Source organism: Polypterus senegalus, chromosome 4 (assembly GCF_016835505.1).
Source record: "Polypterus senegalus isolate Bchr_013 chromosome 4, ASM1683550v1, whole genome shotgun sequence".
NCBI lineage: Eukaryota > Metazoa > Chordata > Cladistia > Polypteriformes > Polypteridae > Polypterus > Polypterus senegalus.
Window position 1 is genome coordinate 116,131,231 of NC_053157.1, and position 144,179 is coordinate 116,275,409.

Genomic DNA, 144,179 nt, shown 5'->3' on the forward strand with positions numbered 1-144,179 from the left:
TCACTGTGTGCATATATTCTCTTGTTTTTGCTTGATTTTTACCTGTCCACTCGTTTCCTCACACATCGTTTACAAATTAGTGTTGTTAAAGTTACCAGAAGGTGTGGCCTCAAGAAAAGAAAAAGTAAATATTAGCAAAAAGGCTCTGACAGTCTACAAACATGAATTGCTCATATTGATACACAAAAACTGATATACTTTATATACATAAAAAATAAAACTATTGTAAAGTATGCAGTGAGAATAAATTCTAAATTATCATATAATAAGTATTTAAGAAGACAATCAGTTCCATCACCCAAATCATTACAGAAAAATAAAACAGTTACAAAACAGTTAATGCATGTTCTACTATGATATACATTTTTTAAAGTTCTAAGAAGTTAAAACATATCAAAAGCAAACGATTAAAGTCTGAGGCTATGAGTCCTAAGGAACAAGCATTCTTCCATTTTTCCCTACAAGGTTTTTATTGGGAGTTTTTCCTTGTCTTCTCAGAGAGTCAAGGCTGGGGGGCTGTCAAAAGGCAGGGCCTGTTAAAGCCCATTGCGGCACTTCCTGTGTGATTTTGGGCTATACAAAAATAAACTGTATTGTATTGTATTGTATAAGAATCATGCAGAGAATACTTTGGGACATCATCTAAATGACAAACATCTTTCATTCTAACTAGTTTAAGTTGAAATGAATTATTGTGGTTAATAAAATACTTTTGTTTCTGCTTTCATTTTGATGAATATAAATGTTTCACCATTTGATGCTTTAATAATTAAGAAAAATAATTTATTGCTTTAAATTCTTAAACAAAGGAATTCATGTTTAATTAAAAAACCAGCCACTTTACACTAAAAGCAATTGAAGCAATAAATAACTTTATAAAATGATAAAGATAAATAAAAGTTGTTCTGATATTAATATATCAGATGGCAGACAGAGAATTTGTACAAGTAAATAACTAAAATAAAAAAGCATTAATAGATTGATTAGAAGGGATTGGCATACAATTTTCAACCACTGTGGCTCTCCACATCTAGGATTGTCAGTCTTGGCTAGAGGATAGTTCCTACATTAATAGAACTTTTTACTGCTAGGGAGTGGTACACATACTGTAGAGAGGTGTCTTATACAACTGCATTTACCCTAAAGGTAACTTCTAGATTAAGGGACATTGTGCTGAAAAAGTTCCTTTTCCTAATAATCAAAGTTACCTTTATATAACTCCTATCAGCCACTTTACGGACAAGAAAGGAGGTGGCCTAACACAGTTAACCCCTGATGATTCTTGACTTCTTTAGTACCTTTGTTCATCCATCCATCCATCTATCCTAGGATGTAATTAAAGCTGGGGCCACTAGGACACAAAAATGTGTAACAAATTAACACCATTCTGTAATGACCTTTAATTCTAGCTTCTTTCCACATTATTAGAAATTCAAGTGGACATCAAGTGGCTTTAATGGAGGTAAAAGGGCTCACATTACACCAATCAAATGAAACAAAAAGAAACGTAATGGGTTTTTTTTCTAGCAATAAGACAAAGACAGATCTTATGTTAACAGAGAACAAATGTACAAGATTTCTCAATCAATAAATGTTAGTCGGACAGATGTATTTTTATTTAATCCTTTGTCATGTATGTACTTATGTATTACATCATTTTGTTTATCATTCCATTTTCTATGTATAAAATAATTTAAACTTTTGCTTGGTTGAACCAAGGCAGCGCTTTTTAAAATTGACACAGTCAGCTTGATACAAAAACTAGGATATTCAGCTTTTGTTTGTTTTTTATTATGAGTCTGTCAAAACTCTATAGCTGTTTTCTGGTGAAGTGGACTAGACAGTTTTCAATTCAAAGATTAAGAGGAGCACATGTTCCACTACTATGGGCAGTGGAATGTCTAGGTCTAAGAACTTTGAGCTACTTTTTTTTATGAAAATGTGCTATATAAATAAATGTTGTTGTTGTTGTAGGTCTTCACAAACTCTGCTGGAAAAGACTTTGCTATTTTTCATAGGCAAAATGGACATTCTTAATCTTAAATTTTTAAACACATATTTTTTTCAATATCCACAAGTAAATTTGTCTTAATTAGTTCTGATTTAGTGATGACTTTCTTGTAAAATGCAGCCATTATTACTTAATGTATATTTAATGTGTTATTTTAATTGCTTTGTGAAGTGATTTATGATAGTGTGGCAAAAGGAGATAAATTAAGTAAAATGTGGCTGCTATTTAAAATGATATATGAATCTATCAAATCTTTAATAAAGTAATGTAAAAAATGTTAGTAAATCTGGTTTCAATTATAGTGCACATATACAGCATATAATTTTAATATTTACAAATGCCTAATGAATCAATGCATATATGCAAATAAAGTACTTATTTTTAATCAGCATGAATTTGGGACCATTTTCTTTCAATTTAATAAAATGTTGCAATAATTTAGAAATTTTGCAGAGGGCCAAGGCTGCAATTCCATAAACAATTATATTTATGTTCAGAATTTAAACTAGAAGTTTGAAAATTAAACTTATTATGTGATTACTAAAAAAGAGAAATATAATTATTCTTCCTCCAAATGCTGTTCTATTATCTTGTTTGGATTTAGCTGTAAGGGAAAAAAATCAGTTCAATTTAGTTTATTGTCTTAAAGTGCACTTTAACTTTTATGACCAATGCACTACATGCAATAATTTAAAAGAAACTGGTAAATACCTTTCTGACAAAAACATATACAAAGAAATCTTACATTAATGCTTACAATAATTCAAATGATATTGACCTTTTCTCACCCAGAAATACTATAATTGTAATTTTGTTTACTTCTTGAAGTGCATTGTGATTGTTGCATGCATCAAATGGTGCTATATAAAATATTTACTGAGCAGATTTTGTATGGCTATTTGATATGTTACTAAATTTTTATTGTTCATGAAATCTGCACTAAATTAAGTTTCTAGCGAAACCACCCATCATGCTCTTCTTAGCACAGCATGCACATTTAAAAGGGGTTGTATTTACTAGTAAATTTGTAAACTGATTATATGTTTGAAAAGAGCTGGGTCAAGAATCCCTGGAAACTTGACCTAGTTAGTGAAATTTCCCAGACTGGTATATGTGTGAAAAAAAACAGAAAATTGCAGAATACTGCATATAAAACATCACATACTCTGCAATTACGATACATTGATGGCCATGCAAGTGAACTATTCATAACAAAATTAGGTCATGAGAAATGGATGTCTTTCTCAACCCCTAAGCATGTTTTCTTTCCTTATGCTGGTCATTTGAGAAGTGTCTGTAAATTGCAGACAGTATGAAATTGGGATATTCTCCCCTTCTTTGCCAAGGAGAAAATAATTATGTTTACTTACCACCAGGTACACTCACTGATGCATGTTAATAGTGCTGCCTCACTTTTTGTACACTTTCCAGGTGTAAATCTGTGGTTTTCCAGTTTCCTCCCACTTCCCAAAGACATGCATTGTAGTTTGACTGGTGACTCTAAATTATAAGTGACCATAGGTGTGCATGTACCAGTATGCATTATTGATGTCATATCCACACTGCATTGATGTCACATGCTTATTGCTATTAGTGTTTGTTCCAGGTCCACACTGCAGGTTCAGAAAATGGATGGACAAAATAAAAAAAATAAACTAATGTATTACACTTTAAAATATGTCAGAATGTTTAAAAGATTATAGTTTAGTTAATGAGTAAGTGGGTAAAATAAAACTGTTTGACTTTCTTAAAATATATCAATATATGTGACTAGTTCTTACAAAGTCACTTCTGCTGCATTTCTTGGCAAAAATGGCAGGAGTGATATAATTGTAAACTTGAAAGAAGTTTGCAACAATTTTAGGAACTCTATATAATCCTTGACATGTAAGCATATGGTGAATCTGCATTTGTAATTTATTTTAATGTATCTTCATGTTTAAAAATGGTCACAATTCAATGTTTTTTGTGGGGAGGTTGTTTCTTATTACATGTGTTTGGATATTATGTGCATACTACGCTCCAATCTTTCTTGTTTTGAACAGGATTTTTATTGAAAACACAGTCTAAAAACAATAGTATTGTGCTATGCACTAAATAATGTGCTCAAGCGTCAAGTGTGTATTTTCACATTAATGCAATTTCAGTTAAACCATCTTCATCCATCCATCATCCAACCTGCTATATCCCAACTACAGGGTCACGGGGGTCTGCTGGAGCCAATCCCAGCCAACACAGGGCGCAAGGCAGGAAACAAACCCCGGGCAGGGCGCCTGCCCACCGTAGGGAATAAACCATCTCTTTTTCCTTACTATGCATCTTGATCTCATTTCTCGTTCAATGAATATAGTGTGAGCTAGAGCTCAATTTCAGAACACAGTATATCAAAAGGGTGGTGTAAATGAATAGAACACTCAGGTTCTTCAGATTTAAACTTGATCCCTTAGAAACAACCATAATGCTGATAAAGAACTATTGTATGGATGGGTTGGGTTCCAGTTCAAGATTAGTCAACTAAGTGCTTTAACTGAAAAAAACATGAACACTCCTGGTAATTACTGTATTTTTGGTTGCTTAGTTGTAAGTAAATCCATTATATCATGTAATCACCACCCTTTATTGATAAGTCACGGTGACATAATTGGCTGAAGTCAAGGCTATCAGCACAAGTTATTGTTTATGTGAGTGTGCAGGGTTTTCCTGTTCTGGCTTTTCTTCATAACTCAAAAAAGTGAAAAGTCTTTGCCTCTCTGTCATGTCACCCATTCTAATACACACAATGTAGTTTACTCACTATATTCTGTTTGCTCAGTCATGCTTATCATTTCTATTCCTCTCGATATTCATCAGATCTCAAAAAAAATTTTTTTGCCAGTTGGAGCACAGACAGGTGAAGTGATTTTTTCAAGGTCACACAGTGTCAGTGGCAGGATTTGATCCCACGACTTCAGGGTTTAATATCCAAAGCCTTAATCAATATGCCAAATTGCATGTATCATTTTATCTTTACTAATATCAATTGCACCGTTTTATGCACCTGGAGTTTTTAAAAGTTTTATTTTGCTCATTGTGCTTCTTATTTATAAAGGTCATATGAGTTGATCATAACTGTAGACACATTCAGCCAGATTGTGTTTAAAGTAATTCATAGAGGCAAGACACCTTTAGTCAGCTAAGATTTTCTATTCAATACAAATTTTGTATTTTCTCAAATTCCAAATGTTTCAAATTTAACTCATGTGTGATGTTTGTCCAAAAAGATAACTTTTGATGTAACTCAAAATGTTACATTCATAGTACTTGCATTGAATGTGATGAGGAAATTACAGATTATGGGGTATTTTTAATCTGGGTTATATCCAATTCAGAATTTACTTGTGGATTTTACTCTCACATTTCTCTTCCTTTTCTTTGTGTTCAATTCCACTTGAGTTTTAAAATATCTATGGCTTGTTTGTTTATTCATTCCTTCATTTTGTACAGAGGACCACAGCCTGATTGAGTTCATGGTTACAGATCTGTTGCAGAATTGTATATCTATCTAATCTGTATGTCTTTAAGGTATATGAGGAAAATAGAATATCCTAAAAAAAAAGCTCAAAGGAGACCAGGCAAAATATGCAAATTCTTTACAGAGTGTACCATGCACTTCTGTGTCATGAGACCCAGCGCTAGCTATTACATGACCATGTCTTCCCCTGCGTCAAGTTGTTAGACAGCACACATTCTATTAATAAGATAGAGAATGCCATACTCATTTATAAATACAATATATTTTAAAGAAAACAAAGACACCATACACCATACAAGTACAGTACTCATTTATTTTATATTGTGTTAAGAATAAACTGCTTCACAATAGAACAAACAAAACTCCAGCCAAAATAAATTCCAGAGAAAATAAACCAAAGAGAGCTCACAGTCTCAAGTAAAATGTAAAATTTCTTTGTCCTAGACTAAACTGGCCACCTAACTGCTCCCTGGGAAATCTGTAGTGTATTATAGTGGAAGATGTTTTTTTTTGTGTTTAAGATGAATAAACTCAGGTCAGATAGTGCAATTATTGTGTTTTTTCTCATCTTTCAAAACTCATTGTACTTTGATACTATGAAAGTTTTGATTTGCTTTCAACTAAAACACTAACAGAAGGGCCCAAAAATATCATGGAATCTAAAAACCTACAGCAAAAAAATTATGATGCAGATGATTTTATTCTCATTTTTATCTGGACATATCTTTGGTAATGTGTGTGGGTGTGTGTATTCGCTGTTGATTGGTATCTTCTTCATTATTGTTTAGTGTCTTCCACCCACTTCTGCTAGGACTGTCACTTGTACTGTGCAACTCTAAACTGGATAAACACTACACTAGATGAATGGATAGATGGATGAACTTAATAGTGCACACAATCTGAAGGTCCTTTAAAAAAGTACAATGAAATGTTGCAAAATGCATCTAACATTCACACCACATACATTCTTCTTTAACCTCCAACCTACTCAAAGTAAAATGAACAATGCTGATTATTATGGAATCCAGGGGTATATGTTGAAAATGCAGAACCAAAATGTGCTTAAACAATTAAAGACAGGAGTTAGAACAGGAAGACACCACAGAGACCATAGTTTATGAAATGATTCATACAGTTCTATTGCACGAGGATAATCACATCTACTGGCTATTGGGGAAACAAGGCCAGTTTAAATAAGCTTTCAGTAAGCACAAATATGGCACTTGAACAAGCTTTTTGACAAAGTCTTTAAAAAAGAGACTGTGTTTATAAGCAGATACACTGCCTACAGGCTACTTTACACTTTGTTTCCAAGGTGTTGCAGCTGATCTGACCAGTCTTGCTTGCATACAGCAGAGCAATGTTTTTTCTGCTGCTAAGCCATCCTGCAAGAACACTGTAAAAAGCTTTTTTTTTTTTATCAATATACAACAAGCTGGAAAAAAACCTCATTTAATAAAGTTATGAAATGATGACAAAGTGCCACTTTGCAAAACAACAGAAAAAGGTAACATGGCATTCATTCAAGCAGGTGTTACTTTTTGTCTCACATATTGCCTTTGAATGAAATATGATGCACTCTGCAAGCATTATGTAAACTGTAATTCAGCAAGAATGCAAACTGTGATATCTCTGGCTCACTACATTCTAGAGCTACAACAGTTGTATGTGACTTGCATATAGAAAAAAAGTCCAGATTTGTGAGGGTTGGAGCCCATCCAGACAATATTTAGCACAAGGCCGAAACCAACCTATGTTTAGGTGTCAGTCTCTCTAATCACTTACACACCCACACACACAAGGCAAATATGGAAAGCATATTAAACTAAAACACATTTTTGATGTGGAAGTACCTGAAGAAAACCTCACACTGATGTGGAAAGAATATACCTACTCAAAACAGACAAGAACAAGGCAGAGGATTCAAATCCAGGATACTGGATCAGTAATACAGTAGGAGTAACCATACCCAGTTAACAACCTGGCCTCTTACTTTTTAAAGGAAACAAACAAGCATGTGAGTAAGGCTGCATTTTGTCCAGGTTTCCAAATACAAGTACCAGATATTCTCTAATTTAATGAAATTAATCACAATGTAACTTGAATGATGCAGGATCGTTTGCATTGATAAAGATCAAGTGAAATTTTCTAGTTCTCGCTTGTTTTTATTATCTTTTGTGACATCCTTCAACCTATTTTCTTTCACACTGTGGAATAAGGATGAAAGCTGAAAACAGACTGTTTTATATAGGCCTTTATACCATATGCCCCTGCAAACAAAGCATTTTGTCAGTTTACAGTATAGCCACTAAATAAATAACTGAAAATGGAAATGATCAGATCTTTAGAAACTTTGGAGATTAAATTAAATGTGCCCATGTTTTCAAGGATGCCCTGAGAAAATACTAACATATCTGAAACATTCCACTAAAGTTATTGCATTGGTTCAGTTTGTGAAATTTTCTTGTTCTCTGTATATCTGCATGGGCCTCTACTGGGTGGTTCAGTTTCCTTTCACTGTCTAATGCTAACTTGGCCCAGTATAAGTCAGTGAATGCCACCAAGGTGCCACAATAGTTAGCCCTGCAACCTCACAACTCCTGTAGACTAGGTTCAGATACCAGAAAACTCAGTGTTCGCAGGAAGTCCACACATATTCCATATGTCTACCTGGGTCTTCTCCAAGTACTCCAGTTTTCATTATTTATTAGATGAATTAGTGACATTGGCCTGGATAACTGAATGTATTCCCTGTGATGGTACCCCCCCAGGCTAGTTCCCTCCTGATACCAGGAATTGGATGGGTGCTCTTATTTAATATATGTATTTATTTAACTTTAATATCTAATTCATTCTTACATTCATAATTAAAATGTAGTTGTACATATTGCATTAAAGGTTGCGATGCAAAACCCTTTTGATATTGTATGTTGTTTTTCTCTTCCTCCACTTATATTTTGGTCAAGTTCCTACACATGAAACACACAGCAGGAACAATCCCTGGATAGGGTGCCAGCTGATGCCCAAAATATTCTGTAAAAATATATCAATTTTAAAGAAAAAACAGAAAACTTAAATACCTTTTCCACTTTTGTTATTAAAAGTTAGTATGTTAGTCTAATGCACTATACATATTGTGGTGCAATTGTAATACTCCTAATCAACATGCAGCCTTAATTAAACCTACCCATGGATCATCTCCTTTAAAATATGTAAAAAGGAACTTTGTTGCATGCCATTATTATGCACCCACTATAAGGCATCATTACAGATTTGTGACTCAAAACAGAAAAATTATATCAAGCATTTGTCATTTACATTGCAAAAACTTAAATCTAAGCAAGTGAAAAGTTTGTATTTCAAGCCATTAAATCTTGTTTTCCTTATTGTAAGATATGATATATCAAGACAACTATGTTTAATAGTATGTTGCTTATTTTAAGAAATAAAATAAATTTTGTTTACCCCATTGGCAGAGTCTATCTATCTATCTATCTATCTATCTATCTATCTATCTATCTATCTATCTATCTATCTATCTATCTATCTATCTATCTATCTATTGGCTAAATAAAAGCAAAACAACTCCTTTTTTCATATTTTTACTTGTTTTTCCAGGTATATTTTTGCACTGTGTAGTTGTTATGTTCTTAGCTGAATTCTCATGAACAGCACTGAACATTATAAATTGGTACATGTTTGGGAAATTAATATTGTGCAGTTGGTAATTTTGTTGCCTGTCCACAACAAAATTGACTGTTAAAGTAACACCAAATGTACATATTTAAATGTACACTTTTAATGATTAACATCTTTAAGGTAATTAAACGCTGACGATTTTACAGTGTCATGACTGAAGAAATAGGGGTAGAAGGATAGGCAGAAGCATATAAAGATTAAGATAACTTTTCTTGCTTTATGTTTGTATTTTTAATCTATCGTACCCTCATTATTGTCATTGACACATTTATAATATATTTATAATTATAAAGCTGGCCTCAACAATCACTCTTAAGGTAGGAGTTATTGCTTAACGCTCGAAATATTTATGTAAAAACACGTTCTTGTCGTTCTATATTTTTCAAAAATTAGACAAAAGACTTCAGACACTCACAAACATACCCTGTTTATCTTCTTATAAGTTCTTATTAACCTTTAAAAGCGATGTTGAGCACTTTCTTATTTAATTTATGTCGTATGCTTTGGTTTCAAAGTAATTTTTAGCTGGGCTCGTCGTACGAATAAATGCTTACGAAATCTGCAATAAAAGTTTCGTAAACATTTGCAGTATTGCGAGTTGTTTGATCAACGGTCACTGACATGATTCTTTGCTTTCAGTTTTCATAGCTACGCCAATCAACTCCGCCCCTTTGATATGCTAATACGAACGGCGAAGAGCCACGCGGTACTTGTTTTTTTTCCAGCCCTCTGTAGTACTTGCGCTCACAGTTCCCGCAGTTTGCGAGTGCACGTCAATGGGATGGTAGCAATGAAGTTCCCTCTGGGCTTGATTCTTTCCTGGACGCTGATAAACCTTTACAGCGGTAAGCGTTGCAATTTTAATTATTTGGTTTACTTACCTTTCCAAAGTGTTTACAATAAATTTTTTTCTCTTTTCTTTATTGTGCTGGTGTTGTTTTATGCACTTGCGTACGTTATGTCGACATTGGTAGTCTGAGGCATGGGGGCACTGAGTGACTATTACTGAGTCTTCGTGAGGCATGGGGCACTGAGTCACGACTGCCGAGTCTCCGTTTGGGTCTTGGACATCTGTACACACGCTTGTTAGTAGCCACTATAATAAAGATATACCGGGCTGGCGTTTGATAAAACGCAATATTTCAAACGTCAATATTTCTTTCGGAAAACGTGTGCAGATAGTACACTCAGGTCCCACTCCACCAAACTTTTGCTATTAATAGTGTTTTAGGAACACGGCGCACATGAACCATGCGCCTTGTCCCGGTAGTGGTTTCGCTGTCTGTTTGATAGCTTTTTGTCTTATTGTTCAATCTTACATTTTTGCAGTGTCTTCAAATGTTGCACCGGAGCGGGAGTTGCGAAGAGGTATCGCCAGGGAAGTTAACAGATCAATTACAGTTAGTAACATGTTTCTGTGACTGGGTGAAGTGGTTAGTAACATGTTTCTGTGACTGGGTGAAGTGGTAGTGCTCACAGTGATCGTGATAAACGAATCGTTTTATTATTAATATTCAGACTGGAAACTTAACAGGGCTTCTGTTGAACCGCTGCAAACTGCACTAAACGGCGCGTGCCACTCTTTGTTTGTGTTGTCACAGTAACGGAGAGTCTATTCCGGGCTAAGCCAAAAGGCGGCGGTGCACGAGCGCAGTTTATCACTATCCAGCATTCTCGTCGTCCCGCAGTGGTAGTGATTTGCTATGGATACTTTAACCCCTCATTTTCATCCACTTCTTTCCGCCTAACGTTTAATAACAGTACACTTTGATGGCAAGCGCTGAACACAAAACTTAAATGGGTTGAGTAAACCCATTATTTTGTTAATTAATTATTGTATTATTATTTATTTTGCATAAAGCGAATTGATGACAGTGGCACCTATGATTAAAGTGGAACAGAGTTGGCATATTTTCAATGTTGTTACTAAATAATATCTACGGAAGGTGTGTCATCACAAATCTACTTTGACCCCGTCGTAAACAGCACCACTTCAAAGCGGTCATTCGTCATTAGTTTCAATCCTGTGCATCACATCATCCTTGGTTCGAGTATGAGTCCTGCTCAAGTCATTGTCTGTGTCTACGTGAGATTTCCGTGGGGCTTCTACTTGTCCTCCACATAACCAAAGCTAGAACAGATTGAGTACATTTACAGACCAGACTAGGATATACAATGCACCAGCCCTAAATACTACATCTTCATAGGACACCATTTTAAAACATCTCAACAAAAATCCTATCAAATGAAATAAGCAAGTTTAAAAAGAACGCCAGGATGACATAGAATAACATTTATTGCTGGTCATCACCCAAGTAGAAATTAGTTTGAATTTATGAATCTTCTTAAACTTTTACTATTTTTGGAGGCAGGGTCTGTATTTTGTCAATTATCACTCTTGTAAAACGAAGAAGAAGCATTTTAAGTAAAACTAAATATCTTTCTTAAATACAGAATATATGTATACAGAACAAAAACTTGTAAAAGGCGCTTTATTAATTAACAGCTGAGTCAATGACAGAAGTAGTCAAATAGTTCTGAAATTACTTTCACAGACAGAGGTCAACCTAAGGTACATCCTTGTGTCCCATAGTTACATTGATATTGCAAATAAAATTGAATGTGTTTATATATAAAGTAATGGATGGCAGAAAGGGACTAGTGCTCCTGCTGGAATAGACTCCTTTTCTCTGACCTGGCAAACAGACATTAACAGAGGCAGGAGGTCTACTGCCTACATAAGGATCAGGGCATAGGATGCTATATGAAGAATGTGTATGCTGGGATCTCAGCAGGTGTCAATGGAGGGACATTACCTGGCTGGGAGGACAGTTTAAAGGAAGGACAGGGGGAGCTGGAGTATTACGTTCCCCCAAACTGCTAGATGGCAACATCCGTGGATGCATGTACATCAATAGACTCCTGCAAGGCATGCTGGGAGATGTAGAGCTGTACAGTTGGCCTGTGGAGATCCTGGGTACCACCAGGGAGTCTTTAGGACTTATGATTGACCTGGAAGTACTTCCATTGGGCTGCGCCATGGTACTGGAACTTCTTCTGGATCCGAGATGAAAGGAACCACCCTGTCACATCCTGGTGAGTCGAAGTCGGAAGGAAAGGATAAAACGTTCACATGGCGATGTGGAGGAGAACAAAAAGAAAAGAGGTATTACATGTTTCATTAAGTTCTCATCTGTGCTTAATCACATTAAGGATTGCTACTACCACAGCAACTGTGAGTGCAAGGTAGGAGACAGACAGGGCAGGGTAGCACTCCATCACAGTGCCCACTCATGCGCTCATCCATAGTAAGTGTCACACAAATTCGGGGAGAATGTATAAACACCACACAGATGTCTGTATATGGGATTCTGTGCCACTACTAATTTATACATATGTGTGTGTACACATATAAATTTACATTAGATGGATAGTTTTGAAATCTGTTATATCTTTGATGAATTTAAGTTTTTGAGCATTCTATATGTAATTATTATGCGTCTCAATCTAGTTTTTTTACGGATAGTTATCTACTGCTTTTTATGTGTGAGTAGAAGGACATAATTAATATCTATGTGTTAATATTGCTTTTGATTTTTAAAAATATGTTATAATCACATATATTATTGGGGGAAGACATAGATAAATTAACTTGTGTGTTTTAGCACATGTTACTTGTTAATTTACCGTAACTATAATTTTGTGTAGGCTAACATTAAGTCTTGTCATCAGTTCATTTGTTAATTATAGTTATTTATTTATTCTGATTTTAAATGAATGTGTACATTAGTGTTTTGATAACTAGGCACTTAAAACTATGTATGCATTCTACATTCTATATTTTCTATTAACTGTTAATAAGACATTCCCAATTTTGTCATTTAATTATTGTCAGTATTTGAGGTATATTTTGTAACTATGATTACTTGGTCATGGTTTATGTCTGGTTGCTAATGAATGGTCATGTTCTGTAGTTGTACAATAATATAAACTGTGTTATCTTTAGGAAAGTGTAAGATGTGAGGTTGGGCTTTTATAGTGAAATGCAATGACTAGTTGAATTAGCACAATAATGAATCGCTCATGCATTCCTACTTACGTATTTGCTTTTCTTGCTGTTTTAAGCCTAATACAAGTTACAGTAGTTGATACATTTTATAAAATGATTGCATCGCAGATGTTTAGCAAGCTGTAAGAATTTATACAGAGTTTTCTTCGTTTCAACTTTGTCTTTATTCTAGACCCTCACTCTTCTCTCCTACATCTGCCACTTATTCTGTTTTTATTTCTGGTTAAGACAATTTAAAAAATTCCCATTACTGTAAGCATAAGCTTATTTGCATTTCATTTACTAGCTCTGAATTGTCTAGAGCTTTTGCCCAGTGAACTGACTCGACTGACATTTGATATTATGGATGGTAGATGTACCATCGAAACTGTGAAACATCCTTCGGTTCAAGCTATTAATATTTTAGAGAGTGCTGGTCATAATTTATTAATTGAGCTGATCACTAAAAAAGTAATTATCTTTTTTGTTTCTTGTGGCAGAAGGATAAACGTTTACTGAAACAATGAAAAAGCAATTATCTTTTTTATCTTGTATCTGAAGATTCACTAAAAAAGCTGATTAAGATATTTTTTAAATCTTAGATGTACTTGGACAATGTGATTTCTGTCTCAAAGTAAAGTCAATGATAAGCAGCTGTCATATGCATTTTTACACTTATTTTGCTGCTGATTTATCACATTAATCATCATTTTGATTTTCATGGTTTATGAAAGGCATGTCAAATGCTTTTTTTTGTGTTTCATTTTTAGGTAGATTACCCTGATTCACTAAAACCCTGTCTGTGCCTATTTTCCTGATTCACTAAAACCCTGTTTGTGCCTATTTTATTTGTATAAACCACAAATGCAAAGTGATCCAATTATTTTGTTGGTAAGGCCACTGGTCCACTGCCTTAGGAAAATGTAACATTGTGTTCAAGAAAGGGGAGCAATATAATGGTCTTGCATGACTGCTTTTCTTTCCATCACATTCTAGAATTTCAGCTTACAATGAACCCAGGTCTTATATTTCACTGTTATTGAACCACTATATATAAGTCTCAAACAGGTTAAAAAAATGTGGACTGATTTTAATTATTGTTACTACTCTGATGTAAAGTATTAAGTTTTGTTTTTGTTTCTGAGTGCTGAAAAAACTAATAGAATTGTACATGTTCTGTTTCTACACAAAATGCCAAAGTCTTTCACAAGCTAGACATTTTCACTCCTCAGTGCCCATTTATAAGTCTTCCCTTTTTGAAATAAAATTGTAGAGAGAAATGTACACCATCTGTAGTATCCATAGCACAAAATTATGAGAATCCAGTGTAGCGGCTTTGGTGGTCAAATCCATATGGGAAACATTGATTAAAGGGTAAATGTGAGCAAATGTGAGGAGTAGTGAACAGTGGCAAGCAAGCAGTTTCATATAACTGAAGAGGAAGTAAATAAGTAGGAAGGTAAGCAAGCACAAGGGTAGTGTTTTGGTATGAGCAATGCAAACTAGTTGGGCTAGTTTGTGCATAAAATTAGCCCAAAGTCATATACTGTAAGATCTTTTTAAGGTTTACAATCAGAAGCATTACAACAGGGTTATATATTATCTCATATATATTATCTTAATGCTTAGAACACTCATAATAAAGGAAAAGGTGAAAATAAAGTTGTTAATAAACTATAGTAATGTACTTTTAAAGTAAAAATCCTCATCAAGCCTACAGTGGACAAGCTACTAAAGGGCCTCCATCCATTTATTTGCTTATTGTGGTCAGGGCCAAAGAGAATAGGTGACCATCCCAGGATTAATGGTAATAAGGCCAGAGTCTATTCTAGACTGTCATAAAATCAGTAGGTTTCAGTATTACAAATACTTCTTACTTTGGGTTAAGCTTTCAGCTTGAATCATAGAGCAATTAAAATAAAGAAAACATAGAAAATACATTTGAAATTGTGCACTTTAAGCTATGACACATTGTAATAACTAATTAAACAGTAATGGTACATTAATCTGTAGTATATTTTGTAATCCTTGACTGTTTACATCTTATAACAGCTAGTCATTTAACAGTATACTTTAACATATATAGTCAGTTGTGACTGTCCTGTTAGATGTATTTTAAGCAGCATATTTTAGTAAACTTATTTAAGAAGGGCATCAAACCAACTGGTAATAGTAGTTGTACTATTCAACGGGTTGGAAAATGGATGGATGGATGTGTTAAGCTCCTTAATTAGCAGTTGACTAACTTACAGAAACTGCTACCATGCCTACTGTGGTGGTTTGCTTTGAACAATGCGTCCCTAGTTCAGTCCTGATTGACCCTGTAGCTGCACGTTTTTGTTCCAACCAGTTACACAATCTAGGTCTTTTATTTCTACAATTGATCTTAATGTTTGATTAGATGTTCTTTTTTCTTTTTCATAATTTGCATTCCGAAAAAGCACAATAATGTAAAATTTCTAAGAAACATTTGAAAAATGCATATTTTCCCCGTAGTAAAATTATATATGAATATTATGAATATTTGTCATTTTGCTATTATTTCACCTTTACTGCTGCCTTAATTGTATCCTAAAAGTGACAACATCAAGGAGAGTAAACATGAGGGCAAATAACATAGAATGATGAAGGGGTGCAGCTCCCTCGGTGTCAGAGCCACTAACCTGCTCATTAGTAAATAATATCTTAAATTACTAGAACACTTGGAAAAGTAGAATGCAAATCACAATAATGGTAATGATAAAAATCTTAAAATTTATCCAAGTAACATGCAGAAATTCTATTCTGCATTCCAATAAAAATTCAACAGAACTAATTCTAATTTATATATTTTTCTATACCAGTACATAGAAGCTTGAAAATAACAGTTTGCTTAATTGAAGTTGAGTTTAATTAAAAAAACAGAGCTTGTTTGTAATTAAACCTGCAGCCACAGGGCTCACACAAGACAGAAGTTGGGAACCACTGTACTCAAGGTTGCTAAGCCCTTCTGTGGTGGTAGCTACCACAACACTCTGCTTACCCTAGATGGGTAGTGCTTTATATGGGAAGTACTTCAGTTTTGTAGGTTGAGAGCATAAGTGAAATCTGATATATTCCCTTTTTTCCTTGGGGATGCCATGTCTAGAAAAAAAATAACTGATAGACATGGTACTAGTGTTGTATAAACACTGAGTATAAGAACATAATGACCTAAGACAGAGAGAAAGAACATTCCAAATTTTCTTTTATCTTTTCTCAATGACACTGCTAAACCATGTATTTTCTTAGCTTGCTTTCTTTTAAATAAGGTGATGGCACTCTAATACTTCACATTCACTTAAAAAGGGGGGTTATGAACCCCTGAGCTAATTGTACTGTACAATAATAATGACTGCTAACAGATTGTAATCAATGATTGATCAATGGTGCTCCTATTGTGGTGATAAACATATGATGATCCTACTATATACTAACATAGCTTGACCACATAGACACCATGGAAAGTCATATCTGGGTAATTGCAGTCCTGAACTAACGGCAGAATACAGTAGATGTTAGCTTGTGGTTACATATTGCACACTGTGACATGATCTTGTACTTCTCTAACACAGGACACACAAAAGCTGAGCTATACATGCTAACTTGGTTGTGCTATTTAGACATGCAGCAGCATGTTTTCAGATTCTGAAGCTAGTTATTTGAACTTACAGATAAGACATATAAGCTCTACAGAGGAAGGTTCACAGCTTCAAACTGCAACTGGCCCAGTAGTTCAAATGCTAGAACACTAACTTTCAGTCACTTGACAGTTTATCTGCTTTAAGAAGCATGTTTTCTTAAAAGTTGTTGATGTTTTTGTTGGTTGTCACTCAAAATACAGTAGGTGATGATACAGAGAAGACCAGTTACAAATGTGTAAAGGAAATAAAGCTCTTCAGTGTTATCCTGGGCAGCAGTTCCAATCTCCATGTCTGTGGCTTTTACTTTGTTGTTGTGATTGTCAAAAACTGGTAGTCTGTACATTCAGATCGCCTGTGATGGTTTAAGGAGACCTGCTTCCCAATGAAAATATATAAAGGAAACTACTATATTGCAAAGGTTCCTAAAAGCTAGTATTTATGTATTATAAGAAATAACCAGGAGTTTGTGAAAATGACAGGCATGCTAACTGATTACTTGAGTAATTGAGTCTTGTTTTACCATTCCTGACAATGTAATCAGTAGTTCTACTAGTTTCTGTTTACCCTAGTAACTATGGTGCTGGATTGTAAATCACAATGTTGCTGCCTAGTCTAGTCCAAACCACTGACTCATTGTCCGACCCTTAGAATATCACGTAACCCCCAATTCTTTAGTTGTAAATACATATTGAAATTATTTCCACCATTATGATCTGTATTTCAAGCCAGATAAACAAAATGAAAATAACATTTTTATTTCCAGACATATGCCTTCTTGTTAGCAGTTTTAAAAACTTGTTACAGCTGTTTGCATTTTTATACCTGTTGTATGGATTATAATGAGATAAACATTTCAGATCACTGTGTTAAAATGTGGACCATCCTTCTCCATCTATTTCAATTCATACCTCATTAAACAAGTGCATAATACTCTTATCATTTCATTATTTGTAAAATGCTGTAAATTGGCAGTACCTTTTGAGTATTTGGACATAAATCCAGCTGACCTTCCATTACTATAGATATATTTTAAAAGCAGCATGATTAGTTTGTTAAACACTGTGCAACATGGTGCAAAAGCCACATTTGTGGAGATACAGGTGTTATTTTTGAAGATTTGTGATTAGATTGTCTATGCATTAACTTGATGCATTTACAGTTTCCCTCTAAATGGATGTTTTGTATGAAAACAAAGTATAATTCCATCTTCATTTTATCTTGCTGTTTTTATTTGCTGTAATGATTGGGTTTTTCTAGAAAAGCTAACAAAACATAGCATTGCTTGTTTTATCCATTTTATACTCTGCACATTTCCAAAATACTGTCCTCAAATGCAGTGTGAAATGGATAATTATTTTGATGACAAAAGCATTTCTTATTGTTTCATCCATCCATCCATTATCCAATCCGCTATACCTTGTAGCATATTTTGTTACATGGTTAGCAGTGTCTGAATTTGATAAGGAAATAGTAGTAACTGTGTTAAATAGGACATCAGATGAAACTAGGGGATTTTTTTAAACATTGTTTTTGTTTTGTTTGTGTCTTTTTTTTACATGCCAATAACTGATATCAGTCAAATAAGGTACACTCTTAACATTGTAACATTATTTATTATCAGAGCTATTATAAATACATTTCTTATTTGGATAGAAAAAGAGCTGATGTTAACAGAACTATAATCTGTGTTATCCTTGAAGTTTCTATGGAGTAAGCATAGAACACAATCCATTAAAAAACTTTTTGATAATTTCTCATTATTTTGTATATTATCCATAATCATTCACTAACAAAGTATGAACTGCCATTTTGCGAATGTAAGCATTTTTAAATCTCCTATCAACTGAAAGTAGATCATTTTAATTTTGCAGAGTTGCAGGTTTACTGTACGTTTCAGCTTGCAATTTAGTATGTATTGCCATAACAGCAAAGGTTTTGTCAGCTCTACGTTCATTTTAGTTACTTGTTGCAGGAGACTGAGGCCTTTTCATGCAGTGGTCCAGGGGCACAGTGAAGTGTAGGTTAGGTTTGTGGTAATGAATTTATTGTTCACTGACTATGTTTATTCTACTTATAATTGATATTATGATTTAATACCTTATTTTCTGTCTTATCTTTAGTCTGATGTAAATTACCTTTTATTACGAAACTCAGTTTACGTAAGTGTATATAACAAACCTTCCCAAAGTAGTATTTGGAAGCATTCATCTTGTTTTAGCATTATTGTGGGTTGTTATATTATTATATTTAATGTAGTTTTATATAATGGAAGAGAAAACAAATCCAAAATAACAAAAAAAAAAAAAAGAATATATGAAGGAAACTCGGCACTTAAAAACAACCATTTGAAAGTAGCTTTGTTTTCTGTATATGGGAAATTAGATGAACTATAAGAAAAAGCACATCTTTAAATTTAATGAAAGCCACTGGGGCATTTTAGAAAGATTACTAATTAGTTATTGTTACTATATAGGCAATGACCAGTGGTGAAAAAATTTAATTGTGAGCCAGGTGGGTTTACTGTTTTATCACCTATTAATTATGTAAATCCCTAAGAATTACTTCATAGAGCAATTAAAATATATTGTTTGTTGCATGAAAAATACTATAGATGCAGTTAAAATAAATAATTTGAGCTGACTGTTCCAATAAGGAATCTTGGCATTTGTTTGTGAACATGTCATATGTCATAAGGCAGGGGTGCCCAATGCGTCTATCAGAAAGGGAGTGCAGGTAGATCACGTTGCATTCAAAAAAACATTTTTTTTAAATGTTAGTCTATCATATATCCTCCCTATGGCATTTGCCACTTGATTGACATACAGGGTGGCCAGTCTGAGATCTCTTTTCTTCTAACACACTGGTCATCCTGCATGCACGATCAAACACGCAAGCTACCGCAAAACTCTGGCTATCTAAGTGATCTAGTTAGCCTTCCAATTTATATCGACTAAAGAAGGGATTTTTTTAAAAATTAGTTGTTTATGGGCTGGATGTGGAATTGGAAGAGGATTTTTTTCTCTCACAATATCACAATCGAAGTGCATTTGTCTGATCTGTCAATCTATCATTGCTATCCCAAAGAAGGAAAATATGGAAAGGCACTTTCAAACTGTTCATAAAAACTACGAAACTGACTTCCTTCCAAAAGCGATCTGAGAAAGAGAAAGGAGAGGAAACTAAAATCGCAGTTGAGACGCAATGGAAGGCGTGTGCGCAACTTGACAGCATACTCTACGCAGAGCAGATTGAAAATTGTCTGTCAGACTTTATCTAATGGAAAAAAAGTAAGAATTTGAGTGTTGCCCAATGTAACGGAGTAAGAGTAGTGTTTCTTCTTCACAAATGTACTCAAGTAAAAGTAAAAAGTATGGTGCAGTAAAACTACTCATAGAAGTGCAATTTCTTTAAAAAGTTACTCAAGTAAATTTAACTCGTTACTACCCACCTCTGATACTCGGTATATATATATATATATATATATATATATATATATATATATATATATATATATATATATATATATATATATATATATATTTTGTGGAGACTGGCCTGGACACAGACAGGCAGACACGTTGATTTTACCCACCACATGTTTATTTACAGCTATTTACAGTCACAAGTGCACCACAAACCCCACAAGTCCCCAAAGTCCTGGCCACAACAATGCCTTGTTTCAGACCGCCTCCTTCTCTCCTCTCTAGCTCAGTCCACTCTGCTCCCGACTCTCGCCTTTGTATGAAGGGAGGCAGCCCCTTTTATACACACCCAGATGTGCTCCAGGTGCTTCCTGGCAATCTCCCACCGACACACCCCCATGTGGCGGAAGTGCCAGCTGCGTACCCGGAAGCACTCCGGGTGTCCACAGTCTTCTTCCCCCCAGCACTTCCAGGTGTGGTGGAAGTACTGAGGTCCAGGGCTCTAAAGGCATGAGGGCGCCCCCTGGCGGTGACCACAGGCCCCTACAGGGTGGAGCTTCAAAGCTCTGTACCCGTGGCGCCCCCAAAGGAACCAGGGCGGTTGTCCCCACATGGCCTCTGGTCTTCCTAGGCGTCCCGGCCGGGTCGCCACCCCAGCCATTTCTGACAATATGTATATATTGTGAGACTTGCCCAGACACCACCAGTCGTAAACCACATCTTTATAAAAGTCATGCGTTTATTTAGCACCACTATACACAGGTTTCAGTCCCGAACAACACACAAAGCACTTAGCAATAATCCCCCACAAGGAACCTTGTCTTTCTCTCTGTCCTTGGCTGCCTCTATTCTCCTCCTGGGAGCTTCGTCCTACTCCCACTCCCGACTGGCTTACAGACTGTAAGGAGGTGGCGCCTTTTATTCCAGGCTGGTGGCTGGTGACGATCTTCTGGCAGCACTCCGGGCATCCCTCTCAGGTTCATCCGCCATCTTGCCTGGTGTGGCAAAAGTGACAGTTCTACAGGTCCTATGAGGCTTGAGGCGCCCCCTGCCTGTGGCCACGGGTCCTTACGGGTTAAAATCTCTTTGTCCCTTTCCCGTGGTTCTCTCTTTGGCCAGGGCGGTTGCCCCCTTGTAACCTGGAAGCCATTACTGTCCCTTTGTGGTCCCTCCAGGCATCCCGGCCAGGTAATAATCCCGGCATATATATATATATATATATATATATATATATATATATATATATATGTATATATATATATATATTTTTTTTAATGTAGGTAGGTCATTTTAAAAGTAGCTCGCAAGCTGAAAAAATGTGGGCATGCCTGTCATAAGGCTATTTACACTTTTTGTTAAAAAGACCACTTTTGTCTACATTTTTAACAAATGACACACCTCAATTTTAATATGACCTGTACATGAGAAAGCTAGATGTTGGCACTGAAAGCTGCATTCAGTTTATTTATTCTATAAGAGCATAGTAGATTTGTCAGTTTTTAATGGATTGTGAGCAACCATATTTTTGTTCACCATATAACTGTTTTGTGCCATTTCAACATGCTTTCTCTCTGTCTTTATCACCTTTTTCATCCATCCTCTTACCATTGCTGCCTTACAGCTCCAGTGGGCCTAAGATTTTATCCCCTGCCAGGTTTCCACCTCTCTGAAATCAGCACATTCTCTCTGTTTCCATGTGCATTTTTCCCTTATGCCCCTGATTTCCTTCTATGTTTCAAGGATGTTGACTGGTGTCTTTGTTTTGTTCCTGTTTGAGCAAGTTTGGCCAATAGTATTAGTGTTCTCCATAGGGTAGTAAATAATTTTTAAGGGGCATTTTTTACCCCCACTTATTGAAATAAAGAGACATTATATAACCAAATAGGGACATTGTGTAAAAAATATAAAATAACATTTTACCTTATCAGAATAGTGAAGGTAAATTACCTATATTTGTTAATAGCTGGACAAATTAAAAATTAAGAACTGTGCAGAGTCAATTTCCTTTCTTTTTTAAGAAACAGTTTTTTGAAAGCTTAAAATAATATATTTATTCCATCCATCCATTCATCCATCCATTGATTTTCCTAACCCACTTATCCAGGGCTGGGATTTGGGGAAGCAGCAGCCTATTCTAACAATCATTGGGTGCAGGCAGTCAATCAGAAGAAAACATCTTGATTCATATAAGTTAATAAAACTTAAAAGTGTTTCAGACTCAGGACGATCTTGCTAAAGTCAAATAAAGTGCACCATCAATGGTTAATTGTCACTTCATAGTTTTAATGCACATTACAAATACAAATATTTATTTTAAAAGTACTAAAGTGTTACTGGCTTTGTGTTTAAAATGCCCACATTTCAGCCAATTATCCACAACAGTCCATTAGACATGAAGATACAATAACAGCAGGTGGCATGACAGCAGTGATGCGCTTGAAGTGGCACATGTTACTGGCTGCATGGAATTAAAGGACTACCATGACCAGAGGTAGTCTCTCCAGGCTGACATCAAGAGGGATAGTGACTGGTAAAGGCTGAACTGAAGAAAGAAATAATTTGAAGGCGTGACGAGTGAGAGAAAGAGGGGGCAATTGCATCAAGGAACAGGAGCAGGAAGTAAGAGCAGTGGATTAAGTTGTTACTGTTAGTACATGGCTGTCAAACATACATCCTTCAGGGCTGGAGTGGCTTCATGTATTTGTTCTCTTTTGTTTCACTGCTGATTAATTAAAAACTCAATTAAGGGTTATAACTATAAAAAAAGCAAGTTAATTAAAATGAAGGCAAATGAAGTATATTCCTTGGAAGCATGAATTTATTATTAGGAAAGTAACTACACTGAACAGTGCAGCCACTGTGGCCTTCCAGTATCTCAGTTTGTCTCCCCTATTATAGAATTGATTATAGTACGGCATACACATTTACTATAAGTAACATTAGAGTGTACACCATACTAAACAAATTACAGTAAAGCAGAAAAGATATGTGAGCCTATGCCTTAGAAGTGGATTAGAAAGCATGAATATTGTTTTTCATTATACAGTACCTGTTAGCTCAGTTTAAAACCTTTATAAATGCTCACATACAACAAAGTTAATGAAACACTACAAGTTACTGTCTACATGAAAGTCAAATTGTGTTTTTCATGCTTGTAGATTTAGACGAATAGCTGTGATCATTTAGCAATATAGATGTCAGGAAGAAGCCTGATTGTTATAAATACATAAAAATATATTTAATAGATTGACATATCACTTGGCTATAATACTGAATGATCACTGTCCTTTTTGTGATCCATTTCCCTAACATTTTTGTACCACATGTGGTCAGTGGATCACATTTTCTTAACTATTGACGTAGGTTTTGAACTTGTTGTATATAGAAATTAACCCATTCATAAACAATCAACATGTAATACTTGGAAAGGTACATGTCTTTTATATTTTCCTCCTCCGCTAACCAGAAGGACTGGTTATACTGAGAGGGCAATCTCGTAGCTAAGTACAGCTCTAACACCATCCTCAAGTTTGCTGACGATACCACTGTAATAGGTGTGATCAGCGAGGACGATGAGATGGCCTACAGGGAGGAGGTCAGACTCCTGGCAGAATGGTGTCAGGACAACAACCTTACCCTCAGCGTTAGCAAAACTAAGGAGATAATTGTGGATTTTGGCAAACAGGCAACAGAGCACAGCCCCATCTACATTGTGGGTGAGGCTGTGGAGCAGGACAGCAGCTTTAGGTTCCTCGGAGTCACCCTCACTGATGACCTTAAATGGGCAAGTCACACTGCAGTAGTCAAGAAAGCCCAACAATGCCTCTACTTCCTCAGGAGATGGAGTAAGGCCTGGATGTCCCCCAGAACCCTGTGCAGATTCTACAGGTGTACTGTGGAATTCATCCTGACAGGATGCATCACATCCTGGTACAGCAACTGCTCAGTTCAGGACTGCATAGCTCTGCAGCATGTGGTGAATACAGCACAGCAGATCACAGGCACATAGCTCCCTGCGATCCATGACTTCCACACTACACAATGTCTCAGGAAAGTGAATCGTATCAGGCGGGACCCCAGCCACCCTGCACTGTAACTTTTCACCCTCCTCCCATCTGGGAAGCGACTAAAGCCAATTTGGATGCGCACCTCCAGGTTCAGGAACAGTTTCTACCCAACTGAAATCAGACTCATGAACAATCAGTAACCTTGTGTCACCTCTACTGCTACCTGCACATATACTTCTGCCACTGTCTCTATTTATTTCTAGGATTCTGGTTTTATTTATTTACTTATTAATATTCATTTATTTATTGTGTGTTTTTTTGTCTATGTTCACTGTCTGCGGGGGCACATGCAAGCAAGCATTTCATTGTACATGGTACTTGTACTTGTACACATGACAATAAAGAATTGAATTGAATATAAGCCCTGTAGTATATTCAAGGTAATTTTCAAGCATGCATCTCTATTTTGAGGTAATATAACTGCATATCTGTTTAATTTGTGGCCATTTGTGCTGTTTGCCCTTGATCACTTCTGAAAGTGGTTCTCTAATCATTGACTGGTATCCCATTTGGGGAAAGGTTTTGCCTTGTGCCCAATACTATTGGTATAGGATGCGGTTTCCTTCAACCTTGCAACAAACTTAGAAAGTTCTAGGGACAAACAGACTGAAGTTGAGAATATAAGACGCTTTTTGAGAGAAGCATGTTGTAACATGAGTATTTTATAATGAAGTTTATTAACGGAGCCAAATCATTTATAGTTTACTACTCTGTATAGCCAATTGGCCATTGCAGTATTAAAACTGAAGGAACTTAATGAAACAATGAAAAAAATAGTTTTGTCTTTTTTTTTTTTTACCACATAGTTACATTTAAACATTTGTGAAAGCTAGGGGATGCCACTGAGCCTCAAACCCCAAACACACACACATAAAATAGTGAAGGGTTCAAATAAAGGAGACGTTTATTACAAATATCTTAAATAAAATTGACAAACACATGGTATTCTTCCGCTTCTCTCTGTTTCTCTCTCCGCATTGCTACTCCTTCAAGATGAGTGTTGTCTGTCTCCGCTCCCGACTCCGACTCGCCTGGACAAGGCAATGTGGTCTCTTCTATGGAGGACTCAGGAGTATTTATGGTGCCAGGGCTTCATCCACTGGAAGTACTTTCGGGCCTTACAGAAGTCCCATGTAGTAGGGAGTGTAACTCCCTGCAGCACCTCCTAGCGGCACCCACAGACCCCAGTAGGGGTATGTTACCGGACTACAATTCCAGGTATATTAAACAGGAACTATTGCTCTCCCCTGTCATTTTTTGTTATGGACATCTCATCCAGATAAAGACTCCAAACCAATTTCCGGCTGGGATGTTGGTCCCAGCATGTTGTCCCTTACACTTTATATGAACCCTGATTATTGCTACAATCTGTAAAGGTCAATTAAATCCTAAATTATATACATAATCCAACAAATTTAGTATAAAGTCAAATTTGATAATTTGCCACATGTCATTCAACACATAATTTAATTAGCGTTGCATACAGATTATAGTTTCCAGATGTTCTGTGGGTTATAAACTTAATCCCAGTTTTTGGACATTTTTAATTAAGGGTTTCTGAAAAAATCATTATGAAAAGCTAGGGAAATGGAATTTCTTTCTCTTTTCATTTAAAACTAAGTGAAGTATCTACAATAATAACTTGTGTTCATGGTGATAAAAATAATTCAGGAAATTCTTTTGTTGGTTTCTTGTATATATATTCAAACAAACACTAGTGGTTTGGTTGTGTTACCTTTTTGCGTCTTTCTCAATTCACTTTTCTCATTTTCTCAGTATTTCAATCCGAAATATGTGATATGTGTAATCTACAGTCACATACAGCTAGCTTCAGCTTCAGTTTTGCTCATCTCCTCTATCTGAATTTTGATTGATGCAAAGAAATGATTGCTTGTAGAGATCCCTTTTTTCTACCACAGTTAATCTGTGCCCTTATGGAAAATTATCCTCCTTAGCTCCTGCTAAGCTCCTAACCGTGTTATGGAAAGAGATCACATTCTTTTGGTTTATATTTAAGGATGTAAATGGTGACTAATTATTAAATTAAAGCATAGTTAAAGGACTTGACCATACTTCACTAACAAAGCCCCAAACAATGTCTGCAAAACTGTTGTTATTGCTGTCAGAGTTGGCCAACTTACAGTCACCTGAAACATAAAGAAGACCCCAAACTTTTTGATCACCTCTCCTAGGGCAGCTACACACCCCACACACTAAAGGAAATAGCCAGTCTTTTCCAAAAGAGTACTTTGACTTAGATTCGGAGGCACTTGTTACTATCTTAGCCATATGCAGTAAATCACAGAGATCACAGTTGGCTGATTCCAAAAGGATAATAATCAACAAACAGCGGAGATGAAAACCATAGGATCCCAATACTGGGTAAAAAATCATGAAGCAAGAGAAGAGACAAGGCACAACTTTGGTGACTTCCAGTATTACCAATTTTATGGTTTTGACTTACATTACGAATACAGATACAACTCTTGGTCCACAAATACAGTGGCCAAAAGATATACATTAGTATCTCTGGAATCAAACTCACATGAAATATCTCCCTCACTATACTACAGGATACATGGTCAGACAATTCTTCTAATTCCATAAACCACATATGGACAGCATTGGGAAATTTTCATTATTCCTCAGATATCTGTGTAAGGGTAAAGAGCTGATCTGGGCAAGGGTGGAATCCTTATTGTTCCTCCTAAATCTGAGGTTTAAATGTCAGAGTCTATGTGCTAGTACACTGACATAGGCTTTTCCTTTGCAATCAGAACACTTTCATTTCCTTCTTTTTGAAAATGGTAACCACCACTATAGTCTGTCAGTCCCACCTTCCATGTGACATTGAAGAGGGTTATTAGCCGAAACACCCCTGTAATATCCAGTGCTTTCAACATTTTAGATTGAATCTCATCTGCTTTTGATGAATAGCCAATAGGTTTATGAGGTACAATACCCTTTTTTTAAGTATTCAGTCAGTAAAAACAAAATTAGCAGTTTTGCTGAGCATTGCAGTAGCTTTGTTTTTGGTTATGTCTTGGCAAAAATATATAAAAGAATGAGAAAATCATCTTTAAAAGCAGTGTGTGAAATGGTATCACAGGGTGTGTTCATTACATGTGACATAATTTTATGCCTCCAGATATAAGGCAAATTGATGCCACGCATGACATCACCTTCAAGATTCTACAAACAAAAATGTTCCAACATCACTAGTTCATGTACACATGTTATGAAACACTTAACTTGTTTGACCTATTTCATTCCACATTAATAATTTTTTAAGCCTCTTACATTTTTAAAAAGTGTTTAGATTTTTTAGAAAATAAATTATTAGATGCTGATTATTAATTTTTCCTAACAGCACCACAACTGATTAAATACAATGAAATGTATTATATTGGTAAAGGTTTGCTTGATGGTAATATTTTGAAAATAATTTGAGTTATGGGTTATTCTGATACAGCTTACAAAGACCATTTTAGCAACCCACACTATACAATAAGCTGTCTTTTTTATATTTGAACAGCTTGTTTTCATTATGCTGGATTTTTACACTGGTTGCTATTTGTTATAGTGGTGCCATGCCAATTCAAGCTTAAGAATCAGTGTTGTGGTTTCAAAAGGCCATTATCTTTCTTCTGCTAAGTGTAAGAGATCAGACAGACCACGATTAAAAAGGTTGGGCAAGACCACCCCCCCTCCCCTCCCATAACTGGAATGCAGCAAAAACAAAAAAAGGAGTAATTGCAAAAACGCCATTTCAGATGTTAGTGCCAAAGTGAACGGCCTTCAAAATGGCAGAACTTCTGGTTGTAGGTCCTTCTGGCAGGAAAAGGCGGGTCAAGGCAGTTGTTACAGCTCAGAGATGTTACAGCTGTCAATCATTTAGTCTGCAGAGGGAGTAATAGAAAAGGCATTAGAACATAGCACCAACCCCTGGAGTGGCGGGGAGATAATTACAATTACCAGAGTCCTTGAGCCCCTAAACTTTAAAGTATATCAGGAATTTAGCTGTTTTTTTTTTAACCTAAGATGGTTAATAGGGCATGAGTGAAACAAAGTCCTTTTATATGACATTTTAAAAATCATATATAAGGCAGTATTTGTGACACAGTGGCTGTTAGGTTCTTAGGGACTTGGTTCAGTTTCTGTTGCTGTCTCTGTGGAGTTTGCACCAAACTCTGGAGTTCTGTATTGTGTTTATCTTGGTATTTTTGTTTCCTTCTGCATTTCAAAGTTGTGTATCTGTATATTGACCAAGTATGGACGAGTGTTAAATATTCCCTCTGATGGTCTAGTGTCTGGTGCAGGAGTTTGTTACTTTCTGTAACATTACTAGATGCTTAATAGAATCAAAGGATGAGCATTGAGGTATGGTATGAAAAAAATATGATAACATTTCCCATCTTTAACTTACAAATTCTATAATATACATGCTATAAGCAGTAAAATGATAAAAAAAAATATCTGATAAAAGATTTAACTTAAGTTTATAATATTTAACTTACACCTCTGCAGTTCCTTTGTTCTTTTTGATGATACTCTTCTCCTGACATTACTACAGTTCCATTATCTTCATAGTATAATCAGTGCTCTGCTACTTAATTCAGATTTAAGGTTGCAGTATTTGCTTTGCATTGTATAGCATATTGTGAAAGTACTCATGAAACAAGACTTGATAGTTCTGTTATTTATGTACAGTCAGGTCCATAAGTATTTGGACATTGACACAATTTTCATAATTTAGACTCTGTACACCACCACAATGGATGTGAAACAAAGCAGTCAAGATGTAATTGAAGTATAGACTGTAATCGCCTTTAATTCAAGTGGTTTAACAAAAATATTTTATGAGCTGTTTAGAGAAGACAGCCATTTTTATATATGGTCCCCCTATTTTCAGTGGCTGTAAAGTATTTGGACAAATGAACATAATCGTTAATATAACGATCATTTTCAATACTTTGTTGAAAATCATTTACAGTCATTGACAACCTGAAATCTAGAACTAGGGTTTGTGGTAAATAATCAAGCCTCGACACAATAAAAAGGTTTGGGGCAGCCTCCCGTATAATTGAAAGTTGGCTGTCGATGCAAAAAGTTTGAGGAAATGGTCTTTACAGACAAGGTCGGATATATAGTTGAAAAGCAGGAAGGTGAGGGATCTTGGGACCGGAACTGAAAATGAGGTTATCATGCTGCGACTTCTTGAGATGTGGAAATTACGTTATTAGGAATTGGGCTTTTCTGCTGGTCTGGAAGTGACATCTTCTGGAGTGGAACTGGAAGTGACATCATGGGAGCCAGACGGAATTTTCTGCATTTTGTCTGTGGGCAGATAAGGGAAAGGATTAGTGCACTCTGCCACCCCCTGGGCTGACCGTGAATTACCTTCTTTTGAGCCCTTTAGCTGCCTCCCATGCGGACGTGTGTGATAGGATATATATCAAAAAATGGTGTTAAATTACAAAAACTACTTTTTGCTAATTAATACAAGTCTACTGCAACCATGCAAAGCAGCATTGTCAATGTACTTGTAGGCATCTCCGTATCTGCTCGTTACCTCCTTCTATATCTTATATTTAAAGATATAAAATTAAAGATATAGAAGGAGAAGCTTTGGCTGAGAACAGGGAATGTGGATAGGACTTACTACTCTTAATTTAAATCTTGTTTATATGGTATTAATAGTAGTGTGCATAATGATTTGATTTATTATTCAACTAGGGGTCTCTGCCCCCTGCTCTCTTTGCTCACCCACCCCTGGGTTTGGTTTACCAGATATGCAATTTAAAGAGATTGTTATTTTCATGGGAATTGTTACATAGGCATTATTTTCACTTTTACAATAAAACTTTAGTAAAAACAATAGTTGGAATTTTGATTCCGTGTTTGGACTTACATCGTAAGTCAACATGTAACTGCCTGTGAGTGAATATCGTTTCTTTATCTCTAATAAATAAAATGACTTTTCTGAATGTTTGTCCATGCTCTTTCTTCTTCGCTTTGTCATTGACATGTCATCTGGAACGTATAAAATTATTGTCCTGGAAAAATTTATGAGCTGAGAGCGCAGGAAGTGTGTCTGCCAAAAGCATTCAAATGACTCAGGTTAGATGACCGTGGTCTTGTTTGAAAATAGTTTTAAGCAGGGCGTGACTTCAAAGAATCTCATGTTTGAAGTCTCTGCCTCACGGGACTTAATACCGCGCCAATGTTTTTGGAATCTTTTAATTCTCACTGGCAACACGAATTAGATGATCTACAAGTCTCCGACTTAAAGTTTAAATCTGAACAATATATTTGATCTCTTCTCACTGTTCCGTTAGTTCACCGAGTAATAATTTCCATTTGTTTGCACTAATGCAATCTTTCTTATCCTTTCTTTGAGACTTTTAAATTTCCATACTTCCATTATCTCTAACCTGCTCTGCATATGTACTGTGCCAACATTTTTTAATTTTTTAGCGACGTTCTACTTGGTCATCTACTCTTTGTCCTTTATGGCATGGTTAAATCTCTTTCTTGCGAGATGTATAATTGTCTCTCCGAGAAAATCATGTTTTGTCTCCTTCCAAGATTTGTTTTTATAATATAGAGATAGGCATTGTGGAGAAGCTGTTTATGTGACACCCTGTCCTCATTTTTTCTTTTTTTGCTTGTTTCTGGGAAGGTATGCTACTGTTTTCTTTGTTAATATATTAGACTGTAAAGTAGTGCTGGGCAGTACGACCAAAATTCTATATCATGGTATTTTTCAAAATTGTACCGGATTCACAGTATTCGATGGTATTTTTTTCCCATGCATGAGTTAACCACATTTAACTCATTGTACAAAAAACATTTTAAGGTGCACACAAGTATTAATACAGGTTTGCATGGTCACATAGTTTTCAAGGAGGGGGGCACTAATGAGGCACAAATGAAGAGATGGAATCACATTGCATGACAGTTGCTGTCAAAATATAGAACCTTTTAATTGAACAAATTTTGCAAACAACTTAAATAAAAATTTTGACAACAAATTGTCAACAATCCAAAGAGGCATTTACACTTATTAACATATACAGAGGTGCTTGTCAAAAGTTGTATTGCACTGAACATATCTTAGAAAAGGGACAAATGACAAATATTTTTTGTAAACCAACTACACTTTCTGTTAATGTTAACAATCTCTGTCCACTGACATGTTAAAGTGACTTTTTAAATATCTTTACCATCATTAAACTGCATAATATTTAAACTAATAAATAATAACAATAAAATAAATAATAGTGCAACTTTCAGTAATTATACCATTACTTCAAAACTTCAAACCCGGTTACATTACACAGTATTCACCAAAATAAAATAAAACAAGTACAACTTGGTGATGACATCTTTACCAACTGAACCATCATTAAGGCAAATTGCATTAATCTGGACCTTGCTTCAAGTTAAGCTATATACATAAATAATAAAACTACATCTTGCATTTATAATGCTATTTGTGGAATAGTGGGTCTTCAAAAAAAAAAAAAGGTCCGTTTTGAAATCCAGTTCGCCGTGTCCGTCTCCGTAGGCGCGATTACACGAGCACAGAGAGTTGATGAGATGATCAGGACGAGTCACACTCAATTGTTCTCAATTGCTTCGTCAGCTTACTGCGGTGTGTGAATAAGGCGCTGCGCTCACGGAGACGTATATTTATGGGCCAGCAGGATAGGGGGAAGGAAAAAAAGAAAAGATAAAACACAAGGAGGTTAAAGAAGGGAAAAGACAGTTATGGGAGAGGATCCAGACACCAGGAAGGAGAAGGCAGCACGAGCTGGGGCTCCGTGAGGGAGTGCAGGCTTAGGTGATCTAGGGGCTGGTTTACCCCACTGACTAAACGTGTAGAGTGGGGCGAGCAAAATGTAAGACCTCCCAATAGGTCTGAGGAGCGGCTGAGTGAGCACGCAGGAAGACGGGAGGTGTGCCGACCTCGGACGGTCTGGCTGCGCAGCGTGGCGGCAGCCAAAACTGGTTAGCAGAAAGCAGTTCGTGCTGCAAAGGCAACGCCAGTGAAGGGTGAGCCGTGGAGACAGAAGGTGGTGTGCTGTGATTGGGCGAGGAGAGAGACTGCATTTTAACAGATTTATTTATTATGGATTTTATCCCCACGTTTCACTGGCTTTATGAATTTGCTATTTATTTGGGTACTGTATTTTTCTGAACACTGCACAACAGACACTTTTGGTTTTACTTTGACTGTTTTTAACAAAAGCACTTGAGCACTTTCCACCATCCCCTGGCTTCAATGAGATTGCTCAGCTCATCTCGGTCATAACTATCGACAGTGTTGGTTCAACAGACTCCCATGTAGAAAGATGGAGTCTGTAGAGGGCTGGCATTGTCACACTATTACACAGTAACCAGGCAAATTACACAGTATTGGAAAAAAAAAATAAAATAAAACAAGTACAACTTGGCTTGCGGTATTATTCAGTAGTATAGAAACAGTATTCACACATTTGAACATAATGGTCCACATCCGATCTTTTAATACCAAAGTATCTCCAGACAACAGACACTGCACCTTTTTCTTCAAAAGTTCTTCTGTGTCATCAAGTTCAACTTTATCGTCTGCTACAGCTTCAGTTTCCGAATGTTCTCTGTCCGTTTTCCCCGCTCAGTACCTCCACTAACGCATGTACTTCGTTGTATGCATATTTTGTGGTGCATCAGTGAAAAAAGTCTCCCCTTTAACAGTTTCACGCTGTGCCACGTTCCGAATGTTGTTTAGGCTATTTAAACTGGTGTTCTGGTATAAGAAAAATCCATATCATAACAAAAATAAAATACGGTATTTGGTATGAACCGGTATACCGTCCAGCACTACTGAAAGTCAAAATGATTTTATTGTGCAAGGCAATGTATATTTATATATATATATATATATATATATATATATATATATATATATATATATATATATATATATATATATATATAATGTTTTAAGTTTAGCTTCTGTTAGTAAAGCATCACTACAGGAATATAGGAAATGCAGGAAGATTAACTTGCTATTTTTGAAAAATGTTAATATTAAAACTGTTGAATCTTTTCACATCTTGTAATGTCTTTGTTTTTTGCATCACATTACGAATGTAATATCGATAAGAGTATCAATAAACAGTATCGGTATCAATATTTAATATCAATAAAATCCAAATGATATTCATCCCTATCTATAACCCATGGCTATCTTCAAGTGCTGGGTTTCCATCCTAGTGATGCTTTGCCAGACTTTCCACCATCAGTTTTGTGTTCATCATGTGAAATGCATGTCCACTTGGGTTGAGGTCGGTTGATTGTCTTTGAACAATATTCCACTATTTTCCATCGAAAAGCACTTGGTTTACTTTTGCAGTTTTTTGCTCATTGTCCATTTACTCTTATTCTATGTTAATTACTGTTGACTTATTTTATTTTTCTTACTGTGCCTTTTATTTTCCTACTCTTCATTATGTAAAGCACTTTGAGCTACTTTTTGTATGAAAATGTGCTATATAAATAAATGTTGTTATTGTTGTTCTGTGAAGTGTTGTCATATCAACTTTGCAACATGTGGCTGAATCTGAGCAGATAGTATAGCCCCTAAACATTTAAGAATTCATCCTGTTACTAACACCAGCAGTCATGTCATAGTTACTGACTTCCATTCACAACCATGCACTATCGTGCCATAAAACCGCCTACACCATGTTTGACAGATGATGTGCTATTCATCGGATCATGAGCCTTTCCGTCTCTTCTCCATACTCTTCTCTTTCCAGCACTCTGATATATATTGATCTTAATTTCATTTATTCAAAGAAATTTGTTCAATAACTGGACAGGCTTTTAAAATGTTTTCTGACAAAGTCTAATCTGTCCTTCCTATGCTTGAGGTTTACCAGTGGTTTGCACCTTAAGGTAAATCCTCTTTATTAGTTTTATGAAGCCTTCTCTTGGTTGTAGACATTGGCAGTGACAGGTCTACCTCCTGGAGAGTGTTCTTGGTTTGTCTAAATGTTGTGAAGGGGTTCTTCTTCACCAAGGACAGAATTCTGAAGTCATCCAGAACAGTTGTTTTTGTGGTTTTTCAGTCCTTTTGGTATTGCTAAGTTCACCAGTGTGTTCATTCTTTTTAAGAATGTCCCAAATGATTGACTTGACCAGTGTTGTGCTTCTGCTGTCTCTCTAAAAGGTTTAAAGGTTTGATTTGTTTTTTCAGCCTAGTGATGGGCTGTTTCAATTGCATGGACAGCTCTTTGGACCTCATATTGAGAGTTCAGTGGCAGTTTCCAAATGCAAAGTCCATACTTGAATCAATTTCAGACCTTTTACCTGCTTAATAGTTAATGAAAGAATGAGGGAACTGCTCCCTCCTGCCTATGGAACACCTTGTCCGTCAAATGTTCATATTCTTCTGAGCCCCTGGAAAAGGTGGTGGGGGCAATGCAGAAAAATATAATTCCTAAATGGCTCACACAATATTTTTAGTAAACCCAAGCATTTCAAGAAGGATTGAATAAAAGGGTGGCCTTACTCTTTATTAGCTCCTAGACTTTAATGTATTGTTAGGTGTACCTAGTAATTTATCTGAATTAAAGCAGATCTGCAAGAAAGAGCAGAGTAAAATCCTTTCACAGCAGTGTGAAAGACTGATTTTAGGTTAAAGAAAGTTATTGTACTTAAAAGTTAAGAAAGGTGTAAGGGGGCATTTGTTTTTTCATACGTTGCCAGAGGGTGTTGCCTAACTGTTCATTCAATAAATGACAAAAAGAGAAAATGCATTGTTTGTTTACTGAGGCACCATTTGTCTAATATTTGATTCTGTTTGAAGACTCAAGACATTCAGAATCAAAAATTTCCATTATTAGATGAAAGCAGGAAGAGATAAATACTGTACTTTTTGTAGTTCTGCAACTAAACAGCGCCAAGGAATATTTTTATAAAGACCAAAGTAGACTAATTTTTGGAAATTATTTAGGTTCATCTAAGATTATAAGATACTCATATCATTTGTTTTTTTTTATCTGTTACTATTTATTGCGATTTTTCAAGAACTGGCACAGTGAAGTATTGAATTTTTTTAATAGTAGATAATTTACCTCTTTGCCGATGATGCTGTGATGTTAGCAGTCAATGGAGGCTCTGATCAAAGCTCTCGAAAGACTGAGCGAGAAGTCTGAGCGTCAGAGCTAAAAACCAAGTGCCTGGATAAAAACCAAGATCCAGGCCTTTAATGACCTCTTGGGCACATCCATCGGCAGTGGTCTTTCTGCGGAGAGAGTGTCGACCTTCCCGAGAAGTTTACTTACCTCGACAGCGACATTCATGTCTCTGGTGACTTTTCCTATGAAGTCAAAAGATGGATTGGGAGAGCATGGAGTGTCAAAAGGGGTGTGTGGCGCTGCCGATATTTTTGCTAAAGGGCGAAGGTCTTTAGAGTCCTGGTGCTTCCTGTTCTGTTATGTAGTTGAGAGACATTGACGCTATCGATACTGTGTCTCTTCGGAGAATTTGTTGGTACTGCTGGTTTGACTTTGTTTTGAATGAGCGGTTGCTCGTGGAGTCCTGAATGAGGCACATTACCTGCATTCTGAGGGAGCATTAGTTATTGCACTACATCCTTGTTTTGCTGATTCCCAGAGGGTGGTCGCAGGAGCCTCATTGTTGAGGACCCAAGCAGCCGCACCATGCCAAGAGGACTCCCGCCTAACACCTTTCTGTGGCAGATGGATAGTCATTTCCGGAGGGTGGGACTGGATTGTGTGTCCAGGATCCCTAGCTGTTTCGTTGTATAGTGGGTGCAGCAACGTGCTGTACAAGTGCATGCTCCTCAACCTGACCCGTAGATAATCAGTTGACATACTGCTAAAATTCTGTATTGTATATTGACAAGATTAATTTTAAATAATTATCATTAAAGCTTGTCATTGTTTGTCTGTCTTTTCATATGTACAATATTCTTGTCTTTGTCCTAAGTGAAATGAAAGGTTGAATTGGAAATGGCTGCAAAGTCAGCCCATGGAATTTGAGAGTTCAGCTTCATTCAGATAATCCAAAATATTGACAGTTGTAAATGCAAGTATATTATGAATCTCACAGTCAGTAATGCAGTTTATTCAAAGTGACAAGTTGAACACTGAACTTAAATCATGCTTTATTATTGCTTGAGGTTTATGTATTATGTATTTTTAGTTGTTTGATTTTTTTTTTCAGGTAAGTGTATGATATATATATATATATATATATATATATATATATATATATATATATATATATATATATATATATATATATATATATATATATAATATAAATGCTAAAATTTAGTTTTTCCTGTTTTTTTTTCTCAGTTGTAGGAAAACCTGTGATTGAACCTGCGTCATCACAGATTGTTGTGGAATTGGGTAGAACTTTCATACTTAAATGCTGGAATGATGCTGGTGTGAACTGGTTCCTCGAAAGAAGTCAACGACGAAAGCTGTCAACTTGTGTAAAAAATAGCAACAGCAGTTACTGTGAATATGTTATCAAAAATGCAACAAGCAAAAATATGGGTAGATACATTTGTGCCAGTAAAAATGGTACAGATGAGAGTTCAGTCTATGTGTTTATAAAAGGTAATTTTATTACAACTTTATTATAAAATGTAATTTGTCTTTAAAGAGTATGCATGTAAATACCAATTTGTTGAATTTGTGGTGGATAATTTAAAAGAAGGCATTCTTATGGCACTTTCAAAAAATCCTGATTTGAAATTCCTTCTGTACTTACAATATATTCCAATATTAATCAATCATGATGGGATTTGGCTGACAATTACCCAATACTTATTAATGCAGATTATGAAAAATGGTGAGTAAAATGTGTAAAAATAAATAGAAAAGTATTTTTTGCTGTGCATGACACATGGTGTTACAGTGGTTGTCATTTGGAGGTTATCATGCCATTACCAGGTGCAGGGAGAATATAACCTTGGACTGATGAACAGTTCTCTCACAAATATACACAGGCAATTAAGAGTTGCAAATTAACATGTGGGCATGTGGCAATTTGTGCTGTTTTTATTTGACTGAAGTCAAAGCTGACATCATTATCTATATAAGTAAAAATGAATTTCTGTTGCATCTAATTAGAGTAACCTTTGATGCAGTCTAACCCACTTAATTTTATAGAGCAAATGATTTTCAGGTTTCTCTACATTCTTTATAGTTACACTGGGAATATTCAGTAACATTAAATAAAATGCATGTAAATGATAGCGCATAATTAAGATTGAAATGTTTCTTGTTTAAAATATTCTGTGAATATATGGAGTTGTGCCTTTTACATTATTGTGACCATATACCTGTAGAGGTACAATCAACTTGCTGTTTCTTTAATAAATTACTAAACTTTCAACAAGTAATAAAGCGTTGAATACTACTAGTGCTCAAATTCTGATAAACGTTTGTTAATTTACTATTGGGGAAAAAAATGTCCATTAATTTTTGTTTTAAGGTCATTAGACTTCTTTACTTTTGCTTGTGGATCTTTGAAGCGTTGTTTTAGTTGAAGGGTGATTGAAGTTTGACTAGTCAAGACAGGAACAACCAATATGTCCACAGAAAAACCTTGTATACAGTGTGTTTCAAGGTTTAAGCTGAGGTTTCTTGTTTCTGTGCTTTCTCTTTGATCAATTTGTGAATTCTAAATTCAATATACATAAAATCGGGCTTCAAGCACTCCTATCAGCTGTAGGTGGAGAGATAGACATAGTGTGCCAGATGCCTAATTTTAATGTGGCAGTGTATGCAAATTGCATTTTTCATATTTCTTTGCTCTGCGGTGGGCTGGCACCCTGCCCGGTGTTTATTTCCTGCTGTGTGCCCTTTGTTGGCTGGTATTGGCTCCAGCAGATCCCCGTGACCCTGTAGTTAGGATATAGCGGGTTGGTTAATGGATGGATGGATATTTCTTTGCTGTAACATAGTGAAAACAAAAAGTAGCACTCAGCTTAAAATGAAACAAGTTATCTGAGTAAATGAGATATTAAATTAATAGTAAGGACTAATGTTAAATTAAGAACGTGTTTGGAGTAAAAGCTTGCAATCAATGTGGTTTTCCAGTATCAGGATTTTCTAATCCAGTACCATTGAGGAGAGCAAGCTATGTGTTACAAAATTTTTATCCCTTGGTCTTTTTAAGTAACTTGTTAAAGGAGGATTTCTGTCTTAATTATGAACTTTTAATTATAAAGATCACGTTTGAACTAGATACCTGGAACATCCTAATATGTGCATTATTGGTCAAGGGGCCAACTGCATAAAATGAGGAAAACTGTTTCTTTCTTTACGTAAGGAGCTACTGAGATAGGAGCTATCTTTCTGTGTCCATAAGCTTACTGGTTAATATTTTTATTTATTTCCAGATCCAATGAACATATTTCACAAAAGTGAAGTCAAAGACATTATAAAAAGTGCTGGTGAAAATGCTACTATACACTGCTTTGTGACAGATCCTAATGTTACAGAGTACAAACTTCTTAAATGTGATAAACAGCCAGTTCCTCAGAATCTCATCTTTGTTTCCAGTGTGGAAAAAGCAATAATTATTCAAAACGTGCAAACATCATTTTCGGGTTGCTATTTATGTTCTGTAAAATATAATGGAGCACAACAATTTTCACAAAAATATGACTTGAAAGTACAAGAAGGTAAGGACCAAAATTTTATTTGAATGCAGTTGATCAATTTATGATTGATGTACTAGACAGTAATAACACCAATTTTGCTTATAAGCTAAGTATCTCTTAAGTATAAATAATGCAAAATTGTTGTTTATGATTTGTTTATTTAATGATACTTATAAGCTGTAACCTGTAAATATCTATAACAGAAAGATCCCCGGTTATCAGTATGCAAATTTAAAGATGTTAAGCCATGGTGTTATTTCTGTTTGGTGCTGCATATGTAATTCTCTTTAGCTTCCTTATTAAAAGAGGTTACATTTATTCAAAAATCTATTTTCCTATCCTTTAATAAGTGCAGTGTTTATTGTAGCTCATCTTTTGGCTGCCTTTTTACCTGTCATATTACTTTAGATTATCAGATGAAAGGCCAAATATTTAGAGGCCTTAAACACTACAAAATTGTTACTTTTTTAAATCATAGTTCTTCTGTCTTTCAATAAGGATATCAGGGTTTGCATCCTAGATGCTTCCTCCATGGAGTTTGCATGTTCTGTGCCTCCAGTATCTTCCCACAGTCCAAACATTTGATGAATTGGCATTGCTACATTGGCATGTGTGTGTTTGCCCTGTGATGATGGATTACATAATCAGGACAGCAAACCTTTTACTCAGTATATTGAAATTAAACTGAACAGTGCTGTATGAATCATAATCAAGCTTAATTTAGCTCAGAAGGTACACATACTTGTCTTTACAACGGTAGAAGAGTTAACAGAGAACTGTAAATTGCACATAGCATGAGCAAACACATTTCTGTATTGTAGAAGTCTGAATTTAGTAGTGGGCGGCGTAGCGCTGCTGCCTCGCAGTAAGGAGACCTGGGTTCACTTCCCCGGTCCTCCCTGCGTGGAGTTTGCATGTTCTCCCCATGTCTGCGTGGGTTTCCTCCCACAGTCCAAAGACGTGTAGGTTAGGTGCATTGGCATTCCTAAATTGTCCCTAGTGTGTGTGTGCCTTGTGGTGGGCTGGCGCCTTGCCCAAGGTTTGTTCCTGCCTTGCGTCCTGTGCTGGATGGGACTGGCTCCAAAAGATGACCTTGTGTTATGATATAGCGGGTTGGAGACTGACTGCCTGAATTTAGTAGTATGCTTTTCTTTGTTTAAGCACCTGTTGTTGTTTTACAAAAAAAGGATTTTACATTGGATAGATTGGAAGAATTTTTTTTTTAATTATTCTAGTACAAATAAAAGCAATTCCATCTTGGAATCCTTTCCCATTAGCTGTACAAAAACTCTGTGAAGTTCTTGTCTTAAATTGCCTCTGGCATCTTCAAAAATGTGGTAATTGCTCTATCGTAATGAAGGACTGATATAATTGTGGTTTTAGCTAGGTTGCAGGCCAAAACAACAATAAGGTCATTTTCCAGTAAAATAGCTTGATTTGTTACATTCTAGAACTTTACAGAAGCCCTCTCATATTTTGCAATCACACAAGTAATCTGACTGTCCAGGTTTTATTTACGTATCACTTAGAAGCTGACTTTATATGATAATTGCAAAAATCTATGTAAAACTATTGAAATTTATACATACAAAAAATCTGAGCATTTTCAGATGTTTAATACTGTGCATAGGAGTTTTACTATCTCTGCTAGGTGGTGAATATAAGTAAAATTCTTTTAACACCTCATTCGTGCACATTATTTACAAACTATGCCTTATCAGTTGAAGGAATAATCAAAAAAGCATGTAGTTTTATTTAAAATTAATCTGTACTAAGGTATAATCAATAATGTAAATTCTGGAGGAAACTCAAGGTGTGGACTAAAAAATTGATGACTGGATTAGTGTGGGTTAGAGAGATTTAATGCTGTATTGTGTGTGCCCATTTCTTTCAGCCTGCAGTCAACATCATATGGTAATAAAAATGTTTGCTTATTGTCCATTTAATTCACAAATTAAAAATAAAACAACAAAATAAAAATGTTAATTGAAAAACTATTAAATAGGTTTAGAACACACCCAAATCTATATTGCATTTACCTGAAATTAGTGCTCGAAAAGGAAGGTGAATAGCAAGCCAATAGCAATAGCTATAAGTCCTCCATCATTGAAGTAAATTATTTATATTAAATAACTTGACATGGAAGCAGCATAGGTATATGCACTTTTTTTTTTTTTTGTTAAACAGAAAATTACAAATTAAACACAAGAATGATTCTGCAGATACTGTACTTATTATTGTAAATGTTTTATTACTATACCAGCAAAACCTTGCTATTAAATTTTTGTTTTTCTGTTTTTCAGTCAGTGTCCATCCTCCTGAAATTAGTGTTTCAACTACTAGACTAATTCTTGTAAAAGGTGAAAAGTTTGAACTAAAATGTAATTTTAAAAACTTGAATTTCAAAGTGGATGGAGAATGGATAATCCCAAAAAATGTTAAAGTGAGTTTTTATTTTTAATCATTTGTGTATGCTGTACAAGTTATGCTCTGTTAACTATTGTACCACTCAGAATTTGGCTTTTAGAGAAGCTTTAAAGTCTTACAGAATACACCAAGGGTTATCCAGGCAGAAAATAAAGGTGGATTAGCTGGATGATTATACATTTTCCCAAAGTTTCCAGTTTTTAAAATGGGTAAATGTTACTTTTATGAGTATACAAGATAAATGAAAAGGATCTTTATAAGTTAAAACTTTCCTTTAATGTCATACCTTAATAGATTTCAATATGAGTACTTAACACCTTAAATATTAGCAATAACCAGTTGACTTCTCAAAGGGTGAGGATTTTAAGTGATAAATTGAAGGATAGGAAGTCAGTCCTTAATTGTTTAATTTACTCTTTTCACTGTCAGTATTTGGCTGAGTAACAGGGATAGAAAAATGTTAGGCTGTTCATCCTCCATTTTTTCTACAAAGTGAAATGATAAAAAATTTAAAGTACAATCGGGTAAAGCAGGGGTGCCCACACTTTTTCAGCTTGTGAGCTACTTTTAAAATGACCAGGTCAAAATGATCTACCTACATTAAAAATGATATATACTGAGTATACTTTATACATAAAATATATGTTGTCGTACCTTGCATAGCTGAATAACCTTTATGACAAAATAACAATTCAATACATTTATGGTCACTGCAGTATTTGGATTTAATAATCTTCATGTGGGAAAAGACTGACTCGCATAAATAAGTAGAGCCGAATAATGCAGTCAAGGAGGTAGCACATTTCGTTGTGTTTGGTTACTTTTCCTCTGTGAAATATTTTTAGGGAATATTGTTGGTTGATATAGATTAGGCTGGAAAAAGTGTCAAATGCATGTTTTATTTTGATATTTTATTATTTTTGTGCTCTTTTAGGATTCTGTTCAGACGCGCCGCACAGGATACGTTGGAAATTACTTTGAGGGTGAGCTGACATTGAGACTCATTGAATCTGCAAAAGTCACTGATTCTGGAGTTTATACTTGTGAAGCCAAGAATACTTTTGGATCATCATCAGCTATTGTATTAGTGGATGTTTTAGGTAAGTTTATTTGTAAATTTTTTTGTTTCACATTAACTTCTCATTTCTGTATTATTTTTAATGAGCAAGTTATTCAATTAAATTAACTAAGTGCAGTCTCAGTTTTATGCAGTATGTATCCTGTAAATATATTATTGTTGAAGAAATCTTAGCACACCCTGAATAAAGGATACTTAAAACTGAATGGGGTGATAGATATTTGTATTAATTGCATTTATCTTTTCTTTTTGTAAAAAAAATAATATTTTGGAAGGCATAGTGTATATTCTCTGTGTAGCAAAACTGTACATTTTTAAACAAAGAGTTACAGAATGTTTTAAAATTATATATGTGAATGTATAATATTTATTGAAACAGAGAATTATGCAAATTGTTAGTGCCTTTTTTATTTGCCAATTCCTAAAGATAAAGCCTTGCTGCTAAATTTAACACGGTCAAAAACTTAGTAGTGATTCTGTTAGTACTTAGCTAAAATGTATCAATGTAGTTTATACAAGTTAAATTCCAATGTCATGAAAATTATGGGATGTGCTTACTATAGTAATAATAGTAATGGTAATTCTTCTTTAGTACCCTATCCTAGTTTAATTGTCAGATATGGTTTAATATTTGTTTGTTTGTTTATTTATGTTTTCAGTTTAAGTGGTAACATGAAATGGAATATACTTCCATTTAAATGTAACATTAAATATTGAAAATGCTCTGCCACTCAGAACAGGAAGGTTGTTTAGTGGTTATTTAAAATTCATCGGAGCTTAGAACTTGCAGCTGTATAGACATTTAAGCATATAGTAATACAAGTTTGCTGATTGATTACTGGTCCTGTTGTAGTCTGCCGTGGTTACTATAGGGTGGTCCAGATCTAATTATGCAATTTTCATTACGCTATAACTTATTAAGTTTATTACATAGAAAATCACCTGAAAAATCCCGGACCATCGAGAAGTGTGCAAACTGACGACATGAAGAATCGTCTCTGAGCTGAACTGGAATTGTCCCCGCATAAATCAAAGTCATCCAGACGATCTGGATCTGCATAATTAGATCTGGACCACCCTGTACATTTGTTATGTGTACTTGTTACATATTTATTATTTTTATGCTAACTCATTTACAGTGCAGTATTTTAAAGTTCTGAGGCTTTCATCCCCAAAGGGTAATTTAGGTAATTTGTACTGACAACCGATTGAACAAGCCACATGTTCATCACAGGGCACAATCACAGTCGCTTGTGTTGGGCCAGTTTAAAGTCAGCAATTAACCTAGCATGCATATCTTTTTAGCCATGGGAAGAAACCTTTACTACACAAAGTATATGCAGAACCAAGTTTAAATCCAACACAGGTGATGACTGAGCCAAGATTCACAAAGTTACTATCTTTCCATCCATAAACACATTTTTAATACTCTTACCTTATATACATTCTGCACTTGGCTGAATGAAATATATATATATATATATATATATATATATATATATATATATATATATATAAATAAATAATTTTTTTTTTTATTATTACTAGAGGCAGGATTTATTAATATATCCACTCCTGAAGGTCAAGTTTTGCAAAAAAAAGAAGGGGAAAGCTTAAATTTATCAGTACAATTTGAAGCTTATCCAAGACCTGATACAATGATATGGATGTTCATGAACGAAACAATACAGCGCACAGCAGACCGTGTCATCATTTTGGAAGAAACTGCTTACAGGTATGTTTATAATATTTAATTTGTGAATAATTTCATTATATACTGTCATACAGTAGCAGAATTCTCCAGTACATATGAAAATAACACAGGCTTTGTTCCAGTTTGCCTTGACCTTTCTCTTGCTGTAGTGCTTCTGAGGAATTGTCTTCTCAGGAACCCTGCATAGTTGCAGGGCTTACATCCCACTATAGCTTTTAGCTGCCCACACTTGCATGTAGTGTAGTTGTCCCATTTTCAGAGCTCTTCTAAGCTTTTCTTGTGTCCTGTGCCAACCTAGCACCTCTTCTTGCCATGCTGTTTAACCTAGTAATTTGCACTGTATATTCACTAATCTTAAGTCTTCTTTAAAACAGCTTCACTATCTACCTTAATCTTGTTCGCCTCAAGAAATCAGAAGGAGGAATATATACATTTCTGGCATCTAATTCAGAAATATCATCAAATGTAACATTTGTTGTACATGTAATAAGTAAGTTTTTTTTTTTTTTCAAAATCATGTAATAAAAAGGGTAATGAAATGTATTATTGCTTATAATAATCTTTCATTTGAATAATTAGGCAAGCCAGAGGTAATCTCACTAGATGAGATAAACCCGAGCCAAGTTCACTGCATTGCAGCTGGTTATCCACCTCCAGAAATATCGTGGTATTATTGTTTGGGACACCAAAAGAGGTAAATTCCACTGATTTATAGTGAATTGTTTTCTTAGAGAGCACTGTATGTACAGTAAACCCAGTTGAATTGAAAAGATTATATTTTATTTTTTTATTTCCTGGATTTATTTCTTGCACAAATAACACAATCAAGAAATCAAACAATTCTTACAAATAATTAACTTTCATAACAATTAAGAAATGCAATAAAAAATTAAATGTCTTGATGTATTGATTACTTGAGTTTATAATTTTACAAAGAATAATTTAAAATAAATTGATTTTTCTAGTGAAAGACAACAAAGATTTGGAATTTTAGTTTCAGCTAATTTTAAATTTATTTAGGATCAAAACTAGCATAAATGTGTTTCATTTCTGGAAATTGGTAGTACATGTAAATAGTAGTAGTAGCAGCAATGGCAGTAGTCTTTTTACCTTTTTTCATGTCTAAGGAACTTTTTAGAAAATATTGCCGTTTTCATCTATTTGAAATCTTCTGTCACCACATTGGAGTTTGTCAATTCCTGTAAGCATAAGATCTTGAAAGAATCTAGTAAAGTGAATAGTAGGTTCTCATTTTTAACTTTATTTAATATTTCTTTCATCCCCTGGAAAAGTTCAACTGCAGCATTCATTGAATTCCAACTACCATTTGTAGCATTCTGTATAGTTGTAGTCGTGCAGTCATAAAAAATGACAAATAGAGCAATGGAGTTAAGCAAATTAGTACAGGTACTCATTTTCTTTTTGTGCAAAAAGTAGAATCTGAATTGAGATACCCAAGTTAGTTGACTGGCAATAGAAATGTTGACCATGCACAGCAAACCCTGTTATGTACACTATGTATGTACACAAAGATTTATGTAGTTTGTATTCAATAATGTATGTTCTTTTTTGAAACAACTGCACAGCACCATCTCCCTATATAAAACCTGACTAAAATTCAAAAGTGCACATATATTTAGTTAATACTGTGACAGAAGTTTCATCTTATTCTCACATTTTCATCATCTTGATCACGGATCAGGATGGGAGGAGACCGCAAGTACTGTGTTGATTTATGCTTTAAATCCTAAAACCCTGTCTTCTGCACATTTGGCACCAAACACACCTCCTTCAAATGGGAAATTACTATAAAAATGATCACTGCAAAATTTTGTTTCTGCTGGTAGCATATGTAACCATAGTTACCAATTCAGTAGTAGAAGTGTTGCATAGATACCTTTTTTTTAAGTTCTGTTAACTTCACTGAACTTAAGGGTAAGGGTATACTTTGTTAATTCTGTTTTTTTAAGTTGAAGTCTCCACAGACCACATGTCAGACTGCTACTTAATCAGTTCAGTATTACTATAGCAGGCATTGGGGTTTTGAGAATTTGCAGCAGACTCCCACTTGAAAACATTTCAGATTGCCCCCCAAAAAAAGAAAGTATTCATGCTTTTACCATGAAAGATTATCTGTCAGTCATGAGGTTGCTTCCTTTAATTATGATAGCCTATAAGCAATAAATATATTGTTTAAAATAAAATAAAAATATTAGTTGATGTGAACATAGTCTTGTGTAAAGACTTGTTATTTTTTACATTAATGTTCATCTACATTATACAGAGAGCTCATGATCTGCAGTATATACTTAATGGTAATAATGTCTTAGTTGAATTATTTTATGACAAGAAATAAACAATGATATGGTTTGTGCAAAGTGCACCCTAAAACTGAGTGGGTCCAGGATTTGAAACCAGTTTTCCTGATCTTAAAAGATAGTAGTTCAAAAAAACTGTGTCATCTGTATATAACAATGGTCTTATACAAATTGTGTAGAAGATATTCCCAACTTTACTATCCAAAGTCACTTTTCTGTTTTAAAATAACGTGTCATGAGACAGCTTTTGGCTGTCTTAATTAGTCCTTATTAGCTTTTAATCGTCTTCCTAAAAGGTATTATAGAAACATGTTGTAAGATAGAATAAACAGTCATCAAACATGCCAGAAATTGTGTTTCAAAGCTTAGGCCATGGGATTAAAGGTGGCAGAGTCAACAAAACTAGTCCTACTAAGCAAACAAACATTATTTCATATCCTTGTGTGAAAGGGATCTAGCCAAAGGGAATAGTATTTGCATATTTTATACTATTATTCAAATGTTTAAAAATGAAAAATTTAAGCCTTAGTCTGTTGTTAAAATAGTATACGCAGGAATGAGACCATATACAGTACTTAACAACAAGGTGCAATTTGCAGCTTTAAAACTGTTAAAGAAATTAATTGTGTGCTTGCAGAAAACTGTTAATATTAGTTTGGATATTTCACCAGACTTGTGTTGAAGAGTTAACATGAAAAGTATACAGCAGAAGTAGTTCAATTTCCTGTTACAAGCAGACTTTTCCCAGCAAAGTAAAGAATAATACTTGCTTTTCATATGCAAAGGAATCCAGGAAAATATGTAACATAGACAAGGAAAGAGGAGATCCAAGTAATTCTAACATGTTCTTTGTATACATAATGTATCTGTTCCTCGATTTAATGAAGATTTGGTTATTTATGAGTAAAAATGTCTAAAGCAGATCATGTTTTTGTGTGTTAAATGTGGCAAAAAACTTGTACATGTGGAATAAAAAATGATGATTATCATAAAAGCAGCTTTATAAAAATGATGATAATAAATTGATTAGTGTCTAGTGATCTAACATGGACTACAGAAACTGTAAAAGTTTTTTTTAACCAACAAATGCAGAAGACTGAAGCAGTGTCTGACATTTTAAGTACCAAAGCTTCCTTCAGTGTGCTCTTTAGCACAATGATATTGCTATAGCTTTATGAAGTAGATGACACGTTGAATGTTCTTGAAAAAGTACAAGAAAATACAACTGATTCACACCTGAAAAAAAAAAAACTTTGTTAATATGACTGTGTGATGGTAATATATTACAAGCATAAATTCAAATGAACATCAGGTCTCAAAATAAGTTGATTAAATTTCTTAGGGAAAAAATAAATTTCCATGTTCATATGATCAATAAAATTATTTTCCTTAACATAAGTTAATTGAGCAGTTAATCATTGACATCTCACCACTATTTCCCTAATTTGTGAGGAAAATTGTTTTTAGAATAGTAATCTTCCTAGGATAATTTTAGTAAATGTGCACTATAAACTTAGAAATAGAGTAAAATTCTTGTTTGTTATCACACATAATTGAATAGGACCCATATATTAGTTCACAGTCAGTTTGAATAATCATGCTTTTCAAGTACTTATTTCATGTACTTTTTACTTTGACTATCATAGATTTTTGAAGAACACACATCTCCCACTCCAGTTTGTTTCTTAAAATGCAAACAAATCTTTAGTATCTATGTTAAACGTTTATGTATTTTGTCAAAAATGCAGTGATCCTTATTACTACACAGCTACCAGTTTTGCACTTGTTATTTCTTTTATATTTCACTAGTTTAAAACATATGCAGTAGTGAACATTACGAGCTATGAATATGGAATTATCATTCATGTTGTGGATAACCGTATTTTTAATACATTTGTATAAGGATAGGGCTTGCACCTCCCAAACACAGTATATCCTTTAAGCAGGAGCTAGGGTATGTGTTGTTTATTAGATTCTTAAAAGTACAGTTTTAAAGTAAGGAACATTTTCAGTTATATAGAATGTTGCCTAAATGTTTTGGAATAAAAAAACGTTTTCCATACAGAGTTGTTGTAAATGTTACATTTCTTTTAGACTGAAAGCTTTCTAAAATTAAACAAGTTGAATAAATCTATATTTACAGTATATACCAACTTGTTTTCCTAGATGTCTTTAATTTTATAAGATTTAATATGAGATTGACAATTTAGTTTTTCATCCTTTATTTATGGTATCAGTGTTTCTTTAACTTCTGCATTCTAGCATACCATCCAGGCTTGTTCCCTGCCTGGACTATGATCCTGCCTGAATAAAATCTGGTTCTTCAAAAATCTTCAAAAACGTTCTGGATAAAGTTTGCCATACTAATTAAAATAATGTACAATAACATACTGCTTTGTAAATTATTAATTCTCAATCTTAATGGTAATAAAAATTACAAGAATCTGATTATCTGATTAATTTACACCTTATTTTAAAGAGTATATTGCTGTGTTTCTTGTGAAGATTCTAAATTTATAAGGTTAATATTTTCCACATGTGCAGCGCACAGCAAAATTCTTACGTGCATGTATTAATCAACATGTAGCATGAGCAAAACTACCCTACTTCAAATCAGATGTTTCCTTGCCAGAAAAATCTCAGAACATATTTGCCATTAACTGACAAGTAGAATAAGGAAATTTATATTCTTCATAACAGGATTATGTGTTGTTCTTATGGTCATACTGAAGATTTATTAATCAACCTCTTCCGTTTTTCATTGTAATTGTCAACTCATTCATTTTTAGAATCCCCTTGGTTTAATGAATACTCAGAGATGAAGCATATCCCAACAGCATCATTTGCAAGGCTGGAAGCAGCTTTGGATGGGATGCCTTTTCATAGTAGAGCATGCTATGAATATACCCACAGTCATTCATACAAGACAACTTTAAAATTGGCAATTAACCTAATATGCATGATACTGGACTATTAATAATAATAATACATTTTATTTGTATATAGAAGGAAACAAGGGTACTTGGACAAAATCCACATGACATGAGAAATACTTTAAACTCCACATCCGCAGTGCCTGAACTGGGATTTGAACTCTGGTTGCTGCATCTGTGAAACAACTACACAAACTATTGCACCAATGTGTTTCTGATCTTCTGCTAATATACTTTTATATTATTTCATATGTTAACTTTTGTTAAAAAAAAGATCTGCCCTTTGCTGTATCTAATGTTAACAATGCCTCTTGTGCTTTCTTTTAGTCAGTGTTCTGATCTTCCTAATGCTACGAAAGAGGAGAGAGGAATTATCAACTACATTTCAAGGAAACTGGACTTTAGCAGAACTGAAATTCAAAGTATAATGAATGTTTCAAAGATGTACACCAACATTACACTAGAATGCTTAGCTCACAATGATATTGGTCAAGATCATAGATTATTCAGAATTGGAGTTAAAGGTATAAATATATATTTATTTTTGCATGTGTTTTGTTTTTTCCTTCACTTGCATATTTTTGACAACAGCAACATTAAAATGCAGAGGTTTTTCTATGCTTATATGAAATATTCTGAAAAAAAATTTTTAACTGTTAATGATTGTTTAGAAATGTAAGGAAAATTTGTGCAATTGAGATTACAGTTCCATCTATTAAATTATTCTTCATTACAGGACTTTTTCATTGTTGTATGCTTATTTCAAATCTACTCCGCTGCACAGAAATGTATTTTCAAAAAGGCATAAGCTTATCGTGCTTTCTGAACAAGGACATTCAGTTTTGTCCATGTTATAAGGAAATCTTAAGTATTTAGCCGTGTTTGTGCGCTGTTTATTTAGACAAAGTCTTTTTTTTACAAGAGTAATGAGTAGTAGTACAATATTATTTTGCCAGAAATTCAAACTTCAAAATATGCATTAGAACTGAGATTTTAAACTGTATGTAAGTTTCTTAAATAACGCATGAGGCATCCTAAATTTTTTCCTGCATTTATTTTTGATTCAGAGAGACCTGTGACCCATGAGCTGTTCACTCCTTTGTTGATTGGGTTTGTAACCGCTGCTGTGGTGCTTTGTCTCATCTTAGCGATCCTTGTGTACAAATACATTCAGGTGAAGCAAACTAGTCATTTTGTCTTGTTTATTTTGTTAAGTCATCCTCTACCTTTTTGCATCTACTTATAACATATAAAATAACATTTTTATTCCTAGAAACCAAAGTATGAAATTCAGTGGAAGGTTATAGAAGGGATAAATGGAAACAGTTATGTCTATATTGACCCAATGCAGTTACCATATGATCATAAATGGGAATTCCCAAGGGACAAACTTCGATTTGGTGAGATTCATTTTTTTTTCTTTCTTCAAGAGGTTTTAGAATATTAAGTACTATAGTGTGTTTTAAATGGGTGTTAATTTGCATCCTACAACTGATGAACTACTTTATAGATATCTTAAACTAAAATATGTGATTGCATGAATACATTCTTAATGATAATTTATGGATACTACTACACAGCACCAATGGCCAGTAGCTTTGAAAACTGCATAATCATGACTACTTTATAAATAATGCCAGCAGAAATTATGTTGCTTTTGCTGTCCAAACACTCCACACAATAGTCCTGCATTTCATCTGGCACAAAGAAGCCAAAACATAGCATGTTATATCAAACTGAATGTAAAGTAAGGGTAAATAAATCTGCACATTATGCAATTGAATCTGTTTATGTTATCATTAACCAGCCTTAAAGTATATATTATTAATACATAATAATTCTTTTTTTCAGGCAAGATACTTGGTTCTGGTGCATTTGGAAAGGTTGTAGAAGCAACTGCTTATGGCCTGTCAAAAGCTGACACAGTAATGACTGTTGCTGTTAAAATGCTAAAACGTAAGTCAAAGTAATGCTTCAAAATAAAATGTATCAATAGTAGGAATTCTTAATCATTTAAAGTAGTTGAATATAACCGGTCTACTTGTAATGTGCTTTGGTCAAAATGTCCCTTGCCATAGCAGGGTAGTCTGGCAAGTACGGTGCTAATGTAGAAGCTGTGTTGGAACTATACGAGTGATTGCATTCATATGGTCTACACAATGATTTCACCTGTTTAAAAAATGGTTAGAGTTAAGAAACTGGTGCTTCATATTTTATACTAAATTATAAATTGTATATTACATTTTTTGGCGTTGTCAAATAAGCTTTGAGTACTGTATATCTCTTTTCCAGCAAGTGCCCATGCCACCGAGAAAGAAGCACTCATGTCAGAACTGAAGGTTTTAAGTTATCTTGGACACCATATGAACATTGTAAATCTTTTAGGAGCCTGCACAGTTGGAGGTTAGTTATTGTTTTAAAGCACAACTTGAAGTCTTTGCAGTTTACACATGTCCTTCACTATCACACTATCATCACACTTGTAATGAAAAACATGATCATTTAAGAATATTTGCAATTTATCTGGCATGCCCTGGATTCATCCAGTATTGTGACTGAATTAAAGATTTGATTCATACCTACTTTTTTTCCCCTTTTCTGCTTATATAAATTATCCATTATGTAAAAATTTTATTTACAAAACCTGCAGCTCAGCAGGACCAATAAGCCATTGTGTCCATATTTTTTTTAATTATTTGAAACACTGCTTCTGTTTTATATAATTGTTTAAATAACCAGAACATAAAAAAATAATTAAAAAAATTTAAAGGTAAAGAGAATAAATTATTACATTATCTACCACATTTAAATATCTGATTCTTTCAGTAAAACTATAGCACAGTTTGTAATTTCCAGATGGTTAGAAAGTTGGTGGGGACAAAAAACTGAAGCCATAGGTTGCTCTGAGGATTAATTGTTGAGAGCCGCTGGTATAGTTCACTTCTTAAATTTAAACTTGCCTTTTTAAACAAGATTTATTTAGAAATAAACCGGAAAAAGTTCATTTTGTATGGTTTTTTTTTTTTAGAAAATGCTTATATTTGCAGTTGCACAGTGACTAAATCTAATCGCAGCTGCAGAGTGGTTAAATCAAATACTTCATCAATGAATTTCAAGGCTGGGACATTCTGATCATAAAACTATAAACTAATTTTTTTTAATTGATTGTACTGGCAAATACTATAGGTTTGTGTTTAATATTTAGTTAATTTAATCTAGTTTAATGTTAGCTGAATGAATTAAAAACTAAATTTTTTTACACTGTATGTAGTATCTTCTACATTATATCAAATAAAACTAAATTAAAGGTTAGAGTCCCAGATTTGGTCAATTCAAGAATCAAGATAATGTCAGGTGTCTGGCAGGTTTATATAAGGCATGCAATATTTGGAGTGTTGCTCTTGTATAATTTTGAATGTAATACACAGGAAGGAAAAAAAGTTAAGCTTTTTAAGGGATGAAGTCTACATTGTTTCTGTAAAGTGTTAGAACATCAATTCTAAAGTTGAATGAAAGACAAAAATATGTCTGTATCTGACAGAGTTAATAAGGGTTGGATTCTAGCAATATTATTTATCTGTTAAATACACATATAGTACTATGGGATGCGGAAGAAGTGCTAATGCAAAAAACAGTTCTAGCAAGTAAAAACTGATGCTAGTTTCAAACTAAGTGGCTTTGGCTTTTCTACACCAGGGATATGAGTTGCTCCATATATTCATATCAAAATAAAATGTATTTAGTGTTTGAATGCTTTGAAGGACAAGGCACATCTCCCTATTAATACAATGTATATATTTTTAACAAAAATATATAATCGCCAAAACACGCATTTAGCAGGACAGTCAAAACAGCATACAGTATTTCATTGCTAAATATGAATCTTCACACACTAACATTTGCGTCTGTTGTTTGGCTTTTGAAGGCAAACTTAAAGTTCATGACTATAATCCATAAGTGAAAGCATTAACCATATATTTGAATGATACATTGCATCACACCTTTAAATGTATTATCGGGGAGAAATGATGGTACAGGACAAGATAATTTGTTAGGGTGCAAACTGGGCAACAATACTTTGTTTAATTTGAACAAAAAGGCAGAAAAATAACAAAAATTAAGCACTTCCATGTGCAGCTTTGAACAGAAGGTAGTTCTCCTAGCAGGATGATCATAGAAGAGATTTCAGGCTTGTGTCAGCACAGAAGCCAGTTCCTCATCAAAATGAGATGCCATCCTCTGTGGTTGCTCTGCTTTTATACTGTGTAAACCGGAAGGTGCAAGGCTTCTTTTGGTTCCTCAAGGCGCAGTTTCTAAGGGTTTGGGGGAGGAAGACAAGTCTGTTAGCGTTAGCGCTCCCTCTCATCCCTGGGTGGTACTATTTACCATAGGTGAACCCGAAAGTTACCCTGTGGCACTCAATGCTTGACAGTGTATTGAGTACAGGTAATGACAGCCTAAGTCATGTTCAAGCTCTGGATTTGTAAACTGCCATATGCAATAACAAAGTCTGATCACTCAAGCTTGAAACCTTGAAAAAAGAAAATCAAAAGCTGTTTAACAGGAGTAATAAAAGAGTAATGTAAAATTGACAAGTTTGATATCACACATGAAGTTGGGACAACTATTAATAAAAAAGAAGGTTTTGCAAAATTAAAGAACCATGAGCGTCTGATATTTTATATTTTAATTAATATGACAAATCTGTTAAATATTACTCTTTAGTAATACTGTATATTTTAACCAGCTATTAAAGACAATATATATCAATAGCAAATATAACAAACTTAACCCATTGGTTCACTAACAAATAGATTTTAAAGGCATGTTGTTACAGAAAACAGCTTTAAAGAGTTGGTTTAAATGGAAAAATATGGAATTATCTTTTAATTTACTAATTTAACACTACATATATATTCAGTGGTTTATTTTTTATATTTAGAAAAATGTCAGAGAATAAATTTAAAATTAGTACATGCTAAGTAAAATCCAGTAGTTTGTGATATTCCTTTTTTATTGACCCTATACTGAAATCCCCCCAAAATTAAACACCCCATTTGTTGTTACATCTGTGGTACCTCTGTCACACATTAAGTCAGGTGTTCTCAACGTCGGTCCTGGTCGGACCTGTTGCTGCAGGTTTTTGTTCCAACCAGCTTCTGTTTTTAATTGAACTCCTGGGCTAATTAAGTGAACTGATATTTCGCAAGTTCTGTGTTTAAGGAACAATATATTAATTCGAAAATTAAGTTTGCTAAAAAAAATATATATATATTAAAATGTACCAAGCAGTTATATAGGAATATATAATTTATGTATAAAAATAATATATTTTTTTCTTTTTAACAGTATTTTCATCTTGATATTCATTCTACTTTTCTAGGTGTTCTAATTGTTTAATTATCTATTATTTACTAATTAGTGGGTCTGACTCTATAAAGTAGCTGCAGCCTTTGATTATTCAGTGTTGTTTGCCTGGGTGTCTGCTCTGCTCGTTTTAAGTTGTCATTATTAAGATACAATGACGGGGGGAAAAACTGCACAGAGAAAGGGCAAAGTAAAATGAAATCAACAAAAAAGAGTTAAGCATTTAAATCTATAGCAAAAGCAGAAATATTTATAAATATCTTATAAATGTAAAAATCATGCTGCTATGCTTTTTTGAGTGTCGAATAAAAGAAAAAAAAATACCAGCTAATTAAATGAGATCAGTGCTATAAGGTGTTGTCACTGATTAGGAATCTGTTTGGAACAAAAACCTGCAGCCACAGGGGGTCCCCAGGACCGACGTTGAGAACCCCTGCATTAAGTTAAAGCCCTGCATTGTATTTTGATATTAATGAATGCTAGTGTTTGTTTCCTTAATTTATACATAGATGGGTAACCAGTATGTTAAAGCTGCTGATATTGTTGGTATTTATATATACTGCTCAAAAAATTAAAGGAATACTTTTTAATCAGAGTATAGCATCAAGTCAGTGAAACTTCTGGGATATTGATCTGTTCAGTTAATTAGCAAGAGGGGGCTGTTAATCAGTTTCAGCCGCTTTGGTATTAATGAAAGTAACAACAGTTGCACTAGAGGGGCAACAATGAGACGACCCCCAAGACAGGGATGTTTTAATAGGTGGAGGCCACTGAAATTTTTCCCTCCTCATCTTTTTTGATGCTTTTTTCACTAGTTTTGCATTTGGCTATGGTCAGTGTCATTACTGGTAGCATGAGGCGATACCTGGACCCTACAGAGGTTGCACAGGTAGTCCAATTTCTCCAGGATGGCACATCAATATGTGCCATTGCCAGAAGGTTTGCTGTGTCTCCCAGCACAGTCTCAAGGGAATGGAGGAGATTCCAGGAGACAGACAGTTACTCTAGGAGAGCTGGACAGGGCTGTAGAAGGTCCTTAACCCATCAGTAGGATTGGTATGTGCTCCTTTGTGTGAGGAGGAACAGGATGAGCACCAACAGAGCCCTACAAAATTACCTCCAGCAGGCCACTGGTGTGAATGTCTCTGACCAAACAATCAGAAACAGATTTCATGAGTAGTAGGCCCTGAGCTCACTGCCTGGCACTGTGGAGTTCGATTGGCATTTGCCATAGAATACTAGAATTGGCAGGTCCACCAGTGGTGCCCTGTGCTTTTCACAGATGAGAGCAGGTTCACCCTGAACACATGTGACAGACGTGAAAGGATCTGGAGAAGCTGTGGAGAATGTTATGCTGCCTGTAACATTGTTCAGCATGACCGGTTTGGTGGTGGGTCAGTGATGGTCTGGGGAGGCATATCCATGAAGGGATGCACAGACCTCTCTACAGGCTAGACAATGGCACCTTGACTGCCATTAGGTATCTGGATGAAATCGTTAGACCCATTGTCAGACCTTGTGCTGGTACAGTGGGACCTGGGTTCGTGGTGCACGGCAGTGCCCAGTTTTATGTGGCAAAAGTATGCAGGCAGTTCCTGGAGGATGAAGGAAATTATACCATTGACTGGCCCCCATGTTCACCTGACCTAATTCCAATAGAACACCTCTGGGACATTATATGTCCAGAAGCTCAGTGATGCCCTCAGAGATCCCTCAGGATACACATATATACATACATATATATCTACATATATACACACATATACATACATACACACACATATACACACAAATACATATATATATATATATATATATATATATATATATACATACATACACACATATATAAACATATATATACATATACATACATATCTACATATATACACACACAGCTATTTCAGATCAGTGCAATACGCTGTTTGTTAAAACGGTTGACTCCCGCTCTTACGTGCAATAACAAATCAAATCATTCAGTTGTCTTTGCTCATATGTCATTTTAGAGCTGGACGCCTGGCATCTTTTTTTGGCCACAAGTTCGTTTCTGTTTGGTGTGAGGTTCTGTGTTGTGGAGATTCTCAGGATGGATTGCAGGTGCTCATCAGTGAGGCGACTCCTGTGTGCTGTTTTGTTAGTTTTTACCACTGAGAAGAGCTTCTCACACAGATATGTGCTACCAAACATGCACAAGGTTCGAGCCGCATGTAGACGGACTTTTTTTGTTCTTCAAAGTCACCAAAGCGCCGTGCAAACTCAGTGCGCAATAACTCTAGTAAGCGGTAAGTGTTCGGCAAGGCAGCTGAAGCGCTGCATTATGGGATCTGTAGTTTATTGTGTTACCAGCGCTTCATATACCCGGCTTTAATAACAATAATACAGTATATAAAATGATCTCGGGCTGGATATAATTACACTGGGCGGATGTGGCCCTGCCCTTGAGTTTGACACATATGGACTAAATAGAACTTGAAAAGATATATTTTTCAAATGTGATCGCGCAATTCAGATAGTGTTGACGCACTACAGCCTGCATGCCTCAATGAGTCATCCTCCCCTCGCTCTTACTTTTTACCGTTCATCTAATGAATACACTGAGTATGGCTTTACCAAAACAATCATTGATGGCGAATAAAGTATCCATTATTCGAGTATGTAGATCGGTATATATATATACATATATATACCCGCGTATCGCAGCGGAGAAGTAGTGTGTTAAAAAAGGTAGAAAAAGAAAAGGGAACATTTTAAAAATAACGTAACATGACTGTCAATATACAGTATTTGTTTTGTGAGTGTTACTGAGTGTTGCTGTCATCAAGGATTTGATTATCATTATTTCTTTCAATCAGGTTCGTATTTGTAGGATGTGTTGTGTTCAAGTTACATTCCGTGTTTGTCAATCGTTGTAAAGATGACAGGTTTCATTCATCGATTCGTTTCTTACTGCATCAATAAACAGCTCGTCTTCTTCTTTATCTGAGACCTGACACACTGCATGCACGGGTTTTTTACACTGTCTTCCTTTAGCGGGACATTGACTTTTTCCACCGTGTGCTTTGTTTCCACAGTAGCTGCATTTATGAATATGCTTATCAGACGCTTCATATTTTTGCTGCCTTTTCAATTGTGTAATTCGGTTTTGTTCAGCGCTCTTTGGAACTGTTGCTTTTATCTGTGCACTGCGTCAGTTCACGTGAGCCACTCGGTGTACTTGCATCGAAGGTTCCCAGCTGTGGTGGTGCCATCTCGTGCTATGTCCATAGCTTTATTTAATGTTACCTTAGTCCTGGCACTTAAAACTTTCTCTCGCAGTTTCGCTGAGTTTATGTCAAACACCACCCTGACCATCTCATCTTCCTCTCCATAAGCACAGTCCTTCACCCGTGAATATTTACCTGTGGCAGTTTGCTATTGGATTGCCGCTGACGGACGGCCTTATATGGGCAGGCACTAAATTACAAACGCCAGCGGCAGCCTGTCCATAAACTTAATTTAAAGTGTAGGTTTACATCGTGCTTTGTTTCCGAAGTAGCAGAACTCATGAATATGGTTGTATATGTCACTCGCTCGCTTCTTATTGTTTCGCTGCCTTCTCAATTATATAATGCATGTTTTCTTGAGCGCTTTTTTGAGGTCTTCCTGGTTTTCTATGTACTGCGTGATTACGTGGGAGGCCTGATGATGTCACACGAAACTCCGCCCCCACGGGTTTCAAGCTCATCTCCATTACGCGTAGAATTTCGATATAAAACCTGCCCAACTTTTGTAAGGAAGCTGTAAGGAATGAACCTGCCAAATTTCAGCTTTCCACCCACACGGGAAGTTGGAGAATTAGTGATGAGTGAGTGAGTGAGTGAGTGAGTGAGTGAGTGAGTGAGTGAGTGAGTGAGTGAGTGAGTGAGTGAGTGAGTGAGTGAGTGAGTGAGTGAGTGAGTGAGTGAGTGAGTGAGTGAGTGAGTGAGTGAGTGAGTGAGTGAGTGAGTGAGTGAGTGAGTGAGTGAGTGAGTGAGTGAGTGCTTTGCCTTTTATTAGTATAGATTACAGAAAAGACACAATATTGTTCACTTCAATAGACTGAAGTACTTTAATAAAAATCCATGAATGGGATTTATGTTTTTGCCATTGTATTAAAAGGTATTGAGTATCTTAAAATTTCACTGGTATCAGACTGAATACAAAACTTATGGTATTATTAAATCCTTAGTCTACAGAGATAGACTGAAGTTTCTTGAGATGAATCTGACATTTCACAAGAAAAACTTTTGTTTGTGTTTGGCTGTAGTAAGGTGAAAGATATTTTTCTTTGTGGCTGCCAGTGAATTTGCTTATTTATATCTGATCAGATCTTCATCCAGCAGTTATCAACTTCAGTAAATTCAAAAATATAAAATGCAATATCCTCAATAAATTAAATTATTTAAATATATTATTTTTGTTTTAAAGAAGCCAGTCCGTTAGGCAGTCTCAAACCAACTTAATTCAAGTAACTCGGCACTTTATTTCCCATTGATACTTACCTTTGACAATTTGTGGGTTTATATGAATACTGTGATTTGAACAAGCTATTCTACAGTCTGCTTTGTAAAAAAGTGGAAAAAAGATGCTGCTAGCTCGTTTGACTTTGTGGTCAATATAAACAGGTTTAGGGTATTGATAAAATCTGAGTTAATGCCAGGATTTATAGTTTAATGGTAAAACACAGATCTAGTTAAATTCAACACTAGTTTTGTTACTTGTATTCTAGGTTTAGAAGCAAAACTTATATCTAAATTATTTGAAATGTTAATTTCTGTTTTTTGAATTATTGACTTACCGTTATTCTAGGATGCTAAAAAATATCCATCCTTTTGTTACCAAACATACTGAATCCAGTTTAGTGTCATGGGGTTGAAGTCTATTTTGGGCAGATAAAATGCAAGTCAGGAGGAAACCAGATGTGGACAGGAAACAGCAGACTTCAGGGCACACACAATTTATTCTAATGATAATTGTTCAGAATACATTCTAGTTAAATGGTGAGTTAACTATTCTCTAATGTGACTGGTTTCTGCTTTAGATTTTTCACACTTAGTACGATTCAAATTTGATTAAAATATAGTTTTCGAGATTTTTCTGTGATTTAGTAAACTTGTACACAATTTACTATTTTAAGCCATTTGTAATAATTATTTTGTCAAAGTACTTAGTGTTTACCTTTTATTTTACATTCCCTTTTTCTATTCTCTAACTAAGGTCCAACCCTGGTAATTACTGAATATTGCTGTTTTGGAGACCTACTGAACTACCTGAGGAGGAAAAGGGACTCATTTTTTTGTTTTAAGTTTACAGAAGATTCCCCCTACAAAAATATTTTATCTGATACAAAAAGGTGAGAGTACAACAAGTATTGTCTACTAGCTAGGAATTATAACATATCTTACAACTAGGAAATCACAACTATGGTTTTATTATAAAGACTACCAAGCATCTGTAATATAAATGTGCAAATACATTTTAACAACATTGTAAAGCCAACTTTTTCATTTGCAGTTTGCTTATAGTCTAACATAGTGATTTGCACAAATATTAAGGTGATAGTACAAGTAGTCCCCAAGTTACGAACATCCGACCTACGACTTACAAACAGGGCTGCAGCTGCTCCTTCATCTGTCTGGGGGACGCAATGCAGGCTCCTCAGTAACTGCCACTCCATCATCTTCAGCCTGGGGACACAGCAAGCGGATGTGGATGGAGGGGGCAATTATGTTTCTCACACAGTGTAGTGTCCCTCGGGCTGCTCCGGTTGATGAATGGGGCATTAGGAGCCACACCCCATTCATTCTCAGTGAGCAGCTGGGTGCATGGCAAGCGGTAACCCAGGGTCCATAGTTGCTGGGGCCACAGCTACCGCTCATGTGCAGGATGGAGGCTTGATGGGGCAGTTCGCTGCCCGCCCACCACACCGCCGCAGCTACTGCTCCTGAATGCCCCGTTCATTCTTGGTGAGTGGCTGGTGATGCTGCAAGCGGTGACCCGGTTGTGGGTGTACGGAGGCCATTGAGGGTGAATGGGGTGGCAGGGGGCAGCATTGTATAGTTCACTACCCGCCTTTGACTGCACCCTGTTCATTCTCGGTGGGCACATGCTGCAGGCAGCATACTGTATGCAAATGGAGGTGACTGTGTGGTGGGAGAATGGTGAATCGCCCCTTGCCGCCCCCATTCATTCTCAATAGCAAGCCTGCTTGTACTACATACATAGCAGGAAGTTGTCTCTCGTCAGTACACCAGGTGTGCTGACAAGGGATGCCTCCCTGCTGGGATAGCGTGTACAGTGCTGTGCTGAAGAGCTCATCTTAACCTTTTGTCTTCACCGTTCAACAATGTCTCTGAAATACAAATCTGATGCAAGTGCTGGTGATAAAGTAAAGAAGAGAAAAACCATCACCATGGAAAATAAAGTAGAAATAATGAAAAGTTCAGAGAGGGGTGAAACTCCATCATTCATTGGCAGAGCACTTGCTTACAGTTGGTCAGCAATAGCATTTATTAAAATAATGTACCTGTTCTGACTTACATACAAATTCAACTTAAGAAAAAACCTACAGTCCCTATCTCATACATAACCCGGGGACTACATGTAGTTAATTCAGCTCATGCTGGTTCACATAACTTTTCTGTCCTTTTTCTTTGTCAAAAGTATCTTACAAAACATTAGAAAACAGGAAAAAGTGGTTAAAAAAATCTGGGATTCCAAATGTAATAAAATGTGCGTACTTCCTCCTGGATGCATTTAAGCCATAAATTCAGTGTCTTTATAAACTTGTTCAACCATCCAAGTTCTGAGCCCACTTTATCGAGTACATAATGTTGAATCCTGTCTCAGTGTTATTGGGTGCAAAGTGGAGACCATTTCTTAAGTCAATGCAACTTCAATGCAAGGTGCACAACCACAGTCACTCATGCAGAGTTGATTTAAATTGAGCCATCAGCTAAAAATGTGCAGTATTTCCAAAGTTATTTCATGTTATATTGATTTTCAAATGATATTCTGTTTGCAAATTACATGCTCTTGCCTAATGAATGAAATACTGTATCCAGCGTAATTTTTTTAGTAACACTTTAGGTACTGCAGAATGCATCTATGACTCATTTACCAATATGTAACAAGAATATGCATTTGTTTGGGTCTTCTTTGTTTATTAATCTCTGTGGTACTAGGGTGTTATACCGTGTTAGCCATTATGAATGTAGAGAAAAGCCAAGCAAAATTACACCTTTTATTGACTAATTAAAAAGATTACAATATGCAAGCTTTTGAGGCAACTCAGTCCCCTTCTTCAGGCATGATGTAATTGCCTGAAGAAGGGGCTAGAGTTGCCTCGAAAGCTTGCATATTGTGATATTTTTGTTAGCCAATAAAAGGTGTCATTTTGCTTGGCTTTTCTCTTTATTCATCTCTGTAATATAACCTCACAGTACTTCATTTTGGAGTAGCCTGTAGTGGCTTAACTGAGGCACATTTCACTTGATATTACTTATTTAGTATAATTTTATAAGTGTTATGAAGACAAAAGAAGCCTTTGTTAATGCCTTGTTATTTGAGTAAATGAGTAATTGATGCCTTTTTGCAGTACCTAAAGTGTTACCTATTTTTTATATAAATAGTATGCTATACAGAAGGATTCGATCATTGGAATATAGTATGATACTTGATTTATTATCATCCACTTTCACTTGGTTCTGAAACAAGAAACATAAATTACTATAACAACCATAAAAGGCTTAAACCTAAAATTGGCCTGTTTTAGACCACAAGAGCTTTTTTTTTCACTTCTACAATCAGTACTGTAGAATATGTCTTTTAGGTTTCAGATCAAATATTATTTACTTTCTAATGCTAGAGAAAATAATGACTTTGGATATTCACTCTTACCTAGTACTTGTACCATCTCGTAATGATCTTGTAGCAGAACATCATTCAAAAATGACTCGAGGTCTAGTTCATCTTTGACATTGACAACAGGAGAAAATATTGCCATCTAGGAGTGAACCACAATGTTATTGATAGAATGAACAGTTTAACATGGGCAAGGTCTGCCAGTAAGTTCAGTTGAGGTTGTAGTCCTAACTGAGTCCATGCCTCAAAGGTCCATCATTAAGTAGTATAGTGCTGGTTTACTATATGCAGCAGTCATTCAGGGAAAAGCTTCATCAAACCTATTGGGCATTCGTGCCCATCCTCCTACTCACACTGCACAGGCTGTAGAAGCTGCTCTGCAATCCTGTGTTCTTGAACAGATGCCACACCCACCCTGTCCTTCACACCTAACCAGATGGAACTCCATCTGTTTTCCTAATCTGAATGTTATGCCAGTGATGAAAACTTCAAATCAGCTACAGAAGGGTTGTTGCATAAGCCAACCAAACGTTTTATTTGAGTGATATAAAAAAGCTCTATGAATGTTGTGATGTGTGCATGTTGAAAAATCAAACTTGGTTTTCCTGGCATTTCTCATGAAAGATCAGGCTCAAAACATTTTTATCACCATTTGTTTTTGACTGTTATGTTTATGTATAGAACCTTGCAAAATATTCAGACCATTGACTATTTCCCAAAATTGAATGAATAGCCAATCCAATATTGAAATTTTGTTCAGCCGTCACTAATGTGTAACATCCACATGGATGATACAACAACAACCATTTTGCCCCATTACACTTACCACACATTAGCTGTTAGTCAGTGAAAGGGTCGAGATAGTTAGCCAATTAGAGACGGGGGTAATTAGGGCCCAGAAAGGCTAGGCCATGGTGGGCAGTTTAGCCAGGACATTGGGATTTACCCTACTTTTTACGAAACATACCCAGGGGTGTTTTATGAGCACAGAGAGGAAAGACCTCGATTTTAGGTCTCATTGAAGGACGGCACCATTTTTACAGCACAATGTCCACAATACTGCATAGGGCATTGAGATTCACACTCGGACCACAAGTTAAGCTGCCCTGCTGACCTTGCCAACACCTCTTCAAACAGCCACCCAATCTTTTCCTGGTTGTTCTCCCATTCAAGTACAGGCTGGGCCTGAACATATTTAGCTTCAGGTGGATTACCTGTTGTGATGTGCATGAGTCTAAATATGAGGTAGAATCAGAAATCTACAGTATAATATAGTAAAAAAACAAGCCATACAAATTCAGGAAAGATTTCATTACACATACACCCTTACACACACACACACCATTTATTCATGTAGAAGTTTCTTTTACATGGCATTAAAGTCATGTGTAAGTACATATATTACATATACGCCTTGATGTCTTTCCAGCTGCAAGGCAGAGCTAAGAATGTCTGAGCTTCTAATCAAAATGACATGAAAATAATATTTAACATTCTACAGTATTTACATATTAGGGTTTAAATTAGAACTAGTGATGAGCAAACCCTGCTGAATTTGCTTTGCCTAGAGCTTGGGGAAACTGCAGAAATGTTCTGTAACTTTGCATTAAAGTCACTGTGGAAGGAGAAACTGAACTAGTTTTGAGTGGATTATAATAGTGTGATAGTCTTTAAAGGGTCACTGAGGGCTAGGAAATTGACTGCCAGCTATGCTGGATCGATTATTGTGGCCAAATGCTGACTTGAGTTGTGAGGCAGCCATGCTTACCACTGCACCACTATGCCTCCCTGAAAGAAAATGAGAGAATTCAGTATCTGGGGTGTGTGTACAATACAAGTCAGTTCATTTACATGAAGTTAACATAAGAGGCTAAATCAGCCATTGTCTTGTTTCTAAGGTAAGAGTTATGTTGTCTTGCCCTTTTGGCAAAGGCCAAGTGAATGTTTCCTGTTTAAGTCATTTAATTTGATATGCAGTCAAACCAGCAATAGAAAATATAGTCATAGTTTTTAATTTGGTGTCCAGAGGAATATATATACTGTTTTATCATGGAAAGATAGCCTCGGGTACTGTAGGTAAAGTTTTACATGGTTTAGAAACAGAATTAATATATAACTGAAAACTAAACAGATACCTGTCCTTTTTTTGCTTTTAGTTTGGTTTCTGACTATACTTAGACTGTATATAAAAATAACCTTTTAAAGGAAGTTTAATTAGTATGCAGTTCATTTTTATATCCACTCTTAACACAGAGTGTGCATTACTCAGAACAAAACATATTTCGTACTTGTGAATAAAAGCATTTTAGTGTGTTATTTTTTTAATTTATCCAAGGCACAGTCTTATGTCAAATAACAGAAAGAATGTTAGCATGCAACAACCATGTGCTTTATTGCTATTGACTACGCTTCCCCTGGTTATAAAATGAAATACATCCTAACATATAATAATGAAAACACATAAGATAGCCTTTTACCCTCAACAAATGTTACATCGTTTTTGAAAATAACCATAGTGACAGATTACCATGTAACCCTATTTAAATGCAGTGAGCTATCCCATGCTCTGTACTTTTTGTTGGAAAATTCTACATGTTTAATAACTAAAGAAAGGAAAGTATTTTTTTAGTGTCATTTACTTTTTCCAAGTATAGTTCCAGTGGTTTTTACTCAAGCCATGCCAACTTCAAATTTAAAAAAGACAAATGAAGTAGATTGAAAATAAGTTAATTGTTTGCAGTTCCTGAAGGAAATGAAAAAAGTCAGAGTAATAGTAGACAAACATCTGTCCATCTTCCTGCTCCTCTGTTAGAGAGGAAATGGTTGGAAGGGTGCTTTTCAGCAAGCTGTAATAGTTTCCTTTGTATTTGTGGTGTAAAACAATTCAGTAAGTTAATGAACCAAAAGAATTCTTTATAACATTTTTAATTACAGTATTTAGTAGATTTTTTGCATGTTTATGTTCCTTATTCTATAGATTTTCATCAGAGGTAATGGAAACATACTTCCTAATTATTGCTACAACAATGAACATGTTTTTTTAATGCTGTGCCATATTACAGTACTTGGCAGTAGAATTTAATGCATTGAGAATATGCATGGTCATTACTACATATAATTTAGTGCTTTATATTATGTCTATAAGTAAAAAATTCTGGTTGAGTATTCAGAAAAATGTTTAATTTAAACTAATATACAAAAGAAATGTATGGGAAGTGATCATTACTTGTGTTACATGAATTGAAAAGAGCTGATCCAGACTGTCATTTGTAATTTTAAAGACCTTTTAATGAACCATGAGCCAATTTCTTAGGACATTTGTTTTGACTGAAAAATACTGCTGGAATCATAGTTTTTGCCTCTTAGTATATAACGTTTTTTGTCCTTAGATGTAAATATTTAGATCAGTCCATTGTCATTAATAACTTTTTTGTTTATTATTAACACAGTGTGTGATAAATGAATTGCAATAACTTTTATGTAACAGTATTTGAATGCTTCTGTGTTGTCTGTCATACTTTAAAAGTCTCTCCTTGTAGTCCATTAAGGTGCTAATTATTTAATTTGCTTTCAGATCCTCAGGCTACACTGATGATGCTAAAAATGGCTACATGACAATGAAACCAGGTGTTACAGTTACAACACCTCAGATTCCTGTCCTAGACAAGAGGCGGTCTATAAGAAAAGGTAAAGAAGAGGAAGTGTTGATAAATTTAGTTTTATAAGAGATGTAGAGATAGCTTATATTCACAAGTAAACATACATATTTGCTCCAAATTCAGATAAACATAACTAAATCAGTAGTATGTAAAAACAGGCTCTAAGGACCTTACAAATTAAAACAGTAACTTTAACATTTATTTATTCCATTATAGTGTTGCAAAGAGACAAAATGTGTCATAACAACTATACAATTAAGGGAGGAACTAGCCCTGAATGAGACATCAGCTATTGCAGAGCACACTTACATACATACCCATAATCAATCACATCTATCCAATTTAAGCTAACATGTACTGTACAGTTCCAGGATATAGGAGGAGAATGGGTTGTTCAAATTATGCAACAGTCTTGAAATTGAACCCATATCTAAGGAGTTGATAGGTAACATTGCTATTTACTAGGAGTTTCAGATTTCCCCAATAAAATTGAAAAAGCCAACATGCATAAGGAAAAACCCTGGAGTTGACAGCTATTATCACTTTACCATGTGAAAGTAATTGTCTTTGTTTATACTACTGACCGGACAATACCCAAAAAAAAGTCTGTGAAAGAGGTAGAACATGAAGACTCCTTACATACAATGCTTGTACTTTAAAAAACATCTCCTGCAATTGACTCAAAATCACTTTCCCCCCACATAACAATGTCACATATGTGTAACATGCATGAAAGTTTAACACAGTTGCTAAATCATTATGAAGCTATCTGGCTTTTACATCTTTTTTTGAAAATTCAAAAGGATATTTTGAAGATATTTTTTATTCTACCAAAGCTGACTTTTCAGAAAAATATTTTAATCTAAGCACATTTTGCTTAGATTGTATATGAAAGTCTTTTTAGATAATTCCTTTGATCAATTACAAAATCCACAATTTCAATACAGACATAACCAATAAATAACTTTATTTGCTCAATAACTGTTAAATCATTGGGGTTTTGTTTTTTTTTTATTTTTATTTTTTTCAAGGTCCTCTTCTGTTTATGCTATGTTTTATCTACTGTACCTTATATGGCTTTTTTTGCATTACAGTGCAATATCATAAGAGATTTAAAATCAGAATACACAGGTATTCCGGACAAATATTCCTTCAGGTTAGATGAATGGCTGGTAGAATTCTTCTCCTTTGTTCTCATCTGCTGGCTTTACCCTGCCTGTCAAATAGATTGGCCTCTGACCAGGTCATAGAAAGGAACCAGTTTAAGAAGACGTTTTGCTGTTTTTTTAAGATTTTTACCCATTAATCTGAAACGTTCAATACTTGAAATGTCTTTCTGAACTCATTTCACTTTACTGAGTTTCAAACAGCTTCTGATTTGTGTGAGGGTGAAAGTTACAATTGTCTGTTAGTGGAGCTATATTAGCTGACCCACTAAGGATGTCTGATGTGCCTATTTAGTTTTTTCAAATAAATCTGAATAATGATGGCCTTTTTTGCAATTAAAGAAGCAAGTCAAATGTGATCCAGTTTATTACACTTTTAACCAGTCTGATACTTCCTTATAATACTAACCTTTAATTTGCTTTTTGAAAGTTTTGTTTTTCATTGAACTTCTCTTGTATCTTAAAATGAATACCATCAACATAAGCTCAACCACATTGTTATTGCACTGGTTTGTAAGATGTGTTAAGTATTCAGCATTACATTTATTTAATATTTAGATTTAATATTCAAAACATAATTGCTTCCACTGAGTTTTTATAGCTGGAATTCATAAGCCAAACAGTGAAGAAAGTGTAATTCTAACTGTTTTGCTGTTCTTATATTTTTGTGTGTGCTACTTAGGATCCTGCAGTGATAATGACATTCTGAATGAAATACTGCAAGAAGATACAATGGCTTTGGACACTGAAGATCTTTTAAGTTTTTCCTATCAAGTTGCAAAAGGAATGAGTTTTCTTGCTTCCAAAAATGTAAGTTGTGCTGATAGAGTATTATTACCTTGCTTTAAACTTTAATTGCATGCACTGCAAATTTAAACTGTTATTGGTCCTGTTAACTTTTAATGTTAATTCCTTCATTAAAATACAGTGAATCATACAGTTTAATTCAAAACCTAGCATTCTTATGTCATGTCATTTTTACTTACTGGTTATGTGTCTAGCTAACTATCTTAATAATACTTGTACTTGTATAGTGTATCCACAGGGATCTTGCAGCTAGAAATATCCTTCTTACAGAGGGAAGAGTGGCCAAAATTTGTGATTTTGGTTTGGCTCGGGACATTAAAAATGACTCCAACTACGTAGTTAAAGGAAATGTAAGTGTCTCCTTAAAATATGTAAAATATAACTCTTTAATTGTACATACTGTCTTGCCTGTATTGTATAATTTAGTTATTTTGAAAGATTTAAAGTATAATTTTAATTTGTTTTGTTATACATTGGGATAGTCTTCATTATATTTTGAAGAACAGATATTAGTGTGACTTGGTAATATTAACACTTGTTTTTACATAAATGATAATGTCTCTTGCTAACTGATTTGGTACAATTAAAATTTTATTTTCCTTTTAGAGGCTTTCATTTGCTTATTTCCTATTATTGGTGATTCTAGGCACGTCTACCTGTAAAATGGATGGCACCAGAGAGTATTTTTGATTGTGTGTACACATTTGAAAGTGACGTTTGGTCTTATGGTATATTACTCTGGGAAATATTCTCTTTAGGTACGTACTTGGAATTTTTTTTTTCAGATATGTTATAAAGAAGCATTAACTTTTTTGTTTTATTGCTTTAATTTACCCAAAGTCTTTCTTGGGTTAGAGTATGTTATGTTATTTTATACTATTTTATGTTTTGCTATATATTAATTTAATAAAGTGCCATTTATTTAATGAGAACAGGAAGCAGCCCTTACCCAGGAATGCCTGTTGATTCAAAGTTCTACAAAATGATCAAGGAAGGCTATAGGATGGTTGGCCCTGAATTTGCCCCTGCTGAAATGTAAGTTAAATAAAGCATTTTTTGCACAAGTTTGAGTTGAAGAAATCAAAAACTAATCAATATGAATATTTTATCTTGCTATGTTTAGATTAATTATTTTATGCCAGTAGTTTTAGTCATGTATGTGCACTTTTAAGTTTGCAGTTAACTAGTATGCCATGCGAAACAGTGCTTCTGTGATTATTAATAATGTCATTTTTTCAGTCTTCCTGTTTATTTAATAAAAAATAGAATAACATTTTATAAATTGGTTTTGCTATTATTTAGATTATAACTAACTCTATAACTTTAGATTTAACTCACAACCTTGGATCTCAGTAAAGAGTTATAGCTGTCCCATAACTAGCTTGCACACCAGATGGTTTAAGTTACACAAACGAGATTGCAAGGAGAGAACCACACACCCATGTTTACAGTAATAAAAGCACTTCATACAGACCAGCCCTACTATTTACAAAACTTCAGTGATTAATCACTAGTACAGTGCTTGAGCTACAGCTGACATACAGACACCTTTGTAAATTCATGGCCCACGCCTGCCACCAATTTTTAGATATCATTTTGGACCTGCAGTTGTCTAATACATTATGCATACAAGAAAACAGAGGGCCATCTGTTTTATACAGTATACTATATCTTAATAGTTTGGTAAAGAGTACAAGACAATCAGCTCATGACAGGAATTAAGTTGTTATGTACATAGTGAAAAATAAAACAATATTTTTTAGAAACACATTGTCTACTTATTAACCTGTTTGACTGACTAGACATTTTTCAAGTATGCTTTAAATATGAATAAAAAACAATTAGAACTACACATTCTTAAGGAAAAACATCTTTTTCCCTTGTCTTTTTTCCTTTTTCAGCAAAAAATATTAGGGGGGCTATACTGTTGTTTTGAAATACAAATTTTTAAAAGTTTTATTTGATGCTGTGAATCAAACAAAGAAATTGTCACACTTGAAGTAGATTTTTACATGCATCAATTTATCTTGAACTTAAAAATATATTTTGAAACTACATAATGGGGAGGAAGAGTTACAATAGAATACCACAGAATAACCCTAATACAGTGTATGTTTCAAGTTACCATTACCAGTATGCAATGTAAAGGAGAATGCAATGGTGATTTGTTCTTAACTCAAAAAAACAAAAATAAGAAATTTTCCATAATACTAGCTTCTTAATGTTGCTTTTTGGTTTCTGTATATTGAAATTGCTGTCAAGGAACTTCTTATTGGCATACTTGTCAGTGTGTTGTGAGATAAGAATCTCTATATATAATTCATTAAGGCAAGACAACCATGGAAAGCATGCCAGAAGGGGCGTGGATTCACTAAGCCGGCGACAAGTGAGACACCTATGGCGCACGCAGGAAGGAGCCACGCCCACCAACTCCAAGACCATTGGATACGACGACAACTCACTGAGCCACACCCACCAACTCGGACGCGATGACACAGAAAAACCAGCGTCATTTATATTCGTCTGTCGTAGAGGTCACATGCAGCTCCGACCCAGGTTGACTGTTAATAGAGGCATGTTTCTCGCGGAGGTGAATCGCCATATGCCGCGTGTAACACTGTTTGCGAGGGGTATCCCATGGGATCCTTAAAACGTTCCTTTACAACTGAGGTTAAAACACAATGAAGTGAGCAGTCTTTAAAAAACGAGTTTTCGGTTACGACGCACGACCGCGTGCACTATAGCAAACTGTTTTACACACTACATACAGCAATTCGCATCCGCGACAAACATGCGTCTTCTTAGATACTCCTGCACTTTGTACACACCCCCCTCCCACCGTGGTCGGGTGTCTTGGTGGATTATATATAGAAAGGCAGCCAAAACCGCACAGAGCAATGAAAAGTCTACGTGAGTCACAGGTGCATCTGGACTGTACAAAGACTCGAGTGACGAGTTGGAGGTGGGCACATGAGCAGGCAGTGTATACTGAACGAGAAACCAACAGACTAGCATGACGGAGGGAGCGGAGTGGATGTCCTTCTCCTCTCCTCCCGTTCCGCCCTGAGCGCCGCACGGACGATTGTGTGTTGGTTTGTTCCGTGCATTGGTTAAAACCCAATGAAGGAAGCAGTCTTTAAAAACCAATAAGCCCTGTGCATCTGTTTCATTACCGTCTCACCTGCTTCACCAATGCAGGCCCCGCAACAGGCGATCTGGCGGCATCATTCCCATGACCCGCCAGGCAGCCAACCGGGTAACCAAAGTCTTTGGGTTCAGGGGGGAGTATGGTTACAAAGCTGAAACTTAAAGGAATTGACGGAAGGGCACCACCAGGTGTGGAGCCTTTCGCTTCATTTGACTCAACACAGGAAACCTCACCCGGCCCGGACACGGACAGGATTGACAGATTGATAGCTCTTTCTCAATTCTGTGGGTGGTGGTGCATGGCAGTTCTTAGTTGGTGGAGCGATTTGGCTGGTTATTTCCAAAACGAACGAGACTCCCGCCTGCTAAATAGTTACACGACCCAACAGCGGTCGGCGTCCAAATTCTTAGAGGGACAAGTGGCTTTCAGCCACGTGAGATTGAGCATTAACAGGTCTGTGATGCACTTGTATGCCCGGTACTGCATGTGCGCTACACTGAATGGATCAACGTGTGTCTACCCGGCTTGGGTAAGCCGTTGAACCCCATTTGTGATGGAGACCGTGGCTTCCAATTGTTCCCCACAAACGAGAAATTCCCAGTGCGTGCGGGTCATACGCTCGCACTGATTACATCCCTGCCCTTTGTAAAGCCCCCATGGTCGGGTGACTTGGTGGATTATATATAAAAAATAAGCAGCCGGAACCGCAAAGAACAATGAAAAATCAACGTGGAAACCGACCGAGGCGGTGTTTGGAAAATTAACAGTCAACGTGACTCACAGGTGCGTGTGGACTGTACACAGACGAAAGCGACTCAGGTAGGGAGTTGGGGCGGCACATAAGCGGCAGTGCGTACTGAACGAGCGCTGTTCAACCCCGTCCTTCGCTTTGGAAGGAGAAAGCGCAACGGCGCTCCTCCGGTTTTCAGTCACGGACAATTGTATGTTGGTTCGTAGCGTGCATTGTTGCAGTGTTACTTTTCTTGGTGGTTTATTAAATTACGGATTTTTCAAATGTTTATTTTTTCCTCTGTGCTTAAAAATCATTTAAAAAGCGGCCTGATTATGCAGCGTATGCTACGCCGCGGGTTAGCTAGTAGCAAGATATTGCCAAGAGTGGGGCACCCTTAGGATGATACAAGGCAAGTGGAGGTTCTTCAGGAGACTCTGGGGGGAAAGAGAACCACTCAGACAGCAGGAAAGATCCAGGGTGGGGACATTGTTAACATTATTACAGGACACTAGAGAGCAGGAAAACAGAGACCAAGTAGTATTCCATAGGTGGAAAAATGTAATATTCCTCTATGACACTAGAATTAGGAAACCTATCAATGGATGCCTGATATTTTAAGGTTGAACAAGAATCCAGTGGAGGTAGACTTGAGGCCATGTCCTATGAAAGTGTGCAAATTAAAAGAGTGCTATTGTTTTGTATGGTAAAATACTTGTGTTATAGGTAGCACAGTAACTCAAGGACTATCATTGCTGCTCCACTCTGTAACACTTGCATGTTTTCTGTAGGAGAGATTTATTCACATAGTCCAAATATATACAGGTAGATTGATATGTATCTGTAATACCTTTTTACAAGGTCCTTTTAACATAACGTTTCAACTGGGACGTGCCCAATAAAATCAAATGCTGATATACTGACTGATATTTGGTTGCTAATGGAGTGATTATATACTTAACATTTAATTTTTTATAATAAAACATGTGTATACTATGTATTATAAATACATTTTTACACTCTGAAATTACCTATAAAATGTTACTTACAGTGAAATTGCTTCAATATATATTTGCTTAGTTAGAAATGAGAGAGAGACTAATATAATATTTAATGTATAGCTATTTATAATCTGAATATCTGTGATTCATGCAGTTTGCTTTTGTCCTGATGAGTTCAAACCCTCTATGGATATTGTGGTCATAAGATATATGATTCAATACACTTGAACATTTGTTTGAAAGTTTGTATATTTCTACGCTACATTTCACAAATGTGCCCAAATATTTCTTCCATTCATTTGAGCATCTAAAATTATTGGGGTATAGAGCAAAAATGCTCCTAAATGGAACAATTTTGCTCCTTAAAATACAAGAACAGGGGGAAAAAATAACACCATAAGTAAACATGGAATTATCAGTGATTGATTGTGATTGATTGTGAATGACTGACTATTGTACTGAAACTGCTTTCCACTTAACCTGCCTTCACATGCTGAATGTGAAAACACCCTGTAAAGCACTATGTTATTGTATGAATACCTACTGCAAAACCTTCTGCATACATGAAAGATAACACCACCAACAACATAACTACCCATCTCTATTAAAAGGGTCAGTTTACCTACTATTAAATTAAGGAAGTTATCAGTTAATGCTTACCACCCAATGTTTTTCAAAAGATCAAAAAAATGAATGTCGCTTGAAGTAAGAGCCAAGATTTGAACACCTCCCACTCAAAGTATTACACTAATTCAAAATTGGTAATTCACAATGTATGCTCTGACATTATTAACAAGTTGACTCCTTTGTGGAGAGGTCCAGGTAATTTCTGACAAATAGCCAGCCACATGCAGTCCAAGGTGTAACTGTAGCACACCTCTGTGGTTGACGATATTTTGGGACTTTCATCTTCAGAGTTACATTCACAATGAGATGTTTAATCAAATCCTCTGATGACCTCAAATATAACTTTATAACCTTCAGAGAAGGCTCATGGATGAATATAATATAAGCAGACCTTACTTTTGTAAATTGTCTCATATATGCAATTTTATATTAAAGTATTGTACTTGTCAAATCAATCTAAAGCAAAATGCATGTTAAAGTGAATGCAAAATACTAATTCAGGACATATTTTTCCCACCTATATGTATGTGGTCACCTTTGATTATGTTAAATTTAATACATTTAGAAATAAATCACAAGCATACTAAAATAAAACGAAAACCATCAACTTAACAAGTGGCCATGTGCAAAATGATGACTTTGGGTCATCTAGTCAACTCTGGCTTAAATATAGATATATTTTGTCTATTTTAACCTTGGGTTAGAACTGTAATGAGTCTATAATCACAGATGTTTTTTCTCCTTACTCCTTATTATTGTAAAATATGTCATTTGAAAATTTTAAACAAAAGGACTTTGAATGTAGCAGAAATGTGCCGTTCATATTGGCCCTGTTCCTAGGCTAGGGATGCTGCTGTGTTCAGAATAGTTTTACCTGGTTGGGTTGATAAATTTAAATTAACTTGGAACAAGTGATCAGGATAAGGTCTGCTGTACTACCTTGAAAAATAACAAGTGAACTTGTTTACAAGTTATGAAATACTGTTTCTGATTTTAAAATGCACTTTTGATTCATTTTATCATTCCAGGTATGATATAATGAAAGCATGTTGGGATGCTGATCCACTGGCAAGACCGTCTTTTGGGCAGATTGTTGATATGATTGAACGACAGCTCTCAGACACCACCAAACATGTACGTGTGTATGATGGCTGTTTCTGAATTGGAGACATGGTTTAAAAATAACTTGTGTTTGAAACTTACCTTGAAATCTATCTAATTTTAAAATACCATCTGACTCCCAGTAAAAACTACAAATTAAATACAATTGTAGACTAGAATCTACTAGAAATATTGTAGTAAAGTAGAAATTGTGTTTAATGCTTTAAATATTACTGGCTTCTAATATCTTTAGTTATTACCTTCCCCTTGCTATATCTTTATTTTTTTTTTATTTTTTGACGCTGTGAATTTGTAAATGTCTTAAGAGATTAAATTACAGTTTTTTTAAATAATGATTTTTTATTCTTTTCTAAATAGACATTTTCCATGCAGCTTTTATACAAATGTTTTATATACTCTATATTTTTATTCTTGCTTATAGATCTATTTGAATTTCTCAACCAAATTTTCAAACAGAGAAGACCTGCCTTTCCATTCTAAGCGACTGAATTCTGTGGTTAGCAACACAGCATCTACTCAGCCTCTTCTTGTCGCTGATGATATTTTCATAGAGGACGAACACAGAAACAAGAGCTTAAACGTGTGACTTTTCTTTATACGTCCTCGGAGTGCAACTGCTTTTGAAGGGTGATTAGAAGAAGATGTGCTGGGATTACAGTGTTTAATAAATATGCTGTTGATACTGTCAAACTTAATAAATCTTCACAGCATATTATAACAATTGCAAGCACTGTTTATCACGGTGATTTGTGTAGTGGAGGTAAAGGTCATTTTCATGAAGAACTTGGTTTTTAAAAATCAGCATGTGAAGAATGAAAAATACTGCATCAAAGAAAGCTATATAGATATAAGAATAGTGAAAAACTAGAGTTGTGTAATATTGTTTTTATTTTAGCACTGCTTTATTCTTTGTGCTGAATATAGGAATTAATGAGGCAAGGAATTTTTCAATTTTTCTAGCTGCATTTATAGTTTTTTTTCTGTTGACAAACATTAGGAAGTCATGACTTGGTTTGTTCATTTCAACATTTTGAGGGTGTTTTATATTTACATGTTCAGAGGTGCCAGATGTTTATCAAGTCTTACAGTTGTTTTGGCTTTCCAATACATACAAGAGTTTTTAGCTCAGTTATTTTTGTCAAAATTAACAGTTTGGGGTGCATAGCTGAGGTCCTTGTACTTCTCTATGTCTTGTTTACCACATCAGAAAGTGTGCTGCTTGTTTACCCCCTTCTTATTTATTGGAGTTGCTGACATGTTCTTGTTTTGCATAGCATTCCAACTTTGGCTTAAGTGGAACCATTTGCATAGAAGCCTGACTTCCTGAAAAAAGATCACTCATGAGGACATTTAGGTTACTGAAGGAAGAAAGTAAATTCCCCGTCTACTTGAGCTTTCAGTCTATGAAGCAGAATCAAACTTGTCAAGAGGGCATGATTTTAGGATGCATATTTATCATTTGAGCTTTTTGCACTTATCAAAGGTATTATATATGTGTGTGATACATATACTGTACATATAAATACATGCAAGAAAATCCAGTATTTTTATATATTGTGTGGATGTGTATTTTAAAGTATTTGGTCATACACAACAAAACCATTTTGGCTGTTTTGTTTCGAGTTCTCTGGATTTGCAGTAGCTAAGGAAAGAGAAAAAGAGATCCTATTTAAGCGCTATAAAAGAGTCACTGGGGCATACTATAAACACTGATAGCACCGTATTAAACTCATTACAGCATCATTTTGTGGATGACTAAACATATTTGTCAAAATTAAGTAGACAGCTGTTTAAAATCATTCCAAATTGTGATTGGCAACTTGCACCCAGTATGCCTCAGATCTTGTAACTTTATAAACTGCCATTATATTAATGGTTGCAGTTACTGGTGCTTGAAATGTTTTCGGCCCACTGAAATATGTCTCATTAATGTAATTTGCACGTGTATATTGTTGTAAATCCTTTTTGTGATGGTGGTTTGAAGTTTCTATACACTGATTAATTTTGGTTAGCAAATCATTCGAGATCTGTTTTTCCATTTATCTTTAGGGCATTGCTTCAGCTCTTTTCTTGATGTTTAGCTTTACATTTTAACTGTCTAACTTAACAAGATAGGCTTAATTGCTTTTGTTTAATTCACAAATAATCAGTTTTTCTCTGAAGCTAATTTAAATGAATAAGTAAGATAACCTCACTATCTCAATATCACAGACAGATAAGTTATCATCCTCTTAGGGAATATTGCAAATGTGATACCGTGCAGTATGTTTCATTGGTAATTGTAGATAATTGTGTGGTTGTTTTATTTTAACACTGCTCAGATCTTGAAACAATGTATAATTATCTTACTATAGACTGTTAATATTCAGATTTTCAAATCATAAACAGCAACCTCTACAGCAAAACTAGTGTTTATGGGTTAGAACCATAGCCATATAGACACTGCTATGTTAGTTTAAATCTTGTACAGTGAGTTTGACACTGGCAGTTTTTCCCTGTAGATTCTGTAAAATAAACAAAGATGTTAACCTGCCTAACTTTAGTTGAATTAGGTATCTTGTTTGTTATTGGAATTATATCAACATAAAGCAAGCCTTGTTAAAGTGCTGAAGTACATTATTCTCAGATTTCTGTTCTTTAAATTCTGAGTGACCATGGTAAGAAAGATGTCTTTGTGCTGAAGTGTATACAAACAAAAAGTTCCATTAAAAGTTTGTGGTCTGTAAAGTCCATAATGTGTTACAGTAAGGTGAAGGTATAGCTGCCATGTGAATAATTGTCAGTACATAAGTAAACCTGCAGAGTATACATTAAAAGGTCCATTTACCAAACTCTTTATGATCCCATTTTTACCAATATTACAAAGTATTTATTTCTTTTACATGGGTCAAAAATGACCAATGTTTTATATAACTGGACTTTCAAGCCCTTTTATACTATTTTCTTCAGTATTTGTTTTGTTGTATATAGAAGTAAGTTGTATAAAGTAAAAGCTTTTTACTAAGATGTATATATTCTCAAAGTCTATAAGACATTCTGAATTCTATGTATATTTTGGGTTTTATGTTAATTTTCTTGTTTTGTTGTATATTGGATTGATGTTACATTTTTATAATTTTAAAAAATGTTCTGTCCATTTATTCATTTTGTTGTTTAAATGAAAAGTATTTATTTCTGCAGTTTATGAACGTATGATTATAGAAGTATATCCTGCTTTAAAGATGTATTTAATTTTAAGGATACTTTTCTTTTCTAATGTTCCTGTTATCTTGAATTTCCATTTGAATTTCAATAAAATGCTAAATGTAAAATTGCAATGACTGAATTATTTCTGAAGGAAATATTTTCCCCTCTTTCTAAATGAATAGCATTTTTTAACCCTCTTGTTTCTCAGGAACAGCAATGATGTTCCTGGTTCAGTATGACCCGGGGTATGTTTAATTATCCAAAAGTGTCAGAAACCAAAAAATTCCAATAAACATTGTTTATATCTCATCATTAACTCCATTACTAACCTTTTCAATCAATATGTAGTGCAGTGGTGTTCTTAATTTCTCACAGATCATGATTCAATGAGGATATAATTCACTCATTTTTCATATAAAATGCATTTTAAATGTTTTTAATGAACATTTGATAGACCTACATATAAAATGCAATAGTTTTTTATTTTTTTTATTTTACATTTTTATTTTTTTTCTTTTTATAGAATGATGTTGATAAATAAACCCAAGACACCTCTTCTGTTCAGGGTCAAATTGACCCACTGACTTAAAATTAAGACAAATGAGTCATGAGGATTTGTATAGCAAGTAAACTTTATTTAAGCACTGTTTTTGAACCAGAAATCAACAAAATAACAAAACAACAAAATAAGAGATTAGCAATATGAACACGGTGCTGTGTCTGTGAGTCTCCACAGCACTCAAGTGACATGTCATCACGTTGTGATAGTAAACACTATGCAATGTTTAGAAATCAGAAATACACAAAAAATAATAGGTGGAAATGGACAAGGCACAAGTGTGTGCATCTACACCGCACATGAGGAACATGTCATCACAGTGTGCTTTGTGCAAGTGAATTTTGCACGTTCCACGCAAGTCATGCTCATCTGACATCATCAGATGGCTTGCAGACCTGGCACCTCGTCCTCTTCCTTTTTCCCCCAGCAGCAACCTAAAAAAAAGAGGACAATGATTACTTTGTTTTTTGCTGATCCCAAGACACTCACAATATGCTCACACACACACAACCTCACGTACGAGGTGAAGTCCTCTCCTGGGTCTCCCTCATTGTCGCTGCAGCAGCTGGGGTCCTTGGCATGTGCTGCCTCCATTGTATATGTGGTACCACAAGCGCCTTCCCCAGCTCCTCAAGGAAGATGCCCTTCTTGTACAGCTTGGACACATTCCGTTCAGGAAAGATCTCCGTCCAAATGACAAATACGTTGTAGGCTGATACATCAATCGTGTTGTAAAAGATGAACAGCATCCAGCACACAGTAATTCACTTGGTGCTGTAGGACCACGTGACTTTGTCCAAGTTGTCACCATCCTCTTTGGTGGCATTGTAGTTTAGGATCACAGTTGGTTTCTGGTTCTCTCATGTTCTTATTTCAGCATTTTTGTGCGAAGTGCTCATGAGCACATTTTTCCCCTTTTTGGGTCAGTAAGACACCAGGGGTCTCATGTATAAACGGTGCGTACACACAGAAATGTTGCGTAAGACTTTTCCACGTTCAAGTCGCAATGTATAAAACCTACACTTGACGTAAAGCCACGCACTTTTCCACGGTACCTCATACCTTGTCGTACGCAAGTTCTCCGCTCGGTTTTGCAGACTGGCGGCACCCAGCGTCAAAGCAGTGCTACTGTTCCTGTGTGGTTACACCTTATTTTCCTGACACGGCTTTATAAATACACTGAAACTAACCGCATATTGTTTGTTAGCGTAATGCATCGGATTGTAATTAACTTGTAACAATATAATGGTCCAGGGAATAGCCATAGTATTCCAAATACCAGAACTGCTTTAGCGTTGTTACTCTCACTGCACCTTCTTCTTTCAGCTGCTCCCGTTAGGAGTTGCCACAGCGGATCATCTTTTTCCATATTACTCTCACTGCACCACTCAGAGTATTTATATCACTGTATCTTCAAACTGTACGTTTTGAAGAATCGGCGCTCTAAGCTTACAGATGGCTTAACGTCTGTTACAGAGCTGATTGTGTGGGGATCGGTTACTTGGAGAAAGAAAAGCAAGGACTGCAGGGGCGGCCATGCCAATACATATTGAATATAAAACAGAAAGAGAAAATAACGACACAGCTAAAAATGCAGCGGCAAATTTCGACAAAACGCTTGTGTCATAAGCACGAGGTGGCTATGCAGTGTCCGCAACGGATGTGGCCATTCACTGTGCATAAGATACCATACTGACATTGGACTTTCTCTATTGGACAGAGCCGCCCATGAGTACTGCTGCAATAAATAATTTCATCGAAGGTCGCACATAATCAATAACATGCTTTAGCTATCATCATGAAAATAATATCACATATACATCTCAGTATTTTAGTTATTCAGAAAGCTGTAATATCAAGAAATGTAATGGATTTTGTGTCCTGTCAGAGGAAGAGAGCCGGTTTAAGAAGCAAGTAGTGATTCACACACAGAGCACAAAGAAGATCAAATACAAAACAAAGCATTTAACGTGCTATATTTTAATTACGATGTGATTTGAGAAACTGGTTAATTAAATGATTTTAAGATGAAGTTTATGATGTTCTATTTTAATGACAAAATAAACTACGTGATTAAAGTGGAAATTTCGAGATTGAAGTTGACATTTCATGCTTTTTCCCCACTGTTTGCCTTTTTTTTCTCTGTACCCTAATAAGCTTTCATATGACACTCAGACAGTGGGCTACAACTCGCCTTTTCACAGCGACTTTGATATGCGACTTCTTTTTTATTTCCAGCACTGTGCGATTTTGTGAACGTGAGCTTTCAAGTTTCTCCAACACGCTATGTCACTCGATCAACTTCCTTTTGTTGATTATACCACGGTTTAATTAAACAAATAGTATGTTTTTCCTTTGCCTCCACTTGGTATTCGTTGAAATTCTTATATTTTCCCCCGTGCTTTTCCCATTGTCTTTTCACAGAAGGCTGCGCTTAAAGGCGATTTATATTGATTTGCATATTCAAAGAGGCGTAATTCTGGGAGAAGTTGGGGCGTTGCAGAAAGCGCGTGCACAAGCGTTACTTTTCATGCTGATCGGGATTTATGTAGCGGAAGAACATGGAAGTTGGAGTACGCACAGATTCCTGCATCTGGATTTTTCTGTGTGTAAGCACATTTTGGCTTTTGTGCTTACGCCATGTTATAGTGCGAATTCTACGCACGGCGTTATACATGAGGCCCCAGGGCTGTGGTGTCAATGAAGACAAACATGGAAGACTGAGGGGACCCTGTTCTTGGTTACCAGCAGCTCAGCAGGAAGTTCAGCCCTGTTCTTTCGGATAGTTCTAACCATTGTGAGTTTTCTCTTTAGAAGCTCCTGACTTGGCCAAGTTGTAGCTTGTGAAAAAATTGTCACAAGTTATGTTGTGCCCCCTGAGACCTTGTGCCATATCAAGCACGACCCTTGTACCCTGCTTCTTCTCTGGGGCTCCTCCACTTTCCAGTGTAAACCTGTATGTTCAATGCATAATTAGTGGTTGCATCACATGCTGCCCAGATTTTTTGCCATATTTAGCTGGTTTGGAAGGCATATATTGCCTAAATGGGCAGCGACCTCTGAATGCCACTAGCCTTTCATCTATTGTTACATTAGGGCCTGGGTTATAGAGTAGTGGAAGTTGCTCTACCCACTTGTCCCACACTGTCTTAATAGCTGCCAGCTTGTCTCTCTCCCGTCTGACAGCCCTTGTCTCTCGATTATCTAGTCAGATTACTCTGGAGAAAATATAAAAAGTCTCCAGAGACATTATGGCACGAAATATAGCCCTGCCTGTCTCTGCATCCCACAGACTGGCTGTTGATTAATCCTTTGACTTATAGACCCCAGCCAGGATGAGCACCCTCAAATATGCATGTAAATGCATTTTATCCAGTTCCTTCCACTTCTGCCCCAAAACACGCCTTCCTTCTAGATTAGTCATTTCGAGAATGATTTTCTGTATTGAGTTGGACATGACCAGCTCAAAAGCTGACTTGATGTCTGTCACACGAGTCACTGCCATCCTAGAGGTCCCTGGCACTTTCTTTATTATGTTTTCTGCACACAGTTTTGCCTGACGTATATTTGGGGATGAAGACCACTGTATTTCACCATTTTGTGATTGGAATGTCCTGCTTGGTGGAATATGAAGAGCAGTTTCCTCATTTGATTCATAATCAGAATCATCAGACTTAGAATTGACCTCAAGATGGTCTTCATCTTCAGACACATCCTCCTCTATTTCACTGTCATGATCAAAGATGGGTTCCAGAGCTGTCAGGGCTGTCACCTGTTTACTTCTTCTGCTCATTTTCTAAAGCTCTGACAGAGAGTATATCATATGTAGCTGCAGAGTGTAATGTTGGTAGGACTCCTTTTGCAGAGAATCTTTATATGTTTTGCTCCTCCCCTGCTAAGTGTCCACTCAGTGTGATGGAGTTTGCCCACTGGAACAGAAAAGGTTCCTGTCAAAAGTCATAACAACACCTGCATTCTCGCACTTTACAGATGTGGTCAATAGAATAGGGGGAGGGTGTTTGTGTATGTACGTGTGTGTGTGATTGGAGTGAAATACGTCTCACAGTTGCAAAGAAACAAATAGTATTTGACACTTCTGACCCCTTTAACCTTCACTTTCACAAATTGACCCAAACAGTATCTATGTAATATAAACATGCAGACGGGGGTATGCAATCGGGAAATGAACCATTTTCATTTTATATGTTGATTACACGTATTAAGCCAAGCAGAAATTTCATACTGAAAATAATACTTTTAACTGTTTTTTTTTTAGATTTTTAAATTTTTTTCTGCACAGATCCTCTAAGTGAGAATTCATTTTTTTCCAATTTCAAATAATATAAAACATCACTTACCCACTGACTTAAAAGAGGAGAGTTAGGATTCTTCCAGTTTAGCAAAATAAGTCTGCATGCCAATAGTGTAGTGAAGGCAATCACAGTTTGTTTGTCCTTCTCCACTTTAAGCCCATCTGGAAGAGCACCAAACACGGCTGTTAGTGGATTAGGAGGGATTGTGACACCAAGGCTATCTGAAAGGCACTTAAAAATTTGTGTCCAAAATGGTGTTAATTTGATGCAGACCCAAAACATGTGACCCAGTGAGGCTGGAGCTTGATTTCAGCATTCACAGATTGGATCCTGCCCTGGAAACATTTTGGACAATTTTAAGCGAGACAGATGCGCTCGATATATAATTTTGAGTTGAATAATTGTATGTTTTGCGCATATGGAGCTTGAATGAATTCTCTGCATTGCTACCTTCCGCTCCTTTTCTGATGTGTTGAGTGAGAGATCCTTTTCCCATTGTCCTCTTGGATCTTTGAAAGGGAGGGACTGTAAAATATTTTTATATGTTTCAGAAATGCTGTTTTCGTCCTCGAGACGGCAATATTTTTTCCAGCATAAAGGGAGGTGGGAGATGGGGAAAATTGGGCAGGTTCTGTTTGACAAAGTTTCTGATTTGAAGATAGTGAAAGAAATATGTTGCTGGTTTTCTTTCTTTTACATGAGTTATTGCCATGCAGCCTTTTGTTACATTGGAAGTTATAATTATAAGGATAAAAGGATAGATTAGCTATAGCTTGCTCTCTTTCTCTCCCCCCTTTATCCCCCCACCTCCCCATTTTGCCTGCCCATGTGAGGCTAAACCCCACTTCACAAAGTCCCAGTCCTCTGACATACCTAGAGACAGAGCATTTCCAAAACAAGACAAGCCCCCCAGCAGCGGCATTTGAGGATTAAAAAGTAGAGATATCTATTGCCGATAAAGTCTAAATACTATAAGCATAAAATATAATCATCAACAGTCTTGAAATATTAAGACAGAAAACCCAGGGAATGGTGTTAAAAAGTGGCCCTGAATAAGCATAGTGAACCCTAATGCAATAATAACAATAACAATAAACCAAGGGTATGATGTTAAACAGTCTCCTTTAGAATAGTTTTAAACCAAAATAAAAAAATATATAAATAAAAAAGAAAGAACTACTTTAATTTCTTCCACACATATGCGTGTAATTGTAATTAAAATATAAACAAAAAGTGGCAGAGAAGAAAAAAGGAAGTATAATTATGGTACCCATATCATTGCAAGCAGATCAGACAGCAGGTAATATCTTCTTGCCATACCATGACAGGATGAGACTCACTTTCGTATTTCAAAAACGTGTCGGGATCAGCTTTCTTAACTCCTTTTTTGCTTCCTCCTTGGAGAAGAAGATGTGATATTTGTCTTGAATATCCACTTTCAGTTTGTCAGGATACAAGAGGCTGTATCTGACATTGGCTTTCCGTAACTGCTGTTTAATGTTGTAAAAAGCTGCACGTTTAGCAGCTGTTGAGGGTGAGAAATCAGGGAAAATACAAATGTCGTTATTTTCAAATATAATCTCTTGTTTGTGTCTGAGAAGTGCCATAACATTAAGCTTAAATTATAATCTCTCGAAGCGGACAATTAAAGTCCTAGGTTTAGAGGTATTTGATCCACGTATGCGATAAGCTGCCGCTATGTCGGTATCTGATTTAAAGTGCTCTCCAATTATTTTTGAGAATAGTTCGAATTTCACTGGGTTTTGACTTTCATGGTTCTGAGGTAGACCTTCGATTCTTATATTATTCCTTCTGCATCCATCTTCCAGAGCCGCAAGTCTGTCTCCGAGTTTTTTGCATTCGGAATTTGCAGTTGTAGGTTTTCCCTCGGCGTTAGATGCCAGTTGTTCTGCTGTTTCAAATCGAGCCGTGAATGTCTGCTTAATGTCTTCCAGCTGATCGGCAAGTTCTCTCCGTTTAGACGCATTTTCCTGAATGTGTTCCTCAATTTTTCTCAACATATCTTTAAAGACTGCATCAAAACAATTATATATGCGTTTTTTCCAAGTCTTTATATTCCTGCCGCATCTCTTGCAGCTCCAGCCGCGGCTTCTCATTTGTCTTCTCGCTTGTCTTGAGCAAGCCATTTATTTCTTTCTTCATATTTTTCTGAATGTCTTTCTTGAACTCACTTATGGCCGTGTCAAATGTTGTGATCATTTCCTTCAGTTCGGACAAATCGTTTTGGCTTTCGTGCTCCGCGGGTGAAGTGGCAACCCCCATTACAGCCGATGCTTCCGGCTCGCGAGGAGTGGATGAATCCGTGGACTGCAAGGCCATCTCTAGTTTCAAGTAATCTTCTGGAATCGGCGAGCTATCGTGACCTGCATCACTTGCACCTTTGCTCCCATTGTCGCTCTCGACTGGAGATGATGGAGTGGAACGGGGTCATGGGACGTCTGTGCTTTCGCCTGCCTGTTCCAGGTCAGTCTCTGAAAGTCCATACCTTGCACTTGCACTTGGGCCTGATGCCTGTCTAGACTTGGGTGTAGTTTTAGGTTTCTTTTCCATTTCTTTCTGACCCTCTTTCTTGTTACTCATGTTTACATATTGTAGTAGAAACTTCCTAGGTTATGTAAATACAGGATACCTTGGGATAGTAAGAAATAAGAGAAAAAATAAAGCTGCTGCAACGGAGCAGACATCCATCTCCGGTAACGGATGAGACCAAAGTTTTTAATTTTAAAATGGGTAAATTTGACCCACAACATAACAGGAGAGAATCACAGATAGCAGTTTGCCTCACACAATGTTTAACATTGGCTCATTCCCCAAACGGTGTGTCAGCTGTAGCAAATGATGAGTTTGGTGAAGCAAGAAAGGGTGTCCTCTCATTCTCTAAAACCATGCAGCTAACACTACTAGAAACTTTACATTGGCCTGATAAGAATGACAGATTGGAATTGGTATGTGCAGGAGTGTCAGTATGTCTTGGCATATACAGCAGTGATACACACAGGGCTGTCTCCTTCATTGTAGATTTCATTACTGTCAGAGTGTCGACCCCCCTAGGACTCTAATAAGGAAAAAGAGCTGTTAAACCTGTATGAATTCAAGAAAGCTTTTTAACCCATCAATGGGATGTAAGAAATCAGCTTTGGTTACTTTTCTGAATTTGACATGTGCTTATGGAACTGGCTAGATAAACAAACACTGTTTACTCATTTTATATTTAAACTACTTCCTTGTTATGAGTTTTAATTGTTCAATAAATATTAAGAAAGAAAATAAAATGTAACTGTTCAACAACAATAATATTTATTTACTAGTGGGTTCCCCCCTGCTCGCTTCGATCACCAAACCCTCCGGCCTGCGCTATGTGCCAGCCACTTAGAGTCTCTGCCACTCATGGTTTTGAAGAGGGGGCTGAATGCACCCCAAAGAGACGCAGTCGCTCCTCCAAAACCCCCTCTTAAACGGTGACACAATGGGAAACATAGTTTTTTTTAACCTCCTCTTTGCACAATCAGCTACTGGCTTGCTGCTGCTGCCGTGTCATGTGATCTGCATCTTCTGAATGTTTAAAAGCCTGTACAGCAGCTGTCCTACTCTTTGTCTTATATTTCTGGCCCCGGGTGTGGTTAAATCTGTTGGTACAAAGTCTCATCTTGAGTTCTTGATATTTTTTAGTTTATAATTTAAAAACAGAATATGAATATGAAAATCTAACAACATCACATTAAAGTTCAATAATTTCTGAAAAGAATGATACCAAACATATATATGTAGTTTTTAAAAAAGGCCAATTTAAAGCATGACAAAAAACGTGACATAAAAACTTCACATAAAATCATTACACAAAATCGCACTTTTAGACTTAGGATTTTATATATATAGAGTAGATATAACACATTTTCATAAAAAAGGATGTTGTTTAAAGTGCTTTAAAACATGTCAAAGAAACACAAATTAATTTAGATAAGAATATTAATAAACAGTACACAAAAGATATATAATGAAGAGAAAGTGTCTTTAGATAGATAGATAGATAGATAGATAGATAGATAGATAGATAGATAGATAGATAGATAGATAGATAGATAGTGTCAGGGATGCCAGGGGCCATGACCCGGCCGGGACGCCAGGAGGGACCGGAAGAGGGTCAGAGCCCTGCCTGGATCACGTGGGGTTTGCCTTCCGGGTTGCTTTGGGGGCCACGGGTCAAGGGCATGGAAGCCTTTACCTGTAGGGGCCCGTGGTCACCGCCAGGAGGCACCCCAGTGCCTTGGGGACCTGTTACCCCAGCACTTCCGCCACACCAGGAAGTGCTGGGGGGAAGATTTATGACGGCGCCCGGAGAGCAGCCAGGAGGACAGCCGGCACTTCCGCCACACTGGGGCGTGGCCAACAGAAGATTGCCGGGAACACCTGGGGCTCATCCGGGTCCTCTATAAAAGGGGCCGTCTCCATTTATTCGAGGCTAGAGTCGGGTGGAAGAAGGACGAGGCAGAAGAGAGTGGAGGCGGCCCGAGAAGAAGGCATTGTGGCCAGGACTGAGTGTCATTTTGGGGTTTGTGCACTTTATGGACTTTGGACTGGGTCTGAGTGACCATTATTATTTGTGTAAATATTGTAAATAAATGTGTGGTGGTAATTTAACAACATGTCCGCCTGTCTGTGTCCGGGCAAAGTTCACAATAGATAGATAGGGGTTTTTCATGCACTCTGATGTGCACACTCTTCCAGTGAGGCAAAGGCTTATTTCTTTTCATGATGTGCTCCTTTTAATGACAGTGAAGTGTTACTGTCAAGAAATAACTGCAGAACAAACACTGCTGCATATTATGTCTGTGCCCTGCATCTTAGCAGAAAGTGCACAATTTTCATTTACAGGGTATAGTTAGGGGCTTCTATGAGATGTGGCATGGAATCTACAGTATGTGATGTTTAAGTGGAATCCTGTAGAAAAATTGTGACACAATGTTTTAACATCAGAGTAAATCAACCAACATCTGATCTACTGTATATTAGATCAGTAGTAGATTTCATGCTAGCCTCAAATCGAAGGATTTGGAAGATCATGGCGCTTGAAAAACTGAATTATGTATAGGACTCGGCATGGGGTGTGGCAGACAACTGGGAACCTTGCCCCACCGGGACACCTGAAGAAGAGAAAGACCAGGAGAGGGGCAATGAATATTGCCCATCTTCCCTGGGGCGCAAGAGGGCAGCCCCCCTGGATTACATCAGGGCCACGGATGGGGAGCTTAGAAGGCCAACCCTCTTGGGGTCCATAGCCTCCGACAGGGGGCACCAAGACAATCCCAGAGCCCTGGATGGCAGCACTTTCGCCACACTTGGAAGTGCTGCAGGAGGTTTACCTGGAGCACATCTGTGTGCAACATAAAAGGAGCCGCCTCACTCCAATCGGAGAGCCGGAGTTGGGAGGAAGAGGATGGAACTTGTGAGGAGAGGAGTAGAGGCGGCAGAAGAAGAGAGAAAAAAAGGGACTGTGAGCAAATTGAGGCTGTTGAAGTGCATTGTGTGGTTCTGTAAAAGGGCAAAGAGAATTTAACATGTGTGTTTTGGACATCTGACTGTCTCAATGTCTGTCTGTGTCCCGGCTACTATCATAGTGCACAGATTTTACAAATTGATTATACTTAAGACAGGGTGTCCGTTCCTAAAAACTTTATACACTTCTCAGCAAAATGCAGACATAGTGCTGAGAGGTGTAACCATAAACTGTAAATCAGGGAGACAGGGAGCAAGAGAGTTTTTATGCAGAGTGTTTGTTGCTTCCTTGAATACACATTTTCTAACAAGTGCTTTCTTCTAACCAGATTGCTGACTACTTCTACTTCTACTAAACTTCTTCTTCTTTCGGCTGCTCCTGTTAGGGGTTGCCATGGCGAATCATCTTCTTCCATATCTTTCTGTCCTCTGCATCTTGTTCTGTTACACCCATCACCTGCATGTCCTCTTTCACCACATCCATAAACCTTCGCTTAGGCCTTCCGCTTTTCCTCTTCCCAGGCAGTTCTATCCTTAGCATCCTTCTCCCAATATATTCAGCATCTCTCCTCTGCACATGTCCAAATCAAAACAATCTCGCCTCTCTGATTTTGTCTCCCAACCGTCCAACTTGAGCTGACCCTCTAATGTACTTATTTCTAATCCTATGCATCCTCGTCATGCCCAATGCAAATCTTAACATCTTTAACTCTGCCACTTCCAGCTCTGTCTCTTGCTTTCTGGTATGGAGTTACATCATTTGAAGTAGTTTTTGCTGGTTATGTGCCCCAAAAGATTTTCATGCAAGCGCTGTACATAATAAATGGTCATTACCACACAAATCCAATACACAGATTATAATTATAGTTATTAATAAATGACAAAAAATAAAGCTATCTTTCATAGTATTGCTACTTTTTCAAAATGTTTCTGATTAGCCATCAGAGCTTAAACATATTGCTTTTTGTGCATTTGGTAACCAATGCATATTTTTAGTCTCATTTATAGCTTACAAAATTATAATAAGCAGAATACTTCATTATAATAAAACCTTTTGTATAATAAAAAGCTCAATGCAGCAATTCTGCCTTAGAAATAAAGCTTTGAACTACCTCCAGTTATACCAGCTCTGATATGTGATGTGGAGAAAGATGGTGTCATCTGATTTTTATCATGAAGTGCTTTTGAATTTTTAAAAATGATTTAAGATCATCATTTCAAAATTGCTTTTGCAATCAGTTCCTTACATGTTGGAAAACATCCTGAAAGTGTTTATCACGATGTCCTTGGAGCAGTGCAATTGTACAAATTAATTGTACGAAGGTACCAAATGACAATGGCATGTTCAGTACTACAGAAATTGCACTCAATAACGCAGAGGCTTTCAATTCTAGAGGAGGCAGTAATAGCTAAAGGTGACCCTTGAGTATCAGAGAAGTAAAGACAAATTAACATTCATGCCAGGCAGATATACTGTAATAACGTTTACAGCTTGAAAAAGATGGATATGGGGGGCGGGGGGGGGATTGGGATGTCAGAAAATCCATTATAGCTGTTATAGGCATTTGACCCTCACTGGTCTTTTAGCTTCTTCTTCTTCTTCTCCTAGCTATTCCCATTTAAATGGACAGTGCGAGTGTGCAATCACAGTAGACTCAAAACCACTGTAAAGACACCAGGTTCCTACTTTTTTAAGATTATTTCATCAAATTTATATTTGTTTAGATTATGATTTATTTTTATCATTATGCCAGCAACATCATCTTGCCACCATTAGTTTGGCATGCTTTTGCTGAACCACAGCCATGATGTTTCTAGCAATGGCACCTCATTACCTCATTACATAACGTCCAGCATTGTGGAGTGAGATGTCAGCTTGTTATCAATATTTAACAGCGCAAGGTGCCATAATATTTTACAGCAGGTACTCCGCTGCTGAAACAGAAAACACATGTATGCCATACCAATGTGCTCTACCATACATGAAATCCTGCATGGTTATGTACTTCCTTAGTAAAAATTCATTTAAAAAAATTATACAATGTGTAGATACAGCCAGCATGCAAAAACCTCAGTTTGCCAGGGATAAGCAGGCCATGTCTGATACCTGCTGCACGTAAATTCTGTTTAATCTGGTGTCACACACGTGCGCTTGGACGACAACTTCAAGGCTCGCCTAAATGTAATTATATGCCGGGTCAAAGGTTGGTGTTTTCACCTAATGCCTTTCCTCATCTTTTAGCATCAGACCAGAATTAAGGCGCGAAGGAAGCCTGATGTTACTTCCGGATTGGACATGCCAGAAACTGCATCTTCCATCTGAAATGACTTAAAATTACCACCAGTTACATATTATGGCAGTCATCAGGACTCATCTGAAAAGACATTCATTACCTTGGCATTTCTGTTAAAGACATTAAAGACTTTTTTTTTTTATTTTCAATTTATTACACATGGTTTGCCTTCTGGTGTCCCAACACATAATCTTGTCTTGTGTGCTCTGTTCACAATGGTTACAATAGGCTTTCTTTTAGCAATTGCTACAGAAAAGTCAAGAAAGATATACATTTAAGTATTCACAGGAAGGATTTCTTTCTTCTCTCTAGTATGGAGTAAAACTTTTTTTACTAACAGACTTTATTGAATTTGACAAGGAAAATGCCAGATGAGCACTTCTTAGGTAAACAAGTTCTTTCTAACTTTGCCTTTACAGTAATAATGACTCCAAATATTGTATTAAAAAGGCCAAAATAAAGTTCACATTGTTACCTAGTGTGGTCTCTGTGTGAACAGGATATGCTTCGTAAAGTACCAGTTATGCTGAAACTAGCCATGGTTGTCGGCGTTCTGCTTCTGAAGTCACGTTCACTCTTCCAGTATTTCTGATTATCTTTCACTGTGTCATGCCTTGTCTCTCTCCATAATCCTCCTCCTTTATCTTCAGTGAGGCCATACGTATCCAGTTCTTTGAGAGTCTCTGTCTGCTGTCTGGAACCTTCCTGGGCTTTTAAGGAGTAATGCAAATGTTTCAGGGTTTTATGGAATGCAGAATTCAGCATACCTGTTTGACATTTCCTTGTCAACCACCCATCTTGCTCCACCTGTACTGGCTACTGCAGTACAGTTTACCTCCATTACTATCTGTGTGTTGATTGTGTGATATCACATGTGTGCTCATTCACATTTGGGGCAATGATTTTTAATGTGTGTGTGCTTATTTGCTTGAAAGGAGTAGTGGAGAAATGCATAAATCTACATATTGTCTCACACGTTGTAAGAGTATTCAAAGTTTGATGCAAAATTTGAGAAATGGTTGGCTGTTGCATACCCAAATCATCCCTGTGGCCAATAAGTAACATTACTGACACTTTCATTTTGGCTCATAGCTTCTGCGCATGCTGCAGATACAGTACATCGATCACGTACAGTACAAGATTTGTAAAGAATATTACTCCATCTCTGTCAAATTGATAGCTTTTGAAGAGTTCATTGTTGTCCAGCATTTTCAAAACATTCCCCTTTTCTGTAATGTGTGTGCCGATCTTTGCCTGATTGATACCTTTTATTCTTAGCGAGTTATACGAGTTCTCCTAAATCCTGGTGACGTTAGAAGTAGTATCCTAAGTGAGGATGCTTTTAACCCTACTCTGAATTTTCTGAGACAATTAGATCTGTTTTCCTACTGTGAGACACTTGATAAATACAGGCACAAATTCTGATTCTGATCTAACTTTTATTGTCCATTGTTCTTCTATATAAATTTTCTTAATTCCGTAACATTTTCTGTATGTTCTTTTGATCCGTGCCGTAAAAGGCCACCTTGTTTTTGAGAACTCATCGCTGCTAACTTCATTCTCAACAGACCCAGAACTTGAAATCCAGCTGGTGCCAGATGTGGGTTATACCGATGGGTTCTCTTCCATAACTTCACATTTCTGAGCAAGGCCCACGTACCTCTGTATCCATCTCCATTGCATCTGTGTGGCCTGCCTCAGACCATAATGTGTTACCTGCTTGACACTGATTGATCTTTGTCTTTCTCAGCTGGATTTTTCCTGGAACATATCATACCATAAGTCACGAGGTTGCTTGCACAATGTTAAACACGAAATAATGCCCAAAATTATAATAAGGTGATTTAAAAGCACATCTCATAAGGGAGTCTGTCTCAAGTATCCATGCCCAATAACAGATGACACCAACACAGGTCTTATGTAAATTATACTCTCCTGACAACAATGATGTGTTTTTAGGATACTCTGGACAACAAATCACCAGAAGAGATGGGCAGATAGGCAAGACCCCAGCATTATTTGCTTCCAGGCTAGTGACTTCCTGGCTGAGGGGGAACGTGGATAAGGAAATGGAGAAGCTCATCGATTGAGGAACTCTGCTAAACAGCCAATTGGATTGGACATTTATGTCACCTGGTTTACTCAAAAGTTGTCATTATTTATTACAACCCTTCCATAACCCTAATCTTAACTGTAGTCTAACCATGCATATCAAGTAACATTACTGACATATAATAGAAAGTGACAGCCTCCTCAAAGGAGCAGAGTGCTGGTAGTGTTTCATTGAAAAAAGTGTCTCTTATTAATTACCCAGCGGCTTTTTTAAAACATTTTGCATTAGAGAACTTTATGGTTGAAAGGTTTATCTTAAAGACAAATCACTGTATTAACAGCGTGTACTCAAGAGGGTAATAATGGGATGTAAAAGCCCTCACTTTCACTGCTTAATAGTAATAGTGAAAATTAGGAGGAAGGGCCTAAATCAAAAGATTGCAGATGTTTACATTATTTATTCTCAAATTAATGAGTCTCCGATAAATAACATTTTTATGGAATTCTTTTCAATTAATTTTGCAAAATGCCTTTTGATGAGCACAGGTTTAGAGAGCTGTAACAAGGTTAAGGTTATAATGCAGAATGCATCATTTACATACATAAAAATACAAATTAGGTAAATGATATGTATGAGCCAATACAGTTAGAAAAATTAGCAAATTCTGCAAATGACACAGTTCAGAAATTTGTAAAACAAAGCCATTTTTCTAGCACTAATATTCATCCATCCATCCATTTTCCAACCTGCTGAATCCGAACACAGGGTCACGGGGGTCTGCTGGAGCCAATCCCAGCCAACACAGGGCAGGGACCAATCCCAGGCAGGGTGCCAACCCACCGTAGGAAACACACAAACACACCCACACACTAGGGCCAATTTAGAATTTCCAATCCACCTAACCTGCATGTCCTTGGACTGTGGGAGGAAACTGGAGCGCCCGGCGGACACCCACGCAGATACAGGGAGAACATGCAAACTCCACCCAGGGAGGACCCAGGAAGTGAACTCGGGTCTCCTAACTGCGAGGCAGCAGTGCTACCACTGCACCACCGTGCCGCGCAGCATTAATGTGATTAGTCTTATTTTATTTTGCTTTTCATTTAAACAGAAATGCAGATTTATTTGGACTTTACGCCTCAAGTACTTGTTACGGATCTGAAGCCCTACTACAATCTCTATTTAAATGTTAGAGACCAACATACGTTGCATGTCATTGCAGCTCTATAACACCAGCTTGTAAAAGTTTTCCTTCGATTTGTGACTTTGATTACCCATAAATCCCACTAAACTGTCTACTCTTATCTATCAGCAGGAAATGCATTGCCAATCTGTTCTATGGCAACTATGTTTCTGCATGATTTTCTTTTTTTCTTCTGTACACACAGCAGGACACATGACACTAAAATGTTCAAATCAGATAAAACATTTAAGCTATCATATCATTTGTAAGCACACTTGTATCTATGTCCTTTGTGGCAGGTGGCCAGAATCCTTACCCAGCCAGGACGACTAGATTGTGGAAGAACCAGGGGAGAGAGTAGTTGTGGGACAGTGTCTCCCTCGGACCGATAGAGGACAGCCCCCCTTGGTTTCCAGTGTAGCAAGGACCTTTCCAGGCCCTTATTTGGTCATGCTTACACCACACCCGGAAGTGTGGCTGGAAGAAGCTCGCTAGGCACCTGGTGTCCATCCAGGTGCCCTATAAAAAGGAGCCACCTCTCTCCATAAGTTGGCCAGAGTTGGGAGGAGAGGACAAAGCCTGAAGAGGAGTGGAGGGAGAAGGACTGGTGGCAAGAAGGGACTGAATGGTATTGGTGTGGTGAGTTGTGTTGTGTTGACTGGTATTTTGGGCAACTAAAACTGTAAATAAACATGTGTAGTGTGGTAAAACCTGTCTCCTGCCTGTCTGTGTCCGGGTTTCGGTGGTGGTATGCCCCCTAATGGCTCACACCTTGTATTGTGTTATATTTACAAAGGGCTTTTGATATAAAGTGCACATCATGCATGGTAGACATGGTTCTAATTGTGATGTGGAGATATAAACCAGTCAGCCACAACACTAAAACCACTTAAAGGTGAACTGAATAACATTGAAGATCTTGATACAAAGGCACCTATCAAGGGATAGTAGGCAGCAAGAGAACACTCCATTCTTAAAGGTGATGTGATAGGAAGCAGGAAAAAATTAGCAAGTTTAAGGATACGAGCAACTTTGACAATGGCCAAATTGGGATAGCTAGACAACTGGGACAGAGCATCTCCAAAACAGCAGGTCTTGTGGGGGTGTTCCCTTTATGCAGCTATTTGTACCTACCAAAGGTGGCCCAAGAGAGGACAACTGATGAACTGACAACAAGTGCCTAAAGTTCATTGATGCAGATGGGGAGTGAAGACTAACCTATCAGGTCCAATCCCACTAAGACCTAGTGTAGCATAAATTACTTAAAGAAACGTAGTGCTGGCCACGAGAGAAAGGTGCCAAAACACACAGTACATCACAGCTTGCTTTGTTTAAAGCTGTGTACCTGCAGATGGGTCAGAGTGCCCATGCTGAGCCCTCTCCACCACCAAAAGCACCAACAATTGGCACATTAGCATCAAAACTGGACCACAGAGTAATGGAAGAAGGTTGCCTGGTCTGATGAATCAAATTTTCTTTTAGATCTTGTGGACCTCTGGGTGCATGTGCATCATTTACCTGAGGAGAAATAGCAGCAAGTTACACTATGGGATGAAGACAAGCTGTAGGAGGCAGTGTGATGATCTGGATAATGTTCTGCTGGTAAACCCTGGGTCCTGGCATTCCTGTGGATGTTACTTTGACATGTACCACCTACCTAAAGATTGTTACATACTACTTTAACCCCCTAATGTCAATGGTATTCCCTGATGACAGTGGCATATTTAAACAGGATAATATACCCTGCCATACTGCAAAAAATTGTTCAAGAGGGATCTGAGGAACATAACAGACAGCTCAAGGTCTTGACTTGGCCTTCAAATTTCACAGATCTCAATCCAATTGAGTATCTGTAGGATGTGCTGGAAAAACAAGTCTGATCCATATAGGCCTCACTTCATAAACTGCAGGACTTAAAGGGTCTGCTGCTAACGTCTTGGTGGCAGATACCACAGGACACCCTCAGTGATCTTGTGAAGCCCATGCTTTGACGGTTCATAATTGCATTGGCGACATGAGGGAGACCTACACAATATTAGGCAAGTGGTTTTAATTTTCTGACTGATTAGTGTATATCTGCTCAAAAAGCCTGCTATCATTTAGGAAACAGGTTGCAGCACTCATCAGAAACGATACCCACTGTATCATACTGCATTTTTATATAGATAGAAGTCATTTTTCATGCCATGTGCTTAAAGTTGACTTGGAGTCAATATTAACAATCTTCACATAGAAATATTTGTGTGACATATTTTGTAAAATTCATAAAATGTAGTATGTTGCATTACATTTTCATTTTGCATTTATTTGCTTAGGAGATGCTTTTGTCCAAGAGTGACTTACAGAAGAGGTCAACATAATCAAATAAACATCAGGCTATATATAGGTGCTGATTCACTGATTACTCTGTAGGCAAGCATCAAAGATTTGAACTTAATAAATGTCACTATAGGGAGCCAATGTAGTGATCTGAAAAAAGTTGTGACATGTGTCCACCTCAGTTGGTAGGACAACAGACGTACCACTGTGTTTTGAATTATCTGCAGCAACTGGGTGACACATGCCGGTACTCCTGCCAGCAAAGAGTTACAGAGTTACAGACATGACAAGATCAAAGCTTGGACCAGGAGTTGTTCTGAATACTCTGTCAGATATGGTCTGATCTTGTTTATATTGTATAGCAATTGGATATATGAATCGTTATAAGCAACCCAATCAAAGCTCATCCTAGTCTTGTTATTGTTGTTATAAGAACATCATACTATAACTATAACTGGTGGTTAGTCTTTAGTTGCATGTAAGGACAAGGTCTTCAAACAAGCTCCTCAGATGTCTGCTCTATCTGTCCCATTATGGGACTGTATGCCCTTTTAATAGCAATGAGAAGTTGCCTCCAGTGGAGTTTCCTCCATGACCGCACTTTCTTTACATGGAGAAGGTTGGGTTGTCCCTAGTATGTGCTGGATTCATTACTAAAAATTGTGTCATGGCAGCATTAATTTGGCTGCAATTGTCTAAGCCCAGGCCGACACACTTGCCTATAGCCCTTCTGGCCCACACTGAATACAAGACAGCCTGCGTCAGTGTGCTGGCATTGGTTCCTCTCTTTTTCGGTCCTTGTATACTTGGGGATATATGCCAGCACTCATGCTCACAGAAAGTTACAGAAGTCCAGACATGGCAAGACCGAAGTCAGGATCAGGAGTTGTTCTGCATACTCAGTGAGATATGGTCTGAGCTTGTGGATAGTGGGTAGTTATTAAATTTATGAATCATTACAAGTAACCCAACCACAACTCATCTCATCCGTATCACACTGGATTCCAAAATATTTTGTTATGTAGAAAAATGCTAACCTATGAAACCAGTGATACAGAGGTCTGTGTGGGACTGACAAGTTCTTGAATTTTTGGATGATCTCTCCGTTTTCAATGGTGTTTCTCAAGTACACAGTGAAGATGATCTTTGTCACATCAAATGGAAGTGAATGTTCCACAAACTGCATTTGTTGCCGGTGGCAGAATTCCATACTTGCAGAAGAAAAATATATTTTTATTTTCAGTGTGTGATTTTAATGATTGTCTTTGCTGAAAATTGTAGTTATTATTTTTTCCCTTTTCAATATAAGTTTTGAAAATGTGCTTTTTTTTAAAAAATAATTAGTTATCGCTGCTTTTCCTGTTAATTCACATTTCTCACGATACTTCAATATTATAGTTTATGTCTTTCACATTTTATGAAATGCTTGTTTTCATTTTGAAGTGAGAAAATTTTTCTGTGCTGCTTTTGTTTTTCTTTTTGGCTTTGCCTTATCTTACAAATACATTTTTTTAACATGTACTGTAAATCACATGTTTCAGATTTCACAAAACGATGTTGCAGTGGTTTGCTAGAGTTAGGTTTTTTTTTTTTTTTGGACATTTTTGCACAATATTCTCTGCATTTCTGTTATACTTTATGGGTCTTTCAAGATTTCATGTGGCTTTGTGGTTTATCCCTTATAGCAGCGATAGAGACAGGGATGCCAGGCTTCCAAAGCAGACCAGTACAACATGTGGTTAATGTGTCAGAAGGAGGATAGAAGTGACATACAAAAACAAAAACAGAGATGAACTTTCTTCAACCTTTGTGTTGAAATGTTCCCCCATAATCCTGAGCGTGTGTGATAAAGAAGCAGATCCCTGATAATAAAAAATGTCAGCATAAAACTTGCAAAATAAAAGACTGCATTTTTTATCTGTTCTGTCCAGCACTTTATTTTGCAAATGATATGATTTTATTTAGATACTATTCTTATGAGTCAATAGAATTACAGGCTGATTTTTCTGATTTAGTATTTTATGAAGTTATCTCATATACTTGTTTTCCTTCAGTTCTGTTTGTTAATTTTGATTATTTTCTCACGAATGTATTTTAAACGGAGGGGTCCCACCTCACCCAGAGCACTTCACAGAAAGCAAAAAAAAAAATACAACACTATGACATGTTTATTAAAAAAAAAGGAGAGATGATCACAGTCAGCACTCAAAGTACAAATAAATTTAATAGAGCAAAATCTGCTGTCTCCTCTGGACACTGCCTTTATAGGTCAAAACTTTAGTGTCTCAGGTTGGGTGGCTCACCCATATGCCCACCACAATACTATAACAATGCCCTTCTAACTTTTCCTGCCTCTCTACTACTCTCCTCAGATCCTTGCCTCTGTTCCTTCTGTCACTGTTCATTACCACTATCAGATGTAAATCCCATACCAGAGTCCATCTAAGCCCCAGAATTGTTCTAAGATCCAGACGTGGCCTTGTTATTGGGTGAGGAGCATTGTGCTGTAAGTACAACTGATAATGAGTTTTTAGTTGCTGGTAAGGGCTTGCTGGTAAGGGCAAGGTCTTCAGAGCAGCTCCTCAGCTTTCTGCTGTGTTAGTCGTCTTATGGGACTGTGTGCCCTTTAACAGCAAGGAGGTGTTGCCTCCTCTGGAGTTTCTCCCATGACCTCACTTTCTTTACAAGGAGAGAGTTGTGTTTCCCTAGTATGTGTTGGATTAACTACCAAAAATTGTCCTGGAACTGGATTGCTTTGGCTGCAAATGTCTAACCCCCCAAGCCAAAAGACGTGGTCTATGACGCTTCTGGCACACATGGCATACAAGGCATCTTGCCCCACTGCTCTGGCACTATGTCTCTTTCTTTTTCTTTCCTCGTAGACTGAAGCAGGGTGTTGATAATGTTAGCTTTGCAAAATGCCTTAGTCCACAGTTTACAAGTCAATGAAAACGACTGAAGAAGATGCAAAACATACCAGATTATTTGTCTTCCTCTTGCAATGGTTACAAACCATGTTGTATGGATTTCCTCATTATTTTAATATCTCCTTAGTGACTTACTCCCAATTTTCATCCTCTTATAAACTGCTGCCTCTAAGACAAGTTACAATCCTGCCAGACGCCAACCTTTATCGGCTGTCTTCAAATATGTACAGTAAATGCGGAACCGTGTTTACATTTTGTTTACTTTTTCACTTTCTTAAAGTTGTGTAAGCGTTCAGCTGAGTTTCTCTTCCGAGAAGAGTATTTAATACAAGTACACTGAATTAGGACATTCAGATGAGAACAGGCCATTCAGCCCAACAATCCTATCCACTTACTGTAATTCTTATAAAAAAACATCACGTCTAGTTTTGAAAGTCCCTAAAGTCCTTCTGTCTACCACACTACTTGGTAGCTTATTCCAAGTGTCTATGGTTCTCTGTGTAAAGAAAAACCTCCTAATGTTTGTGTGAAATGTACCCAATCAAAGAGCTGGGATACTAGAAGGGTAAATCCGTTTAATGTGAAGCACTTCCTTGAAAGAAATAAAAGGATGCAGTGTTGGTCCATAACAAATGTCTGTCTTAATACTATGGTTCCTCCATGTCTTTGTTGGGAGGAGGGTCCAAAAAGAACTCTAACTTCCAGTTGTTCATCTTCTGATAAAGGGGATTGACTTCCAGAGGTGTAGTAGAGGTGAAGTCAGTGTTCTCCTGCATTGTAATCCTCCCATTTTATTGACTTACTACCTAGCACCCTAATAAACTTGTAACAGTGTACCACTTGAGTCGGGCCATTCAGCCCCAAAGGCTTGCCAGTCCTATCCACTTGAGTCTTCTAAAATAACATCAAGTCTTGTTTTAAAAATCCCTAAAGTTCTACTGTCTACCACACTACTTGGTAGCTTATTCCGAGTGCCTTTGGTTCTTTGTGAAAAGAAAAACTTCTTAATGTTTGTCTACGTGGGTTTCCTCTGGGCACTCCGGTTTTCTCCCACAGTTCAAAGACATGCAGGTTAGGTGGATTGGCGCTTCTAAATTGGCCCTAGTGTGTGCTTGGTGTGTGGGTGTGTTTGTGTTTGTCCTGCGGTGGGTTGGCACCCTGGTGCTGGGATTGGCTCCAGCAGACCCCCGTGACCTTGTGTTCGGATTCAGCGGGTTGGAAAATGGATGGATGGATGTTTGTGTGAAATTTACTCTCAAAAAGTTTCCAAATGTGCCCTTGTGTTCTTGATTAACATATTTTAAAATAAAAGTCTCGATCCACTGTAATAATTCCCTTCATAATTTTAAACACTTCAACCATGTCTCCACTTAATCTTCTGTTGCTTAAACTGTATAGGCTCAGCTCTTTTAATCTTTCTTCATAACTCATCCCCTGTAGCCCTGAAATCAGCCTAGTTGCCTTTTTCAGCACTGTTATGTCCTTTTTATAGCCTTGAGACCAGAACTGTACACAGTACTCTCAATGAGGCCTCACCAGTGTGTTATAAAGGTTGAGCATAACCTCCTTGGACTTATACTCCATACACCGTGTTATATAACCTAACATTCTGTGTGCCTTCTTAATGGCTTCTGAACATTGTTTAGAACAAGGGTGGGCAAAGTCATTCCTGGAGGGCCGCAGTGGCTGCGGGTTTTTGTTCCAACCCAGTTGCTTAATTAGAAAACAATCCTTGCCAATAATTACATTTCATGGTTTGTTAGTACTTTAACTCTGCTATGTCAAGTCATTCTCATATCCTAGATTTTTTTTCCATTCTAAGGATATCAATCCAAATACTTTGAAGTGTAAAATGGATGGGTAATTCTCAATCCTTCACTTTTTTCTCTTCTCTTTCCTTCCAAGTATTTAATTAAACCAAATAGTGCATATTAAATATACACAAGTGTAAAGGGTAATAAGAAAAATGGATAACTGCTGGTTTCTTTTGTCATTTGCATCATATTGATAATAAGGAGCAATTAAAAACCAAGAATGCAGCTGTTTAAGACTTAAATTAGCAATAAGGGTTCAAAATCTTAATGAGGGAGATAACTAAAATGAAGCAGAAGTGTTTCTAGAGCAATAAGTGCTTCTTATTAAGCAATTGGGTTGGAACAAAAACCTGCAGCTACTGCGGCCCTCCAGAAATGACTTTGCCCACCCCTGGTTTAGAAGTTGATTGTGAAGAGTCCACTACAATTCCTAAATCCTTCTCATAAGATGTACTTTCAATTTTCAAGCTTCCCGTTGCGTTGTTCAAACCTAACATTTTTACTTTCTATGTGTAATACTTTACATTTACTGACATTAAATTTCATCTGCCACAAGTCTGCCCAAGTCTGTATGCTGTCCACGTCCCTCTGTAATGATTCAACAGATTCCAGATTATCTGCCAATCCACCTACCTTGGTATCTTCTGCAATCTTAACCATTTTATTAATTATATTTCTATCCAAATCATGTATATATATTAAAAATGGCAGCAGCCCTACAACTGATCCCTGTAAAAAAACCACTCTTAAAATCAGCCAATTCTGATAAGGTTCCTTGTACCATCACCCTCGTCTACCTTTGTACCTTTTACACCCACCTACACACAACACCCTGAACTCTCACTTCTTTTAGTTTGATTCCCAACCTCTCATGTGGCACCTTATCAAATGCTTTCTGAAAGTCAAGATAAATAACGTCATATGATCTACTTTGATCATATCCTTTTGTTGTTTCCTCATGTAGTCTTCTGAACCCTTGCTGACTGTTGCGTAAAACTACTGTTCTTGCCATGTGTTGCCCAGTCTTATCCTTAATAAATAATTCCTTCCATTAATTTTTCTTGTGATGCACTTACTGGCTTATAGTGGCTTGGATCTGTTCAATCACCCTTTTATATATGGCGATAATATTTGCCGTTTTCCAGTCCTTCTGAATTTCCCCCGCGTGCAGTGACTTCCTAAAAATACATATCAAGGGTTTATATATGTACTTTGTAATCTTCATAAGAACTCAAGGGTATTATCTGGTCCTGGAGATTTGTATAATTCTAGCCTATTTAATCTAAGCAGTACTTTGCCATCTACAATTTCCAGAACACTTCCTGAGTAGTCCATTTACCTCTGGGAGATTGGAAGGTTTCTTCACATGTGAAGACCTCAGAAAAATGCAAGTTTAGAGTGTCCACTATTTCGCTGTCTGTATTTTTAAATTTCCCTTTACTATTCCTTATAAACTTATCTCCTCCTTGGCTGTTCCTTTACAACTAAAATACTGACAGAATCTTTTTGGGTCATCTTTCTCTTTATCTGCTTTATTCCTCTCTAACTAATTAAATCTAATTTAATTTAATTCAGTTCATCTCTAGTTAAAATTATACGACAAACATGTAGGTAGCCCACACTATAGGTGTTCTCCATACTGTGTATTTCCACATTCATTAGTGAGTTGAAATTGAAACAGAGTGGGTGTAAGAGTGTGTGTGTTTGCTAGTGTGAGTGTGTGCATGTGAGCTTTGTGAGATTAGCCTTCCATGCATAGTGAGTCCTGCCTTGCACTCTCTATTGCAAGGATGCGCTCAAAATTCTCACAGCCCATTATTGGAATTGATTATTTTCAAATATGGATGGATGGATGAATCAGTAACTTTTATTTCATCAGATTTTTCAACTGCTCTCTGTGTTTTCTTTACTCCTATAAATATGTTGATTATATATATCATGACTACTAGACAGTGCTCTGGCCACTAGGAATATGATGCCATAACAATGACATTTAAAAGGTAAAAGGAACAGTGTTATTTAGGTCTAGCAAGCATTATAACCTTTAAGGTTTTTGTAGAGTTTATTAGTTCTCTCACAGAGCCGTTCAAATTCTCTCTTTTAATGGGTTATTTCTCTTCCAATTTCATTTCCCTTTAGACTTCATCTCATCATAAGCAAATTAAGCACTTTTCAACAGGTGGGGTTCTTCCTTTTCCTGTAGCTAAATTATAATTGGTAACCTCTTTTGGGGGTGCTCCTTTTAAAAGTCTCTGTTGAGTCATGTGATCAGAAGAGGTGGTACCACTTTATCCGCTAGTAAATTTCATTTGGCATGTCCTTCATCGAGCACCATTAGGACCTTCCTGGAATTCTTGAACTGTCTTTGTAACTATTCCTGACAAAAAAAGCAGACATACAGTACTTCTAAGATGCCTTCCAGAATTCCTTTTACTAGCAATTCAGAGACGGTAGAGTGAGTTGTGACTATATGCAGTAATGATATTTTGACTTTGACTTTTCGGGCTCACGTTTGTCTGTGTGTATATGGTATCTCAAAAATGAACCACTCAACCCGAATAAAATATTGCATAGTTATTACTACTATAAAATGCTAGAAGCCTACTGATTTTCTACAAAATGTCTGCAGTGGATTTTGTTCTTCAGGGAGTATTAGATACAGGCAGGTCTTGGATCTTAATTTATGGCAATTCCACAGATAAGAGCAAGCATATAAACCCCTACCCACCATTTTTCTTGTCAACTGAATTTTAATTCATTTTCTTCTAGCAACTATTTTTTACTTATTAATGAAGTGAGCTAGTCTTGGCGTAGATGAATATATAACAGCTATCACTAACAGTGAGGAATCATACCGTACAGTGTGGACTTTGACACCACTTTCAATTACTTTGTGATTCCATGTGTCACTGAATGGAACTGACAAAACGCACAGCCACACAATAAGCTCAATCACAGATGAGCAGCTCAATCAGGCAGGTAGCCGAGTGATAGAAACCACTCCTTGTAATTTCCAGAGCCCTCATTACAGGTCCCAGCCATGTCGTCTCAGGCAGTACAGCTGCTTGGAGGAGGAGGTGACACTCTGGCCAGTCACTTACAAAAGATGTTACATCTCTACTGAGGGATAAGGTGTCAGATAGTGCTGGGTTCTCATGCCATCATTATTCCTTTTTGAACTCTATGAATTATTGTTTCATTATGAAAAACTGTAGGATGTTTAAGCATAAAGTCAACATAATGTACACACTCGACTTTTATACCAGTTTAAATCATTTGTGTTTTATGATTTAAAGAACAGTAATATTGCATCACTCTTATTTTAATAATATGCTTCAAATGTTTTTCAGTGAAACTGGTAATAAACCATTACTGTATGTATTTTGCCAATTTTTCCAATTAAAAGAAATTTTCAATGCAAGTTCTGACTTTCAAACAAAATTGGATTACAAAGGTCCACAGAAGTTCTTATCTTGGGGCCTGCTTATATAGAGCAAAAGTTTCCTGTAAAGAAAGAGTTTATTCAAGGAAAGTCATGCACTGAGAACATTGTTTTATAATGTTTGGCATTGAGATATCTTGAATTTCTTCTCCAAAATACTGATGACAATTGAGAAATCCATACATTTACGTCCACTTTGCTATTTGCTATTACAATCAGTTTGTTTCCAACATTATAGCATTTAAGTACACTGAGCACTATTCTGTATTAAATTTGATCATTTTAATATTTTACACATTATGAGAAGAGAGGTGTCAGGCTGTCAAGCTTTATTCCTGTTAAGTTTAACTATTTTGAGTAAACGCAAAGTATTTGGAGTGTGTTCTAACATTTCATTCTTCTTCTTCTTTTTTCAGCTGCTCCCATTAGGGGTCGCCACAGTGGATCATCTTGTTCCATATCTTCCTGTCCTCTACATCTTGCTCTGTCACACCCACCACCTGCATGTCCTCTCTCACCATATCCATAAACCTTCTCTTAGGCCTTCCTCTTTTCCTTTTTCCTGGCAGCTCTATCTTTAATATACTATTCCCAATATACCAAGCATCTATCCTCTGCACATGTCCAAACCAACGTAATTTTGTCTCTCTTACTGTTTTTTCTTACTGTTCAACCTGATCTGATCCTCTAATATACTCATTTATAATCCTCTCTGTCCTTGTCACACCCAATGCAAATCTTAGTATCTTTAACTCTGCCACCCCCAGCTCTGTCTCCTGCTTTCTGGTCAGTGGAACCGTCTTCAACCCATATAAAAAAGTTGGTCTCACAACCGTCCTGTGGCCCTTCCCTTTCACTCTTGCTGATAACCGTCTATTAAAAACTACTCCTGGCACTCTTCTCCACCCATTCCATCCTGCCTGCACTCTCTTTTTCACCTCTCTTCCACAATCCCCGTTACTCTCTACTATTGATTCCAAGTATTTAAACTCATCCATCTTTGTCAACTCTATTCCTTGCATCCTCACCATTCCACTGACCTCCCCCTCATTTACACACATGTATTCTATCTGGTTCCTACTGACTTTCATTCCTCTCCTCTCTAGAGCACATCTCCAAAGCTCCCTACTCTCACTACAGATCACAATGTCATCAGCAAACATCATAGTTCAAGGGGACTCTTGTCTAATCTGATTTGTCAACCTGTCCATCACCTTTGCAAATAAGAAAGAACTCAAAGCTGATCCCTGATGTAATCCCACCTCCACGTTGAATGCATCTGCCACTCCTACCGCAGACCTCACCACTGTCACACTTCCCTCATACATATCCTATACAACTCTTACGTATTTCTCTGCTACAATACCACAACTCCTGTCGGGGCACCCGGTCATATGCTTTCTCCAGGTCCACAAAGACACAATGCAACTCCTTCCGGCCTTCTCTAAACTTCTCCATCAACACCTTCAGAGCAAACATTGAATCTGTGGTGCTCTTTCTTGGCATGAAACCATACTGGCATGAAACCATACTGCTGCTAACTAATCATCACCTGTCTTCTTAGTCTAACTTCCACTACTCTTTCCCAAAACTTCATGCTATGGCGCATCAATAATTATCCCCCTGTAGTTACTACAGCTCTGCACGTCCCATTTTTTCTTAAAAATTGGCACCAGTGCACTTCTTCTCTACTCCTCAGGCATCCTCTCACTTTTCAAGATTCCATTAAATAATCTGGTTAAAAACTCCACTGCTATCTCTCATAAACATCTCCATGCTTCCACAGGTATGTCATCTGGACCAACAGCCTTTCTATTCTTTATTCTCTTCATAGCTGTCCTTACTTCCTCCTTGCTAATCCTTTGCACCTCCTGATTAAATATCTCCACATCATCCAGCCTTCTCTCTCTCTCATTCTCTTCATTCATCAGCCTCTCAAAGTACTCTTTCCATCTTCTCAACACACCCTCCTCACTTATGAGTATGTTTCCATCTTTATCCTTTATCACCCTAACCTGCTGTACATCTTTCCCAGCTCAGTCCCTCTGTCTAGCCAATTGATACAGGTCCTTTTCTCCCTCCTTAGTCTCTAACTTCTCAGACAACTCATCATACGCCTCTTCTTTAGCCTTCACCACCTCTATCTTCACCTAACACCTTATCTCCTTGTACTCTTGTCTAATTTCTGCATCTCCCTGACTATCCCACTTCTTCTTTGCCATCCTCTTCCTCTGCATACTCTCCTGTATTTCCCAATTCCACCACAAGGTTTCCTTTTCCTTCTTCCTCTGTCCAGATGTCACATCAAGCACACTTCTTGCTGTCACCCTTACTACTTCTGCTGTAGTTATCCATCTGTCTGGTAACACTTCACTGCCACCCAGTGTCTGTCTTACCTACTCCCTGAACTCAACCTTGCAGTCTTCTTTTTTCAACTTCCACCATTTAATCTTTGGCTCTGCCCTCACTCTCCTCCTCTTCTTGATCTCCAACATCATTCTACAGACCACCATCCTATGCTGTCTAACTACCCTCTCCCACTTGGACAGAGGTCCAGTAAGAATTATGTTTCTGGACTTTTCTAGCACCTTCAGCACCATCCAACCTCTGCTCTTATGGGAAAAGATAACATATATGGGAGTAGATTCATACCTGGTGGCATGGATCGTGAACTATCTTACAGACAGACCTCAGTATGTGCATCTCGGGAACTGCAGGTCTGACATTGTGATCAGCAGCACAGGAGCGCCACAGTGGACTGTGCTTTCTCCAGTCCTGTTCAGCCTATATACATCAGATTTCCAATACAACTCGGACTCCTGCCACATGCAAAAGTTTGTAGACGCACTACTATCGTGGGCTTTATCAGGAGTGGGCAGGAGGAGGAGTATAGGAACCTAATCAAGGACTTTGTTGAATGGTGCGACTCAAACCACCTACAACTGAATACCAGCAAAACCAAGGAGCTGGTAGTGGATTTTAGGAGGCCCAGGCCCTTCATGGACCCCGTGATCAGAGGCGACTGTGTGCAGAGTGTACAGACCTATAAATACCTGGGAGTGCAGCTGAATGATAAATTGGACTGTATTGCCAATACTGATGCTCTGTGAAAGAAAAGACAGAGCCAGCTATACTTCCATAGAAGGCTGGCGTCCTTCAAGATCTGCAATAAGATGCTGCAGATGTTCTATCAGACGGTTATGGCAAGCGCCCTCTTCAAAGCAGTGATGTCCTGCTCCACTGACAGACTGAGGAGATCATTCCTTCCCTACACTATGCGACTCTTCAATTCCACCCCTTGGTAAACATCATCATTATTATACAATGTTATTGATTGTTATACCTGCCTTGCACTCCCCATCTTGCATTTTTTAACTTGCACTGCATTTTTATTTAATTAATATTGTTTTTTATCAGTATGCTGCTGCTGCTGGCATATGTGAATTTCTCCTTGGGGATTAATGAAGTATCTATCTATCTATCTATCTATCTATCTATCTATCTATCTATCTATCTATCTATCTATCTATCTATCTATCTATCTATCTATCTATCTATCTATCTATCTATCTATCTATCTACACATTCCCCTGCCACCACTTTGCAGTCTTTAATTTCCTTCAGATTGACTCTTTTGCATAGGATGTAATCTACCTGTGTGCGTCTTCCTCCACTCTTGTACGTCACTCTGTGTTCCTCCCTCTTCTTAAAATACGTATTCACAACAGCCATGTCCATCCTTTTGGCAAAATCCACTATCCTCTGACCTTCTTCATTCTTCTCCTTAACACCATGTCCATTGAAATCCACTCCAATTACCACTTTCTGTCCCTTGGGTACACTGTTCATGACTTCATCCATCTCACTCAAGAAATCATCTTTTTCATCCATCACATACCCAAATTGTGGGGCATATGCACTAACAACATTCATTATCACACCTCCAATTTCCAGCTTCATAATCATTACTCTGTCTGACACTCTTTTCACTTCCAAAACACTCTTGACATACTGTTCCTTCAGAATAACACCTACCCCATTTCTCCTCCCATCCACACCATGATAGAACAATTTGAATCTACCTCCGATCCACCTGGCCTTACTTCCCTTCTATTTAGTCTCTCACATGCACACTATATCAACCTTCCTTCTCTCCATCATATTGGATAACTCACTCCCCTTACCAATCAAATTGCCAACATTCAAAGTTCCTACCCTCAGTTCCACTCTTTTTATCTTCCTTCTCTCTTCTTTCCTCCAGACACGTTCACCCCCCCCCCTTCTTTTCCTTTTTTAGCCAAAAGTAGCCCAATTTACAACTGCATCCTGTTGGTTAAGAGTACTGGTGGCAATCGTTGTTAACCCAGGGTTCAACCGATCTGGTATGGAAATCTGTCTTGTTGTCCGCATGTTTATCTGGCAAAATTTTCCACTGGATGCCCTTCCTGATGTAACCCTCCCTATTTATCTGGACTTGGGACCACTATGAAGACACACACTGGTTTGTGCATTCCCTGTGTCATGAATTTGAAATATTCTAAACGATAGCACTACAGTGATACAATTGGTTAGATTTTCTGGTTTTTTGACATCTAAAGTTGAGGTCATTGTGACTATGGACTTCCTCCCAATGTCCGGTGGTGTTTAGTTCATAAATCTCCAAAAAAGGCTTCTTAAGAAAAGCAAGCATGTGTTTATATGAACGAATGGGCCCTGTAATTACAGTAGGTCCGTGTTTGGCTCAGTGGTGTCAGAATAAGAATGAGAACGTACTATAATGTGTACCTATATGCAGGTTAAGTAAGGGCAAAATTAGCAATCCAACTTCACAGATCCAGTCCTGGCTCTGTTGCTGTCTTTCTGGTGCTTTCATATTCTTCTCATTACAGCATGGATTTTTATCTAAGGTCCTTACTTTCTTCTCACCTTCCAAAGATATATGTTATGTTCATTTAAACTCTCTAAATTGACGTCATTTAGTAAGTGTGCCCTGCAATGAACTAGCGCCTGAGCCAGAGTTGGTTCCCAAAGCAACTGTGGCCCTGAACTGATATAAACAAGTTTGATAATGGATGAATAAAAGAATGTGCAATCATTACTACCCTGGAAAATATATGTCCATTTTCTGAACCAAACCTATTGATTACAGGGTAGCAAAAACTGTATTTTAAAAATGTCAGCCACAAGTCAGAAACCAATTATGAATGGATTGTGGTCTATGACAGGGCATGCCCACACACTCACACTCACTAGTGACTATCAACATCAAAGACCTGACAGAAGGCCTGGTGACTGTGAGAGGAAACATGACCGTCTGGGAAAAATCTCTGGGGAAACATGTGGACTACACACAAGGTGGTGTCACTACCTGCAGTGCTGCCCTCATGGCTAATCCTATGAGCATATCATTTTCCTGAGGTCAGTAATCTTGCTACCTATATGGAGGAACCTTTCAAAAACTGACCCAGAAGACAAATATTTTAGAGAAAGATACAGCCTTTTGCCATGAAGTTCACCCCCTTAGGATTGATTTAAAACCTGCAGTAGAGGACAATGCATTTCAAACTGTATTATAGAAAAAGGAAAATTATTTCAGTGATATAAAAACATTTATCATTTTCTTTCTGTATATATACACTATTTCCTCTGTATTAGATAAATGTGCCCTTTATCTGATTAACACATCGGGCTAACACCTCTTTTAAATGTGACAAAAGAAACAGGACATGGATTGCAGCACTTAGCTGGTGGTAATTGCTTTTATTTTTGCCCATTGCATTTTTAAAAGAGAAGAGTCATATAAACTTCTGATCTGGTTGAAATCAGATGTCATTCTAATAGAGAGGGCAAAGCGATGCAAATGTACTGTTCAGTTGCCTCGAAACTATAGCAAAACTATAAGGAGAAGATCATTACTAGTAAAAAAAATGTAGAGCACACTGTCATGCTTTTAACTGAGTTACTATAATGTACACAAGACTGAAACTGAAAAATGAAAACAAAAGTTCAGGAAACCTCAGGAATATGTCATTTGCATTTCTACACAAATAAATAGTTATGCAAACATATTAGTTAACACTTTGATAGATTGCCTGGATGGCATTGATGACACAAGACACAGTGTGTCCCCTGGAGGGAGAGAGAGAGAGAATACTTCCACTGGCACCAGGGATTCAGATTATTTGAAGAAAGGCACAAATAGAGGGTGGCAATTGTCAAGAGAGCAACAGAAAACATCATCATCACACTACATCGAGAAAGCTGCATCCTGGGAAGAAAACAATAATACTCTTCTGGAATGCTAGACTGCAGGCACTCCAGAATGTCTGAGTGATGTCACACTTTACATCTAGAGTGTGTGTGAGGCAGAAAGAGAGAACGAGAGCAAGACCTCCGATTTTTATCAGGAGGTCACACGTGACCGTCAGCCTGAGTAAGTGGGTCCACTAAAAGTAAGGGAACTACTGGAGGAATACTAGTCATAAATTTTATTCTATTTCGTAACTTACCCAAAGTGCATAGACAGTTGTAGCAACTTCAGCCACCATCAATGTGCAGCAACAGTAGCCATTAATGTGCCAGTATGGTCACCACACATTATTAGCCAGTAAGGGACACGGGACGATTAAGGGGCCAGAATGACCAGGCTGTGATAGGTAATTTAGCCAGGAAATTTGGAAACACTCTATTATTTTCAAAAGATGCTCAGAGATCTTTTATGATCACAGAGAGTCAGGACTTCAGTCTTACATCTCAGTCTAAGGATGATGTCAACTTTTTTAAGCACAATGTCCTCATCTCTGCACTGGGGTATTGAGATCCACACACAGACCACAGAATAAGTGCCTCCATCTGGCCTCACCAACACCTCTAACAGCATCTTTTTCCTTGATGATCTCCCATCCAAGTACTGGCCTGGCCCAAATATACTTAGTTTCAGTTAGATTACCTGTTCTGAAGTCCAGGTGGTATGACTGCTGGTAGGGGTATGGTAGGAGATTGAGTGACCTGACATCCTGAATTTTCTTGGGTTGTCCCATTTATCAGCAAATTTCATGTCCCGACCTCTTCTTAAAAAATACCATTGTAGACGTAACAAATTTCTCACTACTGTAACTTATTCTGTTCAATTCAGTATATTGATGTTCTACGCTCTTCACTGAGAGCAGGTGCAGAGCGCTGTGACAAGTTCTCAGGTAGAATGTGAGTACTGTATACATTTTCTAAAGTTGCTAAATTCAGAATTAGTATACATAAAGATACAGATTTGTACACACAGAAAAACAAAGTAGTTTAAAACATTAACAAAAGTTGCAGGCATTGCACGATAAACATGCAGGCATTGCACAATTATGATTTTGCACACAGCACCTTACTAGATAGAACACACTATCTTTAATTAACAATCTCATCCGTTCTGTTCAAAACAGACAAGTTCTGAGCAATCAGATAGACACCTTGAGATTGTGAAACTGATACCTATGTCAATGCACACACTGGTCAGATTACTTTAGTCATGTATGCACCATATGAAAGATCACCTCAGGTGAAAATAGGACAAATCCAGCACCTTCAGTTCAGAAAATAAAACATCAAAATATTCTGTTTTTGCAGATTGAAATACAATGCTCAGTGACAGTGTTAGAAACATTGCTGAGTGGTTTTAATACCAAAGTTTAGCGTTTATGATTAGTGCCTTGCAACTTAAGAGGTGATTTGCTTTCCATTAAGTTGTCATTGGTAGTTTGAGCTGCATAACTCATTATGTGTGTGAGTTGATGGGCAATGTCGGATCTCATCCCACTTTTATATTACGATTGTATTTGTCTTATTTATTGATGGCAAAGGTGCAGACTAGGTCAATATATAACAAGGCAGTTCATTATCATCTATGCCCAAGTTTCTTGACACATAAAACAAATCTTTTCTACATTTAGTCTGATTCAAAACCATTGAAGGGAATTAGGAATTTGAATGGTTACTATGACTTCAGGGTTTGATTTGCATTTTGAGAATTGGTGGTAAAGCACTGCTTTTCCAGTCTTGACTTTCACATGTTCTATGATTTGTCTTTCTACTTGATATCGTTATCTTTGTGACAATACCTTTCACTGCCATGTCCATCCTGGTGGAAGTATGGAGAGAGAGAGAGAAGGAGAGAGAGAGAGAGAGAGAGAGAAAGAAATAGAGAAGAAATTTCTGGTTGTACTTTGCAGACAAGGCATTAAACATCTGATGTATGTGAAACTTTATGTTTTATGTTTAAATGCATCCAACACACATGCATGATAATGATGACTGCTCAAAAAACACTAAAGAAGATAAACCATTTTTTGGTTCCCTCTGCCAAATCCATTAATTTTTTGAATTGCAGCTTAGGCTCAAAGGTGCTGAACTGTGAGCTAAAGGCAAGTTGAGAGCTCACAACTACCTAAAAAACAGACACCATGTAGATACAAGAAAACTCCACACAAACGCTGGTCATGCTAAGATTTGATCTCAGTCTCCTGAATTATGAAGTATTAGTCCTCGACAGTGTGACTTTGTCTTGGTGGTGAATTATTAAAATGAATGTTTCATGATGTTTCACAGCAGATAATTATTTTCATTGTTATTAAAATGTTTAAGTTATAGGGTCATTATTGTCACATCTTGCATATGTTAATCATTTACATTTATTCACTTAACAGGTGCTTTTATCCAAAGCAGGGGGACTGTTTAGAATCAAGTGTTACAGGGCAAGGTTGCAAAATTGATCATCACAAGTAAAAGAGTTATAAAACAAACACAACACAAGACTAGTTAATCTTTTTTAAGTTACTATAACCTATCATAGCCATTAGGAGCTATTCACAGAGCAAGCGAGTCTTCAGATGCTTCTTAAATATAGTGAAGAAGTCAGCAGAAGTGGGCAGGCTGTTCCAGCAGACCAGAGCAAAACATTGTAATGATAGGATAGTGGATGTAGATCTGTGAACTTGAAAGCTAATAGTGATGTCTAAATTAATTTACATACAGGATGTGGTAGTACGAATTGGTGAGTTTGCATAAATTGTTGTACATGTCTACAATTGTTCGAGTAAAGAGTTACTGTTTTCCAAACAACATGTCACTGAGTTATTGGAACCCACAATAAAAACAATAAAAAAGTTAAAAGAGTCTGGATTGAGATTTGATACCATGTAGATGTGGCATCACCAGACACTGTTCTTCAGCAGATCTGAATGGGCAAGAAGGAGCGGAGCATAGGACATCATGAGTGTCTCCATATACATAAATGCTGATCCACCAACGATTCTGTAGTCTGGTATCAATGATCTGAACTTAATATGCGCTACTACATGGATCTATTGTGGCCACCTGAAAAGAGCAGTGACATGTACCCATCTTGGTTGGTTGACAAAAAGATATGCTGCTGCATTTTGAGTCATAGTAAGTTAAAGTAATCAAAGTGTGGCAAGAGCAGAAATTGTGCTGCTGGTATAATAAGGAACTCGGCCTGTTCCTGATTGACCTTGAGGAGGTGTTCCTTCATCCAGGAATACCAAAATGTAATCAACATCTAACTTTTGCCACTTTCTGCCGCCATGATTAGTGAGAATAGCTATGAAGGCTCTTGGGCACAACCCTCCACTCCTCCAGCAACGTCTCCAGCAAGTTTTAAACTGGGAAACATCAAACTAAAGAAATAGGGCTCTTAATATCTATAATAAAAAAAATCAAATGGGATGTCCAAAAACATGGCACACAGATAGACATTTGCTGCTTGCACACTCCTAATTGACATACCTTCTAAGAGATTAGTTCCTTGTTTCTTTCTATGTACAAAAAAAAAAGCCCTCTCTGTTAAATTACATGCTTTAGGGATTTCTGCAAGCCCTTGACGAAGGGTGGGAAAGGTGAGGGCAGGTGATTATTGTGTTTGAACCAGCTTAGGGTGATGGACCTTTACACCCATCCCATTTGCTTCAAGCATATTATGTACTTTAATCCTTCTGCCATGAAACCGAATACCATTAGTAGGTAAAAGGTGCAGGTCTGGTTCACCAATGCCAGATTATATAGCCACATTGCAAGACTGATGCAAGTTTAATGAGAGGATTTATCAAGTGAATTGCAGTCTTTACTACAGTCTGCTGCAAAAGTGCATTCTGTCTATGATGACAAAGTACGCGGGTTATTATTAACAATATGGAAATGGAGTTATGGTGCAATGCAAATTAAGGTTTGATTGATTTCTATAGATCTTTAACTGTTTTATTTCTGCTGGCTGCATAAAGGTAACATGTTTTAAGTGTACACTAAGTGTGCACTTAAAGTATTTGGGATTTGATTAGGGTTATGAGGCCCAGTCATTACATCTATATACATTTTCAACATTTGTTCTCAAAGTGCTGCATGACTATGTCATTTGTTCATTTTTTAGTCTGTTCATTGTTGCTCCAATTCCTTGTCTTTTTATTTGTATGTAAGTGTCATATGTTGAAAATGAATTTCCCTTTATAATTAGTGGGGAAAGACAAAGATTGACAGCTGCTGAATATCATGAGTATTTGCGTGGTTTTTGATTCATTTTCACATAGTTATGAATTTTTAACAACGTCCATAACTTTGTATTTTTTTTATTTTTATGGGTCATATTGTTTATGTTGGCATTTAGGCTGCCACTTAATGATACACATTACACTTCTTGTGATGTCAGTAATTAAGTTGGCATTGTGGGAGACACTTGCTAACATAGTTTATGGGATAATGAATAAGAATTAACAATTTAGCTTGTGATTCTTTTTGTTTGGGACCGGTTAGCTGTTTAGAAAGAGAACTTTTGCACTTGTGCTGTGTTGACACCAACTTATATTAGTGTCTTAGGTTACTATTCTTCCAATAGAAGGAACATAGCAGGAAAAAGAAACAAGATGAAATTTATTCAGAAAATAGTTAATGTTTGTTACTGGGAATTTTATTAAATTGATACGTCTAAGCCAAAACACAACACTGAACTGTAGTTGAAATTCAGAAGTTAAAGATCAAAAGCAAACAGCTATAAGTTAAAGGTGAAAGAAGGTATGATAGTATTCTTAGGTAACCAGGAACTCATCCCTAAGTAGCAACCACAAATAAATCAACTTGCAAACAGGGTGGTGCCCATATATCTTTGTGAAAGAACCAAACATAACATTAATTAATTTAAACCAAAATTAAAAACACATAATAGAAATTCATTCTCTAACATAAACCCCCAAATAATTAAAAATACCTCAGAATAAGCAATAGGAAACCTTGAATAATTTTAAAATAAACCAGATCATAAAAGTTTGATGCTAGGCACATGAGGATTTCCTTGTAACAAATTTCTGTCTGTTTTTTTGTTCAACTTTTTGGTTACCTCCTCATTTCCTGATCACCTAAAATATTAGCCTTATGCCTGCTAGTTTTAATTATGACTCTACACTGAGCCTTTGAGGTAGGAGGTCCTGTTTCAATAAAGTATTTCCAGGTCATTTCTACTTAAACAGAACTTCAGAATCCATTTCTTCTTCTTGTTGAGCTTTGGCTGCTAGCCACTTCTGCTTCATGTTTTCAGACAACCAGTGTCAGGATTACACCAGCTACAGCTCCTTATGATTGTAAGCTCTTCAGAAAGACAATGCCTGACTTTAATTTGGGAAATCTCTTTAAGTCTGTAAGGACCCAATCTTTCTGGTAAAAATAATTTGATTATTTGGGATGATGCCCTCAGATGACACATTGCTATTTCACATTCGTTATCACTGATTATTTTCAGCTTTGAGCTTGTGTATGTTTGGTGATTGTTTACTGTAGTTACAAGACAAATCTTGTTAAATATATATATATACTGTATATATTTCTTTGTCTGTGGGCTACATCTTCCCTGTACCCAAAGACACAACACATACCCACAATCACACAAAAGTACAAGCACAAATCTTCTCTTTTAAATCATCCACTCCTCCCTGGAAGCTTTATCTCCCTCCTCCCGACTCTGGTTCCTCGAGTAGCGGCTGCTGGCTCCAGGTGCTTGATTGCCCATTTCCGACTGCACTTCCGGGTGTGGCAAAAGTACTGCCCATAAGGACTCAGCAGCACCCCCTGGCAGTGCCTGCAGATCCCAACAGTGCTGTATCAAACTCCAACTCCCATGAAGCCCTGTGGGAGTCCGAGGCACTGATGCAGCCCAGGGGCATTGCCATGTAACGTCCTGGGAGAGGTATTGGGTAGCCCTTGCTTGCTATCCCGGAACACTAGCCGTCCGTCACAATATATATATATATATATATATATATATATATATACACACAGTATGTTATGGCCAAAACCCGAAATCAGCCAAAGCAGGAAGTTTCCGGCCAAATCGGAAAATGGCCAATGTCACTCTAAATTGACCGGTCATGTCCGATCTTTTCCTCGATTTTGAGATTTGGCCTGCCAGTTTGCGAAATGGCATGGGGCGATCGGCCAAAGTTGGAAGAAAAAAGGCATGAGCAGTGATTTGTTGTGCACTTAGTAATGTAATTGCATTGAGTGTAGCCTTGGCGGCTCTTGTTCAGAAAGCGGATGCCACTTGGTTGTTTCACAATAATTAAGATTAGGTATACAAGTAGGTTTCACATTTCTATTATCATTTTAGCCCTAAAATAGTGACTTAACATCAGGGACCCATTTCGTTGACCTTAAGATTAGTGTTTGGGCGAGGGGAAGGCCGTCTCAAGTGGCGTCCACTTTCTGAACAAGACCCGCCTTGAGCAGTTTCTTGTGCAGAATGGAAAACGCACTTCTGAATTCTGCATCTGCATTTTTAAGCATCTTTGCACCTTGAGCGGACAGTCTTACATCAACACATTGAATTTTAGCCACTTCGCGAAATGGCCGGTCAAAGTAGGATATATACTGGTCATTTCTATTTCTAGTAATTCAGACTTTGGCCACACCTCTCAGCCAAAATGCGAAACGACCAGCCAATTCGAGAACTGGCCAAACTTCGGGTTTTGGCCAAAACACACACACACACACACACATATATATATATATATATATATATATATATATATACAGTATATATATATATATATATATATATACAGTATATATATATATATATATATATATATATATATATATATATATATATATATATATATATATATATATATATATATGTATAGTAACTACAAGGGGGCACTGCTAAGCCCCAATCCACAGACACAGCAATACCCAACACAATTCCAATTTGTAATAAATGATTTTTATTTGACAAGACTGTAGCAGGAATACATAATAATAAGTTTTTGTTTTTGTCTGTGCTGAGTGCGTTTTGTTGTCATCATCCCGTTTACTGTTCGTTATATGTGTGTCAGTAGATGCTGACCCTGTAAGTGAAGAGGGGAAGGATTATGGAGAAAGACCGCAGCCCCGAGATGCAAATCACCTGTTAAACTCACCAGACACATCCGGGACATTCTGTATTTAAAAAAGAGGAGCGAAGGTGAGAGGTGGGCGAGGAGAAAGGGAGAGGAGAAAGGAGACAATTTACCTGATCATTTACAAACTCATCACTGCCGTTTATTGCATCATTCCACTGCTTGCTTTTTCAACAACCGATTCAACATCATGACAGCCAGAGCAGAGAAACTCTGGGGTTTGGATTCATACCAGCCATTGTCAGGACTTTTCACTGTGAGGTTGTTTTGTTTTAAGGAATGAGTACAATAACACTACAGCCAGTATCAATACCACCAGACTTTATTTTGGACTTATTTTCACCGCATTTCAATCGCTGTGTTTACCTAATCCGTGTTTGTATTTGTGTTACGTGTTTTTGTTTATTGTTTAGGGGCAAGGGAGGGTTCAATGTAAATATTTGTATAGTCATGTCTTATATAATAATTAGTCACTAGTGTCATTTGGGATAGTGGTATTTTGTGCACACATACTGTATATACTGTCTATATTATTGAATATTTGTCTTTTCAGTTTACAATATATCCGTGTTTGATTTTACATATCTGTTACTGTTTTCTAGTTATTTCATCGTGTCTGGAAAAGTAAGACAACTTGTAAGGAGTAGGGCTTGTTATTAGAGCAAGAAGCCTCAGGTGATCCAAAGAATAGTCTTGGTAGTGTAGTGGCCGGTCTGGGTAAGGGGTCGGCTGTTACAAAACACCATCTCCATACAAACACCAGCAAAATAAACCAATCACAATTCCTTCTTGCTCTTCCAAAAGAACATTGCCCACTGCCTCCCAACTCTGACTCAGGCTTAAGTGAAGTAGTGGGCCTTCTTTTACAGTGAGTTAAACCCGGGAATTGCTTGGTCTCCTGCCCAAATTCTCTGATGAAAACCAGGGCAGTCCTTCCCCAGCAGCACCCTCTGGCAGTCCCTGTGGGTGGCCTGAATGGGTTTAGCTCTGGGAACACTGCCACCTGCCATACAGGGGATTGAACAGCTTCTGGTGTGACTGTTGCCCGAATCTTCCATTATGGCCTCCTTGCTGGGTAAGAATCCTTCCTTTATCCTGGCCAAGATGTCTGACATTCCTGGCAGCTAAAATAGATAGATAGATAGATAGATAGATAGATAGATAGATAGATAGATAGATAGATAGATAGATAGATAGATAGATAGATAGATAGATAGATAGATAGATAGATAGATAGATAGATAGATAGATATGGTCACACATGTGCGTTGGATTACCTCCTCACAGGCTCAGTTAAGGTATGTAATAACACTGTCATCTCTTTCTTTACCCACAATGCCGAGAAGCCACCAAATGAAGTCATGTAGCATGATCATCCAAGTCCCGCTGTCATAATACCCCGGGTGTCCCAAAAGTAGTCATTACTTTTGGCCAGATTAACCCATGAAATGGAAGCTCACTAAAGAACAATGATAATTCAGCATTTTCTTTGTTTTGATTTCCCGTTGAAGAGACACACACCAACAAGCACTATTTCTGCTTGTTGTGTTTGTAATTTTTTTTGTCTCTGGACAAATAAAAGTGACGACCTGGTTGGCACCCTAAAATTTCTTTTTCTTATTTATATATATATATATATATATATATATATATATATATATATATATATATATATATATTGTGATATTTGGCCGGCTTATCATCTCGGCCAATACCCCCAGGCCGCCAGATGGAGCCCTCCCTGCAGTATGGAGGTGCCCCGAAGACCAGCAGGGAATCATGGACGATGTAGTTTTTATCCTCAGCCCTGCTGGATACCTCAGGGGCCGCAAGAGGGTGCTGCAGGGAGGACCGAGGACTCATTTGTGCCTATGACCCGGAAGCTCGTCATAGGAAGAGCGACGGGCTTCCGGGGTGAAGAAAAGAACTTTTACCTGACCCGGAAGTGATTGAGGATCACATGGACTAGGGATTGAGGAACACTTCCGGGTCAGGGAATATAAAAGGACTGTGGGAGCTTCCAGACAGCGAGCTGACCTGGGTGGAAGGGTGGCAACGCGTCTGGGAGCTGGAGGATTGTATTTGTGATTATAGTGATTGTTTATATGAGTATTGTGGTGGAGAGTGTGCTTTGTGCACGGTGGCATAAAAATAAAGTCAACTTGAGGACTTTTACCTGGTGTCTGGAGTCGTGGACAGGGGTTCAAGGGAGCGAGAGCGCCCCCTATCCACCACAATATATACAGTACAGGCCAAAAGTTTGGACACACCTCCTCATTCAATGTGTTTTCTTTATTTTCATGACCATTTACATTGGTAGATTCTCACTGAAGGCATCAAAACTATGAATGAACACATGTGGAGTTATGTACTTAACAAAAAAAAGGTGAAATAACTGAAAACATGTTTTACATTCTAGTTTCTTCAAAATAGCCACCCTTTGCTCTGATTACTGCTTTGCACACTCTTGGCATTCTCTCGATGAGCTTCAACAGGTAGTCACCTGAAATGGTTTTCACTTCACAGGTGTGCCTTATCAGGGTTATTTAGTGGAATTTCCTGCTTTATCAATGGGGTTGGGACCAGCAGTTGTGTTGTGCAGAAGTCAGGTTAGTTGGACGATCATTTATTTTTCAACAGGACAATGACCCCAAACACACCTCCAGGCTGTGTAAGGGCTATTTGACCAAGAAGGAGAGTGATGAAGTGCTGTAAATGGTCATGAAAATAAAGAAACAACATTGAATGAGGAGGTCTGTCCAAACTTTTGGCAATATATATATATATTTATACAGTATATACAGGGATACACTATTTTTGTTCATTATATTGATCTTTTTTTATTTTATTTACCATCTTTAGCCCACCAATTGAAGAATAAGAGAGAAACTTAGAGCATGGTGTTGACTTGGCTTAGCCAGAACATTTTACAGTCCTTCAGCCTGGAGTGTACAAACCAGTCAAGTTAAACCTAGATGGTTCTTACATAATGAATGAAAAGGTGAATGGCAAAACAATGTTCAAATATAAACAGAAACAAAGGAAGACATAAACAAAAAGTAAAAATACAAACAAAAATCTTCAAAAAAGTCAAAACAGAAATGACTTTGCAAGAAAATAAAATTTAAAATGAGCCTTGGTTGTTGATGTTTTCATTCAAAAATGCTAGCCACTGCTCTACTGTTCCACCAATAAAAGAAAGAAAGTTCAGAATAAGGCTGTTAATTACGGAAAGAAAGACAAAAGTCTTGAGGTGAGGTCGTTATACTTTTAATCATGGTTAGCATGGAGACATGTTGCATGTTGATTAGAACATATCAAGTAAAAATTTCTCTGTACTCTGTAAACCTGTATATACAGTATGGAGGTTGCACCTTCTCTTCATATCTATGAAGGTTTCCAAGGAGGTCCTAAAATTATGAGCCTTCTCTGGTGAAAGTTTGGATTTTGACACATTCCTGATAGGATTTGTTGAATAGTGACCGGGTAATGTAAACTTTTTCAAGACTGATAAGCATGTAATGAGACCTTGAGAATTCCAGGAGCACTGGGGCTGTCACAGCTTTGCATACATTTAAAAGGGAAAGATTAATCAAAAAAGACAAAAGTCTAAGGCTATGATTATCCCAATACTGTTAGTATATTCAATCCCCCAACCACTCATTCAAAAAATGTAGTATCACAAAAGAAATATTCATAAATCCAGATGCAATTATTACAGTAACACAAAATATTTATAATATATACAATACCCCTCAAACAAACAAAAACAAATTGTTAAACTGGCAGCTAACTGTATTTACATAGACCCAAAAAATTCCAATACAGCAGAAGTGATGAATACTGTAGATCAGATGTAAATGAATAATACTTTGTAGATGATGGTGGTTAGTGTCCCCCAGACAAATCAGCTTCCACGAAAGAAATAACAAACAGTCTAATCAACAAATCTCAAAGTATGCATATGCCTCAGAGGTGCATCTCTGCCAGAGGATGAGTGACGTTGAACAGATAAGTTGGTGAAATGCATTCCTGTGTCCTTTGCTGATTCTGTAGATGGGGATTGTTTGGCATGGAAGTACTGTTTTCTAGCTGGTAACTCTTCTTTATTATTTATATAGGAGCAAATAGAAGGTTTAACAAAAAATAAAACTGTCCCAAGCATCGCTCCTCATGGATTTATCTTTCTCTTAATTGCCATTGTGTCAGTGTCGACTCATTGAAAGTTTAGGTGGCATCACTACAACCAGGCATAGAACAGGGTATCTGGAAAAAGATCACTGTAGCTTAATAAACATTACTATTGCTTTTATTAAGGTGGCATGGCAGCATACTGCCTCATGGCCCTAGCAACCTCAGTTTGAAACCAAATATCACTTTCTGAGGTGTTTGCATGTTCGCCCTGTGTATGTGTGTGTTATTCTCTCTACCAAGTTTCTTTGTAGATTTCCTAAAAACATGTTGCCCAATTTGGAAATGTACTAAAAAACATATGGCATCTGATTTTAAGGAGAAAGAGTGAGGAACATTGAAACCTCCAGAGCAAACATCATGACATCACTGTGGAGATCATTAAGCTTTTGGTGACACTGTTGTTCTTCTGGAAGCAAATCTAGCTGTAAACACCTTTCGTTTGCATCCTGTCAATAAACGGGGCTTTCCTCCTGAGTGCCATCACTTTTTTATTCACTTTTTGTGACCTTTCCTCAGTGTTTTAGGTTATAGGATGGCGTGCACACGAGGGTCTTGTGATGGACTGCACCTCATATTGGTTTGGTTTCTGCCTTGCAGCCAGTGCTTCAGCTACAGTGAATTAGATTAAGCAAGTCTGAAAATGTTATTATCTTTAATGACTAAACATCTAACAAAAAAGTGATTACAAAGAAAAAATAGAAAGTGAATTTAGCCGATTGCCAGACAAGTTTGCACACGATCTCATAGCTAAAGCATAGACAAAGGTCATCCTGTCACTTAATATTTTTTATTAATATGGTTTAATTAACTAAGTGATTAATTAATAATCTTTCAATAATCAAATATCAGTATCAAAGTACGTGCAGATAATATACCCATATGGAAATGAAGTGTGCAATATAAATAGAACTTCATTAAACTGCAGTTTCCCAGATGTTGTATGCATAATCAGGCAAATAATATCATTATATTTATCCCTATTTTTAATTAAATTTTTAGAATCATGCAGTCGTTGGTTGCTATATTTCTGGATAAAATGCAGCATGATTTTTCTTTCTTTTCTAACTGGTATTACTTGTTCATGGTTAGAAAGGGAAATCGGGGGCACCCTAAATGCACCTTGCAACTACTTACTTCCCATGAAGCACACAGATGCTCAGGAAACTGGCACTTCTTTGCAGTATAAAATGGAGAACTGGTGTGCTACGGTTGTACCTCAGAATGACACAAATACTCCTGGCAGTTTTTACTGACGTGAAAAACCGCAGAAGGAACCCAGAATAACTAGAGAATTTATCAATGGTACAACAAAGCTTCCTTCTGTTCTGCAAAGTGATTTAGCAAGCTCATGTCACCACCCCGACTCACGTTCATAAGGGTGCAAAACAAACATACACCCTCTCACAATGCACATTGTGATTTCTCAACACGAATGCTTGCACAATAACAATGCAAAGATGATTACACTTACTCACTAACCGGTTTATCTTAAGCATGGTATAACATAACATTCTCAAACCTGTTTAATCCAATTTAGGGTCCCCTGGACTGGACCCCATCCCACCTATTGTCGAGTTCATTTTCACAGGGCCAGTTTAGAGTCACAAATTATCCCAACCTGCAGATCTTTAGGGTAAATACAAGGTTATATACTCTGAATAAAATTTCTGAGGCGCAACAAAACAAAAAGAGGCTGATAATGTAAAATATTTAATATCTGAAAGCTCCTATTGTGCTTCTTTATTCAGATCCTGGGGGACATGTTAAATCATGGTAGTAAATCTATCTTAGTCTAAAGAATGTTCCAATGAATTAAAACTCATAGCCATACTGACTTTCAAAGATGAATGACATCAGCGTATTTGCAATTTCTGCCGCCAATACAGCAAAAGTATTGCTAAGTCAATAAATGGGGGGGTGTGTTCAGCAGAGACTGTGGTGACAGAAAGGGTCATTAACAACTGATGGAGCTGAAGAAATATTCTATTTCTATGGCACTGGTATGGATGAGCAACCAAAAATATCACTGGAATCACAATGAGGAGGAAGTATGGCCTTTAGATGATCCAAGAAAACAGAGTCTGGCCTCATTACCGAATGATGTTTAAAAGTAAGTGTGCTGTTGCGTCAATCTTCTGTGAAACTTTCTAATCTGAGATCAGGCCTTGGATAAAAATTTACTTCTTAAGCATTGAGTAAACCATAATGAAAATGGCTGTCTGTTGAAGATCTAAATTCATACACACCTAAAGTCTTAGTAAAGATTTAGCCTAATGTGAAAAAATTTACAATAATACTATCAGCACATTTAACTGCTGTTTTTATTTACATTTTGCTGGTTTATGTAGTTTATTTGTTTATTTGGTTTTCTTTAGTATAAAAGAAGTGATAACAATGAAAGGTTCAATAGTTGGGAAGAAATATGTTCTCTGGATACAGTACAATAAATAGCTAAGAAAATGTTCTAGAAATCAGTGATCTTAATGGGGTTCTTTGTTTGACTGGAGTGTTCTGAACAAGCAATGACTGGGCCATCCATGTCCATTAACAGTAGCCTTGGCACATCTGCAACAGACATTCTTACACCATTTTTAATATCTTGTTTTTAATATCTGTGTTGTGTCATTGTTCGTTATATTTAAAAATAATAACAATTTTTAAGACAAAATCTCATGTTTCAAATTGTTGGTTTTGTTTGGTTTTGTGAGAGAATAATGTAACATTGATCTTAGAAGTAGCAAAAAGGATTAAGCAAAACTCTATTAGGAAAACAAAGAGATAAAATACCCTAGGTGGTTGATGACGTGGCTGAATATTTCATGTGCCCAGAAACTTTCATAAAAGAGCTGAACTTGATTAATATGGAGAAGAACAAGAATATAGTGGAATGAGACTTTTATTTTGGGGTATGTAAGCTGGTTATGCTCTCTCCTGAAAACATCTCATGTGTTTTAACCAATCAGAGTAAACGTCATGATTTATTCAGCATTGTTATGTAAATTCAGTTGCCTATACAGTAAATATGAGTGTTTAACTTTGCTTAGTGACCATTCCATCACATATTCCTCTTCATGAAGAAAAATTAAAGATGCCTGGTTGTTCAGGTTGATCGATTATTTAAATACCCAGAAAAGGTCCTAGTTGAGGACAATTTTTTTTTCTTTAATTTATTTCTTCTACATTTGGCTATTGTTTCGTATCCCAGGTCTGCTGGTTAATTCCCACAGTCTTAAAGGCAGTGGCTACAGTCACCCACATGCTTTGCTCCAACCTTCTCTGGATCTTCACCGACCCTGGCCCAAAACCAAATAAACAATATACTCTTCACCAGACAACAGAGGGAGCTTACCAAGGGCTAATATTATTTGCAGGCAGTGTGTTGTGGTGGTTAAGGCTTTGGACCTAGGACTTCAAATCCTGCAACTGAAACTGTGTGACCATGAGCAAGCTTTAATTTAAAAACAAATCAAACATAACCAATTGTATCTCAAATATTGTAAGTCAAACTGGATAAAAACAAATAATGTCAAATAATAAGTAATAAAAATATTGTTAGGTCTTGAGCTGCTTACTGTTCATAATGCTACTGTATATACAATTGTCCATTAGTAGAACGTTCTTGCATTAGATCAGCTTCTGCTTTTCTTAGTGATTTCCAATATTTTATAGGGTTGTCTTTTTTCATTATTCATGCAGTGCAGTTTCAACAATGCCCCTTTGAAATACAGTGTGGTCTTGTATATTAGTGAAGTCTATGCCGTAGTTCTGTTTAGTTCAGGGATTGTTCCAGCCTTGCACCCATTTTTTAATAACTCCTTAAAATCCAGTATTGTATTGCTTCTGCTTTTCTTAGTGATTTGGTTTTTGTTGATGGTCACTGTAAAAACGCAATTTTACAGGAAATTGTATTCTTTTGAATTCTTTTGAATTTAAACAGATAATCATTAGGAATTATATGAAATTTCAATATATAATATTATCATCATTAGATGATTTTCATTTCTTTGCGTCCCTCACTTAGGTATTTTTTTTTCGTGTTTCTCATAACTTTTATGTGGATTTCCTTTAAGGTATTTTGAGTCTGCAGAAGTGAATATGTATATAAAGAACTTTGGAGAGCTAGGGGCATTCTTTTTCATATTAAGCAGATGTGCATGTGAATGTAGCCAATTTCAGAGGGCAAGGTGAGGGTCCTCTTTCCAAGTGTGTAGATGCAAATATATATTACGACAAAGTAGATCTCAGCTTGTCATGGATTGAAGAACACTACTTCTGCCTCTACTTCTCTCTCCCCTCATTTTTTGCTTCTAGTGAAGCAACACCTATGCTTGCTAACCAAAGAGTTTAGGCAAATTTTCTCCTTTCTCTTCACACCAAACCTCACCACATCTCTTTTTTCCTCTCAAGGACGATGCCCCTTCTTAATTTGTACATCCAATGTCTTGGTTAAGGGTGCTGTTTACATAGCTCTTCAGTTGCTTCTTCTCCATCATTTGTTCACATAAAGTCGACTCTCAGCACACCACAGAGCATTAGGACATTAGTATATTATTAATAAATATTGTTTAATAAAAAATGTATAGAGAAATAAAAAACACAACTCAACTAATTTTTCTATAATGTCACCAAATTTCAATCAACTCATTCAAAGGAATTTCAAAATTTTTTGGTACAGTAATCCCTCATCGATCGCGGGGGTAGCGTTCCACAACCCCCTGCGAAAGGTGAAAATCCGCAAAGTAAAATCCATACGTTTATATTGTTATTTTTATATTGTCACGCTTGGGTCACAGATTTGCAGAGAAACACAGGAGGCTGTAGAGACAGGGACTTTAAAACACTGCAAACAAACATTTGTCTCTTTTTCAGAAGTTTAAACTGTGCTCCATGACAACAAACATATATTCCTCTTCAAAGGAGTGCACGTCAGAAAAAGAGAATGTCAGAGAGAGAAAAGCAAACAATCAAAAATCAATAGGTGCTTTTAAGTATGCAAAGCACCGCCTCGGCAAAGCAGCCACAAGGAAGGGAACAATGTGAAGGCAGTCTTTCAGCATTTTTTAGAGGCACGTCTATCCTGTAGGCCAGTGTGCGAACAGCCCCTCTGCTCACACCCCCTCCATCAGGAGCAGAGAATGTCAGAGAGAGTGAGAGAGACAGAGAAAAGCAAACAATCAAAAATCAATACGGGCTGTTAGAGCTTTGAAGTATGCGAAGCACAGCGCGGGAAGCACATCGTATATCATTGAGGAGTTTTATTTAATATGTAATACGTGCTCTGATTGGGTAGCTTCTCAGCCATCTGCCAATAGCGTCCCTTGTATGAAATCAACTGGGCAAACCAACTGAGGAAGCATGTACCAGAAATTAAAAGACCCATTGTCCGCAGAAATCCGCGAACCAGCGAAAAATCCATGATATATATTTAGATATGCTTACATTTAAAATCCGCGATAGAGTGAAGCCGCAAAAGTCGAGGGATCACTGTATTTAGTTTTTCTTTTGGGGAGATTTACTCCAAAATACTGTAACATCAAAATATCTTCTCTTAGAGAATACCTAGTGCCCTAGATGTACCATCCTGACAAATTTCAGCTTTTTACCTAAATGGGAAATCATGGTTTTGTTGATAAGTGAGTGTGAGAATCAGTCAGTCTACTTTGCATTATTTTGTGTAAATCCGAGAAGCAAAACAGATATCCTGACCGGGATGGAGGATAGTTTCTTGCCTGGAAGAGAGGTGGGAGTGGAAGGACAGGGAGGTCGGCTAGCTGTATGAGAATAAAATAATGCTTGAACCAGTGGAAGCTGGAAATTGGAAGCAATTTCAACCTCATTATGATAGGTGGCAGTGGCCCAGTCGGAACACCCACAGTGGTGCCTGGGAGCTGGAGTCCAGAAGTGCAAACCTGTCGGGATCCCTGAGTACCGATAGAGGGCACTGTCAGGGGAAGACCTCCCTAGTTTTTATATGACCTGGAAGTACTTCCAGGAAGACACAGAGAGACACTGGAAGCATTCCTTGGGTTCAGCTTTAAAGAAGCCTGCCACCTCACATCAGACAATTCAGAGTCGGGAGGCAGTGGTCAACATTCAATGGAAGGAGGAAAAATTGGCTTTATGTATTTTAATTTTGCATGATCTTTACGAATGATAATTTTGTGATGGTATAGTGGAAGAATCAATATCTTTTATTTTATCCTACGAGTGTGTTGGGTGTTACTGTGTGTGTGGCTTGGGCATCAATGGCACCCCCTGGTGGTTATAATATAATGTGTATTGATTAGTACCATTTTAACTTCAATTCACATATTGATATATTTCACATTATTGTTTATTCCCATCACTAAATGAATATTGGTGTGTTCATCTACAGTATTTTCAAATCATTTATCCAAAAAGGAGTTAAAAGGAGCTAGCCTGGCAGCATCAGGTGCAAAGCATCAATCTACCCAGTATGACATGTTGGTCCTGAACTGCACACAATTATAATGGTGAAATTGTATGTCACAAATTGACCTGTTGGTTTGTTTTTGGAATATGGGAAGAAACCAATGGAAACTGTGTAATCTGAGCACAATACGGATTAAACTGTCTGAGTTGATCTTGTGGCCTGAAGAACAGTGAGGCATCAGCCATTCCGATTGTACCACCATGATGGTCCAATATTTTATATGGTGTCTTTTTTTCATTATTGATGCAGTGCAGTTTCAACAATGCCCATTTGAAATACAGTACAGTCTTGTATATTAGTGAACTCTATGCCGTAGTTGTTTTCAGTTCAGGGATTGTTCCAGCCTTGCGCCCATTTTTTAATAGCTCCTTGCAATCTGGTATTGAAGAAAAAGGCAGGAAGGGTATCTGATCTGATCTGATCAGATCTGAGTAAGATTTTAGTGCACATCTTATTGATTGAGAATGTTTTCTTTGTTATGAAACCCTAAAATCAATGAATCATTAAAAGAGAAAAAAGAGTCTGTTAAATATGTAGTAAATGAAGTAAATAAGAAGGAATGGAATGTGCAACAGAAAAGATCCATCCGCCCATTTTCTGACCCCGCTTATCCAGAGCAGGGTCGTGGGGCAGCTGGAGTTTATTTCAGCCACCATTGGGTGCAAGGTAGGAAGAATACAGCATGACAGGATGCCAGCAAAGTAAAGATAAATTTATTATCGCATGCTAAAGTGCTTGCGAGAAAAGCAAGAAGATAAATAATGATATGACATTACTTAAAAAAGACAGGTTGAAGATACGGAGGGGATGCAAAGTGGATAAAGTAACTTTGAGAAAAAAAAATTAAGCTTTCTGTATTTGTTAAATTAGGTCCTCATTGCATTCTTCTTCTTCTTCTTCTTCTTCTTCTTCTTCTTCTTCTTCTTTTTCTATCCAAGCAACCTAAACAAATAAGCTACTTAGTGCACCACTAATTGCAAAACAGCAAAATAGGGAAGATTAAGGTTTTGGGTGAAATTCCTGATTAACATGCATTCTAATTTCTAAGTAGATAAATGTTTTGTGGCTTCTTTATTTAGAAATTAGGCATGTAAAAAATCCAAATACTTCCTTTTATTTAGTCCTTTCTTAGTAGACCAGTTCATTATTTACCGTAGCTGCCCGACTGATTTGACAAGTCCGTAATAAGACTGAGAAGGGAAGAGATATCTTTTGCTAACTCAGTCATACTTTGACAGTGTTATTTACAGGACTGGTCAATTAGCTCTGTATTAGCAAAAACTGCAGGAGTATTTATGGGTAAAGGAACTTTTGTGGTGTTCAACCATTTACAGTAAAAGTGCATTAAGATAGACACATTTGTTGTATTTAATCGTGACTTTCCCAATCCTTTAGCACACCATTTGAACAAAATATTTATCATTTGGCTCATCTTGTAAAGTTATGTTTGCATTGATTTTATCGTTGTGTTTGTAAAAGATGGAAGAAAATGGGTGTAAGATATCCTCTCCATATAGAGCGATAGTTTGATCTTAAGCCTGATGTAAATATAGCCATCCACTGCTTACACATTATCATCTGACACAGTAACCCATTTTACGAATTACTCTGGAGGAAGAGCCAAAGGGGCTCTGAGGATGACTCACTGTAGCCATTTTGTCATAGGCGCAATATGATAAGAAATTGAACACATCAATATGCTGTCACGGGATAAGATAGCAGCTGAAACACAAGAAAAAAAATATAGCTGTGTGCCAGAATAAGATCTCTTTAATGAGATGCTAGTGTATTCAGGGAGTCACAATGTGTAGTAATGCTGTTTCCCAACAGCCATATCAGAAGGATCTGTAGAAGTTGCAGATTTAATCACTACAAGTACCTGTGTGAGTTTGCTCTTTCTTGACGTATCTGTTGGGTTTTTTCTCCAGCTACTCCTGTTTCTTTCTACATCCCAGTCTCATGACCCCTTTATAAATCAGTGATAGCATGTGTGTGAATGTGTTTTGTGAAGAGCTGGCACCATACTAGGTTTGTTTCTTATACTGAATCCAGCCACTAACACTTTGAAATAGGAAAGTAGATATAATAATGCTTGTGAAAGTAACTTTTGTGATTAATATAGATAATAAGTCTAATCCTGAGAGTTTTCTCTATGTATAGGCAGTATGTGATGCAGTTCCATCAGCATCCATTACTGATCACTGTTAAACATGTGGGAATAGCGAATATCTTACTGAACATGAGTTACATGAACACAGGGGACTCAACAGGGGGTTACGCTGTTTTTTTGTAATGGTTTCCATTCCCAGACCAGGCTAGAGCCACCTTACACAATTGAGGCTATATCTACTTCTACATAACTCTGCCTCTTTTGCCCCAGCCATTTGTAAAATACAGAGATCAAAGAAATTGTCATCATTTAGGCTACAGCATCCTCAGAGTGCACATCTCTATAAGCATGCTGCTATGATAGTATGACGCAACTCTTTATCTCTTTGAATTTCAAACACTTTCACCTTTACCATATTCACAGTATGGGATCCCAGATCATTTTATATACCTCGCTTTACCTCTTCACAAAACATAACAGCCACATAAATTGATTAAACAAAAAAGATTGTAACAAAAAATGCAGTAAGAACAGTTCTGAGCCAGTCTTCAGTGCTTTTTTTTCTTCTGTGGTTGATGAACCAAGGCAGGATCTTCCTTAGTTCTGCATGTCTGTTGCTAATTTTTAAAGTACAAGGAAATAAAAGAAACAGTTTTGTAATGGATTTACTACAAGAACAAGCATTGCTTTCAGCAAATCATCCAGATCAAACAAGGAATGACTTTGTTTAGGAAGATGTTACTTGGACTTCCTTGCAAACTTTTTATAGGCAGTCCTTTGTTTCACTTAAAGAACATAAAATGACAAGTTTATGAGTTGATCATGAGACATTTCAAGATATGGCAGTTTCTTCTATTTTGGTGATTTTATTTGTTAATCCTGTTCTCAGTGTCAGCAAAACATACCAAGCCGTATAAGAAAAACACATTTATGAAACTGGCTATTGTCACAAATGAAAGATAGTTCAGAATTAGGGTCAGATGATTCAAGCCAAAGGGACTTTAAAGATTATAATTTGGGAAACAAATCCTGAAATGATAATGTCTGGATGTACTTGGATTCTGCAAGTGTTAAATTTCTACCCTTTATTAACTTTCTGAACATGCTTTTCTAGCACAGTGTGTTGCATGAAGTCAGAGTCTGCCCCAACCACAACAATGGGATGGGCTGGTGGTCCACCACAGGGGGCACACTCAAGCTCAACACTGACATTCAGAATCCCTTTGCAAATCAGATCGCGGCTTTGGGATGTCTGCGTGAATAAGCAATTCAGGTGTGTCTTATAACTCACACAGGCTGACATATTAAATAATAAATTTGGCATTTTCCAGTTTCTTCATAAACATGCCATATTTATATTTACCATGCAAAATTGTGTTTTAAAGTTTATCACTTTCTATAAATTTTAAAAAGTATCCTGCCTGCTTTGGAGTTTTACAATGGAGGGTACTGGGGACAGAGGAAAAGCTTAAAAACTAAATATGTTCATTTTTCAAGCCAAGTAAAAGGGATCTGGTAATAATCATTTTAGCATATATTCCTCATACTTTTTCACTTGTAGTAAGGACACATTGTGTATTTGCTTGTGTGAATCAAAAGAAAACTAACCACATTGTTGCACATGAAGACTGAGTGCTGAGCTGTCACACACAGCTGGTCTTGTTTTCAAATTTTTTGCTCAAAAATGACATGTATAAACTAGTTTATAATGTGTGTTTAATCGCAAGATACGGATCAATACTCTGTCTTGGCTTGAAAAATGGACGCATTAGGCTAGTTTTTAAGCTTTTACTCTGTGCACCATAGATTTGCAATGTAAAGCACCAGTGCGCATCAAAATATTTGAAAAAATTTATAGAAAGCAATTAACTTTAGAACACAGTTTTGTATGTCAAATGCATATCTTATATATAAACGTCTACACATGGAAGTGTGTGTGTGTGTCTGTCTGGCCTGGATGTGAGAGGTGGAGTCGGGGTAATGGCTCCACGTCCGAGGAAACAGAAAATTCACTTAGCCGCTAATAACACAAGCGAGGCCAGCACGTCAGCAAAACGAAATCTCAGAAGAAAGACAACGTCACTTAGCCGCTAACATCGGCAAAACGCTATCCCTTTTACTTTTCCTCCCCCGTTAATGCACAAAAGATACAAGCATGTTGGCAAATCAAATCCTCCTAGGAAAGCAATAGTTTCTAGCTTCTGCCAAACCTACCCATCATACATGCTTTTGAAATGTGGCGAAATAACTTATTTCTTGACCTGGAGGTGGTCCTCCTGTTTCGTCTGCCACAATGGGACCACAAGGAGGTGGTCTTCTCATCTCATTCGTCCTGTCGGGACTTCCAGGAGGTGGCCTTTTTTCCCCATCTACCATGCAGAACTCAAATCTCCTCTTCTTCACATTCCCATGGGGTATGATACAATTTGTAGATTTAATGGAAAGGGTTAGCATGTCTGGAAGCCTCCCCTTATATTATAGTATATTTCAGCCAGGGTGCATCCCCTGTCTGGAGTTTAAATGCCATTTTTATGTCTGTCTGTCTTATTTATTTTTTATTCCTTTCTCTATGTTAACATTGTCGATTATGCCGTTTTCTTTATATTTAGGCATCATGTGTTCAGTATCTGTGTTTTGTGGGTGGTTCTCCAAGACATGAGGCCACCTGCCCATCACTACATTGGACTTGGCTAAGCCTTTTAAAGGTGTGGGGAACCTACAATCCCTTCTGGTTCATTTACATGCACGTGGGAGTTGGTGAGTGATTTTCGTTATTATACTTTGTGATTAATGGGAACTTTGGACCATTTTACTCTATTTTTGACTTTGACTTGGATTTTGTATTGGGATTTGTTTTGGCTTGGGTTGCCTTTATTATTTTACTTTTAATATACTTTATACTTTAATTTTAATATACTTTAAAATACTTTTTTGCTTTTTGGTGCTCCATGAATTTTATTGCTTTTTCAAGACTATTTTGATATTTTGGGACTCTTTTTGCTTGGGAACTCAAACTCATAACAGTGAGAAAAGAAAGCCCCCATGGGACACGCCAGGTAAGTACAAACTCAACATGTACAGCGTCCAACACGGGATCCAAAGTTAGGACTCTGAATCTGTTAGGCTACATCATTAACCACTGGGTAGCCGTGCCTCTCGTAAGATTTATTAAGTGGTTTATTGTTTATTATGGAAATACATTAAATAAATAAGACAATCACATTGTGGAGAGATCACGTTTTGCAATTAATATTTGCAAAATGTATCTTTTGGCTTAGATGTGATTCTCCTGCAGTAATTAAACATCTGCTTACAAAGTTAAAGAATATGAGCATCATAAAAATAAAGGAATGGGTAGGTGGAGTTTTAATGGTGTCAGTGCTAATAAAAGTACTAAAGAACACGCTTCTATTTTTACTTCACCTTTACTCCTACTCATAGCGAAACTACTAATTAAATAACACTGCATAATAAAATAGTAGTCTCTAGCAAATACATCTTTCTAAATCGGTATGCTCTTACAGTACATGGTATCATATACATTTCCCCTGAAAAAAATGATACATGACCAAAACTGCTTAATTCTACAAGAACCTATACAGTGTGTGCAGAAAGGTAGCTGGTTCACCCAGAGATGCTAAGCAGTGAAGCACATGGCCCCATCACCAAACTGCCAAAGGCTTCTGAAAAGACATCCTGTGTAAAAGCAGCCATGATAGGAGCCCCATAGAGCTACAGCCTCATTCTTCATGCAGTGTCCATTTAGAAAGTAACTGCATTTGAAAGTGAAGTGTTGCATTTGGGCACAAAGGGCTGTTATCGACATTCACAATAAACCTTTCAAAGATGCTCAACCATATTCTGGTTCGCCCATTTGGGTTACATTTACTCTGAGAAATCTTAGTCTTTTAAGCACCACAGAATGCAGTTCATGAGCAGTACATAATAACTGTCCTTGGTTTTCCTGAAAAAAAATTCTTCAAATCAGTTTGTTTTTTTTTTGTTTTTTTTCTGGGTGGTAAGAATTTTACTTAATGTGGCAGACAGCTTCCATTGGTGGAGTAGCTGAACTGGAATTCAATTAGGGACTCCTATTCTAATTTGGTTGAATATTTATACTTGTACAAACTCTTTGAGGACTCAGTGATACTGTGTCATACACAGTGGGAATAGTCGGTCTCTCACAGGGACTGATATAAGGAAAAAGCAGGGGGAATTGAGATGAGGTTGTGTCTTCCACAATAACAATTTTCACTCCTGTTCTCAGGAAAGAGGAAGGGCATCCCAACAAAGCCTGATGTCACATCCACTCTCTGCTGGCTCAATTCCTCCTGCTCTGCTAAAGATCAAAACAGATGATGTCAGGAAGTCTTCATTGACCAGTATTTGACAGAGAGAACACTACAGAGCATTGATCCTACACAAGCAGGCACACAGCTCACCATTCTCCTTGACCTTACTTCACTTGGACTATTTAGTTCCTGCATTAATTTGGTATTCCCCAGCTGGAACCTCAAATCTTTATTTGGTTCTATTTGTTTATTTCATAACTATTTGACATCCCCATTTACCTGAGGATAAGGTGATCCTGCTAAGGCTACACTAAATTATTATAGTGTTTATATATAACATTTGCTTTTCACCTTCATTTGAGGTTTGTGTTACTCTGCAGGTCTTCAGAAACAGGCATAAGAAGAAACAGTCATCCATGGTGCTGTTGCATAGAGGATGCAAAACAGAAGGCAACTAAAGAACAAAAAAAGCAATAGCTGTAACAGGAGGAAATCAATATAAAGAGTCCAAAGAATACAAAAGGGTAATAATTATTATACAAAAATGAAAAAAAGGGGGGAGTGCAAAAATAAATGGCAAAACCGCATAGTCACTCTTGGCACACTTGCACTTAGTTTCTGTGTCCTGTCTGTCTGTTAGAATGACCTACCAAATACTCCTACTTTAAGTATCCTGCTGCTCAACGTTCTGCTTTTCTCTGGCTGCTCTTCCTCCCAATTGTGAACTCTTTGTCACCACCCTTCATACACACTCAATGCCCTAGCAGTGTTCTGACATGTGAGAAAAAGTGTCAGCACTAAATAAGGTAGTACTTATTGTAGAGCAAGAGATGACATAGTTTCAAAGTCAGAGACAGGAAACCAAAAAGGAGCAGACAATCAAAATATAAAAGTCCAATGCAATGCAAAAAAAAAAATTAAAACAAAACACACCAAAGTTTAATTCCCTAATTGAATAACTAAATCCGTCACAAAAAGGTCACATAGTTTTCAGCCACTTGGACATCCGCATTAGCGCACTACCTTCTTAAATATTGTTGGCACAATAGCATCACATGTCACATTTTCAGTTGTCACAAGGTGGGGACAGGGTTCCAAAATATGGCTGCAGTCATTGAAAATTGAACAAAATATCTACTAAAGTAAATAAAGTTGTAAAAATGATAATTAAAAAATAATGATGTTTAAACATAATGATACATAAACATTGAGTAAAGTATTTAATTTTTCATACTCAAAAGCCACCAAAATCATGACAATCAGGTGCTGCCCAGGACAGACGTTTAATCAATAGCCTGGGAAAATTATGTAATAACTTATTGTGTCAGTAAAGGCCTTCTGGAACTTCTGCAACTGTCCTTCTAGGACTCCCTATAATTATATATGTAACTTCTTTTCTAAAGGGCCATACATTCCCTAGCTAAGCTTCCTACTACTGTATAATAGATAGGATGAAATAATGCATAACATATAGGACCTAACTGCTGCCACCTAACATACACTATTTCTCCTACACTATACTTCTATCATATTACTATACCTACTACCTAATTCTAGCCCTAATCCTAATCCTAACCCTATAGGATTCCCAATACTTGCTCTGTGGCAGCAGGTTCCTAAACTGAAAGAGAGTCGCCCAACTCTGTTAGACACTAGGTTGATATCCTCTAGTGTCCTGTGGAGGTGATGGCCGATTAACATTGTCTACCAGGGAATCTTACAACCTGACTCTTATCCTTCACTGCAATGTTCTCGACAAGGTCATCCTCTACAGTAGTATAAGATACCGAATACCACAAAAATATTGAATTCTAAGAAATGAAAGCTAGATGTTAAAAAAAAAAACATGGAGAAATTAGATACTAAGTGCCAGGACTCTAAAGATGAGTCTTGAATGATAGAACAGGTTAAATGTGTAATCAGTTCAGTGACAGATGGGCCCGAGGGTAGCAAGCAAATGGAGAAACCATATATGAGGATGTGTAACGCATTACAATAGCAGACATTTGAGCAAATGTGTTGCATGTTTTTTTTTTCAAAAGTAAAACTGAGAATGGCAGCTACGTGGTGTGGAGGTCCTTCATGGATGAGCAGAGCTATCAGAAAATTAATCCACTAGAGTCAACACAGACCACACAAGCTTTGGATAATGAATTCAGTGTATACGTTTATAACACTTTTTCCTTTTCAAAACAGACTTAGACCTCATCGAAATTAATTACAAATGCAAATAAAACTGCAAAATTTAGCACAATGTAGAGGACAGATCCACAAATGTTAGTTAACAGGAAATAGAAATCAACACTTGTTAAGAGAAGACTTGCTTCATTTGGCAATTATAATTAAGGAGAAGAGTGGAGCAGAGGAAAAGGCATTCCTAGAGAAAATAAATCTTTGGGTGTGTGCGTTTCTATGACATAAACAAAGTGAAAGTCTGGCCTCACCAGGCTTACTGGCTGGTCTTCTCCACCTATATCAAATGGCACATGCTTAAGTCCAGATATGACACCTTTGATGTCAAAGTATGGCAGAAATTCTGATGTCAAGATGGTCATGGCAACCAAATACCAAAACAAGGTAGTGAGATGAAAAAAGAGAATGGGGAACAACTGAAAATAATGATTTGCACAATTTTACTTAAGAAAATAGCAGACTTTTTTCAGTACCGCCTAAATGAGTTATAATAATGCTACGTTTGATTCAAGCAGTGGTTGTGAGTTATTTAATCAGAATGTAAATGCTGAGACAAAGATAAGATAAGATAAATTAGAACTTTATTTGTCCCCAAGGAGAAATTAGGCTTGATGATGACCATCATCATCTAATTCTTCCACATGAAGCCAGAAAACCATGAGGACTGTTTTAGATCATTTATGTTAGGTATAATGCCTAGTGGGGGCTGGGTGTTCTCATGGCCTCAGAACCCTTGCAGATTTTGTTTTTTCTCCAGTCATCTGGAGTTTTTTTGTTTTTTCTGGCCACTCTGGATCTTACTTTGTTAATTAGTATTGCCTAATTTTATTTTTATAGTTTTTTTTTTCCTTTCTTCAAAAGCACTATGACCTACATCATTTGTATGAAAATGTGCTATATAAATAAATGATGTTTTAACAGAAGTTCATTAACTATTAAATAAATATAGACATACACTAGAAAGACAAAAAAGAAAAATTAAAATGTCTGACTTGACTGTCACAGTCACAGTGAGGCATTATGCAAGAGTATTGCTGTTGGTATGAAGGAGCCCCAGTAGCATTTCTCGACACCCTTCTGCTGAATGATATGTTGGCTGAAAATACTCAGTGTGGTAGAGAGAGAGGATGTGCAGTATTGTTCATATTGGTGCTCAGGTTTCTTTTAATTCTCTCCTTTGCTACAACCTCCTGGGGATCCAGAGTGAACTCATGGCTGAGCCTGCCCTTTTAATTAGCTGGTTGATTTGGTGGGCCACTCTTAAAGTAATGTTATCACCCCGGGACACTGCAGCATGGAAAATCACACTGTCCATCATAGAGTTGTAGAAGATGTGGAGGATGTCACTACCAATATTAAAGGAATGCAGTCTCCTAAGAAAAAGGAGCCTGCCCTGCCCTTTCTTATACAGTTCATCTGTGTTATGAGACCAGCCCAACCTGTCATGTGGACCCCAAGTACTTGTAGAAGTGCACCATCTTCATATCCAATCCCTGGATAATGACCATGCATAGAGGTTCTTTTGGTCAATAACCAGTTCCTTGTTTTTCTGATGTGAAGTTGCAGATCATTTTTTTTCTGCACCAAGAAAAAAAGTACTCCACCTGACTCCTATTCTCTGTCTCATCCCCTTTGTCAATACACCTCATAAGTGCTTCATATGATATGAATGTATTGATATCACACTACTGCGGTGGGCTGGCACCCTGCCCGAGGTTTGTTTCCTGCCTTGCGCCCTATGTTGGCTGGGATTGGCTGCAGCAGACCCCCGTGACCCTCTAGTTAGGATATAGTGGGTTGGATAATGGATGGATGGATGATATCACACTATAAGTGATTTATTTCTGCAACTGACATGACCTGGTGTTATATGTTCAGCCTGAGGTGTACATTATGAAGAGAAAAGGAGACAGAACTAGTTCTTGTGGTGCTTCAGTGTTGCTCACGTCCATTTTAGAGACACAGTCCTGCAGTCTGTCTGACAGAAAGTCTAACAGGGAGGTGATTCCAAAGCTTGTAACTAAAAGCGGTACCAACTCAAGTAGTTTTATTTATCTTTGAATTTTGTGAAGATCTGCATTTTGTGATTGCAGCAAATGCAATGGAATGGTATACCATTATATTTTTGGTTTGGTGGTATTTCTATGTAGCTTTTCTTTTTTCTTAATGTCTTGACTAATATTTACTGAGGATTTTGGGTACAGTTTCAGGCTATTTTATATATATATATATATATATATATATATATATATATATATATATATATATATATATATATATATATATATATATATATATATATATATATATATATATATATATATATATATATATATATTACACCCCTGAAGCAAGCACATGATGTACTATGCAGTGATGTGCATCACAAAGGATTGGTGATATTTTAACTACCTGTTGAAGCCAAGTATTAGTTTGTTAAAATAATCACCTTATTATACTGTTAATGCTATATCTTTTCCCTCCTCAGGGAAGGAGAGCCCACAGAAGATGGGTTAGGCCTTATGTGTAAAGGTTAACATGGTGAGGTTTACAAGAGAACTGTCGTTTATGAGAGAAAGAAAAAAATGAATGTTAGAGAGATAGAATGAGAAGAAAAAGCACTAGAATAAAGAAAGGCCATCATGCTTCACTAGATCTGCCCAATAGCTAAATTTAGCAGGGTCATTATTGTCACATGTATAGAGTACAGTGAAATCTTTACTTGCATGTGCTGATCAAATTGCAAAATGTTACCACTCTACAGCACCATGATTGGTGAGTCTAAAAACTTTACTGTAAAACATCCATCTCCCTTACCTGAGTAATCTCAGAACATATTTTTCATTAATCAACATATTTATATCTTAGGTTGTATGTCTCTTAAAGTTTAAGGCATTACAAAATTAATGAAGTGCATCTAAGTGTAATTCTTATGTTTAATATATAAAAAACAGAGTGAGCAGTATTTCCTCAGAACTGTCACTGTCTCAAATTGTCTTCCTTTAATAATATATACTGTAAGTGTTTCTAATATATCAGTATGCTTTTTCTGGGAATAATTAGTCTTTTTATTAGTTAGGAGCAATGACTATAATATTTAGCTAGTTAAGGGATGACTGACTTATTAAACTTTACTTTGTTAGGATCTGTGGAATGAAGGAAAAGCAGAAATGGTAACATTTTGTAATGATATGAAGTGGGGTGGATGGCCAGGATAGACTGGCATCCCATCTAGGATAGAGTCTGTTCCCTTACCTGACCAGGAGACCAGCATAAAGGGTAATCAGAGGCAGAAATTTCCCTGCCTCGGCCAGAAGGAGAACACGCCATGCCAGCATGAATGGACTGGCCTATTCGACAGAAGATTCTTGCTCAGCTAGGAAGCCACATTGGTGGATGGACATGGGGAAGCAGCATGCAACGACTTTATGCACCACTGATGTATACTGGGAATTGTAGCTTCCATGGGGCAGCCCTTCTGGGATCCATGGGGTGCTGCAGGCTGGGTCATGTTAACAGCATCATAGACTCCCAGGAAAAGTAGTATGCCTGGGCCCCTGTTTACATAGCAAAACAGAAACCTACATAGGAATCTGAAACATCTTGGGCACCTATGCTCCTGGGGTCCCTGGGCAGTGCCCATTGTGCCCATACGTTAAGAGGGCCCTGGCTGCAGAGATTGACTGTTACTCCATTGTGGAGCTTCTGCCTGACCCTGAAGATTTTTCCTCCATGTGGAGCCCTGACATCGCAAGTACTCACAGGTCCTGTAAAATGGAGCCATCTCACATTCATTCAGGGAGTTGGAGTCTTTAGGAAGGGGACAAGGCTTGCCAGGAGGATTGTTGAGGATGACTTGGAGTTGCTTGGAGTTACTTGTAGTGGAAGGAGAGTCTGGAAAAGTTACTTTGTATAAAAAATAAACTGGACTGTTTTTGTGCATGTCCAGAGTTTGGGTCTTTGGGGGGATGGGTCCCCTTGTGGTCACAACAGGTATTTGTTTTATTTGTTAGATTGTTTTTAAAACAAATGTGAAGAGAGGTCACTTAATTTGTAATGTCTATATTCGCTCCACAGTGTCTAGCAGCTGTTTTGAATATAATGCTATGCAATACAGTGGCAAACTAACAGTTAAGCTGTTACTATATAATGTGTGTCATTTGTATGGCAATGCAAAATCAATTAACCTCACTAAAGAAAACAACACAGCAGAAGAGAAAACACTTTGACTAACATAATCAAGTAATTGAATACAGGAATGACACAAAGGCTAACTCAACATGAGAGTCCTGGTCATGCTCTAATTGCCTGAATGTTTTTACATTAGTTACATGTGAACATAAGTATATTAAGCAATATAGTCATGCATTTTTGCCTGCATTTTCTAAGTCTGCACAATCCCACCTTGTAGTGTTACAACCAATGTAGTTACAGTATAATTTAACAAATTAGGGACATTTGATTCAGCGTTCAGAAATGTGATATCTGGTTAGCTATTATGGCTTGTTTCTAAATAGCTTGATTTTTCAGCCATTATACCATGCCATGCTTGCTACTCTAGCTTGGCATTTTGTGTTATTCATAAGCCCAGTTTCATTCTGCATGGTACAGACTATTGACAGAGAGGAGTAAGTGAAAGAATTAGTGATTTCAGTGAATGAGAGAGTGAAGTCAAAGCAGCTAGAGAGGTGAAATAAAATGTTGGTGAGATAAAGTCTAGTCTTGATTGGATTAACTGAAAAAACATTCATGGTCTTTTGTGGGAAAAAATATGTGAGCCTTTAGATTTACTAACTGATCAGGGCCATCTTAATGTAAGGGCAAAATGGGCCCCAGGAGCATAGAGGCCCTTGATGTTTCTGATGCTTATGTATGTTTCTCTTTTGCTATCAAAACAGGGACCACAATGCACTACTTTGCCCTGTGGCCTATAATGCTGTTAAGATGACCCAGAACTGATGGTCATTCCTTTAATAGGAATGCCCCTACTCAAACATTTTCTGCATCAGTGGATATTTTCTGGACCATCTCCCTTATCAAAACTGCTTTAGCTCATTAATAGCTCTTTCCTACCTTGTACTGAGGTACTGTATATTAATAAATATAAAAAAGTAAAAATTCATTATTGACCATCATCCTACTTATTTGATAGGTTTCATCTCACAGAATGCAAATAAGGCCTTCTGTACAATTTTTGAACAAGAACTCATTGTTCTATCATGACCCTTACTCCATAAAGCAGCCTTAATCATCCCTAGTCAAACTTCATAGTTGAAACTAAATTATTTGTACTATTTCTTCTTTGCCAAATACAACATTTCAGAATACACAATCATGTATTGAGCTCTCTTTACTCATTATTTATAGTGCAGGAGCTTATACACACTATACTTCACTAATGAAAGAGTGGCCTGTAGGTGTTTAACCATTACCTTTTGGTTCCCAGAGACAACCTTGATAACTGAATGTCTTTCTTTCAGATTGAGTGTAGTTGGATTTCCTTCTTTTTTACTGCCTATAAATTGTTGTAAGCCAACAATTTCCAAGGTTATGAGAAGTCACCTTAGACTCATGGCACAATTCATTACTAATTGTCTGTGTCTGGAAGTCCAGTTTCTAATGGTGATAACCTAAGTTTACATGTTGTGGTCTACATGGTGCAAAGCTAAGAGAAAGCCTTCAGAGCGCCTAACACAGTCTTCTACTATAGAAATGGTTCTGATAGCTTAAGATATCCCTGCTATTCCAAGCCATAATTCCTCATTAAAGGGTCAGGCATTATGTCTACTTGCCTATCAATGGGCAACAGGATGCCATAGGTATAGTATTAGGCTGCCGCCTATTAGAAATGATAACTCCTACACCCACAAGTAATGTTCCTCAGTGTTCTCCCATTGTTTGTAACCTCTGAAGTTAACATATTTTGGGATTTCTACATATGCTAGCACAGCCATACAAATTGCTATTGCAAGCATATTTTCTTCCCAGATATCTTCTAACATGATTCATGTGCTGAACTAAACTTAGATGCTGTGGAGCCGACCCGGACACAGACAGGCGGACATGTTGTTCTTCACCACCACACGTTTTAATTACAATAATATTTACAATAAATGGTCACAAAGACCCAGTCCAAAAGTGCACAAACCCCAACACACAGTCCTGGCCACACAAATGCCTCTTCTCGGGCCGCCTCTACACCTCTCTCGTGCCTTGTCCTTCTTCCACCCGACTCCAGCCTTGAATGAAGGGAGACGGCCCCTTTTATTCTCTCCCGGATGAGCTCCAGGTGGTTCCCGGCATTCCCTTGTTGGCCACGCCCCAGTGTGGCGGAAGTGCCGGCTGTTCTCCCGGCAGCTCTCCGGGTGTCCTTCTAAATCTTCCCCTCTGCACTTCCGCCACACCAGGCATTGGGGCGCCTCCTGGCGGTGACCACGGGCCCCTGCAGGGTGTGGCTTCCATGCCCTCAACCTGTGGCCCCCCAAAGCAACCAGGAAGGCGGCCCCCACGTGATCCAGGGTGGGCGCAGACCCACATCCGGTCCCTCACGGCGTCCCAGCCTGGTCGTTGCCCCTGGCATCCCTGACAATGCCTATAGTCTTGATTGGGTCTTCGCTCATGAAGTTCTCAGAAGTTCTCAGAATTGCTGCATCCCATTCAATTCAGCATTATATTCAACTTACATATGTCATTTAATAAAATACCTAATGAGATTCTTTCTTTTTTTGTCATTATGTTAATGACTTCAAGTTTATATTACAGACTACTTAAGACATATTCAGATCAGGTAAGGCTTC

At 36.9% G+C, this 144,179-nt stretch overlaps 1 protein-coding gene and 1 pseudogene across 1 annotated transcript; one reads left to right on the forward strand and one right to left on the reverse strand.

Moving 5' to 3' along the window:
• Positions 1–9,985: 9,985 nt before the first annotated feature.
• Positions 9,986–78,162, forward strand: kita (KIT proto-oncogene, receptor tyrosine kinase a). The gene is made up of 21 exons (XM_039751210.1): positions 9,986–10,066; positions 36,798–37,064; positions 38,855–39,139; positions 41,422–41,561; positions 42,480–42,645; positions 44,172–44,358; positions 44,712–44,827; positions 44,917–45,031; positions 49,916–50,112; positions 50,656–50,762; positions 50,862–50,988; positions 51,440–51,544; positions 51,881–51,991; positions 60,191–60,326; positions 66,411–66,523; positions 68,344–68,471; positions 68,696–68,818; positions 69,115–69,226; positions 69,404–69,503; positions 75,003–75,108; positions 75,518–78,162. Exons 1-21 carry the CDS (start codon positions 10,003–10,005, stop codon positions 75,680–75,682), a joined length of 2,970 nt encoding a protein of 989 aa, XP_039607144.1. The 5' UTR covers positions 9,986–10,002; the 3' UTR covers positions 75,683–78,162.
• Positions 78,163–81,538: 3,376 nt separating this feature from the next.
• LOC120528742 lies at positions 81,539–82,634 on the reverse strand (annotated as a pseudogene).
• Positions 82,635–144,179: the final 61,545 nt, after the last annotated feature.

Coding starts and splice junctions, on each gene's coding strand:
- kita (XM_039751210.1), top strand. CDS start 10,003: ATGGTAGCAATGAAGTTCCCTCTGGGCTTGATTCTTTCCTGGACGCTG. Junction 39,140..41,421: donor TGACTTGAAAGTACAAGAAG/GTAAGGACCAAA, acceptor TCTGTTTTTCAG/TCAGTGTCCATCCTCCTGAA. Junction 75,109..75,517: donor TCTCAGACACCACCAAACAT/GTACGTGTGTAT, acceptor TCTTGCTTATAG/ATCTATTTGAATTTCTCAAC.